Genomic DNA, 144,179 nt, shown 5'->3' on the forward strand with positions numbered 1-144,179 from the left:
ATGTCCCTCTCTCTCTCTTCCTCCCTCTCTTTCTCTATTAAGGTGTGTTTATGTGTCTAAGCACTGCTGCCTTTGGTGTCTACTTCAAGTTGTCCAGTGAAACCCATGGTAACTCCTCAGGACTCTCTCTGGTAGAGAGTCCCCTTGCCCAGAACCCTGCGGCTGATCTGTCATGGCTCGCACTGTCCAGCATGGGCTTCTTCATCACAGGTGAACCCCACTCTTAAATTGTGACTATTCGGGCCCAGCAAACTATCCTGGCTAGATAAAAACAATGAAATGAATTGTCTGCATTGCCTAGTAATGTTTATTTTAGAGTATAGTTAGTTTAGTCACCTATAAATTCTTCCATGTGTTTTGAACTTACTATCAGCCATACATTGTAAGTTCAGATCTGACATTTAGCTTAGTGTGAAACTTATTCTAATCGTCATACCTTGTGGTCAATTCAGGGTTCTCTCTTGGTTGGGGTCCCATCCCCTGGCTGGTGATGTCAGAGATCTTTCCCACGCGAGTAAAGGGGTTTGCCAGCTCTGTTTGTGTCCTCACCAACTGGGGCTCTGCCTTCGTCATCACCAAGACCTTCCAGAACCTGATGGTGAGCTGCTGTTGATTTTGGGCATCCTATATGGCAGATGTGGGGGATAAAGAGATGTTGAGCGGGCTGATAAAGAGGGCTTGTGAGGAAGCCATTTAGCAGTTGTGGTTTTACTGGTTCGCATTTTCTTAGCCAAGCAGAGACACAAATGTCTATATGTGAACTTTAACAACATTTTTATTACAGATATACAAACATTGCTGTGTATACAGATAGACACTTAATGCCCTGAACAAAGAAGTTTACTCTGCAGTTCATGTGTAGTGTCAGTACATTTTTAGAGGATCAGCTCAGAGGTCTATAAGGTAATGCTGGTAACTGTAAGGATGTATTTGGGTATTGTAATAACAATCCATGAAAATGTGTTTCAGGATCTCCTAACCAGTGCTGGAACCTTCTGGCTGTTCTCTGGGTGTTGTGCGCTCAACATAGTCTTCACCATCATCTTTGTCCCGGAGACCAAAGGCAAGACTTTGGAGCAGATCCAGGCACGTTTCAAAGGGACTCCAGAACAATTAAGCTACAATAGACCAACTTAACATCAATGCCAAATATAACCTCAGCAAGGACAGTACAGTTTGGAGGGTCTCATGATACCTTGTGATTGATAGTTCTCTGGATGGTCCTTTAAGATGGGATAATCTATCGCTTTCTCTTACTTGAAAAAGTATAATGGTTGTGGCTGAGTATTATGCTCTACTCTGACTTAGTAGCGGGTCCTGGAGTCTGGGCTTTTGGCCTGTTGGGCATCCTGAATGAACGCTGGACCTCTTAAGCGAGCTTTTAATGGTACTTTTACTATTTCTTTTCACTGGAGTAATTAAATTCACACATTCAAGAAAATATTTATGAACCCGAGATATTTGTAAATTTTACTTATTGATAATAATAAGAACAATTACACAAACATAATGAAACCCTTTTTGTATGTATTATTTTTTACAGTACACAAACGGTTATTGCATTATTCAAATGTGAGAACACAAATGTTTTAGCCCATAATGATAATTGAATAGTTCCAAAAATAATATTTTGTTGTTGGCTGATGTAATGTTCTGTTTATACCATGTGGGTATACTATGGGTTACTGATGCACTTGTAATACAGGTAAAGCTGTTAAACTAATGCACTGAGCACATCTACACAACACTGACACTTTCTATACAGGTGAACCTTTGAACATAAAGAACCAGGAGAAGCAGGAACTGTGTTATGTTTTTAAATGTCGTTTCTGTACATTTGTAAGTGTGCACTAATGTCCTCTTGGAATTATAATTTTTCATGTCTTTTCAAATAACTATGTTAATACTCTTTTTCCACCTTTCTAAAAAAAAGTATGTAATTCATGTGATTTTGTTAAGAATGGTTGTGTGAATACAATTTAAAGTATCAATGCATACTGTAATTTAATTGACCATTCCAAAACATTTGAACTCAAAGTGCTACACTCGTGAATTGTATAATATCGTGTTAATAAAAGAGATTTGTCTATCATAGAAGCACCTTCATTTTTTCCTTACATATTCTATTTGGGTTTTTTCCCCTGACTGGTTCTAGGGGTTATGGTGTTGTTCTTAACTACACGATTTTACAGAGTTACTGTTCATATAAGGAAATCATTCAACTAAAAATAGTTTATTTAACCTTTATTTTAACAGGGCAGACACATTAAGACCTAGGTCTCTTTTACAAATGTGCCCTGTATATACTACATAAATATACACATGATACCCAATATACACTGACAAAAATATAAACGCAACATGTAAACTGTTGGTTTCATGAGCTGAAATAAAAGATCCCAGACATTTTACATAAGCACAAAAAGCTTAATACTTTAAAATGATGTGCACAAATTTGTTTACATGCCTGTTAGTGAGCATTACTCCTTTGCCAAGATAATCCTTCCACTTGACAGGTGTGGTATATCAAGAAGCTGTTTAAACAGCATTATCATTACACAGATGCACCTTGTGCTGGAGACAAAAGGCTACTCAAATGTGTAGTTATGTCACAACACGATGCTGAAGATGTCTCAAGTTCTGAGGGAGCATGCAATTGGCATGCTGACTGCAGAAATGTCCACCAGAGTTGTTGCCAGAGAATTGAATGTTAATTTCTCTACCATAAGTCTCCTCCAATGTTGTTTTAGAGAATTTGGCAGTATATACAACCAGCCTCTTAACCCCAGACCACATGTATGATGTCGGCTGGGCGAGAGGTTTGCTGATATCAATGTTGTGAACAGAGTACCCCATGGTGGCAATGGGGTTATGACATGGGCAGGGATAAGCTATGGCCAACGAAAACAATTGCATTTCATCGATGTCAATTTGAATGCATGGAGATAACGTGAGATCCTGAGGCCCATTGTGCAATTCATCCGTCGCCATCACCTTATATTTCAGCATGATAATGCACAGCCCCCCCATGTTGCAAGGATCTGTACACAATTCCTGGAAGCTGAAAATGTCCCAGTTCTTCCATGGCCTGCATACTAACCAGACATGTCACCCATTGAGCATGTTTGAGATGCTCTGGTTTGACGTGCATGACATTGTGTTCCAGTTCCCGCTAATATTCAGCAACTTCACACGGCGATTGAAGAGAAGTGGGAAAACATTCCACAGGCCACAATCAACAGCCTGATAAACTCTATGCAAAGGAGATGTGTCATGCTGCATGACACTATGACCAATAGATGCATAGCTGTATTCCCAGTCATGTGAAATCCATAGATTAGTAAAAGGTTAGTAAAATTTAGTAAAAGATTAGTAAAATTAGTAAAACAACCCTCTTAGATTCTCTGGTATGATGAAACTACGACTGAACTCTTTGGCCTAAATGCCACATGTCATGTTTGGAGAAATCCTGGCACCATCCCTACTGTGTAGCATGGTGGTGGCAGCGTCATGCTGTGGGGATGTTTTTCACCGACAGGGACTGGGAGACTAGTAAGGGTTGAGGAATAGATGAACGGAGCAAAGTGCAGAGATATCCTTGATGAAAACCTGCTCCAGAGTGCTCAGGACCTCAGACTGGGCCAAAGTTTCACCTTCCAACAGGAAGCCTAAGCACACAGCCAAGACAACGCAGGAGTGGCTTCAGGACAAGTAGGATACAAACAAAGAGAATACAACCATTTTAATGGATTCAACCACAACTCCATTCTCTATTTTTTATATTTTTTTATCTAAATGTTTTAGATACCCCTACCCGAGGTATAATTAAACAATATGGCACGAGGAGGTATGGTATATGGCCATTTATATCACAGCTAAAGGCTGTTCTTAGGCACGACGCGGAATAATGCCTGGCTGGCTGGAGAGGGGTTGGCCACATAAGCTTATGTAACCCAATATTGCAAGCTCTGATATTGCTCAAATTTGGAAAACAAGTAGTTCGTTGTCTGCCCAAAATACACAAATAAACAGCATTAAGATATCTTCATTCATCTTGGAAACATAGACCTGTAAACAGACATACAATAGGCGGAAATATCAGATTTTAATATTTATGATGAACCAGTACTGCATGGTCCTGCCTGAGAAAAATGCATACAGTTAGACATGCTTTTTGATGTTTTGGCTATTGTGTTGGTCTCTAAGGAAAACAAGTGGGCTCCGACATCAAAATTACCTTTTTCGGGGTCCAAGGTTCCTTAAAGGATTTTGTAACTTTAGCCCTTAGTCTTTCAATTAAATCATCACAGATTATCATTATATTTAGCCTCAAATCGAGTCTGGAGTCCAAAATCCAATATGGCTGCAACAATACAATTTGATGAAGGTTAAATCACCTGTAAACATAAATGATTGAAATTAGTACTTTTTTCAAAAATTTATAAAACTCATGCCTATAAAGACTGTTAGTGGAAAACAATTTGATTCTGAATCCTATATAGCCAACATGATTTCACTCAAACACCTTCACCAGCATATAAGTAGCCCTTGTTTATTTTATATAATGTTATTCTGTCTTTGAAAGTGTTTCATAAGAGTCTTGGTACATTATATCTAGGGAATGGCACTGTCATGCCTCTGAATAGCCCAAGCAAACTAGATTTTCAATGTGTGTCCATGTTTTAATCTCATTCACAATAAACAATGGGCAATAGCACAAAATATAATAAAAAGCCTTTCAGGACAGAAGCACATAGCAGTGTAACCAAGTTCCAGGTAACCAACCGTAATACAACAGTCAACTACTCTAGTAGCAGATACGCACAGCCCTCTTTTCCACACTAAAATTAAGTATGCAATGTCTTTGAGGTGGCCAGGACATGTGTGTCCTAACCGGATGAGGAGACAAAGTAGCCAGTGGTGGTATTTGTAATGGGTGCGTGTCGGTGGCAGGGAAGTCAGGCGCAGGAAAACAAACTTGGTATAAACGGAGTCGTTTAATAAGTAGTCATAAAACTCCAAAAACCTAAATATACAAAAAATAACATAATTGGGTACAAAACTCGTCGCACACCGACACGACTTGCACAAGCATACAATCTCTGACAAAACATGAGGGGAAACAGAGGGTTAAATACACGACATGTAATGATGGGATTGGAACCAGGTGTGAAGACAAAACCAATGGAAAATGAAAAATGGATCAATGATGGCTAGAAGATCGATGACGTCGACCACCGAACACCGCCCGAACAAGGAGAGGGACCGACTTCGGCGGAAGTCGTGACGGTATTTGTATTTATTAGGATCCCCATTGGCTGCTGCCAAGGCACACTCTTCCTGGGGTCCAGACAAGATTAAAACAATTACATCTAAAAAATATATATAAAACAATACATCATTCAACAAATTATTCCACATCTACATTACAAAATGTGTAAGGTCAAAACCAGATCAGAGTCCAGGAGGTACAGAGTGGCAGTCAGGCTCGTGGTCAAGGCAGGCAGAATGGTCAGGAAGGCAGGTACAGAGTCCAGAAACAAGCAAGGGTCAAAACAGGGAGGACTAGAAAAAGGAGTACGGGAAAAACATGCTGGTTGACTTGACTTAAACGTACAAGACAAACTGGCACAGAGAGACAGGAAACACAGGGATAAATACACTGTGGGAAATAAGCGACACCTGGAGGGGGTGGAGACAATCATAGGAACAGGTGAAACAGATCAGGGTGTGACAATTACATTACAATGTATGTGTGTAGAGTGCGTGTGTTATGTTTGTGTGTGTGTGTTTGTGCATGTTTGTGTGTGTGTGTGTGTGTTTCTTCACAGTCCGCACTGTGCTGTGAGGTGTTACATTTTATTTATTTTTTGTCATGTACAGTGCCTTGCGAAAGTATTCGGCCCCCTTGAACTTTGCGACCTTTTGCCACATTTCAGGCTTCAAACATAAAGATATAAAACTGTATTTTTTTTGTGAAGAATCAACAACAAGTGGGACACAATCATGAAGTGGAACGACATTTATTGGATATTTCAAACTTTTTTAACAAATCAAAAACTGAAAAATTGGGCGTGCAAAATGATTCAGCCCCCTTAAGTTAATACTTTGTAGCGCCACCTTTTGCTGCGATTACAGCTGTAAGTCGCTTGGGGTATGTCTCTATCAGTTTTGCACATCGAGAGACTGAACATAAGGGGGCTGAATCATTTTGCACGCCCAATTTTTCCGTTTTTGATTTGTTAAAAAAGTTTGAAATATCCAATAAATTGCAGGTTAATTTTACAGTAATACTATTGGTCAAGTACTCAGATTTTGAATCCCAAAAACTCAGATGTTATAAAAAGGACTCAGATTCATTCTCTTTCTCTTTGTTCCTGACCTGCATTGATGAGATGCACGCTCTCTCCCCCTCTGAGCATGCCTAGAATGCCTTGTCATGCTTGATAATAAAATCACATCAAATGTTATTTGTCACATGCTCCGAACACAACAGGTGTTTTCCTTACAGTGAAATGTTTACTTGCAAGCCCTTAACCAACAATGCAGTTTGAAGAAAAATACCTAAAAAGAAAATAAATAAAAGTAACAAATATTTAAGGAGCAGCAGTAAAATAACAATAGCGAGGCTATATACAGGGGGTACCGGTACAGAGTCAATGTGTGGGGGCACCGGTTAGTTGAGGTAATTGAGGTAGTATGTAGGTCTATATTTCCTAAATGCTTTAAGATATCCTAATGTTTGTTTCTGTATGTACTGTAGGGCAGACAATTGATATCTCTTATTACAAATTTTAACAATATTAGAGCTTGCCACATTGGGTTACTTGAGCTTATGTGGCCCACCCCCTTCCAGCCAGGTATTATTCTGCAATGTTTGAGTTAAGGGGGTGTGTTACAATATCTATAAATGTAACCACTTTTGCAGTAAAATATTTTTACACAACCATTAATTTCATATAGACCTTCGAGATAAGGAAAAACATGGTTGTGCTTTGTTATACCTCAGGTAAGGGTATCTCAAAAACCAAAGACCTTTTTGAGGATTTGCCACTAGCCTATAAGTAGTGAACTAACGAGATTGCAGGGGGAGTGGCCAACTCAGATATGTATAAATAGAGGCCCTCTCCACAAATCAGTTTTCTCACGAAAACGTTGGAACGGTTCGGCCTAACTAATATGACCACTCTATGGAAAGATGAGACTCTCAAAAGCCCCACAGGACTTGTCTGAAGGTAACCCTTTACAAATGAATGGAAGTACAGAGGTAGTTTTGTGGCAACAAAAATAAGGGGTTAAATATGTGTCTTGAATATATTTCCTGAGCTCTCTTATGTCTCCTAGATATAGGACAGACACTTCAAAACCTTATTTGTTCTGACTTTTTTTACTGTCTTTTTTTTTTAACCATTTATGAATATGTTATTCAATGCGTTTCTATAGGCTATAGTAGTGAAGGCCAAACTCAATATTTTATCAAATATTTTCTTTATACTTAAAGGGGTGCTAAAATTCAAAATCAAATAGCTAAACGATCCATGGTATGAAAATCCTAGCTCTAGCTTGTGTAGTTCCAGTAGAAAGCTACACAGCTACATAACTAACTACTGAAAACACTACCTAGAAATTAATTCAACTACCACCAAACTACTGCAAAATGTAGTTAACTTACTAGTTGAACTACATGTAGTTCACTACTCCCTAACACTGGCTACTCATCATCTAGATCCCAAACGTGATAGTTGAACTATATTGTTAGATGAATTTTATGTCCCAACAAACTTGAATAAACACAGTGAATATAATGTAGGGTAACTTCGGGTAAAATACCACATGGGCGTTCTACCCTGTACTTCTCACAGAAACCACTTAATGTCACAGTTACCCGCCCTAACACTTTTCCTGGTTGCCATTATTCTTGCTCAACAAACTTGGCATTTTGCCCAAAGTTAACCTACAATTGACGTGTTACAATTAGTCCCACTCTCCCCTAAGCCGCTAAAAACTCTGTGTTTAAAATGGTGGAGTTCATATTTAGGAGTTGAGAAATAAATAAGGAGTGGAATATGAGTGGAAAGCTGGGATCTGCCTCTTTTTAACAAATGCCAAAACTGCTTTTTCCCCCGCAAATGTTGTGATCAATTGTTGTGCATTGACTGCTTGTCAGAATGCATGTTTCCTTCCCTACTATCTAACTCGTGATTTGAATGCACCTTAACAATATTTTTCTGGCATAGAACACACAACAACAAGCCGACTAGGTAAAATAAACCATTCTACTATGCGTTTGTTTTTTCTATTCATTACCGTTCTAGCATATTGAAAGTGCGCCTCAGCAGAAATATATTTTGGCGTGGCAAACATAATGTTTTGCCTGGGTGCATCGCCACAACAAAATGACTGCAGCGGAAACACTGGATAACTGTCTCTACTAGTCCTGTGGAAAAGAACCACAATATCCCCCATAAACAGATGAAACCATAAACCAGGAGGACAATAGCAAGGAGAAGTGTGGAGGCTGTGGCCTGCTGCGGTCCAGTCGTGAGTGATACTCTATTTCTTATGTCTCAGAACGGACGGTCAGCGAGAGAAATACTGTCATCTAATAAATAAAGCAATACAAAAAAGCAGAATGACTAGACATGATGATGCAAGTGCAGTAACTGCTGTTATCTCATTAACATGGTTAAGAAATCGAAGCCTTGAATGTTTTGCGGTTGTGGGAGGTGCAGTTGCCGTACTAGGCAGTGATACAGCCCGACAGGATGCTCTCAATTGTGCATCTGTAAAAGTTTGTGAAGGTTTTAGGTGACAAGCCACATTTCTTCAGCCTCCTGTTGCGCCTTCTTCACCACATTCTGTGTGGGTGGACCATTTCAGTTTGTCCATGATGTGTACGCCGAGGAACTTAACATTTTCCAACTTCTCCACTGCTGTTCCGTTAATATGGATTGGGGGTTGCTCCCTCTGCTGCTTCCTGGAATCCACAATCATCTCCTTTGTTAAGTTGATGTTGAGTGAGAGGTTGTTTTCCTGACCTCACACTCCGAGTGACCTCACATCCTCCCTATAGGCTGTCTCGTCGTTGTTGGTGATCAAGCCTACGACTGTTGTGTCGTCTGCAAACTTGATGATTGAGTTGGAGGCGTGCATGGCCACGCAGTCATAGATGAACAGGGAGTACAGGAGGGGGCTAAGCAAGCACCCTTGTGGGACCCCAATGTTGAGGATCAGCGAAGTGGAGATCTTCAACACCTGGGGGCGGCCTGTCAGGAAGTCCAGGACCCAAATGCACAGGGCCGGGTTGAGACCCAGGGCCTCAAGCTTAGTGATGAGCTTGGAGGATACTATGGTGTTGAATGCTGAACTGTAGTCAATGAACAGCATTCTTACATAGGTATTCCTCTTGTCCAGATGGGATAGGGCAGTGTGATGGTGATTGCTTCACCTGTGGACCTATTGGGGCAGTATGTAAATTGAAGTGGTTCTAGGGTGGCAGGTAAGGTGGAGGTGATATGATTCTCAAAGCACTTCATTATGACAGAAGTGAGTTACCTTTGCCTTCTTGGGACCAGGAATGATGGTGGCCATCTTGAAGCATGTGGGGAGAGTAGATTGGAAGAGATTGAATATGTCCGTAAACACACAGGCCAGCTGGTCTGCGCATGCCATGAGGACACGGCTAGGGATGCCTTCTGGGCCGGCAGCCTTGCGAGGGTTAACACATTTAAATGCCTTACTCACGCCGGCCACGGAGAAGGAGAGCCCACAGTCCTTGGTAGATTGGTGGCACTGTATTATCCTCAAAGCAGGCAAAGACGGTGTTTAGTTTGTCTGGAAGCAAGACGTCAGTGTTCATGACATGGCTGGTTTTCTTTTTGTAGTCCGTGATTGCCTGTAGAGCCTGCCACATACGTCTTGTGTCTGAGCTGTTGAATTGCAACTCCACTTTGTCCCTATCCCAACATTTTGCTTGTTTGATTGCTTTGCTGAGGGATTAACTACACTGTTTGTATTTGGCCATATTCCCAGTCATCTTTCCATGGTTAAATGTGGTGGTTCGCGCTTTCAGTTTTGTGCAAATGCTCCCATCAATCCACAGTTTCTGGTTGGGTAGGTTTTAATAGGCACAGTGGGTACAACATCACCAATGCACTTCCTTAAAAAGTCACTCACTATAAATTGATATTATTCTCTGAGGCTACCCGGAACATTTCCCAGTCTGCATGATCAAAACAATCTTGAAGCGTGGATTTGGATTGGTCTGACCACATTGAACATTTCTTGTCACGGGTACATCCTGTTTGAGTTTCTGCCTATAGGATGGGAGGAGGAAAATGAAGTCGTGATCAGATTTGCCGAATCAAGGCGGGAGAGGGCCCTCTATGCATCGCGGAAGATAGAGTAATCCAGTGTATTGCCCACACGAGTGCTACAATCAATATGCTGATGGAATTTAGGTATCCTTGTTCACAAATTTGCTTTATTAAAATCCCAAGAAACAATAAATGCAGCCCCAGGATATATGGTTTCCAGTTTGCATAGAGTCCAGGGAAGTTCTTTGACAGCTGACGTGGTATCAGCTTGAGGGGGGATATACTCGGCTGTGACAATAACCAACGAGATAACCATACTCGGAAGCTGTGGGTGGTGTGCAGAAGGCCGATCCGTCTACCTGTTCTACGGCAACGTTGTTTTGGGTCGGCCTCTGGAATCAGATTAAATGCCCTGGGTGGTGGTGCGAACAAAGGATCCACTTTGGGAAAGTCATATTCCTGGTCGTAATGTTGGTAAGTTGAAGAGCCTCTGATATCCAATAGTTCTTCCCGGCTGTATGTAATAACACTTAAGATTTTCTGGGCTAACAATGTAAAAAAAAAACGAAATACTACATTGTTTCCTGAGGACTAGAAGCGAGGGCAACCCTCTCTGTCGGTAGCCGGGGGACACGAGTGTATTACTAGCTGAGCACATTAAGCCCAGACGATAGTGGAGATCCATAGCGCCCACTAAGGCTAGCCTTCACTCAATGGCCAGTTTATTAGGTACACCAATCTAGTACTGAGTTGGACCCCCCTTTGCCTTCAGAACAGCCTGAATTCTCTGGGGTATGGAAACGTTGCTCAATCGGTATCAAGGGACCTAACATGTGCACCCCCATGTAACACCCCCTGCCACCAGCCTGTACTGTTGACATCAGGCAGGATGGGGCCATGGACTCACGCTGCTTGCATCTAATCCTGACTCTGCCATGAGCATGACGCAATAGGAATCGCGATTCGTCAGACCAGACCAATGTTTTTCCACTCTTCAATTGTCCAGTGTTGACGATCACGTGCCCACGAGCCGCTTCTTGTTTTTAGCTAATAGGAGTGGAACGTCTTCTGCAATAGCCTATCCGTGACTATGACGGACGAGTTTTGCGTTCCGAGATGCCGATCTCGGTAAACCCTAGACACTGTTGTGTATGAAAAGCCCAGGAGGTCGTCTGTTTCTGAGATAGTGGAACCCGGTGCTCCTAGCACTGATGATCATACTATGCTCGAAATCACTTAGGTCACTCATTTTGCCCATTGTAACGTTCAATCGAACAGTAAATGAATGTCTTGTTGCCTGTCTGCTTTATATAGCAATATACAGCCACGTGACTCACGGTCTGTAGGAGCAAACTATTTTTGTGGGTGCTGTATCTAATAGACTGGCCACTGACTATGTATAGATAGGGCTAAATAAATCATTTTCTTACAAAATAAATATAAAAAGCATAAGTTTGGTAACAATTGAAAGGGAACAGTTTGGAGATTATGGGACAATTTGTTTCAAAAAATTGCTTCCTACTAAGGGTTTGCATTAATTTGCACTTTGAATGAACTAAGCTTGAATTCAGTGAAGATATTGGTTTATTCATCCAGGCCACTTGTTTATGTGGTCTCATTTCTCCTCCTTCTCTCCTTGGCACAGGTTGGCTGGTTGACCTGGCCAATGACTTCGGTGCAGGCTTCTACCTGTCTGGATTGGTTCTCATCATATCTGGTGTGCTTGTGGCACTAGTAGACTGGCTTGTCGAGAGGAGGAAGGCAGCTCCCAGTGAAACAGACCCAATGGTCACCCAGGCCTGTGCTTACAAGAGTTAAGGAGAGCGTTAAGTTAGGGAGTTAAGGGGTAAGGGGTTGAAGGAGGTTCTTGTGAGAGCTACTGCAAATAATATGAATCTGTTTAAGATGATATTGCAGTAACTGTGTTTGCAGTTTATGAGCTCTTGGGATTTATCGAGTCAGAGCTTGTAGTGTGTAGTTAGGGTTTTATCCTTATTAAGCTGCTTCACAGGAGTTACAGTAAGTAACAGAGGGTGTTGATATTATACCCGGTCAGTCACTATTTTAAAGTTGCCAGTTTACACACAGTAAGCTCCAAAAGTTATTTGGACAGTGGATATTTTTTATCCAACACAACACATCACTGAGTACCACTCTTAATAATATAAATAAGCATGGTGGTGGCTGCATCATGTTATGGGTATGTTCGTCATCGGCAATGATTAGGGAGATTTTTTGAATAAAAGTGAACAGAATAAAATGAAGCACAGGCAAAATCCTAGAGGAAAACCTGGTTCAGTGTGCTTTCCAACAGACACTGGGAGACAAATTCCCCTTTAAGCAAGACAATTACCTAAAACACAAGGCCAAATATACACTGGAGTTATAATCAATAATCAATGTTCCTGAGTGGCCTACTTACAGTTTAGACTTTAATCGGCTTTAAAATCTATGGCAAACTTGAAAATGTCAGTCTAGCAAAGATCAACAACCAACGTAACAGAGCTTGAAGAATTTTAAAAAGAATAATGTGCAAATATTGTACAATCCAGTTGTGCAAAGCTGTCACGTCTGGAGGAAACCTGGCACCATCCCTACGGTGAAGCTTGGTGGTGGCAGTACCATACTATGGGGGATGTTTTTCAGCGGCAGGGACTGGGAAACTAGCCAGGCTTGAGGGAAACATTAACAGAGCAAAGTACAGAGTGATCCTGCTGCAGAGCGCTCATGATCTCAGACTGGTTCATCTTCCAACAGGACAACGACCCTAAGCAAACAGCCAAGACAATGCATGAGTGGCTTCGGGACAAGTCTCGGATTGTCCTTGAGTGGCCCTGCCAGAGCCTGGACTTGAACGTGATCTAACATATTTGAAGAGACTTGAAAATACATTTGCTAAAAACCTGTTTTTGCTTTGTCATTATGGAGTATTGTGTGTAGATTGATGAGGGGGGAAACTATTTATATCAATTTTCGAATAACATGCTGACCCGAACACACACGTGTGAGTCTGCATGCACCATTGCATGCATGTTGATTTTGTCCCCCCACACCAGACGTGATCAGGACACCCAGGTTGAAATATCAAAACAAACTCTGAACCAATTATATTCATTTGGGGACAGGTAGAAACGTATTAAAAAAGCATTAAACATTTATGGCAATTTAGCTAGCTAGCTTGCTGTTGCTAGCTAATTTGTCCTGGGATATAAACATTGGTTATTTTATTTTAACATTACAAAACGTGGAAAAAGTCAAAGGGTCTGAATACTTTCCGAATGCACTGTACTTCTTGACTCAATACATTTTAGCTTTTAATTAATTTTACAACTTTCAAAAAACAATTCCACTTTGACATTATGGGTATTGTGTGACAAATGTAATCCATTTAACATTTTAGCTGTAACACAAAATGTGGAAAATGTCAAGGAGTTTAACTTTCTTTAAATTTGTCTCTCACTTAAACAATGGGGAGGAACCAGGGGCTGGATAGTTTGTAAGTGCATTTCCTCAACGAATCTTCTTAACATGTCTGTTGCTGGGTAACCAATTTAGCTAGCTATCTAGTTAGCAATGGCAGCCATGTTAGCATATTTCATACTGAGATTGCTGTTCTAAAACATGTTCTTTCTTCTTAAGTCTATAGTTAAGGAAAAGATATCAGTTAAGAGAAATTTCTTCTTAATAAGGTTTTGGGAATCTGGCCCCAGATGATTAATCTTAGGCAACTGGAATTCTTAGCAGTTTTGTTTTCACATAAAAAAATACAACCTGCCCAATGGGGCAACCTCAGAGCAGGACTGCTCACTTGCCCCAGGCAATAGGGAAATCCTTAATGTCAATCCCCAAAACCTTAGCACCATGTGGGAGTTGAAAAGCAGATGGGGTAAAAATAGGGTGTGTGTCTTAAGAAATTGAAAAATGCCATAGCTTCTTGCATACAGTAAGTGTAGGTATTACTTTAAACTAGGCATGCACCCCCAACAGTTCCTTTGATTGTGCTTTCAGTCATAAACCACACAAACTAGATTTGATGCAAAGCAAAATGATTATCACCCAATAGGATTAACCATATTAATTAAATGAAGGAACTTCCCTTAGGTTCTCATGCTCATATTTTGAACTGTAATAATTTAAAAACCCAATTAATCAGCATCAAAGACTGAACACAGGACAGTTACGAGAACTGTAATCGGCACTTGTTATTTTTCACCCAATTATATAATGTCGTCTGGTGATTAAAAAAATGTATTAGTGTTGTGTCCCGCAGAATAAATCATGTGGCAAACCATGGGAGACAAAACAAGTGTCGATATTCCAACAGTCACATCTAGCTGGCAGTATTACCTCAAATGTGATTTTTACTGAAGTCTAGTCTACTTCCAAAACTGAACAAGAAAAGATCCAGACAATCAATGTTTATTACAACTATTTTTCATTTAAAGATGATTCACTTTCTTTATCCCCATAAAGTATTAACATCAAGACTAACGTTAGTATAAGTAATTAGGCAAACAAGTGTCAAAATACACATTTGAAAATATTCATACACGAAACACATGGCAAATAAACAACAACCCTACAGAAGTTTAGATATACGTTTTTTTGGGCCGATCCTGGACTTTAGAGAATAAAACAGCGTGAAGGGAGAGTCAAGGCAACTATTTGTACAACATAGAATATAGACAGAGTTGAGGCACCAAGGGTACATCACGGAAATACAGAAAAAAGATACACAACTCTTGGACTTTCAGAATTTGGAAGTGTGGTGAATGATGAGGGCTGGTATAACAGAGGCGTTAGTGTCATGAGGAAGCTCTCTTCTCCTCATACGGTGACTCGTACACATCCATAGGGGGGCAAGTGCAGACCAGGTGCTGGTCACCGTATATGTCGTCGATCCTGGAGATGGAAGGCCAGAACTTGGTCTCTGGCCTCACAAATGGCTGGAAGTTTTAAAATGAGAAACATTTGAGTTTACCATGCTTACAATTTGTTAACATTAATACAGAGAGAGTAAAATAATCTGTGTCTCACGATTTTGGTAAATCAAATTGTAAACAGAGCCATCATTTCCTCAGGGGAAGTAGAGTTGGTAGTGATGTTTTCCAGATGGAAGACTCACCAGGGGGAAAGCAGCGTACTCCCTGGAGTATGGCCTGTCCCAGGTGGAGGAGGTGATGCTCGCCAGGGAGTGAGGGGCCATCTGTGGACACAGACAGACCCAAGTGAACACCTATTTTAGCTGCTCTGGCAACATACCTCAACTCTTGCTACATTTAGGTCATATCAATAAAGCACACATTTTTTATAACACCAGAGTGGTATGTCTTATCACAATCAGTTGTTATAACTTAGATTGAAATATAGGATGCTATCACACACACACACACACACACACACACACACACACACACACACACACATTTAATTGAGGAAAATAGCTATGAGTTTATAGACCATTGTATGTAGCTGATTGCATGGCTTAATACACGCAGTGTAAATTGTGTCTATGAGTCAGGACAGTGCACCTTCAGTGGGTTAACGCGGGCATCCATCCTGCCTTCCTCAATGTCTGCTATTTCCTGTCTAATTCCCATCAACGCATCACAGAAGCGATCCATCTCTGCCTTGTCCTCCGACTCCGTGGGCTCGATCATCAGGGTTCCTGCCACGGGCCACGACATGGTGGGTGCATGGAAACCTGGCCAGGGTCAGACACAGAGGGGGATGAGGAGAGGGCTCAGTTAAATAAATAAAAAAGTAAAAACATTACTTTAAATATGTACTTAAGTAAGCAGAGGGCCTGTGTGTGGAATGTGGGGGAAACATTTGCATATATATATATATATATATATATATTTTTTTGCAATTATCTTTTACATAATATACAGAAAGAGACAGAAGTAGACCCTGTTGACCTTTAAGCAGTACCAAACTATCCGTAAATGCAATGTTGTGAATATCCCTGTTCCAGCTCACCATAATCCTGTAGCCTTTTTGCCACATCCACCGCTTCAATGTTGGCGGTCTTCTTGAATGGCCTCACATCCAAAATAAACTCGTGGGCACAAAAACCTGTGGACCCCCCCCAAAACAATCGGTGTTAATTAAGAAAACCAACATTTGCTAGTGTTGGCCGATTACTGATGGACACAGGACATCATACTTGGGTGAATAGGACCAACACCACTCACCTTTCCTGCCTTTGAAGAGGATCTTGTAGTGGCTCTCTAATCTCTTGGCCATGTAATTGGCATTAAGGATAGCCACCTCTGTGGCATGAACCAGACCCTTGGCTCCCATCATCTACACAGTAGGATCCAAAAAGGGTATCAACGCATGTACTAAACTGGTACGTCCCCACTTCAGTTGCATGTTTTTCTCCCATGCATTTGCCTATAAAGACCTTTAAGTATCACCAATAAAGTATCACTATTCTAACAAATCTATCATTATCTCTATTTACATTTCATGGCACTGAACCATAGGATAGTTACAGTACACTGGTACTGACCTTGATGTAAGCCCAAGAGATGGGCAGAATGGCACTGGAGCCCCAGGGGGCAGCACTGATGGTGCCCAGGGAGCTGGACATGTTGCCTGCTGACATGCTGACCACTGGGTGGCAGGGCAGGAACGGGGCGAGGTGCTCCTTCCTGTTAAACATGCACAACTCCATTAAGTCATCAAAAGTCATTAATGATCCACTTTTAAGTCATGTTTTGCACAAAAAAAATAGTGTCAGGAGTGTTTCCTTACCATGAATGCATGCATTACTGAGTCACTTCAGATAAAAAAGTGTCTACTAAATGGCATACATATATTATGTGACCTGACCAGGACAGAACTCCCCATTTATAATGGATTTGGCCAGTTATATTCCTTTGGGCAGGTTCAGTTTTTGTACTATTCCATTACTGTGCATTTGATGGAAACAATCCTGTTATGGTCACCTACACTCCGATAGGACCCATCCCTGGTCCTCCGCCCCCGTGGGGGATACAGAAGGTCTTGTGTAGGTTCAAGTGAGACACGTCAGATCCGTAGTCACCAGGACGACACAAGCCCACCTGTAGAGAGCAGAGCAGGCAGGAGAGAGAGGAGATTACAGGGTGATAGAAAGGCAATTCTCCAAAATTACATTTCCTCTTATCTGCAGAAGCGGGTGCTACTGTACTGGTGGAGGGTAAAATGCATCAGACTTGAGTTTAAAAATAATCTTTCAAACGTAATTGCTCAAATACTTGATCCTGCCTGGAGTACCAAATGTTTGTTTATTTGCACGTTTGGGACTATTGCATTGCTTCTGTTGCCCCAGGCAAGCTCTATGAAACACAGCCTAAGTATTTTAATGATTTGAAATACTATTTGAATCCATGCCTGCAATGCACGAGGTAGTGAAACATGTTATTCATATGAAAGAGGGTTTTCCCCCACCACTCCACATCCAAATATCCCTGCCCTTAGGATCCTGTGTAGACTGACTATGCAAGAGGCCACTGCTGGCAGGGGAGGAAAAGCATGAGAAAGTTGACCTCTGCTCAAGAAAGGAATTTTGGGGTGCTCAGACCGATGGCTATTGTATTTTTCACAGACTTGTGGTCAAAGGTCACTCTGTACGCTGTGGAATAGCACACCCATGCACTCCCTGGGAGCCTTGTAAAAATGCTATGTTCAAATGCTACAAATAAATAACTAAATAATATACACTACATGACCAAAAGTAGTGTCGAAAAGTATGTGGACAACTGCTCGTCGAACACCTCTTTTCAAAATCTTGGGCATTAATATGGAGTTGATCCCCCCTTTGCTGCTAGAACAGCCTCCACTCTTCTGGGAAGTCTTCCACTGGATGTTGGAACATTGCTTTGAGGACTTAATTCCATTCAGCCAAAAGAGCATTAGTGAGGTCGGGAACTGATGTTGGGCGATTAGGCCTTGCTCACAGTCGGCATTCCAATTCATCCCAAAGGTGTTCGATGGGGTTGAGGTCACACACATCTCGACAAACCATTTCTGTAAGCACCTCGCTTTGTGCTCGGGGGCATTATCATGCTGGAACAGAAAAGGAACTTCCCCAAACTGTTGCCAAAAAGTAGGAAGCACAGAATCGTCTAGAATGTCATTGTATGCTGTAGCATTAAGATTTCCCTTCAAAATGGAACTAAGCCCAAACCATGAACAAGAGCCCCAGCCCTTAGACATTTCCAGTTCACAATAACAGCACTTACAGTTGACCGGGGCAACTCTAGCAGTTTGACGAACTGACTTGTTGGAAAGGTGGCATCCTATGACGGTGCCACGTTGAAAGTGACTGAGCTCTTCAGTAAGGCCATTCTACTGCCAATGTTTATGACACAGCATGGCTGTGTGCTCGATTTTATATATGCAACGGGTGTGGCTGAAATAGCCAAATCCACTCATTTGAAGGGGTGTCCACATTCTTGTGCGTGTATGTGAATACACGCACACAGTATCTCAATTAACTCAAATAACTAAATTTATTCAAAATAGTCTTGTGATTGATGGGTCCATGATTCAGTTAACACCTGGATAAGCAACCCAATGTGTTATTTAAATTATTTTGGCAAAAAGGGTCAAAGTTTTACTATACAAAATAGTTTATATAAACACACTGTTCAACTTAAAAAGTATCTATGCAGTATGTCCACACAAAAACATACTTTATCAGCAAGGTGACAAACATATACTCTTCTCTCACCTGTGCGTTCATATTAGCACCGTCCAGGTAGACCTGTCCACCATTCTGGTGGATGAGATTGCACACATCATCAATGCTCTCCTCAAACACACCAAAGGTGGAGGGGTACGTTATCATCATGGCTGCCAGGTTAGCCTTGTGTTTGTCCACCTAAGTGAGGAATAATGGGTTAGTCCGTGTGACTCTGCAATGTGAGAGGCCACTTTTAAGGGGGCTAATTCACTGCTGGTTGCACGACCGGTAGATAGTGACCACCGACTCTCTGGCCACCATGTTTCTCACCTATTCTTTGTGCTTAGATTTAAAAGCATTTGAGGGGATACTCAAGATCATTAGTTATATTGAAAGGCTCTTCTGTAACAGCGAGCTTATTATCAGAATCACTCCAACCAGCTATTACCAGTGCCTTGAGGTTTGCCATGTCAATGTTGCCATCCTTGTCCACCTCCACCACCTGCACCTTCATGCCAGCCATCTGGGCACTGGCTGGGTTGGTACCATGGGCTGACTTGGGGATCAGACAAACCTGAGCAAAATAGAAAACATCAAAGACAGTTACAATCAGACCATCACAAAGTAAAAGAGATCCAACTAGGCCTAAGTAAGTCAACCATTACAGCATTAGAGTCCTAACATTTCTTTGTGCAAATCTCTGTGACATCAATGCAAAATAGGTAATCAGCTGATTTTATCCCTTATTTATACATTTTCAACCATGTCACAGGGACACGAATACCTGTGTGTTTGTTGGGTAACATTTACATTCCCCCTGACGGGAAAAACAGCCACGCTCAATCAGTTTTGCCCATGACTTGCTGATCCCAAAGTCTTAAAATCACCAAATATGGGATCTTGAAATCAAGTAACCTCCAGGTAGTGTTGGGTTTTCTGTCCTTTATTTGCACAACTGTGGACATTGACTGTTTGAAAAGCTCACACCACTATCTAAGATGTGCTTATAAGGGAGTTGTATTTTTGATAGTGGTGAGAGCTCGAGACAAATGTCAAATTACAAAACGGGAACTCTACTTGACACGGTTGTGATACTTAGATTTACATTTTAGTAATTTAGCAGACGATCTTATCCAGAGCGATTTACAGAAGCAATTAGGGTTAAGTACCTTGCGCAAGGGCACATCGGCAGATTTTCCACCTAGTCTGCTCAGGGATTCGAACCAGCAACCTTTCAGTTACTGGTTCAACTCTTAACCGCTAGTCTACTTGAGGACTTTCAAACAGTTCCTGTTTAAGTATCCAAAACACGATATTCTTCAGAAGGCTTTTCCAATACAATGTCTGTTGGCAAACGAGTGGATGATTATCTTTGCCATCATCATACCTATAAGCGGTCTGTACCTAAAACAAGTCTCTTGATGCCTTTACATGCGCTGATAAACAAATGATCGTAGGCAGGTCTAAGTATCCCATGTGCAATACCATGTGACACGCTTATTACAGGCTGACTACAGCAAACATTCAGGCTGAACATTTATTAGGGTTATCATTTATAGTACATATACCCCCACATTTCTGACAATATACTCCCAAAAATACTGTAATTTTATAATCTACATTTTATTGCATTAACAATTAACAAAGGGTGGACATACTAGCCTAGAGGTTAGAGCATTGGGCCAGTAACCGAAAGCTGACAAGGTCGTTCTGCCACTGAGCAAGGCAGTTAACCCACTGTTCCCCGGGCGCAGAAGATGTGGATGTCGATTGTGGCAGCCCCCTGCAACTCTCGGATTCGGGGGGGGTTGGGTTAAATGCGGAAGACACATTTCAGTTGTACAACTGACTAGGTATCCCCCTTTCCCATACTGCATGACTCTGCCTTGCCTAGTACGTGTGCTAGCAAAAATGTGTGTGTTTCATTCCATTAGAACAATACTTACCGTTCTATGGGCATCTCCTTTAGAGTTCAGGTAGGCTTTGATGGCAGCGAGGCCAGCATATTCTCCCTGAGCACCACTAAAAAGAGGTCATCCAGTTTGTTAATGTACCAGCCACATGCTCAGAAACATGCTCCCAGTGAAGTCCTGTCTCAGCATAACCATCAAACGTGCCAAGTTCTAAGGTTGGTCAATGGGCTTTACAGTAACTGTAAAGGGAAAGCATAGACTAAGTTGAACAACCATACTGCTATCTTGCCATCTAGGCCAATGTCGCACAGTGTGCTATACATCAGCCCAGATAATACTGAATAAGTGTGTGGGGGGGGGGGGACCATAGAGATATCAGCCACAAAGCTAGCTTTGATAGTTAAATGATCAAGTAGAATGACCTGAACTAAATCCAACGATCCTTTGACAGTGGGGTAAATCAGTTTGGTAAATCACGCTCAGATGTGTGGGAAACTGACATCCCAGTTGGTCATGAATCCCCCCCCCCCCCCCCCCCCACCCCCCGCAGACAGAATGTTGGTGTCAGTGAGGGGCTTACCTGTTGGGTTGGAAGGAGATCTTGTCATAGCCAGTCACCTCACAGAGGTCCTTCTCCAGCTGCCTGAAGAGCTGCTGGTAACCCTCAGCCTGGTCCAGGGGACAAAAGGGGTGAAGGTTGGCAAACTCATTCCAGGTGATGGGCTAAAACAGTTGGAAAGAGGGAACAATGTGAGAAATAGTCAGAACACCACCATAAAAAAAGGACTGCAGTAATCAGGGTAAAAAGGGGACATCCACTGAGTGTACAAAACATGAAAGCTATGATCCCTTATTCATGTCACCTGCTAAATCCAATCCAGTCAGTGTAGATGAAGGGGAGGAGAGGTTAAAGAATGATTTTTCCACTCAATACTAGGGAGGTGTATTAATGTTTTGTCCAAGGAGAGATATTAACCAGGGTTGGGTTCAATTCAAATTGAAGAAAGTCAATTCAGGCACTGATTGGATTTTAAAATGAAGGAGAAAAAAACAACTTTTTAAATAAACAGCTTTTACTTTTAAGTTTATTGAGAAATCATTGAAAATACATGCCCTTTTTTAAATTATTGAATTGGAATTTCAGTTTATGTCCTGAATTGACTGCCTTTAATTCAAATTGACCTGTTATTAACTCACCATGAGCTCTGAAGAACTGTTCAGCTTCATTGTGCAGGAACCCTGACATGGAAAACAAAATGGATATTAAAAATGGTGATAGCCCACTAATCTTTACAGTGGTTTGCAGTTTTTTTGTGTAGTATTCAGATCATGTGAACAGCACCATGTCTAAAGTAAAATGTTTCTTATTTGCTTTCCCATGAGACTCACCAGTGGGATCATGCTGTGAACCAGAGAGATGTCCTTGTTCTCCAGGCGTTTCATGTAGCGCACAATGTTGGTCTCGGAGTGGTAACTGCACGGGGAGGAAGAATCAGAGTGAATCAAGATCATAAGACACGTTTTAGGCCTAATATGTTATTTCACTTCTAAAACCTTGTATTATCACTTACAGTACATGTGTAAACAACCTTATGTTACCAGTGTAAGGAATTATTCTATCAGGCATAAAGTGCAGTTTGGGACAACAGAAAGAACTAATCAATATGGAAGGTCAGCTAATGTCTCTCACCATTCTGGTATCATACTGATAATACTATTGTCGCTGAGAACACAAGTCATAATAACAATTATGGCATATCAAGAGTCATCCTCATCACGCCCAGGCCAGTACTGGAATTTGAGTTCGTTACAAACAGACCAACCTGTTGAAGACTGCGTGGGTGAGGTACTTGCTGGTCCTCTTGAAAGGACTACCCATAATGCCTTTCACCCTTTCACCCATCTTTTCAGCAATGAGCTCCTGTCAATTGAGATTTAATGGAATTATATATGGGATAGCTAAAATCAGTGTTTGTCCCATGGCTTCAAGATGCATCTTTTGCACTCACTCTCAAGATAGCAATCGGCTCAACGCAGAGTTTATGCATACTCCTATATGGAATATTGAAATCAAAACGTACCGCTGAGGATTCACATCCAAAGACCCAGAGCAGATCGTCCAAGTCCCTCTCTTTCACCGTCTCATCCAGAGACACACCTAACTAGGGAAACACAGTAATCATTTCAGAGTGAAAGAAATGTGTGTGTGTGTGTATCTATAGCATAAATGAACATGGTACTACTCACCACTCCCTCGCCATAAACACGCAGGTTGATCTCTCTCTGGACAGCCCTCGCCAGAATGTCCTTGGCTGCCACACTGCAGCCAACCTTCAGTGTGTCAAAGAACATCTCGCTGTGCAGCCTGTGTCCGGCCCGCTTCAGACCTGATACAAAGGGAGGGAGAGAAAGGCATTTCTAAAAACCCAGTATCATTCATAATTTATCTAAAGAAAAGCAATGTTACTATTTCTTTCTCAATACACGCTTGTGATTGAATTAGGTCACGGTTGATTGACATAAGCCCTAAGTGTTGTGATGTAAGAGAAGAAGGGTTGGCAGATAATAAAGCAATGCACATGTGCAGTGAGAGTGTTGGAGGACATACCCTCAGCCAGGATCAGTGCAGCATTGTGTGTCCTCTCAGCAATGTGCTTTAAGCCCTGGGGTCCATGATACACTCCAAACATGGCTGCCATATTGGCCAGCAGAGCCTGGAAGAGACATATACAGTTTGAAGGTGAGAGAAAGTTCTTCAAAAATATACTTAGAAAAACGCAGACAACCACTACATCTAGTTTATTTTTTATTTTAAATGTATACAAAATAACTGCTCTGGGGCAAAGTGTGTCGGTATTGTAAGGAGGCTCAGTGTGTCGGTATTGGATGGAGGCTCAGTGTGTCGGTATTGGATGGAGGCTCAGTGTGTCATGTTAGGTTCTAATTTTTCAGAGTAAGTAACTCAGACTCTAGAGAAGCTTTAACCAAGTTTAATTCTTCCCAAAGTATCTGTACAGCTGTAATTCAGACAGCAAAACATTTCTCACCATCACAGTTATATACATCCCACTTAAGAAACTCCTCCTTCTCTCCAATCCTTACATTTTATGGTTCAACAGAAAGAGGGTAACAGAATACCAAACCCTTATTACTCCCTTAAGGGACTCCGTTCTCACCTACTGACCTCAACCCCTCCTTCATCTAATCCACAGATCTGCATCTGTCATCTCTATCTCAACACGTTGTTTTCCTCCCTTCCACCCAACACATTCTGAAGCTATCTGTCTTCCTACAGAGAACCATTAACTTCTGCGATAAAACCCAGCCCCATTCACTCCTTCTACTCAAGGCTTCTTCTCTATCATTTATTTCATATCTCAATGTTCAAAGTTTAGCCGATTCCAACAGTCAATATTGGATGGCTCAGTGTGTCAATATTGGATGTAGGCTCAGTGTGTCAATATTGGATGGAGGCTCAGTGTGTCAATATTGGATGGAGGCTCAGTGTGTCAATATTGGATGGAGGCTTAGTGTGTCGGGTGTACAGTACCTGCGCAGTGCAGATGTTACTTGTGGCCTTGTCTCTGCGGATGTGCTGCTCTCTGGTCTGCAGGGCCAGGCGGTACACCTCCTTACCAGCGGCATCCCTGCAGGTGAAAAAGGGACATTTAAAACAAATGTACATCAAGATATTGTCTTTATGTAGGTGTTCCACATACTTCAGTCTTTTAGACTATGAGCAAGTATGATATAAAGTAAATCTCGATATGCTGCTTATATTGCCCAAAATTGAACAACTTCAAGAGATCTGACTTCCATTCTGAACAGGACCAATGTGAATCTCAAGGGCTCTCACCTTGTCACTCCCACCATCCTGCCAGGCATCATCCTGACCAGGTTTTCTTTGACAGAGAAGAAGGCAGCGTGGGGACCACCATAGCAGAGAGGTACCCCGAACCTCTGGGAGCTGCCCAGGGCAATGTCCACCCCAAATTCTCCAGGGGGGCGTAGCACACACAGGGCCAGCAGGTCAGTGGCACAGCAAGCCAGAGCCTACAGGGATGAGAGACATTGAGGCGGCATGGTAGCCTAGTGGTTAGAGCGGTGGACTTGTAACCGGAAGGTTGCAAGTTCAAATCCCGAGCTGACAAGGTACAAATCTGTCGTTCTGCCCCTGAACCCACTGTTCCTAGGTCGTCATTGAAAATAAGAATTTGTTCTTAACTGACTTGCCTAGTTAAATAAAAAGGTAAAATAAAATTAAAATAAATAAATACACAGCACTTAGGTACCAAACTGGAGTCACCACATCCTACACTTTCTCCCGTGCCCACTGTTCAACCAAAGACCTGCATCAAAGGGAATCACTGAATATATGCTTCATTTTTTTTTTCTTTCCATTTCACCTTTATTTAACCAGGTAAGCTAGTTGAGAACAAGTTCTCATTTGCAACTGCGACCTGGCCAAGATAAAGCGTAGCAATCCGACACATACAACAACAGAGTTACACATGGAATAAACAAAACATACAGTCAATAATACAGTAGAACAAAAGACAACAAAAAGTCTATATACAGTGAGTGCAAATTAGGAAAGTTAATGAAATAAATAGGCCATGGTGGCGAAGTAATTACAATATAGCAATTAAACACTGGAATGGTAGATCGGCAGAAGATTAACGTGCAAGTAGAGATACTGGGGTGCAAAGGAGCAAATTAAATAAATAAATACCAGTATGGGGATGAGGTAGGTAGATAGATGGGCTGTTTACAGATGGGCTATGTACAGGTGCAGTGATCTGTGAGCTGCTCTGACAGCTGGTGCTTAAAGCTAGTGAGGGAGATGGGAGTCTCCAGTTTCAGAGATTTTTGCAATTCGTTCCAGTCATGAGCAGCAGAGAACTGGAAGGAAAGACGACCAAAGGAAGAATTGGCTTTGGGGGTGACCAGTGAGATATACCTGCTGGAGCGCGTGCTTCGAGTGGGTGCTGCTATGGTGACCAGTGAGCTGAGATAAGGCGGGGCTTTACCGAGCAGAGACTTGTAGATAACCTGTAGCCAGTGGGTTTGGCGACGAGTATGAAGCGAGGGACAACCAACGAGAGCGTACAGGTCACAATGATGGGTAGTGTATGGGGCTTTGGTGACAAAACAGATGGCACTGTGATAGACTGCATCCAGTTTGTTGAGTAGAGTGTTGGAGGCTATTTTATAGATGACATCACCGAAGTCGAGGATCAGTAGGATGGTCAGATTTACGAGGGTATGTTTGGCAGCATGAGTGAAGGATGCTTTGTTGCGATATAGGAAGTCGATTCTAGATTTAATTTTGGATTGGAGATGCTTAATGTGAGTCTGGAAGGAGAGTTTACAGTCTAACCAGACAACCAGGTATTTGTAGTTGTCCACGTATTCTAAGTCAGAGCCGTCCAGAGTAGTGATGCTGGACGGGCGAGCAGGTGCAGAGAATCACCAGCAGCATGAGCAGCATCATTGATGTATACAGAAAAGAGAGTCGGCCCGAGAATTGAACCCTGTGGCACACCCAGAGACTGTCAGAGGTCCGGACAACAGGCCCTCCGATTTGACACACTGAACTCTATCAGAGAAGTAGTTGGTAAACCAGGCGAGGCAATCATTTGAGAAACCAAGGCTGTCGAGTCTGCCAATAAGAATGTTGTGATTGACAGAGTCAAAAGCCTTGGCCAGGTCGATGAATACGGCTGCACAGTAATGTCTCTTGACGATGGCGGTTATGATGTCGTTTAGAACCTTGAGCGTGGCTGAGGTGCACCCATGACCAGCTCTGAAACCAGATTGCATAGCGGAGAAGGTATGGTGGGATTCAAAAATTGTCAGTAATCTATAGATATAGGCCTGTAGCAGTTTGGGTCTAGAGTGTCTCCCCCTTTGAAGAGGGGGATGACCGCGGCAGATTTCCAATCTTTGGGAATCTCAGAAGATACAAAAGAGAGGTTGAACAGGCTAGTAATAGGAGTTGCAACAATTTCGGCAGATAATTTTAGAAAGAGAGGGCCCAGATTGTCTAGCCCGGCTGATTTGTAGGGGTCCAGATTTTGCAGCTCTTTCAGAACATCAGCTATCTGGATAAAGGAGAAATGGTGGGGGCTTTGGCGGATTGCTGTGGAGGGTGCCGGGCAGTTGACCGGGGTAGGGGTAGCCATGTGGAAAGCATGGCCAGCCGTAGAGAAATGCTTATTGAAATTCTCAATTATATTGGATTTATCGGTGGTGACAGTGTTTCCTAGCCTCAGTGCAGTGGGCAGCTGGGAGGAGCTGCTCTTATTCTCCATGGACTTTACAGTGTCCCAGAACTTTTTTGAGTTAGTACTACAGGATGCAAATATCTGTTTGAAAAAGCTTGCCTTAGCATTTCTAACTGCCTGTGTATATTTGTTCCTAACTTCCCTGAAAAGTTGCATATCACGGGGGCTATTCGATGCTAATGCAGAACGCCACAGGATATTTTTGTGCTGGTCAAGGGCAGACAGGTCTGGAGTGAACCAAGGACTATATCTATTCCTAGTTCTACATTTTTGAGAGGGGCATGCTTATTTAAGATGGTGAGGAAGGCACTTTTAAAGAATAGCCAGGCATCATCTACTGACGGGATGAGGTCAATGTCATTCCAGGATACCCCGGCCAGGTCGATTAGAAAGGCCTGCTCGCAGAAGTGTTTCAGGGAGCATTTGACAGTGATGAGGGGTGGTCCCAGTTTAGGTCACCTAGTTGCACAAGCTCAGAAGATAGATTGGGTGCAATCAATTCACATATGGTATCGAGGGCACAGCTGGGGGCAGAGGGAGATCTATAGCAAGCGGCAACAGTGAGAGACTTGTTTCTGGAAAGGTGAATTTTTAGAAATAGAAGCTCAAATTGTTTGGGTACAGACTTAGATAGCCTGCAGAGTTCTGTATTAATATCTTTGCAGTAGATTGCAACACCGCCCCCTTTGACAGTTCTATCTTGGCGGAAAACGTTATAGTTAGCGATGGAGATTTCAGGGTTTTTGGTGGTTTTCCTAAGCCAGGATTCAGACACGGCTAAGACATCTGGGTTGTCAGAGTGTGCTAAAGCAGTGAGTAAAACAAACTTAGGGAGTAGGCTTCTAATGTTAACATGCATGAAACCAAGGCTTTTACGGTTACAGAAGTCAACAAATGAGAGCACCTGGGGAGTGGGAGTGGAGCTAGGCACTGCAGGACATGGATTAACCTCCACATCACCAGAGGAACAGAGGAGAAGTAGGATAAGGGTACGGCTAAAGGCTATACGAACTGGCCGTCTAGCACGTTCGGAACAGAGAGTAAAAGGAGCATGTTTCTGGGCACGATAGCATAGATTCAAGGCATAGTGTACAGACAAAGGTAGGATGTGAGTACATTGGAGGTAAACCTAGGTATTGAGTAATGATGAGAGAGATATAGTCTCTAGAGATGTTTAAACCAGGCGATGTCATCGCATATGTAGGAGGTGGAACAACATGGTTGGTTAAGGCATATTGAGCTGGGCTAGAGGCTCTACAGTGAAATAAGACCGTAATCACTAACCAGGACAGTAATGGACGAGGCATATTGATATTAGAGAGAGACATGCGTAGCCAAGTGAACATATGGGTCCAGTGAGTGGTTGGGCTGACTGGAGACACGGCGATTCAGACAGTTAGCAGGCCGATGCTAACAAGCTAAAAGTTAGTAGGCCGGAGCTAAACAAGCTAGCAGTTAGTAGACCGGGGCAAGCTAGCAGTGAGCAGGCTGGCTTAGCAAGCAAGCAGTTAGCAGGGGCTAGCAGTTACAGACCGGGCAGGCAAGCTAGCAGTTAGCAGGCCGGGGCCAGCAGAGCTAGCAGTTAGTAGACCGGGGCAAGCTATGTGGCGTAGCAAGAAGGGATCCTTTCCTACCAAACCAGGAGCGACAAATCCAAATAAGTCTACCAAACCCTCACCCCAATTTACTTGAAGATGTATTTTATTTTACCTTTATTTAACTAGGCAAGTCAGTTAAGAACAAATTCTTATTTTCAATGACGGCTTAGGAACAGTGGGTTAACTGCCTTGTTCAGGGGCAGAACGACAGATTTTAACCTTGTCTGCTCAGGGATTCGATCTTGCAACTGTTCAGTTATTAGTCCAACTCTCTAACCACTAGGCTACCTGCCACCCATATCATCCTAGGTTAATAAACCATTACTAGCAATAACGTCAGACGTGGCGGCTCTCTTACCCCTCCCTTGTGAGCCCGGTCCACCAGCGCGGTTAAGTCCTCCACTCTGCCGTCGGTGTCTGGGTACTGGAACAGCACCCCGCTCACATCCTTCCCACTGAAGTCCATCTCATGAGGCAGCTTCAGCATTGTCTTCACCCCGATGTAGCTGTTAGTCAACAATCACAGAGCAGAGCACCCAATAGTGAGGATGCTGCTTTTGGTACACAGTTCTAACCTTGTTCCTGAAGTATTGAAAGGATGCCCATACTTGGCTCTTGTCTGCACTACAGCGATCGTCTGAGGATGGCAACGTGGGTCAATGTAGAACGTCCTTCTCTTGTTCTGTCTGTGGAGAGCATGTAACAATAAAATTATGAACACACCTGTAGGACCAGGAGTTTTTCTAAGTGACCTGACCAGGCCTGATCCCAATTTATAGACTACAACTAGACCCTATACATTAACTTTATTAAATTAACTATCCTTTAATGGTCAACCACCATCTCTCACTTGTGTTTATTCTCACCTTACCTATGGCAGAGTTGCATGGCCTCGGCGGCAGCTGTTGCCTCATCCAGCAGGGAGGCGTTGGCTACAGCCATGCCCGTGATGTCACAGATCATGGTCTGGTAGTTGAGCAGACTCTCCAGGCGACCTTGAGCCACCTCGGGCTGATAGGGGGTGTACTGAGTCACCCTGAGGAGAAGAGGATACAGAGAAATCATTAAAAGATACACAGAAAAACAAGCTGGTTTTCAAGGAATCAAGACACTAGGCTGACGTGAGTGGAAGTTTACGAAGATGGAGAGAAATGCATTTGTAAAATCAAAAAGTGTTATGATTGAGAGTGTTGTCTCGTTTTAAGTTGAACAAATATGGATCACAAGATTCCACATGTGAGCATGTAATTTAATCCAGTGCAAATCTAAACTGGAAACTTGAGCATCAAGTCACAAGATTTCTGATTAGGGGCAAGTTCTTCTGCAACGTAGCAATTAGTGCTTTAATGACTAACAGAAGCCCATACATATACACACCTTGAGTACACAATCAAATATAGAATGCCCTACTAAAATGGGGACAACTTGGCTACAAGACGAACATATCACTCTGTGTGGTTGTCAAAGTGGCCCTTACCATCCCGAATTCTCTAGAAGGTTTCTTTGTATAACTGGAGGCACGGAGCAGTTGTAGTAGCCCATGCCGATGTAAGACCTCCACACCTTGTTCTTTGATGCAATCTTTTGGAGACGCTCCAAGACTTCATTCTCGCCTGGAGAAATAGCCATCACAATTGGTATCACATGCATTTGAGACAAAAAAAAGTGCATTTCAATAAAAAGGAATTTCTGATGTCTATGTTTCCTTATTGGTTTGATTTAAATGAATAAAAATGTATCTTAATTTCAACTGCAAAACAGCACAAGATTGATGGCATCTTCTCTCCAATCTAGGCAGGTGGCTGCATTATGATTCCGGATCATCCTGACTCAGTCAGGATGGGGAGGAGGCTTGCATGAAACCAACTTGAAAATGATTTTACACATCCATTTTCTGAACAACCCACCAAAACAAAATGGGCAGTGACATCATATAGCATCAGATTTGCTTTCAAAATGGAGTGGATAGGAATTTAAACTAAACAGCTTTATGTGATTGGATGTGTAATCCACATCTCTCCGTGTCATGTTAGTGTGTGAACTGCATACAACATTTTGGTACATGTCGAATGCATTTCCATTTGGTCATCATATTACTATGCATTGGCGGGGACAATTATGTGCAACATATGGTCCCTTTCCCGATGGCTAGTTATCTAGCCTAATTCCTCAGTGCTGTGGCAGAGATCAGCCAATACACACAGAGACACTGGAATTCCTCAGGCATTCCATTGCTGCTTAGCAACTCCCTCAGCAAAGAATGGACAACACGACCCCTCTGAACCGAGTGCCCAAACTATGCTCATATTCAGGATGAGCATTTCTCCTGTTATACACCACACAAAGATGTGAACATTTGCGGTTTGAATTTAGGTGGCACAAGACGTTTTACTGTAAATCCATCCTGCATTTAAAAATGTGATGCTTTAGGACACAGCAGCACAAGATGGTGCTTGGAAATATCTAACATTAATAAACAAAACAAGTGGAAGCATCATTAGTAGTAGAGGCCAGTGGTTTAGTGTGGGGGGCCGTACTGTGGATTTGCACATTTCATCAAAGGGGAGTTTCACTATGGTCGCAAAGATCCTCAAAGCAACAGAAAAGCCTGATTCAGAACCATTGTTGAGGAGAGAATCCGTTGCTGGCTTTGCAAACCAAGCTCCTCCAACCTGAACAAGCAAAAACCAGTATGGCCATCAGTTTGTTCCTTCATGCATGGCTTGCTACATAACGGAACGCAACAGAAAGGAGTGACAGAAAGTGGTATTAAACCCCCCGATCCACAGACCTTATTACCCAACCTAGAATAAGGTCCAAGCGATATTCAGTCAACCATTATGCAAATAGCAAGTGGCAGATACTGTGTTCTGTTCTAACATGTGACTAGTAGTACAGTGTTATTTCAGAATACACTAGGCAAAGTCTTCATTACCAATTGAAGGACTTATTCCTCTCCCCCAAGTTGAGCACTTCTGAAATATACTACATGACCAAAAGTATGTGGACACCTGCTCGTCAAACATCTCACTGCAAAATCATGGGCATTAATATAGAGTTGGTCCCCTCTTTGCTGCTGTAACAGCCTCTCCTCTCCTGAGAAGGCTTTCCACTCAGTGTTGGAACATTGCTGTGGGCTCTTGCTTCCATTCACCCACAAGTGCATTAGTGAGGTTGGGCACTGATGTTGGGCGATTAGGCCTGGCTCGTAGTCGACGTTCCAATTCATGCCAAAGGTGTATGACGGGGTTGAGGTCAGGGCTCTGTGCAGGCCAGTCAAGTTCTTCCACACCTATCTCAACAAACCATTTCTTTGTGGACCTCGCTTTGTGCATGGTGGCATTGTCATGCTGAAAAAGGAAAGGGCCTTCCTAAAACCGTTGCCACAAAATCGGAAGCACAGAATCGTCTAGAATGTCATTGAATACTGTAGCATTAAGATTTCCCTTCACTGGAACTAAAGGGCCTATCCCGAATCATGAAGAAGAAAAAAACAGCCCCTGACCATTATTCCTCCTCCACCAAACTTTACAATTGGCACGATGCATTAGGGCAGGTAGCGTTCTCTTGGCATCCGCCAAACCCAGCTTCGTCCGTCTGACTGCCAGAACGCATTTCCACTACTCCAGCGTCCAATGGCGTCGAGCTTTACACCCCTCCAGCCAACATTTGGCATTGCGCATGGTGATTTTAAGCTTTTGTGGGGCTGCTCGGCCATGGAAACCCATGTCTTGATGCTCCCCACGAACAGTCATTACGCTGACATTGCTTCCAGAGTCAGTTTGGAACTCAGTAGTAAGTTTTGCAATGCGCTTCAGCACTCTGCGGTCCCGTTCTGTGAGCTTGTGTGGCCTACCACTTCGCGGCTGAGCCGTTGTTGCTTCTAGATGTTCCACTTCACAACAACATCACTTACAGTTGACCGGGGCAGCTCTAGCAGGGCAGAAATTTGACTTGTTGGAAAGGTGGCATCCTATGACGGTGCAACGTTGAAAGTCACTGAGCTCTTCAGTAAGGCCATTCTACTGACAATGTTTATCTATGGAGATTGCATGGCTGTGTGCTCTATCTTATAAACCTGTCAGCAACTGGTATGGCTGAAATAGCCAAATCCCCTCATTTGAAGGGGTGTTCACACACTATATATTATATACAAAAGTGTATCAGGATAGTGAAAACAATGACTAATGTATCTAATGTAAAATAGAAAATTACGTAACAATAATACTAGGAATTTTGACAGCTGAGCCAGTTTCACTATTGACCTCTGAAAACAATGCAGTAGTTTGTATGACATAGGTTATGGATCACTATCAAATGGAAAGAGCGCAGTAGAACATCAATGTACAGTAGTGAAAATATTGTCAAAAAATATGCATCTATGTTATTACAAATAATTGTCTTAGGCAATACTATTGTGTTTATTTACTTTGCATGTAATGCTTGTCTGTTTAATTGACTTATGTTTAATTCATTGTATTATGGCCATATTGTCAGTTGCTTCAGAACTATTGTTTAAATAAATGTAATTTATTATACAAAACAAGGTAAAGTAGTAATACAATGTACTGCACCTGTCCAGAATAGTATGTGTATGTAGCCTTGTAAATCTCTAGCAAGTGATCTGATATGTCGGTCTCTAATGGAATTATGCAGCATGGGTTTGCTAATGAAATACACCTCGTAGATGTAGGTCTGCTGTAGACAAACCATTATTGATAGAAACACGTTTCAAAAGGTCTCACTATTCGCTCAATGAACTGAAATCAGTCTATTATTAAATGTGAAAAATATGTATTCAAGTAAGAAAAATAAATGCCTCTAACCCATCAAGGAACCTCATGAAGTTCCTTTGTACATTTCATTCAACTGTGATGTAATGTTATAACCAGATTGAACTGGAGTTGGGACAGGAGCTCAAGGCTGAACTTTACACTCCAATTGCCATCCTATTAGCATCGGCTCCCCAACTGGAGATTGGTGCTGGTCATTGAGTTTCGCAAAAACAACTCCAAATATGTTCAAAGGAAGACTTAAGGGTGAAGAGCGCTTCACCCAATGGCACACAATAGGAGTGCAATCTACATTTCGGCCACTCGTTTGGCTTGATTTACACCCATTGTAGAATACAATTCAGAGATCAGTAAAATATATTGACAAAACATAAAAAGTGACATATGCAAGATGATTTATTAATCAATAAATTCACGATGAATTTGTCAGGGATATCAACAGAAATACATTATAACGCACTTGTAAAGAAAAATCACCGGCTAGCAAATTCAGTATTTTATAACATTGACGAGGCAATATATCTATCGAGAACACAAACATCAACAATAACACGTGCTGTCAAAGATGTTGGAAAGAAGAAACACTTACAGAGAGGATCATCCATTTTCATACTTCTTTGAATACGGATGGATTCTGGAACTGTATCTTCTATCAACTGGGCGATCGACTGAAAAGCAATAAATGCGATACAAGTCAAAAACCAACTGAACTTGTATAAATAGTTGCAAGTTTACGGTATATGATAAGAAACATGCAAGAGTGCCTGCCATGAATTGGACCGACACATTAGCTTACTTTCTGTCCAATAATTTCTCTCTTTATCCAAAATGTATTTAAAACTTACCTCAAGTCCAAGCACATCCAGCATCTCCCTTTTGTCCCTTTCACCTGGGCCAATGTGCCTCTCTGCAAAATCATCGTGTCTAGGCAGTATTCTGTCTATTTGTCTAGAAGCAGCATAGACTGCAGAAGTCCGTAGACCCCGTACAGTTACACAAGCATTATTAAGTGTTTGGATTATATTCTGTTGTTTCCCAAAAATACGGCTTTTACCATGAATGTGTCTGCAAGGTGCATGGGGATTCACAGACTTGGCGAATAGGATCCCCCATGACTTTGCACAGCTTTGCATTTTTAACTCACTAAAACGATAATGTAAAATGTGTATATATATAGATTAAAGAAATCTTCCAAGCGGCCGACCTCAACTGAATCCCTTAGACACTGCTCTGCTTTCTCCCAAAGTATCTGAAACTACTTGAAACTGTTTAATTTATACGCCTCCCCATTCCACAAGAACTAACCAATCGATAAGAGAACGGTCGCTGAATATGCCAGGCTGCACTGAGCCCAGATACGGAAGCGAGACATCAAACTCCATTTTTTTGGTTTATGTACAGTCAATGAAAGCCGACCAGACCCAGTTGCCAATGCATTGGTGCCTATGGGAGAGCCACCCCGTTTAGTAGACACATTTTTCCCCAATCGTAAACGGGACATATATCCACCATCTGTGTTTATACCAACTTTGTGGCTCTCAGATTGCAACCTGCGTTTACACGGGAAATTAATGACGTACATCACGCAGTTGAGAGATTCGCGCGACTCTTGGTGGCAGTAAAAAGCCATCGCCATCTGCACCCATTCAACGTAGCCTAGATGTACCTTTTTATTACTTCTAAATAAAATAACTTTTTGGGGTGCTCATACACTTACAATGATGTTTTGATTCTTGCTTCAACGGTGGTGCTAAGATTATATTTGGTTGTGATCTTTGCAAAATGGCTAATTTTGGATGCAGCCGTTGTTAGCTAGAATGCTAATGCTCATTGATATCGGCTTTAGCAAAAGCTAGCCGAATAGCCAAAATAAATGGTTGAATTGTTTAAGTATACTGAACAAAAATATAAATGCAACATGTAACACGCAACAATTGTAACGATTTTACTGAGTTACAGTTCAAATTATGAAATCAGTCAATTGAAGTAAATTAATTCCATGGATTTCACATGACTGGGCAGTGACATAGTCATAGGTGGGCCTGAGTGGGCATAGGCTCACCCACTGTGGAGCCAGGCCCAGCCAATCAGAATTAGCTGTTCCCATCAAAAGGACTTTATTACAGATAGAAATACTCCTCAGTTTCATCAGCTGTCCGGGTGATTGGTCTCAGACGATCCCGCAGGTGAAGAAGCCAGATGTGGATGTCCTGAGCTGGCGTGGTTACACGTTGTCTGTGGTTGTTAGGCTGGTTGGACGTACTGCCAAATTCTCTAAAACAACGTTGGAGGCGGCTTCTGGTAGAGAAATTAACATTAAATTATCTGTCAACAGCTATGATGGACATACCTGCAGTCAGCATGCCAATTCCATGCTCCCTCAAAACATCTGTGGCCTTGTGTTATGTGACAAAATGGCACATTTTAGAGTGGCCTTTTATTGTCCCCAGCACAAGATGCACCTGTGTAACGATCATGCTGTTTAATCAGCTTCTTGATATGCCACACCTGTCAGGTGGATGGATTATCTTGCTAAAGGAGAATTGCTCACTAACAGGGATGTAAACAAATGTGTGCACACAATTTGAGACAAATGAGCTTTTTTGTGCATATGGAACATTTCTGTGATCTTATTTAAACTCATGAAAAATAGGACCAACACTTCAAATGTTGCATTATTTTTTTTGTTCAGTATAAATTGAGTAAAATTTTACTTAACAAGTCACATAAGTATGTGTGCATTAAGTGTTTGACATGCTTTTTTAATGACTACATCATCTCTGTCCCCACACAACTATCTGTAAGGTCACTCAATCGAACAGTGAATTTCAAACACAGAGTCAACCACAAAGACCAGAGAGGTTTTTCAATGCACTGCAAAAAGGGCCCCTATTGGTAGATGGGTAAATAAAAGCAGACATTGAATATCCCTTTGAGCATGGTGAAGTTATTAATTACACGTTGGATGGTGTATCAATACACCCAGTCACTACAAAGATGCAGGCGTCCTTCCGAACTCAGTTTCCAGAGAGGAAGGAAACCGCTCAGGGATTTCACCATGAGGCCAATGGTGACTTTAAAACAGTTACAGATTTTAATGGCTGGGGTAAGAGAAAACTGAGGATGGATCAACAACATTGTAGTTACTCCACAATACTAATCTAAATTACAGAGTGAAAAGAAGAAAGTCTTTACAGAATAAAAATATTCCAAAACATGCATCTGGTTTGCAATAAGGCACTAACATAAAACTGCAAAAAATGTAGCAAATAAATTAACTTTATGTCCTGAATACAAAGTGTTATGTTTGGGGCAAATCCAACACAACACTGAGAACCACTTCATATTTTAAAGTATGATGGTGGCTGCATCATGTTATGGGTATGCTTGTCATTGACAAGGACTAGTTTTTTTTAGGGATAAAATAAACTGAATAGAGCTAAGAATAGGCGAAATCTTAGAAAAAAAACCTGGTTCAGTCTGCTTTCCACTACACACTGGGAGACAAATTCATCTTTAAGCAGGACAATAACCTAAAAAACGAGGCCAATAAATCCTTCTTTGACTGGTTTCCTCCCCTTCCTCTACACCTGGATTCACCTGGTCAGTCTGTCACGGAAAGATCAGGCGTTCTTAATGTTTTGGTAGACTAAAGTAGCTGTCACACCATGTAAAGGGACCAACCTCATAATTCCTGTAGTCAGCATGCCAATTGCACGCTACCTAAAAACTTGACATATCTGCGTCATTGTGTTGTGTGACAAAACTGTACATTTTAGAGTGCCATTTTATTTACACACCTGTTAGGTGGATGGATTATCTTGGCAAAGGAGAAATGCTCACTAACAGGTATGTAAACAAATTTGTACACACAATTTGAGAGAAATAAGCTTTTTGTGCGTCTGGAAAATTTCTGGGACCTTTAATTTCAGCTCATGAAACAAGGGACCAACATTTTACATGTTGAGTTTATATTTTTGTTTAGTATATAAAGCATTAATAGGGCCTCCCATGCACCACGGAAATTGTAAAGGTTAAAAACAATGACAGAACTGTTTCTTTTTTGTGAATGGAGGTCAAACTGAAGCCAAGCCTACTGTCTTTTTGGCAATCTGTATTGTTGCAATCTTTGCAATACTGTTTGTCTACTAAACAATTACTTTTAAAATGCTTTGAGCACAGATGAGAATGGAGGCAGTTTCCATAGTGCTTCTCCTCATTACCCTGACCAAAACATGTTGTACAATAGATGTCACTGAATTTGCCCCTGCAGCCGGTTGTAAAAGCTTTTCAAAACACATTATGGCCTTGTTTTTTAAGAGAAATATTGGCTCATATGTGCTCAACTGTTTTGCATTAAAATAATAGATTACTGCTGCTCATTGTGGATGGCTCTTTAAAAAAAGTAGAATACAATTTATTTATCCATCCAATATATCAGGGTGGAGACAACTACAGTATATTCAGGCCATTTTACATTATCAACAGTGGACTGTAAAGTATAGAGATTTCATGGTTGCTATAGACAAAGAGAAAACAAAGTGGTTTGCAGATGGCTCAAATGTACTGCATGCTTATCATTAAACAATGATAATTATGTTCATGCCAGACACAGGTGGAATTGCCTATCAAGACAGTCAACACTATATATAGGCCTAAAGTCCCACCATTCTCTACTCATAATAGTGTTGATATTTCACAGGAAGGATTTCAAATGGAGCCAATCCAGTGGCTGTGTGAGCAGCATCCATTTCTGACGTACCAATGTTTTTCCATTCCCTTTGCTTTTCTATTCTACGTCTTGGCTAAACAGGGATGTCTCTCTTTGACATACAGGTCTGTATTATATATTTTATACATCTATTGTAGTATTAAGTTGAAGATCAGGGCATTTTAAAAAGAAAATTGCAACTAAGGTCAGACCAATTATAATCTACTTTTAGTATACACACACCCACACTTGTTTATACAAATTGTTTATCCACTGGTTAATTCACACTTGTTGGAACCTCCATTTGGAATTAACAAAGGATTTCAATCAAACTGCTTATTTTGTTTGAGTGGTAGGAGGTATAACACTGGTCTTAACAGGTACCTCTTCTTGGCATCCGGAGGCTGTATCCTAGCGATTGTCACCATGGGTGTATACAGCTTGCTTCTGCTCATCTCCACTGTGATCTTTGTGCTGCTGGTGTGTTCACTGAGCCCAGAGCGTGTCCATCCATGGGTCTTTGGACTGCAGATGGGTTGGCAAACATTCTGGCACCTGCTCATACAGTACAGAGAATACTACCTCAATGAGCCCACTGATTCCAGGTACAGCACTGTTCTTAATTCAGTCAAGACTTTCAAAATTATGTTAGTTTCCTACATGTACTTGTGACTTAAATGTTTGTGTTGGTTGTCTGTGCAGTAGACCTCATGAGCAAACTATAATCTGGGGCTTGGGTGGATCAATGATTTCACAATGGAAAACATAACATCAGCTCCACAATAAGTGCATTTGAAATAAAGTAGTCGTCTCCCAGTCCCAACCCACCAATAAAATGTGTAAAGTACAGAACATCATCTCAGACTGACTGTGTTACTTTTATTTTCTCTCAGGCTTCTCCTATCAATGTCCTCCTTGATGCTACTCACCCAGAGAGTCACCTCCGTGTCAATGGATCTACAGGACGGGGGCAGGGTGACATTAATGACTCAATGCCGGGCCTTTCTCCCACTCATCAGCTATGCACTAAACTTCACTGCCTTGCTCGGCGGACCCCTGTCCTCGTTTGACCAATTTGTATATTTTGTAGAGCAGATTACAATCAGCCCTCCTCCCCAGCCTCTGTCCGTTATATCCTACAAGGGCTTTCAGGTGTTATCTCTGGAGTGGGCTAGGAACCATCTCACTCGTCTCCTCAGAGACAATGCCTCCAGTTTGTCCGTCTCCAACAACATCCTCACCGATGTCTTGTGGATATGGGGCCTTGCTGTGGTGTTGAGGATCAGATACTACTCCCACTGGAAGATCAGTGAATGTCTGAATAATGCTGCTGGGCTTGGGTTCAGGGGGATGGTCAGGGAGGACAGCCCAAACTGGAGTGGCCTGTCTGACGGAGATCTTTGGACCACAGAGATGTCCTGCCAGGTGTCCGAATTTGCCCGTCGGTGGAATGGTACGACAGCTACATGGCTACGTAGGCTGGTTTTCCAAAGATGCAAAACCGCTCCACTGGTAATGACATTTGGATTTTCCATCTGGTGGCATGGCATACACCTGGGTCAGTTTGTAGGGTTTCTTCTCTGGGCTGCAGCTGTGAGAGCAGACTACCAGATACACAAGTACTTGAAGCCAAAGCTCACGTCTACTAGGAGGAGATTGGTGCGCACCTGTCTGTGTTGGTTAAACACTCAAATGGTAATGGCGTGTGTTGTTATTGCAATCGAGCTTCGAAGCACTTCCTCTTTGAAAATATTGGGTCTGACATACACTGGCGTTTTTCCTCTTCTTAATGTTCTCTTTATCTTCATTGTATGATAAGATCAAGAATAATCATATCATCTGGGTTTTTAAATATTGCTGTGTAAAATCAATTAGTTGACGTTATTCATAGTCATTGACACAAAAAGCACACTTCTATTCTTGCTTGTTTTGGAGGACTGAAGGGGGAGGTATCGTGTTCTGAGAGAGTGCAACCATCTGATTATTCTGGAGCAATTGTTATCTTATTTACAGAACACTATATACCTTGAGGGTCAGTGTAGATTTGTAGAAACTTAATGATTTTATCCTAATTGTATGGCTGAATTATAGTTGATTAGCTGTTCTTGACATAGATTTTCATAGAAGCCAGAGCTTAACATGAGCTTTATTAGGAGACAACACCCAATACGGTCAAGACTTACAAAATAATGGGTTGTGTACTACTATATAACTAGAATGTCCTCTGCACACTAGAATGTAAATCTTGTGTTCTGAGAAGTTCATTGTACCGCTAGTTAATCATTTTGCAATGAACTGTCTCTTTGTTCTTTCCACAAGTTTCCACAGACTATTCCTAAGAACAGGAGTAGTCCAAGGTTTCTGTTTGAAACAAATTTTTTCCAGCAGTCCTCTGGTTTGTTGATGTCCAATGTGTAGATCTACCCGATAAAGAGAAAGGCATCACAATCAGTTACATCCATTGAAAATAGTTGTTGGGATGCATTTGTCTCGATTATTAAGGAATGATTCACAGTTGAGGGTTCTGTGTAAAACATTAACATAACCACATAGAATGATATTTCTCTGCATAACCAAGGCTAAATCATTATTGAATCATCTCAAACTAAAATGTTAGCACACAGTATATCAAATATACCCTCACCTGATGTGTGAGGTGAATAGCCACAGCTGACAGTGTTGCATAGTAAGGCAGAGTCTGTTCTGCGTTGACCCCAGCCACAATCAGCCCTGACATCATGGCCACCATGAACCCACTGAGCCAAGGCTTGGTCTGTTCCTGGAACCTCAATGCTGTAGACTTGACTCCTACCCTGATGTCGTCATCTTTGTCCTGGTGACAATAGGAAGGAATATAGTGCACACATAATAAACAGAGTCGTCATTCATAGAACAATATAGAATGTTCTCCAACAAACAGCATGAACTGAGGAAGCACCAACATTTGCAACAGCAACTTTAAATTGTCACAAAATGACAGTCATAGCACATGTGTACACTTCATACCTGATGGGCATAGATGGTGTCATATATTAATGTCCACATCACTCCTGAGAAATACAGAGGTAGGCACACCGACCACTCACAGGAGCCTATGACCGCTGACCAACCAAGCAGTGCTCCCCAATTGAAGGTCAGTCCTGAGGAGAAACAAGTGTTTTATTTTGTTTACAGAGCATTCAGAAAGTATTCAGACCCCTTGACCTTTTTCACATTCTGTTATGTTACAGCCTTATTCTAAAATTGATTCAATTGCTTTTTTTACTAATTTGTTACACACAATACCTCATAATGACAAAGCAAATAAATACTTATTTTTTTTATTGCAAATTCATTACAAATATAAAACAGAAATACCTTATTTACATAAGTATTCAGACCCTTTGCTCAGTGCTTTGTTGAAGCAAATTCTTGTGTATTATGCTACAAACTTGGCACATCTGTATTTGGGAAGTTTCTCCCATTCTTCTCTGCAGATTCTTTCAAGCTCTGTCAGGTTGGATGGGGAGCGTTGCTACACAGCTATTTTCAGGTCTCTCCAGAGATGTTTGACCGGGTTCAAGTCCGGGATCTGGCTGGGCAACTCAAGGATATTCAGAGACTTGACCCGAAGCCCCTCCTGACTGTGTGCTTAGGGTCGTTGTCCTTTTGGAAGGTGAACCTTCGCCCCAGTCTGAGGTTCTGAGCTCTGTTCCATCTTTCCCTCAATCCTGACAAGTCTCCCTGTCGCTGAAAAACATCCCCACAGCATGATGCTGCCACCACCATGCTTCACCGTAGGGAATGTTGCCAAGTTTCTTCCAGATGTGACGCTGGGCATTCAGGCCAAAGAGTTCAATCTTGGTTTCATTCGGCCAGAGAATATTGTTTCTCATGGTCAGAGTCCTTTAGGTGCCTTTTTGGCAAACTCCAAGCGGGCTGTCATGTGTCTTTTACTGAGGAGTGTCTTCCGCCTGGCTACTCTACCATAAAGCCCTGATTGGTAGAGTGCTGCAGAGATGGTTGTCCTTCTGGATGTTTCTCCCAACTCTACAGAGGAACTCTGGAGCTCTGTCAGAGTGATCATCGGGTTCTTGGTCACCTCCCTGACCAAGGCACTTCTCCTCCGATTGCTCAGTTTGGCCAGACGGCCAGCTCTAGGAAGAGTCTTGCTAATTCCAAACTGCCTCCATTTAAGAATGACGGAGGCCACTGTGTTCTTGGGGACTTTCAATGCTACAGAAATGTTCTTGTCTTGGAAATCTACGGACAATTCCTTCGATCTCATGGCTTGATTTTTGCTCTAACATGCACTGTCATGTGGGACCTTATACAGACAGGTGTGTGCCTTTTCAAATCATGTCCAATAAATTGTATTTACCACAGGTGGACTCCAAGGACTCCAAGGATGATGGAAACAGGATGCACCTGAGCTAAATGTCAAGTTTGATAGCAAAGAGTCTGAATACTTTTTATTTTAAATACATTTGCAAAAATGTCTTAAAACCAGTTTTTGCTTTGTCATTATGGGGTATTGTGTGTAGATCGATGAGCACATTTGTTTCCTTAATACATTTTAGAATAAGGCTGTAACATAACAAAATGTGGAAAAAGTCAAGGGGTCCGAATACTTTCCAAATGCACTGCATATGGCAGCTCTATTGCAAAGACCAACTCAGTGGCCTTGTGGTTAGTGTCCTCCCTAAGATTGGAAGGTTGGGAGTTCGAACCCTGGCCAATTAATATCAGACTGTAAAAATGGGACCAGATGAGTCTCTGCTTGGCACTCAGCATTAAGGAGACATATTGGGGGTAAGGCCCTGCAACAAACTAACGTCCTGTCCAGGGGGTGTACTTATACACCTGCCTCACGCTACAGAAAAAGGAGATGGGTTCCTGCTTAGAGCTGGGACGATATACCAAAAATGACTGACACCGAGATTTCAGTTCCTCTTAAGTCAGTCATTTTGCCACACAACGTTCCTGTAGATTGTTCTAAAACCATTATTTGGTCAACAGTAATGCATTATGTCGATTCCTGTTATGAAAGTATCTGAATGTCCCTGTTTCACTGTTGACTACTGAAGCACAAGCATACGACTGTTGCGCAAAATGCTATTGCGGGAAAAAGACAGTTTTCAAAGCAACTACTGTTGTTCTAGTTACAGATAGTAGAGTCACAGCTTTTCTGTGAGTATATAATATATTTCTCACCTCTTAATATTAAAATTCATGGCACCACTTTACAACTGAAGTAGGATGTAGTTAGGATGGTTTTGGTGCGCCCGCGGGGCACGCCATTTGCAATGAATAGGTCTAGTCCTAGCACTGGAAAGTTTTTGTAGGACATTACATTTACTTAAAGATGAATCAATTAGCCTACATGGCTACCTAGCAACAATACCCCATTTAGAAATCTAGCTAAGTGTTTTGAGTCCCCACTTCCTCAGGTGTTGAATAATATAAACACGGAAAATATGCCCAAAGATGTTGGATAATTCTCTGAAAAGCTCAAAAGAAATCTTATAATTCTGGATCCTATTTTGCCAGGTGGCATTTTTTTTTTTAAATCAATCATGCATTTCCTGGATATGTTAGATGCAATAGCTTACTTTTTTAATCATAGGCTACACCATCGCCATTGTCTTACTTGGCACTGAAAATGTTTAGGTCTGGAGCCCTGACGCTAATGTAAAGTAACTGTCCATCAAAAATGTCTTTATCATTGTGTTGGTTGTTATCGAGAAAAATAGTTACATTTATTGCAATATGACTTTTTACCATAACGCTCTACCACCTTCCCCCAAAAATATTTTATTGTAATTTAAGCGCTGATTCATAGTTATCGTAAAAAATGGATACATTTATCGCGATATGGATTTTTGTCCAGATCGCCCTGAGAAGTTCTGGATCATGCAAGGTTAATTACTTCTCGAACTATCTATTGCAAAGGGGAAGCTACTATCTGTGACAATTGAAACAATGCGGATTAAAAAGTACTTACAAAAACATACCCAATACAAGCTGTGGCCAGTAGGTGATCCTCTTCATTAGTGGATATGTGACTACCAAAGATAGGGAAGCAGCTCCAAGAGCTATACTGTGAACGGGAAAGTGAAATGTCATCACATCTGTCCAAGTGGACTGCTCGTGGACAAGACAGTATTCCGGTCACAATCTTGTGCACTTTCACAATCTAGCCTTAATTTAATTTTAGAAAAGTATTTTACAGCTGGCTAATGTGTTCTTTGGTTTGAATGGGGCATGTACCTGTAATAATTGAGACAAAGCAGGACCCCCAATGCCAGAGAAAGCTGACCCCCCAAGAAGACTAGAGCCTGCATCTGAGTGATCTCCCCTGCAGCAATTGGCCGAGTAGCTGTCCTGGCAACCTGCAAAGTACAAAGATGAGGCAAAATAAACAGTCAAAAGCCTTTCAATTAAGTCCTCTGATTGTATCATTTTCATGGCAGTTTGTTTCATTTTGTGCTGCTTTGAGTAAAGATGAATTACTTTTGGCCATAAACTATGTGACAAGTGTGATTTAAAAAGACGCCCTCCGGCGATATAGATTTTTTTTACTTTTCCTGTTGAAAAACAATATCCCATGTCAAAATACAGTAAAGGACAAAACAAAAGTATGTTTTGATCAAAATTCAAGTAGTAGTTAGTCTGATGGTGCCCCGCTGATTTCCTCAGTCTCCTCCCTCGCTTGAGGGACAACAGAGAACAAAAGAGGAAAGTCCCCCCTCCCCATGTGCTATGTCATGAGGCACCTGGACCACCTATTGATACGTGCCTTTTTTTTTAAAGTAAATCAGATGAGGTGAAAAGGAGACTGGGGTAGGACTTCAACAAAAACGATGAGTAGGCCTATACTATATTAAAAAAAAGGTGACAACTAGTAGATTACCTTCTTGTCAAAGTCCTTGTCCCACATGTCATTGATGGTGCAGCCAGCCCCTCTCATCAGCAGGGCCCCCGTGCCGAATAATGTGAGCATGCCCAGATGTGGGAGGCAGCCTGGGTCTGCAGCCAGGCCGATGCTCCAAGTGCAAGGCAGGTACAACAACCATGTTCCTATGTCACAAAGAACAGGCAATCAGATCAATGTTTCAAAACATTAAATGAAGAACAACTGATGGCGTTTCAGACACCTCATACATACGTACACCTCTTAACCCTTTACATTCATGGGAATTGGCCTATATGGATAGGGCTGAATTTAAATAGTTCTTAAAAAATAACTATGAAAAGCATATGCATGACCATGGTAGCAATTGAAAGTGAACAGTTTGGAGATCATGGGAAAATAATTAGACCAAAGGTGAGTGCACAAGAGTTCACCTGACACAAGACTGAATCCCAGCATTACACAGTTGATTTTATGTGCATTTTACATTCTGTACTTTCGGCATATTTGTTGATAAGTACATCTGAAAATACTCTGGATACATTCAGTAACATGATAAGAGTATTCCTGGAAAATGTGGGGTAGGTACAACATAAGACAACAACAAAAAATGACACGGGTTTATGTGAGAGGACTAACTGATGTCTCCAAGTCGGCACACACCTCTACAAAGTGTGCAGTTCCTAAGCAATTTCAATGCACTTTTATGGCTCAAAGAAGAGTCCAACTATAAGGTACTTTTTGGCGCTCTCCTAGCTGTGCCATTGAATAACTAAACCACCCTGCATCCCTGAATTACTGTTGTTGTTAACCTATTCTAAAATCAGTCCATTATAAATCACTATCTGGGTCAGGTGGGAATGATTTGAAAGCTTGTTCTATTGCCAACCTGACTAGGGAAGTAAAAAAAAATATATATATATCTTACAGTGTTAGGCTGTCACAGGACAATTCAGAAATACGGTTGGTAATTTTGGAATGCATAAAAAGGAGTCACGAGTGCATTTAGGTGCGTATTCTGCGACAAATAGTTTTCACAATAAAACAAACATAGGGTTAGAACTCAGGTTATGATGCCATGTCATCTTGTAACTGTACATCAAACATAGTGATAATCAACATTGACACTGTATATGACAAGTTTTATAATTTGGAAATGTGAAGTGCACATTTGGACTCACAGGGGTTTGACTTGCTTGTATGACATCAAAGCGGTATTTATTATAATCCCCAACATCTCGTCTTTCAAAATACATTGAGTAATCTTAATTTACATAATTTCCCTCACTCAGACAACAATAAATATGAGAAAGTTGCCCAATTACCAGGAGGGCTGATGGCAACTTCTTGTTGTGCGTGGTGCTCAAGTTCAGAATGGCTGTCAGTAAAAATCTATACAGGGCTGTGAAGCGTAGTCAGAACTCTGACATGTATATCATGTTACTGTACAGACACTAGGTTCCAATGTAGGTGTTTATTACTGTCCAGATCTAGCCATTTTCAACCCAAAATTATGATTCCAGACTGTTAAATCTATAGTCCATCAGTTATCCACCTACCACATAATATAACATTCAAACCCTAGGTCAACATTAAAGCTACTAACCGATTGGTTTGTCAAGTCTCATTAATCTGAGGTAGGGTTTCATGGGCGCTGGGGCAGAGTTGACAATCCCAGCCGCTGACAGGCTAAACAGTCTTTTCCTGGTGGCATCAAGTCTGGTTGGTGGATTTAACAACCATGATTGCGGGCTATTTTCTGGGTGGTGGGTAGAGGCTGTGGTTTTTCTCTGATTGTTCAGGTAATTGCTGGAGAGGCTAGGGAGGTTGGAGTAGCAGGTCCCATGGTGACGCAGCCTCCAGGTGTTCAGAATGATTTGAGAAGTTAATCTGGCAGGGAGCATCATCTCCTCTCTCTGCAGTCAAATGCACATTATCCTCCCTGACACTTGTCACATCTGGAGAGAGAGGAAACATGATGGGAACATGACACGTTGTCATTTATATGCAAATTATGTCCTTTGTCACGAAGGGCCAACCACACACAATAGGGTTGCACTCTTTGCCTTTACAGTCTAGTGTTTTATTGTGTGCCATAGCTGAATGGCTTTACATGACTGACACACCATCAGACTGGAAAAACTAAAATATAATGTAATATACAGCTGATTGTAACGGGCTAATGTGGTGCTCCATTCGCCGTTCCAGGTTAGATACTGTAACGGCTAAAAGCAGCATTTTCTCAATTCAAAACAAGCTAACCAAGTGTTTTGTGACATTTGCAATCCACAATATAAATCCTGCCGTGAATCAATTACTCTTAATAGCCTAGGCAGCCTATAGTTTAGGCACCAAATGTACGATTTCAGACCATTTAGGTTGTTGCATACCCTTGGCAGAACGTGATGTGCAAAATCCTAAATTGTCCGAAAATATTAAAATTATGTTTAATAAAATATGTATATTTCCCCGTTTTCTTCGCCTTCTCGCCATTAAAGCTAGTTAGAGAAACATGTTGCCTTCGCAGGCTAAATGGTGGATACTTTATGTATGAGCAGGTCCACGGGGGACACGACCGCCGGGAATGCACATCAAGCTTAGTGCATGGGCGCTAGATCTGCACTATCGGTCTAAGTAATCTATGGATTCATAACGCTGAACGCATTGAGGTTAGAGTTCACTTGCTATATTATTTCAGATTGTAGGACGAAATGTGTTACATTTAATATTTTTCACTGAACGGTCATATTTTTACAAAACATGCAAACGTACCTTACTAAAATGGCTTCCCGTTTTTTTTCGCGGAATGTTTGGTACGACACGTTAAATGTTCCGCAAGAAACACTCGCCTGGTCGGTTGTTGTTCTGCTTGTGGGACGATATTCCACGTGGGATATCAAAACACCGCCAATTTTGGCGCAGCTAAATGTTTTATGGTCATATTCGGGGTTGACACTTTTAAAAGCCAGGTGGAAACGAATACATTTGTCGCTAGTAGATTTTAGGGTGTCTACATAAATTCAACTTTATTTTAGAAAATACGAAAGATGACATCACATGCAAGTCTTAGTTAAAGTGGCTACAATTTATAGGTACAGTGTATGTTCAGTAGACTTTTTTTCAAAATAAATCAGTGTGTACGAGGGCCCATCAGAGACAGTATGGGATGAGCTTTAGCGGCAATTGCCAGATTTTTTTTTTTTTGCATTGCACCGCCACCCGGTTTCTTGCTTGACTGCAGAGTTCTTTGTAGTCTCTAGCTACTGGTCACCAGTGTAGCTTGGTCCGCAGACGTAAGAAGATACATGTTGTTGTAGGAGCGGGAAAAACATGGCGACGAACATCTACGAAGCTAGCTAGCACATTGAGGACTCAAAACATTGTCTGAGGCGCCCCTTTTCTCTGTATGAACGTGTAAGTAGGCTATTCAATATATTTCGTTAACGTTTTGGTAAATTATGCCACGTTTTGTAACGTTAACTATTTGCATGCTAAACAATTTCAGATTTCTATGGTGAATCAAATAGAGGGGTTCAGATTCCACGCCCCTTGTTAATTCTTCTGCGACAAGACCTAACGTTAGGGCTGGGACGAAAATGTTGTCAATTTAATTGAGTGGCCAAACCGTTAGTCGGATCATCTTAATTTTGTTCACAAGTTTGATTCTAATAACAAATGCAGCAAGTGATTTTTGGTCAATCTCTGCAGTGAGTTATCGGAGTTTGCAGTATGTTGTTTTCCAGCCAGCCACTAATGGTCGCTATTTACTTAACGGATACACTATCGTCTGGAGGACTGTTAAGGCCCGTGTACATATTTTCCAGGACGTTGAAAAATACGTATTTTCCTAATGTTGATATCAGGCTCATTTTTGGGTTAACTGTAAATTGAAAGTGCGTAATTTATAGACGTCTATGTTTGGGTCAAATCAAGGCTGGTCCAGGCCGCTAAAAAATCTGAACCAAACATAGATGTCTATGATTGGTTCAGATTTGGACCGGACCAAAAACGAATGTCGGTGGATGTGGAAATCAAGGTGACCGGACTGTACCAAAAAAAGACGTCGGCCCGTGCTTACTGGGGTGTAGCCTACCATATCAGCCCACAATAGAATTGTATGAATGCCCATCCATGTGGTAGGCCCACCATTTGTAAAACAGGCTGTTGCATTGGCTTTATTAGTCCAGATTCCTGTGACTAATCAGTTTGGCTATTTAAGCTCTGAATATCAACTACCCATCTTTATCGGGAATTATCTTGACTCTAGTTACAACATGTTTACACAGCAGGAAGTGCAGAATTATTTTATTTTTTGCTATGACAACTTGTCAAAAATTGACAAACTTTAAACCACTGATTATGACAATGGGGCGAAATTCCCGGAAAGCAGTTGTGATTGTCCATTCCATATTGTCCATTTTACTTTGACCTGGCCTGCTTTTAGGATACATTTTTTAGGATAGTTTGTTACATGACAACACTTTTGTTTTTGTTGGATTGGGCACCATTTTAGGTTAGGCTGTTTGGTCAGAGAAACCTGCATGGTTTAAAAAGTGTCCATTAGGGATGCACAATATATCGGTGAACATATCGGAATCAGACGATATTAGCTAAAAATGCCAACATCGGTATCGGCCCGATGTCTAGTTTAACGCTGATGTGATAAACCAATGTCAAAGCTGACGTGCATACCTATACAACGTAGGTAAGTGACACCATGTACAATTTTGCGGTTCACCTGCAACACAGCATTCCTTACCTAGCCCACAATGTCTGCTGTGTGGATCAAGCAGTCAACAAGTCGAGCAGTCATTTGAAATAGTAACAACATTTCAGCGGGACAACTCAAAGGCGAAATCCATTAACGCCAAGATAATGGAATTCATTGCCCTTGACAATCAACCGTTCTCTGCTGTGGGTGATGTTGGCTTTCGCGACTGGTTGAGCACCGATACACACTAACATTACCAAGTGCGCTATTGTTCAGATGTTGCCCAACCGGACTTACACAGTAATAGCGCCACTGCTATTAGCTTCATGGCATTCTATGGAACGCCGTTTGGATCTTTGCGTGTCAAATAACACTATTTGACACGTCAAATAACACAGCTCTATTATAGAATGTTGTGTGTTCTGTATTTGCACTTGCAAGGCAGGCGCCACCACTACTATCAGTAGCACTGTGAAGCTACTGTGAAGCTCTATCTGACTATTAGGCACAATAGTGGAATTTGCGGTTGACTTCAAAATAAAAGTACCTATTTGAAAGGGATGGAGAAGGTTACAATTGGTGGAATCATGCCATATTTAGACTAGATAATGTTAAACAAGGTTGGAATGTGAAGCAATGAAATGGGGTACCAGTCTACTCAGTGACACCCACAGAACACAACTGAAGAGTTTACACAAATATTAGCATTGTAGCTCTTATTGCTGGACTGTGACTGTGTGAAATCACCTCCCCAGTCAGCCTATTGTGTGTATTGACATTCATATTGCACTGTAAAGCTTTACCTAAGGATTGGGCATTAATGAAATGCGGTAACAGTCTACTCAATACCCAATATATTTTTTCAGAACATCCTGCTCAGAGTTAACATCCACGCAGTATTGTTTATCTCTGGAATACTGTTCAATACACATAGGTTGACAATAAATGTGTCTCAATTCAGTTGTTTGAGTCCCGCAATAAGAGCTACAATGCTAATGTTTTCTGGGTGTCACTGAGTAGACTGAAACACCATGTAATTGATCCACAATCCATATGTAAGGCTGTACAGTGAAATAAGTATGCCCCCAATGCAATTCTAAAGTATAATACATCCAGTGTGATTAACAGATTTGTCAAATTAAAAAATAGTCTTTTGTTGATTCTATATAACATTCCAACCTCATTTAGCGTGATCTATTAAATTAAGGCATAGTTCTACTATTTGTATGCATTTGCATCACTGTCAATGACATGCTTTTATTTTGAAGGCGAACCGCAAAGTCCACTATTGTAACTCATCCTTATTGTGGCTAGCTTCACATAGATGGTTCCGACCACCATTAATATAATTAAAACTGTCTTATAAATTAGGGTTATTTTAGATGATGACACCTAGCTATATAGTTAGCTAGCTAACTATAGCTACTGAAACAGATTGTTTTGCTATGTTTTTGGGGAGAACATTGTTTGCATCCATGAGAGAGCTAGATTTTTTTATGACCAGCACTGTAGGTGCGCGAGACAACTTTACCAGCATCATAGCATACGTATCGATGAATCGCTGTGACATATGAAATGCGAGTGCTAGTATAATAACTACTTTTAAAATTAATGAACGCATTTAAGTATTATGTTATGTGCAGTCATATTCAGGTCCTGTTTTGTCAACAAGCTTATTTGACACGTCAAATAGTGTTATTTTGGTATATTTTTTGACATGCAAAGACCCAAACAGCGTTCCATAGAAATCCTGGTTGAGAATGGAACGTCTGAACAAATGAACAACAGAACAACATAGCAAGTAAGTGAAAGAAACAGGTTTGGATTGTTTTACTGGTAATGGGGACATACGTAAATGCCAACAAAATAACTTTTTGGTCAGTGTGGTGTTTGTGTGTGTAACCTTTATTTAACTAGGCAAGTTACTTAAGAACAAATTCTTATTTACAATGAGGGCCTACCCTGGCCAAATCCGAACGACACTGGGCCAATTGTGCGCCGCCCTATGGGACTCCCAATCACGGCTGGATGTGATACAGCTTGGATTCGAACCAGGGACTATAGTGACACCTCTTAGACCGCTGCGTGTGTGTTAACTGTTTAACTGTACTAGAATGTTTTAAAGGCCGCTAACATTTTAAACATCGGCTATCGTTTTTTCGGGCAAGGAAAATTTCAGATATTGTTATCGGCCAAAAATGTCATATCGGTGCATCACTAGTGTCCATCTCATTACATTGTCATCCATTTTATCTCCAGCCTGTAGGCTACAGAAAAAGGCCACATACTCTTTTTACAATATCCTATATCTGATACATAATTTATTTGATTGAACATTGGTGGAGCGCCTCAGCGATGCATCTCTCCAACAGCACCCTGTAGAGGCGCGCTGGGAATTCACAAGCAAAATATGTTTTTTCACATCCCTAATGTCTCCGATTTATGAAATGGATGCTTGGGTAAAATAGTTTACTACAAACATGGTTACATTTAAAGATATTGTGGCACACCCATTAAAAACCTCTTAGGGATAGGCGGGACGCAAATGTCTCAACTGGCCAATTACCAGGGAAAATGCCAGATACTCAATTAAAGCTACACTCTTTGTGAATCCAGCCAACATGTCAGATTTTAAAAATGCTTTTCGGCGAAAGCATAAGAAGCTAATATCTGATAGCCTGCACCATCTGCACCAGCAGTGAACAAAGGAGCTAGCATATTTCAACCCTGCAGGCGCTACACAAAACGCTGAAATAAAATATAAAACATACATTACCTTTGACGAGCTTCTTTTGTTGGCACTCCAATATGTCCCATAAACATCACAATTGGTCCTTTTGTTCGATTAATTCTGTCCATATATATCCAAAAGGTCCATTTGTAAAGCGCGTTTGATCCAGAAGAAAACAGCTTACAAAAAATGCAACGTCACTACAAAAAATTTAAAAAGTTGCCTATAAACTTTGCCAAAATATTTCAAACTACTTTTGTAATACAACTAGGTATTTTTTAAACGTTAATAATCGATCAAATTGTAGCCTGGGCAATCTGTATTCAATACAGGAAAGAACAAACCAGTGCTGCTTTTCACGTCTTGCGCAACTCACAAAAGTGTTCTCAGTTCCTAGTTGGCCTACTTCTTCATTGCACAAAGAAATAACCTCAACCAAATTCCAAAGACTGATGACATCCCGTGGAAGCGGTAGGAACTGAAAACAAGTTCCTAATGAAATATTCCTTGGCAAAGACAATTCAGGGAACAGAGAGGGGGGGGGGGGGGGGGGGATCTGAACAGTTAGTCCTCAGGGTTTTGCCTGCTACATAAGTTCTGTTATACTCACAGACATGATTCAAACAGTTTTAGAAACTTCAAAGTTTTCTATAAAAATCTATGAATAATATGCATATCTTATATTCTTGGCATGAGTAGCAGGAAGTTGAAATTGGGCGTGCTATTTATCCAAAAGTGAAAATTCTGTCCCCTAGCCACAAGGGGTTATTAACTCAACATGCAGAATAATGCCTGGCTGGAAAGGGGATGGGCTGCATAAGCTCATGTAACCCAATAGTGGAAGCTCTGATATACTGTAGCAAAAATGTGGAATAAAAGTAGTCGGTTGTCTGCCCTACATACATAAACAAACAGCATTTGGATGCTTTAATGCATACCTGTAAACACAGATACAATAGGAAGACATATTAAACTATGAATATTTATGAATGTAAGCTTTACTTTTTGGTAGCTGATTAATAGACAACTTTCCAAGTCAAATTTGCTCTTATTCCGTGCTGTATGAGCCTCCCTGACAAAAAATACATACTGTTGCATGCACAACACACCGTCCGCGTTGCGTGCACGAGCATAGCGAAATAAATGTACCCCTACATGTTATTCAATCATAACATCCAAACGTTTTGCGCGTGTCAACGGACATCTGACAGGCATGCAAACTAGTCACCTTTTGGCGAAATTAGCTGTTTTGAATCCAAAATAGGTGAACTACGTGATTTGTGTAGATCCGATGAGAGGAGGAGGAGGAGGGGGAGGGGGGCGTTGGAGCAATACTGGCTGTATCAAGGCTCCAATCCTTCACATAACAACAGAATGCAGCACGCGACTGAAGAGAGACGAGACAACCAACTTGCTTACAGCATCAGCATGCGCTCTGCCAGTTAACTTACAGCAGCGCGTCCCCTGAACGAACTTCATGAGCTGTAACTGAAAAACAACAACATTTGGAAAGTTTGAGGTGAGGGAGAAAGTGTGGAGGAACAAGTATGGTTAGCATTGTTAAGAATCTTGCTAGCTGGATCGAATTCTCCTTTAGCTAGCCAGAGAAATGTTGAGCAACATTAGCCAACTTGTCTGGTCAAATTATTGAGTTTTTGAAAATTAGCTGGCTATTAAAGGCCGACAGCTAACACTACAACATCAGATGAGCTAACATTAGTAACCTAACCAATTCGCGATAGTGTTAACTGGTATACGACTCCTTGCCGTTCCTCAAGTTATAACGCTTTGGTTGCTTACTGGACCCTGGCAATCTGTGAAATGTTAACTAGCAAACCACTATCTGTTAACTAATGTTTTCCCTTTACAGTATGTGGTTAATTTTCAGAATGAGAGAATTAAGTGAAAATGAGGTGTTGCTTGTTTAACAAGTGTAGCTGGAGCTGGGCCTGGCTTAAGCTGGATGCCACTATAGAGGTGAAAGGAACACAACACACGTTCCCTCTTTCTCACTGGATAAAAAGGGGTATGCCAGGTGTACTCTGCCTGAAAGAGATCAATTATGCCAACAAACAGTATCGTGCTCTGCTGGCACATTGTAGAACAGATGTCCACGGGCAGAACATGTATAATGTAATAATGTGCAGTGTAGCCCAAAGATATTGATTTTGTTGTTGAATTTGACAGAAACACTTGTGAGGGAGGATTATAAAATGTTTTACTCAGTGAATGTTATTTTTGCACACATGTAGCCTTGTGCACTTGATCAATATCTACTATAGTGGCCACTATAATAGAGCAAAAATAGAATGCCTGTTTGTTTCATTGTATTTCTATTTTAAGATGTTTACTTTAAGTGCAATATTTAGATGTGTGTGGTCACAAGCATTCTATTGTAAAGGCTGCCATGGCTAACTGCAATATTAGTGTAATGTTTTTTGTCAAGAGTGTCATTTGCAGTAAAGTCTAGGCAACAAGTAACATTGGATTGCTTTCTTTAAATTTTTTAGCTGTTATGTTCACATTAACCACTTTATTTTACACACGCAGACTGATCATGTAGATCATATTCTTTGTTGTTTAATTAGTTAAAACCTGCATTTCCCCCTAGCAGGGATTTTCGGCAACAACAACAAAGTGTCACATTTTTCAGTTGGCATCCCTGGCTAAAATAAAACTTGGCTCTATTTTAGGTGCTTGAACCACTGCAAGTCCCGCCTCTCCCATCTCCTCATTGGTTTTTAGAAGCATATACCCACGGGGGTGATTGCGAGATGAACGAGGTCCACACTCCAGTCCAGTTGGTTGCAGTAATGCACCTTAAATTTGATTGCCAACCACCATATAAAATCCACAGAGGAAAAAGACTGAAGGAAGAGAGATTACTAGAAAGCAACAAGGTTTCTCCCTTTTAATTTGTGGATTAATTGTAGAGAACACTCAAAATGGGTCGGTATTCTACAAAGATCCAGAATTCTTTTTGATTTTTCAACCTGCGTATCCTGATCGCGTCTGGTCGGAATAGACAAACTCAACATGCTCACGATTGCGGACGCACGCGCGGTGCCGTTTTTGCCAGCATGTTTAACAAAAAATGTTGAGTCGATTTTAACCAGCTCGATGGAAAACAAGTGGGCTCAGGCTTTGGAATTCAATTTTTTGGGGGGGTCCAAGGTTCCTTGAAGGATTTTGTATCTTTAGGCCCTACTCTTGTAATTATGTCCGGGGCCACCACAGATTCTCTTTGGGTTCACCACGGATTTTGCCTCAAATCCAATATGGCTGCCATTTGAAGGTTACAGCGCTTATGCCCATTCTGAATCCAAAATGTCCAACATGACGATTACACCTGCCTATAAGTTTCCCTTGTTTATTTTGTTATTAGTCACTGCCATGCCTCTGTTGTGCTTGAATAGCTGAAGCTAAATAGGTTTTCAATGTGTGTTCATGTTTAAATCTCATTCACCCACTCTCAGAGGGTGTCTCAGGGTGCGTAAAGCCTCGCCGAGTCCCCAGCATCCGGGTGTTCCGGTTTTCAGGGGACATGGAAAGAGAGCCTGTGACACAACTTCCGCTTTTGGATGTTAACAAGGTGACACTCCATCTTAACAAAAATCAAATCAAATTTATTTATATAGCCCTTCGTACATCAGCTGATATCTCAAAGTGCTGTACAGAAACCCAGCCTAAAACCCCAAACAGCAAGCAATGCAGGTGTAGAAGCACGGTGGCTAGGAAAAACTCCCTAGAAAGGCCAAAACCTAGGAAGAAACCTAGAGAGGAACCAGGCTATGTGGGGTGGCCAGTCCTCTTCTGGCTGTGCCGGGTGGAGATTATAACAGAACATGGCCAAGATGTTCAAATGTTCATAAATGACCAGCATGGTCATATAATAATAAGGCAGAACAGTTGAAACTGGAGCAGCAGCACGGTCAGATGGACTGGGGACCGCAAGGAGTCATCATGTCAGGTAGTCCTGGGGCATGGTCCTAGGGCTCAGGTCCTCCGAGAGAGAGAAAAAAAGAGAGAATTAGAGAGAGCATATGTGGGGTGGCCAGTCCTCTTCTGGCTGTGCCGGGTGGAGATTATAACAGAACATGGCCAAGATGTTCAAATGTTCATAAATGACCAGCATGGTCGAATAATAATAATAAGGCAGAACAGTTGAAACTGGAGCAGCAGCACGGCCAGGTGGACTGGGGACAGCAAGGAGTCATCATGTCAGGTAGTCCTGGGGCATGGTCCTAGGGCTCAGGTCCTCAGAGAGAAAGAAAGAGGGAAGGAGAGAATTAGAGAACGCACACTTAGATTCACACAGGACACCGAATAGGACAGGAGAAGTACTCCAGATATAACAAACTGACCCTAGCCCCCTGACACATAAACTACTGCAGCATAAATACTGGAGGCTGAGACAGTTTACTGGATTGGTTGAACAGTGCAGAAGAGAACCCCCCCCCCCTTCTCGTCAAGACCAGTGTGTAAGGGATCTAGTTTCAGGTGTTTCTTTTACGCCTGCTATGTTAGGTTGAGGTGTGTATAATATGTGTGAAGTACTGTAGGACAAATATACTAAACCAAAATATAAACGCAACAGTTTAAGATTTTACTGAGTACAGTTCATATAAGGAAATCAGTCAATTGAAATTAATTCACTAATCTATGGATTTCACATGACTGAGTATACAGATATGCATCTGTTGGTCACAGATACCTTAGGATCTTGTCACGGTATCTCTTTGCATTCAAATTGCCATCGATAAAATGCAATTGTGTTCGTTGTCCGTAGCTTATGCCTGCCCATACCATAACCCCACTGCCACCATGGGGCACTCTGTTCGCAATGTTGACATCAGCAAACCGCTCGTCCACACGACTCCATACACGTGGTCTGTGGTTGTCAGGCCGACTGGACGTACTGCCAAATTCTCTAAACCTGCCTCAAAACATTGTTTATGGTAGAGAAATTAAAATGTCATTTTCTGGCATCAGCTCTGGCGAACATTCCTGAATGCCAATTGCACTCTCCCTCAACTTGAGACATCTAAGCCTTCCGAGTGGCACAGTGGTCTACGGCACTGCATCACAGTGCTGAGGCGCCACTATGTCTCTTGTTCGGTCCCAGGCTGTGGCACCGTGGCACCGCCGGCCGTGACCAGGAGCCCTATGGGGCGGCGCACAATTGGCCCAGCGTCATCCGTGTTAGGGGAGGCTTAGATGTCTCTTGCTTAAAATCATACCCACCCACTGGGGAGCCAGGCCCAGCCAATCAGAATTTGTTTTTCTCCACAAAAGGGCTTTATTACATAAACACTCCTTTAACTTGTGACATCTGTGGCAATGTCAAATCAAATTTTATTTGTCAAATTCTCCAAATACAACACGTGTAGACTTTACCGTGAAATGCCTACTTACAAGCCCTTAACCAACAATGCAGTTAAGAAAATATTTACTAAATAAAGTAAAAAATCAAATAAAACGAACACAAAATAACAATGGGGGGGTACCGAGTCAATGTGCAGGGGTACAGGTTAGCTGAGGTAATTTTAACACGTAGGTAGGGGTAAAGTGACTGCATAGATAATAAACAGTGAGTAGCTGTGGGGGGGGGGGGGGGGGGGGGGGGGGGGGGATTAATTGTTCAGCAGTCTTATGGCATGGGGGTAGATGCTGTTAAGGAGCCTTTTTGACCTAGACTTGGTGCTCTGGTACTGCTTGCCGTGCGGTAGCAGAGAGAACAGTCTATGATTTGGGTGACTGGAGTCTTTGACTGTCAGGTTGGGATGGCAGGAAGCTTGGCCCTACTGGGCCATACGCACTACCCTCAGTAGTTGTTAGAGCTGCCTTTTATTGCCCCCAGCACAAGGTGCATCTGTGTAATGATCATGCTGCTTAATCAGCTTCTTGATATGCCACACCGGTCAGGTGGATAGATTATCTTGGCAAAGGAGAAATGCTCCCTAACAGGGATGTAAGCCAATTTGTGCACAAAATTTGAGAGAAATACGCTTTCTGCGTATGGAAAATTCCTGGGATATTTTAATTCCGCTTATGAAACATGGGACCAACACTTTACATGTTTACATGCTTTATATTTTGGTTCAGTATAATATTTGTACTTGTACTTTATATTTTAGTTAAACTGTTTATACACACTTATTTAAAATACTGGATTCTTGACATGGCTCACTTGTATCTACTGCTGTTCATATCATTCTTTGTATATCTTGTGGAAATTCTTCCCGTTTACATACGTATAGTTTGCATTTGGATTACTGTTACTGTGCTATTTGGGTTGTTGATTGGATTCTTCCTGGCCTTGTTTTTTTTTGTGCTTTGACGTTTTACTGCATTGTTAGGTGCTACTAGCTAGTAACATAAGCATATCGCTGCACAGGAAGGGACATGATCCAGGAAGTAGGCAGGACTTTTATAGCGTATTTAGACTGGTTTACCAACTTTAAAGCTAGAACCCTTAATGCTGAAACTGCTACGTCTGTTTGCGATATTACAAAGACATGACTGCAAATAATGAACAGTTTTTTTTGTCCTTTGGTCATCTTTGTATGCGTGATAGAACAGCATAATGTGTACTGCAAAAACAAAATGACCACCTTGCGCAACACTCCTTACCTCTGCTTCATCAACGAAACAATAGGTGGGGATACAGACAGTGGTGCTGTTTCCCTTACTGCAGATTCCATACTCACAAACTTTTGTACAGACCCATTGTTTAGACCTTTGGTCTAAAATGGCTAGCTGATAGCTTTTCTCAGGTAAACCTGGCAAAATGATCTATTATGTTAAGCAACCATCCAATCACATTTCTTAAACAGGTCAACTTGTCCACCAGAGGGAGATTCTAAAACCTTCAAGGTTTACTTCCTTGTTCTAACAAGTGGAGTGCCGACATTGCGTAATGCAGGTGATCTTACACAAAATCCAAAAGGCACGTTTTCACATGACCAAATTCCATGTTTTTGCTTACCGTTTCACTTGCATCCATGTGCTTTTAAGAAAATAAAAAAAACATGGATTATACATTTATATTTGTAGTTACACTGGGGGGGGGGGGGGTTGACAATGATGGTCTTGTCAAATGGCTATTTTTATCCCTGCTACTATCACTGACTGGTGGTGCAGTCCACAAAGTAAGCTTTAAAGGGATAAAACTGCTAGATTCGGGTGTTTGTTTTATTTACCCAGAGTCAGATGAACTCATGGATACCATTTTAAGACTCAACTACCCCTGCACACAGACTCGGTACCGGTGCCCCCAGTATATAACCTCGTTATTCTTATTGTGTTACTCTTTATTTTAGCCTACTTGGTAAGTATTTTCTTCTTCTTAATCTGCACTGTTGGTTAAGGGCTTGTAAGTAAGCATTTCACAATAAAGCCTACATTTGTTGTATTTGGCGCATGTGGCAAATAAAGTTTGATTTTGAGTAAAGGGCCTGAATACTTATGTAAATGTGAAGAACATTTTTTAAAGTAAATTTGAAAACATTTTAAATAACCTGTTTTTGCTTTGTCATGATTGGGTCTTCTGTGTAGCTTGAGTGGAATTTTTTACATTTTATCCTGTACATGAGATTATTACAGATGAGAGTGAGATTATTTTTATTTGTCAAACAGCAGCCAAGCATCTTATCATCATGTCACCAGAATAAGACCCTCACTATTAATTGGAAAGGAGCATCAAGCTCATCATAGTGCACTTTCATCTAAATGTATTTCTGTATCTGTAATCTGTATCCTAATAAACTGCATGCTTTCCCGAGTCGTATAACATTTGCGCATAAAGGCGTTGTCACCACTATTTCTCGCGTAATTAATTTAAACATTTTGGGATGGGAACCTGTTTACTGTCATTAAATTATTATGCTACCCAACAGGTTTCTCTCCTGTTTGTCAGTGAATTTCTGGGATCAAGAATCTCACAGAGCCAGGGGAGATGGAGAAAGGTATGACTTGTTCTTATACCATAATACAAGTTGTAAACAGGAGAATGGTGAACTTTATCACCTGATGTTTTTAACTGCTTAGTCGGTCTGGAAATGCTTAGGTGCATGGCACATTTAGTCATTAATATCTGATGATACACATTTTTATTCTGTAGTTGTATATTATTTTCATTCATTATTAAGATATTTTATACTCCCACAGATTCCGGGCACCTCAACAAGTCTGACCAAATGACCCAAGGTCAACCAGGCTCTCAACAATCCGTGTCTCCAAGTCAGTCATTCCAGTGTAACCATTGTGTCCTCCTCTTCAAATCAAAGTATTTCCTCCTTGAACACATGAAGAAGGTGCATGGCGTTGATGTGGATCCTTCACAAAATGAAGGGAGTTCTACTCCCTCAGAGAGTTCCACGCCACCTCACAGTAGCACTCGCTACAACAGTTCAAAAAAGTTTTTCTCTTGCCGGCATTGTGTGTTTACGTCTTCCAGTTGGACAGTTATTATCAAACATGAAAAAACATATCACAAGGTGCCGGTAAGGGGTCCTGGTAAGGGCGGGACCTTGAAAACACAGAAACGGTATTTGAGGGGCAAGATTCTCAATGCCAAAGTGTCACTGCCAGGTAAGAAGAATCACAAAAATGTGTCGGCACTCAAACGCAAAAAAGGGGACGTGGGGAGAGTGAATTCCAAGTCTACCTTAAAAACCATAAACATTCCTAGCTCTAGCTTATTGTTGAAGAACCTGCGAACTCAAGTGGGATCCTCAAGAAATTGTTCTAAATTCAGAGTCGTACCTGGAAGTTCAGCGCATGAGTCATCTTTAAATTCCTTGCAAATGAAGATGTCCACCATCCCAAGGCCATCAGGTGCGCGTGATGTGACTGTCATGTCAGATGCGCCTTTCCATAGCTATGACCAAGACAATGGTAAAGGTGTTTCTAAAGTAACTGACGAGAGATTTCATTCAGAAAGTGAACAGATGGGCTCTCACTGCTGCTCGCTCTGCAACTTCTCTGCGACTTGGTTGGAAGATCTTCACACTCACCAGCGAAGTAAGCACAGTTACCTTTTTTACAGCATGGGGTCAAGTCTGCTGGACAAAACGGTGACAGAGCAGCGGAATCTCAAACCTGAAACGTATAATGGAATGTCACTGACAGATCCATTAGCTAAAAACACCAAGAAGAGAACGCATGATGACACTCCTTTAAGTCCTGCTAAGAAAAATATCAAAACAAGCCCCGAAAGTACAGTCATCCAAAGTAAGCTATCAGGGGGCACTGCTTTCACCTTTGAGGTTAGCGAGGATGAAGAGGAGGGAAATGCCTGGAGAACTGAACTAGATGCCTCAGGAAATGAAATAGAAGATCAGTTGGCAAATGGGGAAAGCAGGGACAACTCAAAAAATCTTTATCATTGCAAACACTGTGACTACAGTCACAAGTCATCTCGCAGTGTGAGCACCCATTACCAGACAATGCACCCTTACATCAGGTATGACTTTCAGTACATCATGAATCCAGATGATTGGACTGCCACCTTCCGTTGCTTGGAGTGTCCGGTTGATTTTGCCGCCCCTGATGACCTTAAGCAGCACTATAGGGATCATCACCCAGAAGCCCCAAATGTGTTCATGATGCGATCAGATCAGCTTGATTTGGTGTATAAGTGCTTTGCCTGCCCATTCACCATTTCTAATGGCAAGTACTTGAAACCCCATTACAAAAACAAGCATCCAAAACTGAAAATGAGCAATCCCTTAATGTACTGCAGTTTTACTACCAAGCCCACTGAACATGAACCCTCTACATCACAACATTTAGGGCAAACCTCCAGCCTAAAGAATGCAGAGGTTGTCTCTCCTGAGAGGTCTCCGACCCCACATAAAGAAACTGTTAATATCACCCATACACCCTCATTAGCATGTTCTGCTTCCATGGGAGTGGATGTGGAACTGTACCACTGCAAACATTGTGTATTCAGCAATAAGTCAGTGGTTGTCATGCTTGTCCACTACCAAAAAAGCCACCCGAAGGCAGGATTGACAATTGACAGCATAAAACAAGCTTCTCTTGCCATTTCCAGGAAACCTAAGGACGAAACACAGGTGTCTCCTGAAAATATGGTTTTGGAGCCATTTAAACTCCTAGAAGTTAAGTCCCCCAACATTTCCCTCTCCAGACCAGATGTTGCACAGGAAGATGCAGAGAACACGTTTTTCTGCCAGCATTGCAACTATGACAACCTCACAGTGAGGGGGGTGTTGAATCACCAAAGGTCAAGACACCGTGATCTCAAGGCTTCTGTTGAGCAGATACACCTCTATACTGCTGAGGTTCGTAGTCAATGTAAAAAATCACAGGGCATTGTAATAGTCTCACCTAGCACTCCCCTCCAAAATGATGTTGCACAGGAAGACGTTTTAAAGCCATTCAAACTTCCAGAAGTTAAGTCTCCAAACACATCCCCTCCCATATCCAGTGTTTCACAGGCAGATGTTGAGAGTCCATATTTCTGCCAGTTTTGTGACTATTGCAACCCCACAGTGAGAGGAATTATGAATCATCAGAAGTTAAGACACAGTACTCGTAAGTCAACTGCTGAAAGTATAATCAAACATACTGCTATGATTTGTAGCAGCCCCAATGTGAGAGGGGTTTTGAATCATCAGATGTCGTCTCATAGTCATCTCAAGGTGACTGCTGATAATGTCGTCAAACATACTGCTGAGGTTCATGGTCAATGTGAAAAGCCTCAGTTTACTGGATTTGACTCATCTAATTCCTCTTTAAAATCCACAGTTGAGAATGAGGTAGCTGACTTGTTTTTTTGCCAGTACTGCAACTATGGCAACCCAAGTGTTGCAGGGGTTTTGAATCATCAGAAATTAAGACATCGCCGTCTTCAGATATCCACTAATCAGATCCTTCAATATACATCTGAGCTTCTTAGTCAAAAATCTACATCTCAGTCTGCTGGATTTGAGGCCCCTAACTCCTCTCTCCTCAGATCTGATGTTGGGAATGAGGCAGGTAACTTGTTTTTCTGTCAGTTTTGCAACTATGGCGATCCCTCAATGAGCGGGATTTTTAATCATCAGAAGAGAAGACACGGTCAACTCAAAACAACTCCTGATGACATCTTCAGGCATACTACTGAGGTTCGAGGGCAAATGAAAACATCAGAAGAGTCTAAAAGAGTCAACTCAATGAACTCTTCTCACATCTTACCTCTTCCTCTTGTGACGGAAGAGGCTGTGTTATTCTGTCAGCTTTGCAACTATAGCAATCCAACCATGAGTGGGGTTATGGATCATCAAAGGAAAAGACACCCTGATCTTAAGGCAACTCATAAACAAATCCTTGAATATACTGCTGCTATGATTTTGGCCCAATCTGGCAAATCACCTCACTCATCATTCTTAACATCTGAGATTTTCCAAGAAGAATTAGAGAAGTTCTTCTGCCAGTATTGTGACTATAGCAATTCTACAGTAAGGGGGATTTTGAATCATCAAAATAAAATGCATGGTGATCTCGAAACAAACGCTGCGCAGATCTTAAGGCATACTGTTGTGGTTCAAGGGCAAACCAAACAATCTCAGTCAAAAGCAGTCCACTCACCCAACTCTCCTCACATCTTGTCTCGTCCTCTTTTGAAGGACGAGGTTGCAGACATGTTTTTCTGTCAGCTTTGCAACTATAGCAATCTAACAGTGATAGGGGTTTTGAATCATCAAAGGAAAAGACACCTTGATATGAAACTAACTGCTAAGCAAATCCTTGAATATACTGCTACGGTTATGGGCAAATCGCAGCCAGTACAAGAAGACACACTTAACTCATCCCAAGAAGAAGAGGGGAAGTTGTTTTACTGCCAGCATTGTGACTATGACAATGCCACAGTTAGGGGTGTTTTGAATCATCAGAAATTAAGACATAGTGATCTGCCGGCTACTGCGGATCAAGTTGTCCGGTATACTACCATTGTTCGCACCCCCCCCAAGAAATTAATAACCCAACAACCTAAAAAGTCCCCCATGAAAGCTTCACAATCTCGCACGCAGAAAGCTGCACCACTCAGGTCCTTAAAATGCCGCAAATGCTCTTATATAACTCCCCATATATATCTTTTGAAAAGGCATCTGAGGAATAACCACCAAGAGAAAGCCCCAATCACAACGATTATGCGTTGGGCTTACCAAGATGGCCATTTACAAGCAGGTTATCATTGCGAGTGGTGTGTTTGTTCACACACTGAAGCGAAGGGACTCCTCCGGCACTACCGGCAACGTCATCCAGATAAAAATACTGGACTTGAGTCCATCATCCTGAGGTTACATGTTGGCCCTAAGACTTCTCTATCTAAAACAATTAAGCCTAACACAGAGCAGAATGTTAAACATGAAAATATTACCCTCAGGTTTGGGGAAGTTCCGAAGACCTCCCCATCTTTTCAGTCCGGAGAAGGTGACACAAAAGTCTATCCATGCCGAGCATGTTCCTTTAAGGCTACTTCAATGGGGGGTATCGGCAGCCACTACCGTGTAGTTCATCCATGGTCTGTCAAGGAAGATGGATCTGTGTTAGATGTCATTAGTAGTAGGCAGACCCAAGAGCCAGGGGTCCATGAAGAGCAAGCTGTTCATGAAACCTCGGGGTCAAGCGAGACACATATGTGCCCTGTCTGTTCCGGAGAGTTCAACACCCTCCATGGTATGTTTACTCATTGTGGAAAGAAACATCCAGAATATGATATGAAGATCCATGAACAGTCTGATGTTCTTGAAACCTCAAATCCAAGCCAGCGATGGAGGTGCCCTGTCTGTTCTGGAGAGTTCAACACCCTCCATGGTATGTTAACTCATTGTGGAAAGAAACATCCGGAATATGATCCATCAACTTGTGAAAAGGAACCTAAATCTAGTACAGGTGATGGGACTCTGGTATTCAAGTGTTCAATCTGTCCGTATGTGAACTCTCGCCCTCATGGTGTTCTAACTCACTGCCAGATGAGGCATCCAGCCACCAAAGCCAGAACTGAGAGACTTGAACAAGAAATTGTACACTTCAGTGACCCAGACGAATGTGTGAAAGTCCGATCGGGTAAGAGGATAGGATTGGCAGGCTTCCAGTGCAATATGTGTCCAGTCATCCATGCAAAATTCAAGAAGTTGAAAGCTCACTATGAGATGGATCACAAACGATCTGCCCCCAATATGTTCAAACCGGCCTTGAAAAAATCCGCTGCCATTAAAAAACATCTTCTCTCCAAATATAGAGGATCCCAGACCTCAATTGCCCAAGCTGCCATTTTAAAAAATAGGAAATCCATCATAGTCAAATGCCACCTTTGCAAGTACTTTTGCACCACTAAAAAGGGTCTTGCCCGCCATCTTCGCATTAACCACAGTACAGTGGCTCCAATTGAGGACAAAGAGTTTTCCTACAAGTGTGCACTGTGCTCGTATACGACTTTGATTTGTAAGTACCTTGCAGCCCACTATAGGAGGCAACATGACAATGCCGCTTTCAACAACCACTTTGTTCCAGCATTCAGACCTCACCGCATTCCTCCAACCTCACAACACCATAAGGCTTCTTTGAGTCCGGAAACCAAATCACCTGGTGAGAAGAGAAACTGTTCTCTCTGTTTTTTCCAATGTCTTAGTGAAAAAGGCATGGTCTCCCATTATGTGATTTGCCATCCAGGAGTCTCTAACAGCATGCACAAATCTAGCGAACACCGACCGATTAACACACTGCACTCTCCCCCAAAGCCCAGAAATCGCCACAGGCAGCAGAAACCTGTCTCCAAGTTATTTGATCCAGAATGTGAGAAAGGCAGCGCATTGCGTCCAGTTGAATGCAAGAAATGTGTGAAATTATTCTTCAATTCAAATCTCCTGCTAAGTATCCACTACACCAATTTCCACAACGAAGATTTCAAACGGGACTTCACCATACTTTCAAAGACTTCAGAGATTGGCACAGAGTTCTACAGATGTGGATACTGTAACCTCCAAATCCAGGGCAGTGTGGACCTCGGCTCCCATCTCGACCATCATAATGAGGAGTTTCAGACGCTGGAAAATGGACAGAAGAGGAAACAACACCTTAGTGAGCCACCAATAAAGACCAAGTCTGTTAAGGTAAGTGGCACATAATGCAGTAAACTGCAAACCTACAGGCTTGTGATTGTTTGACAGATGGTAGTACTGTACAACATTGGAAAAATACATCTGTGTTTTCCCATATGTGATTCTCAACCGTAATCATTTATTTGTCTTTCAGCATGAAAGACAAGAACTGCCCGATGTTCTGCCGGCAGCGGAATCGGACAGTCATTGGATTGTGACAAAGGTGGAATCTGTTGCAACAGGGATGGGTCCAATGGGGTCCCCTTCCCCTGTCCCGTCGACAACAGAACCAGAGGGGGGGTCAGCAGGAGAGGAGTGCAAGCACTGCGGGCGAACTTTCATGTCTTTGAAAGGTTTACGCTCACATGAGCGGAGCCATGCAGCTACGGCAGCGCTCAAACGGCTGGACAACATACCACATCAACAGAAGCAGATGTAAGAGGAAATATATTGTATATTTACATCAGAGGAGAGTACTGATAGTATGTGATTGATTCTATCTTGTAATGTTACCTTCTTTAGGTACCACAATACAACATTATTTCTTGCTTCTATATAACCATAAAGATTTGCTTAAACATCTGAATAAATCAATTTGTGAAATGACTGCTTGTCTGCAAATGTCTCCTCAGGTTTGACCGCCATATTAGACATCGCCCCGGGACCATCAAACCCTTCCATTGTGGGCTCTGTCGGTACAGAACTACCATCTTGAGCCTTTTGAAGAACCACCTGCTCAAAGTACATGGTGGTGAGGCAGCCTTACTAATATAGCACACTGTCACTAGCCGGCTACCACCCGGCTACTCATCCCTGCACCTTAGAGACTGCTGCCCTATATACATAGACATAGAATCACTGGCCACTTTAATAATGGAACACTAGTCACATTAATACTGTTTACATACTGCTTTACTCATCTCATATGTATATACTGTATTCTATTCTACTGTATTTAGTCAATGCCGCTCCGACATTGCTTGTCCTAATATTTATGTATTTCTTAATTCCATTATTTTACTTTAGATTTGTGTATTGTTAGATACTACTGCACTGTTGGAGCTAGGAACACAAGCATTTCACTACACCCGCAATAACATCTGCTAAATATGTGTATGTGACCAAAATTTGATTTGATTTGTCATGTCACCACATTGTAAAGATAAAAAAAAGTATTTATCTGTTAATTTTGCAGATTTTGATACTGTATAAAATGTCAATTTAAATGGCAAAAGCTGTGGAAAACATTTTAAACCCTGTTTCCTTTTTTAATCTGTCTTGCTGGAGTAGCTGAGTACCCATCCAAGAACCTTCCTTCCCCCGTGACCGGTAGCCAGGACAGGAAACACACCCTGGAGGCCAATGAAGAGGTCCCTAACCTGCCAGAACCTCAGGAAGGCAATCACATGTCTGACGATTCTGAGGAAACAGACCTCACTGAAAGCAAGTGCCCCCCTTTACATTCATTATTTGAATGATTAAACTTCATGATTAAGAACCTTTCCTATAAATTATCAAATGTGTTGTGCAGCATACAGACAATCAATATTTTTGAAAAATGCATAACGTTTTGCGTATTGACCCCTCAAGTATTTTGTCAATAGCACACCTCCCCTACATTTTCTTTAAATCAGAGAAGGCATCTGCTGAGTGACTGAATGTAATGTGGTTCTAATATCCAGTGTACTTTCCATTACAGAACCAGTGTACTTGGAGCCCCCAGATGTCCAGCGTCAGCTCAACCACTACAGGCAGGTGGCTCAGGCCTCCAGACATCCAGGCCAACAGGCCATCGCGACCACTCAAGATGCGTTATTCATCTGTGAGTTTTGTATCTACACCTCAACACACATCAAGAGTATGCGCCGGCACTACATAAATCGGCACAATGGGAAAAGGCTGGTGAGGTGCAAGGACTGCTCCTTTTTCACGGGCTTCAGGTAATATATTATTTTCAGTGGTAGAATCTGCTCAAATGCCAATGCTTGACTTTGCTGGGTCATAGTTGGGGCTTTAGTATACACATTCCTGCTATGGATATCTAAGAATATAGAAACTAATTGAAGTGATTGAACAATTAGCACCTTTGACGACAAGGGTTGCTAAATTAACTCCCTCTTTAAATGATCACTTCGTGGTCATAATTGTTTCTAACTATTAAGCCTCAATATGCTGTATTGCCAAATGAGTCTAACACGTTTTTCTCTGAATGCTTACATTAGGAAGAATTTGGATATACACATAGAGACGGCACATGCCAGTAGCGCAACAGAAGCTCCTAAGGACCTACGCTGCCCTCTCTGTCTTTACCACACCAAAAACAAAAACTGCATGATCGACCACATCGTCCTCCATCGTGGTAGGTATTTTTGTGGTATTAATACAATAAATTACATTATGACCATACACAATTATGCTTTATACATCCATGACACTCACTAGACACTTAATCTGGCTGTCTACCGTTTATTCTGTCGGATACTTATCAGTGTCTTACCCGACTCTATGCTGCTGATCCTGGTTTTAATCACATGTTACAACAGAGGAGCCGGTGGCCCCGATAGAGGTGCGTCGTTCAAGGCTATCGCGATATCTCCAGGGCCTCGTGTTCCGCTGCCACAAGTGCACCTTCACTAGTTCCAGTGATGAGAAGCTGCATCTGCACATGCTCATTAAGCACGATGATATCAAGCCGTACAAATGCAGACTGTGCTACTTTGACTTCACACAGCTGAGCGAGTTGGAGGCACACCTATGCGATAAGCACCAGGTTAGTGTTCTACCCTTAGGATCTGAAAGGACTGCATAGGTGTAAGCAATATGATTGTGTATCCACTTGTTTTTTTTGTTTAACTAGGCAGGTCAGTGAGGAAAAATTCTTATTTACAATGATGGCCAAACCCGTACGATGCTGGGCTAATTGTGCGCCGCCCTATGGGACTCCCAATCACGGCCGGATGTGATACAGCCTGGACTCGAACCAGGGACTGTAGTGACACCTCTTGCACTGAGATGCAGTGCCTTAGACCGCTGCGCAACTTTTCCTCTGAAAGACTAGAGGGGATTTCTGTTGTACTGCTTACACCTGTACTCCCATCAGAGCTGCACAGTACCTTTGTGATCAGGGATGTTTCTGGATGAGCCTGTGTCTCTACACATGGACAGTGGTTATGTTGACAAATAGCCAATCAAAGGTCACAACTAGTAGTATTCTTACACATTGTTTTATTCATGCTAATTCTAAAAGTTTGTTCTATAGTCAACTCTTCTCTGTTGAGTCGTTTGACCTTCTATATCTGATGTAAATGTCTTCTGACTTGTGTTGTTCTTTCTTGTAGGTCGTGAGGAACCATGAGCTGGTGGGGCAGGTCCATCTGGAGGAACTGGAGACCAGACTGGACAGAGTCAACCGAGAAAAGGAAAAGAAATGTGACCAGGAATTAGAAAATGAAGAAGACAAAGAAGAAAGAAATAAACATGGTGAGAAACAAGGGCTGGAGGAAGAGGGGGAGAACGCTGACAAGCTAAGAAACAAAGAGAAGGAAGAAACCAACCACAGACATAGTGAGAAGCAGCAGGTGCTGGAGGAGGGAGAGAACATAGAGAAGCTAGGAAAAGAAGAAGAGAAAGACCAGGAAGAAACTAACAGAAGACTTAAAGAAACTCTAGGGCTCAAAGAAGGGGATACCGTTGAGGAAAAAGGGTTGGAGAAAAATGGGGAGAACATTGCCCCCAAAAAATATGAGACCAAAGGGTACGTAGAAGAAAAATCCATGGACTGTGAAGAGAACCATGGGCAACAAGATCAGGTGAACAAAGGTGGAGATAATGAGGTGTCAGCGAACAGTGCCCAAAGCAGTGAATTCCACGAGAGCCATGATTTTAGTTATGAGGAGAACAAGGAGGAAGAATGCCATGGGGAGCTCGAGCATGAGGATAAGGAGATGGTAGAGGAACAATTTATGGACTTTGAGGAAGAGAACCGAGAACCTGGAGAGATGGACATAGGAGAACAAAACGACCAATATCATGAGATGCCAGTGCTTAAAAATGAAGCCTGCCACTATCATGAAATGCCAGTGCTTGAAAATGAAGAGGGCAAAGAGGAAACACACAGGAATCCTAGTGAGAAACCGGAACATGAGGAGGTGGTGGTGAAGAATGACAGTCTGAAACCTGAGTGCAATACGAAACAGGAGCAAGGGTCTGTAGAGGACGAAAAGTCTGAGGAAAACCCCATGAGTGACGATAAGCAAGATCATGAAAATGGCAACACATCTGCACCAAAAGGTATGTACATTTTGACATGATGAAACTATTGACATCCAATTGATCAAACTGTTTCTGGTTCCCTGTCAGGTGTTTAACTCTGCTACTCATTCTATTATCATTCCTATTCTATGCCTCCACTACCCTGAGTATAGATGCGTCCACTGCCCTGAGTATAGATGCCTCCGCTACCCTGAGGATAATTCCATCGACCAGAAATGAAAATGCGCTTTCTTGCAAGCTCTGTGGCCGAACTCTCATGAACAGCACTGACCTGGAACGACATGTGATGCGCCATGGCTTGTAACTCAGTGTGTCGGTGCAATTGATAAGGATGTACTGACTTTGAGGGTGTTGCTGCTTAGAAATGCAGATTTTTTTTAACAGCAAGGAGATTATGTGAATTTCAATTGAAACGGTTGCATATTGTTTCCACGTGTAACTAGTCTTGACTGAGGAGACACTGCATATTGTTGTAAAGGACAAAAAGTCTTATCCCAGAATGACAGCGGTTCACATTTCCAACGAATTAGTTTTGGTGCTTTCTTAATATTTTCATCCTGTTGTCTTTTAACATTTTTGTAATAAATGACTATCCTAGAACTATTGTTTTATAGATATTTCATTTGTGAAAACACTTCCTTGTTTTAAGGATATTAGCTGTTCCTGAACTGTTCCTGAGGACGAAGCAATGAAAAAAATCCTAGTCTCATCTAGAGAAAGAGGTGGTGTTTTTTTTTGTAAATACAACGGGGTCTGAAATGATTGACACCCTTGTTAAGGATTATCAAAAATGAGTATAAAATAATTTAAATACTGAGCAATATTGTATGCTATGAAAAAGGGAAATGTATATTTTAATACAGTGCAATTGCTCAGAAACAAGTCTATTTTTTTTCTCTCAAAGGTAGGGGTCAAAATTGACCAGTGGAAGCAAAATAGCCCGCCCCATAACAGCAATGATATACCACCATATTTTACAGTAGGTATGGGGATATTTTCTGCTCATGTATTCTCATCGGACCAAACCACCGGTTCCAATCTAAATGACAATGCTGTTTAGCAAACTCCGTTTACATTTGTTGGATGACATGAAAATAGAGTTCTTTGGCCACAAACCCCAGTGGTGGGTTTTGTGTCCAATTAGAATGCATGACCCGAAAACAACCCTATACCTACTGTAAAATATGGAGGTGGATCTTTGTTATTGGGCTGATCCTGAGGCCCATGTTAAGGTCAATAGCATCATGAACTTTAACCAGTACCAGGATTGCCTCTGCCAATAACCTGGTTGCCTCTGCTAGGAGGCTGAAACTTGGCCACGTGGATCGTCCAGCAAGACGACAACTGCAAGCACACATCAAAATCCACATTTTGCAATGGCCATCTGTGTCCGGACTTGACCATTGAAACCTATGGTTTGAATTGAATAGGGCAGTCCATAAGCACAGACAAAGGATATCAAGGTTCTGGAAGGATTCTGAAAGGAAGAATGGTATCACTCCCAACTCAAAAAAAACGTTTTAGAAAAAGGTTCAGTGGTGTTATCCTTGCATGGTGAGGTTTTGAAAATGAGTCAATTATTTTTACTCCTACCCTTTTCAGAGAAATAACATTACGTGTTAGCCTAACTGTATGTACAATGGATGGGGGAATATTGAGGAGAGGGGCAACAGCTGTAAATCTGCATTGACATCACACTCAACCTTTATTTAATACATTTCTTCACACATTCATTCACTCAGTGTTTTTCTCATACAAGTAGCCAGTTTGTATTCAATCAGCCTGGTCTCATAGACTAGACATAACATAGTAAAATACAATCCAGGACACATAAATTAATATGATATGTTACGTTTGGTATGGTTACATAAGACAGACGATTACTTAATAGCCTTTTGATGCATACAATTACATATTAAATCAAATTTTATTTGTCACATACACATGGTTAGCAGATGTTAATGCGAGTGTAGCGAAATGCTTGTGCTTCTAGTTCCGACAATGCAGTAATAACCAACAAGTAATCTAACTAACAATTCTAAAACTACTGTCTTATACACAGTGTAAGGGGATAAAGAATATGTACATAAGGATATATGAATGAGTGATGGTACAGAGCAGCATAGGCAAGATACAGTAGATGATATCGAGTACAGTATATACATATGAGATGAGTATGTAAACAAAGTGGCATAGTTAAAGTGGCTAGTGATACATGTATTACATAAGGATGATATGTAAGGATGATATAGAGTACAGTATATACGTATACATATGAGATGAATAATGTAGGGTAAGTAACATATAAGGTAGCATTGTTTAAAGTGGCTAGTGATATATTTACATCATTTCCCATCAATTCCCATTATTAAAGTGGCTGGAGTTGAGTCAGTGTCATTGTCAGTGTGTTGGCAGCAGCCACTCAATGTTAGTGGTGGCTGTTTAACAGTCTGATGGCCTTGAGATAGAAGCTGTTTTTCAGTCTCTCGGTCCCAGCTTTGATGCACCTGTACTGACCTCGCCTTCTGGATGATAGCGGGGTGAACAGGCAGTGGCTCGGGTGGTTGATGTCATTGATGATCTTTATGGCCTTCCTGTAACATTGGGTGGTGTAGGTGTCCTGGAGGGCAGGTAGTTTGCCCCCGGTGATGCGTTGTGCAGACCTCACTACCCTCTGGAGAGCCTTACGGTTGTGGGCGGAGCAGTTGCCGTACCAGGCGGTGATACAGCCCGCCAGGATGCTCTCGATTGTGCATCTGTAGAAGTTTGTGAGTGCTTTTGGTGACAAGCCGAATTTCTTCAGCCTCCTGAGGTTGAAGAGGCGCTGCTGCGCCTTCTTCACGATACTGTCTGTGTGAGTGGACCAATTCAGTTTGTCTGTGATGTGCATGCCGAGGAACTTAAAACTTGCTACCCTCTCCACTACTGTTCCATCGATGTGGATAGGGGGGTGTTCCCTCTGCTGTTTCCTGAAGTCCACAATCATCTCCTTAGTTTTGTTGACGTTGAGTGTGAGGTTATTTTCCTGACACCACACTCCGAGGGCCCTCACCTCCTCCCTGTAGGCCGTCTCGTCGTTGTTGGTAATCAAGCCTACCACTGTTGTGTCGTCCGCAAACTTGAAGTGATCTTTGTTGAGTGGTCACTGCAGCATACCATCACAAATATGTGATTAGAACAGTATCAACAGAACTACATATGACGCAACAAACAAGTCTAAATAGCATTGTTTTTAAAGCATCGAAACAATGTTTTGTACAGTCGGAAAATAAAAGGCATTCACAACTTTATTCCTTATTCCTTTCATTGTAAAAGATAAATGCAAACTTCCTCATCCAAGCATCACACGGAACACATCCACAGCCAAACTCATTCTATAAACCAGTCTAAATAACAGGTTGTGCTGACAACAAAACAAAACAATTTAGCGACCTAACAGCTAGACTTGTTTACAATGTACCACATCTCTGGTGAGCACAAGGGAGAAATATAATATTATTGTTTAAGTTCTTTGTGATGGCAGCCATTTCTGTTTATGTTGGTTCCAAAAATGCCATTCACTATAAAAACGCTAATAAGCAAATGTATGTTTGACAAGCGAAAACTCCCTAATCATAGAATTCCTTTCACTATAAATCGCAAATAAACAGTCAAGAATTGCTGCGCCCATTGCCACTTTTCAGCATATTTCAAATCCTGTCACTTCACACCATTGGAGACAGACTTCAATGATGCCCTGTCTGGTGTACAAGCACCCTGCCTACCCCCTCAGAGGGGTTTTAAAATGTTCCATGATGAGGAGTTGGTGGAGAGTGTGGTGCAGGAAACCAACAGGTATGCTCATTATCATATTAGAGAAAAACCCAAGGCTCTCTTCAAATGTATCCACATCCAGAATGCCTTTAGCCTACTAAATATGCATATTTGTTTGCAAGTATGCTCATGAACTGAAAAAGAAGACTGCCCTTGGCGTAAAAGGGAGGCTCTCAAAACTGGTGAACACTACCGTCAGTAAAATGTATACCTTCCTGGTCACAGTGCTGCTGATGGGGCTAGTGAAGAATGGCTCTATGAGGGACAACTGGACCACTGACTTTTCCCAGGACATGTATTTGTAAAATGTATTGAAAACTCTGTATTGTATTTTTTGTATTTATTATGGATCCCCATTAGCTGCTGCCAAGGTAGCAGCTACTCTTCCTGGGTTCTGTAAAAATTAAGGCAGTTATAATATTTTAAAAACATTACAATACATTTGTTACAGAATTCACAACTAAGTGTGTGCCCTCAGTTCCATACTCCACTACCACATATCTACACAAAATGTGTATGTGTGCGTATTTGATGTGTGTATGCATGTGTCTGCCTATATTTGTGTTGCTTCACAGTCCCTGCTGTTCCATAATGTGTCTTTTTTAAATCTGATTATACTGCTTGCATCAGTTACCTGATGTGGAATAGAGTTCCATGTAGTCATGGCTCTATGTATGTAGTTTCCCCAATCTATGTATGTAGTTTCCCCAAGTCTCCCCAATGTATATAGTTCCCCCAATGTAGCCTCCCATAGTCTGTTGACTTGTGGGGTATGCATGGGTGTCTTACCTTGAGGTGTTTGATGCATGGTAGGTGAGGGGGGATTGGGGAAATGTAACATATGTTTGTTTCCTGAAATAAAACAGAACAAGAAAAGTATGTTATCAACTTTTGTTATTCCTTGATTTGTAATGCATTCTCGCAATTATGTTTTATACATTGTAATCACATTTTTCAAAATCAATCTTTAGCCTAACCAGTTTCATCAGCTGGCTACTACTGTAGACTAAAGACCACGATTTGAGTGGTTACATTACATGGACTTGGGAGGATTTGCCATCTGGCAATTCTGGCAAATACCAGAGGATCTGGAGCATTTTTTAGTTGCGTAAGGGCTGGTAAAAATTGACAGACACAAAAATATTAGAAAAACATGACATGGCCTACGGCCCATGGGCCTATAAAGATTTGTTTAAAAGATTTTTGTGAAATTTCTCTGTTATAATAATCTACACTGAGTTTAGAAAAGCATTATCCATGACATGGACTGACCAGGTGAAACCTACGATCCCTTATTGATGTCCACTTCAATCAGTGTCGAGAAAGGAGAGGAGACTGGTTAAAGAAGGATTTTTCAGCCTTGAGACAATTGAGACATGGATTGTGTGTGTGCCATCCAGCGGGTAAATGGGCAAGACAAAAGATTTGAGTGCCTTTGAACGGGGTATGGTAGTAGTTGCCAGGCACACCGGTTCAAGAACGGCAACCGTGTTGGGTTTTTCACGCTCAATTGTTTCCCGGGTGCATCAAGAATGGTCCACGGCCCAAAGGAGATCCAGCCATTATTGTATTGTAGTCAACATGGGCCAGCATCCCTGTGGAACGACGCTTTCGACACCTTGTAGAGTCCATGCTTCGACGAATTGAGGCTGTTCTGAAAATGGTTCCAACTCAATATTAGGAAGGTGTTCCTAATGTTTTGTACACTGTGTATAATGGGCCTTTGTCTGATCAGTGTGCAATGACCGCCCCCCTTACCAAGATGGGCTGGCCCTGTTTTCCGATACGCCTCAAAAACGTACATTCAAAGTCAAACACGGCATCAGGCAGGAGACCTGCTCATCAGTTAGACAAAAAGTATAAAGAGCACATTCTACATTGTCACCTCACTCAAAATATCCTATTTTCTGGGTGGCTAAAGCCATAATTTGGTCAAACAGTAAAGTGCATAAATCCTCATGATTCCTGTAGTGAGAGTGTCTGCCCATGTGCCCTCGCTGGAGCCTGATGCTGTGATGAGCGAGCCACTCTCCTCTCCCCCTGTGTGCTCGAGATCAGTGGGTATTACATTTAGCAATCTAGATAATGTGTTTCGAGTTTCCACTTCCTCAGGTGTTGAACCCCAAATGAATTAGCCTATGATATTAGTTAGTGCACGTACATATGTATGTAATTCATCTCTATTTGAACCAAAAACAAATCTGGAAATTGTGGAGTCCTATTTTGACAGTAAAATAGCAACTATAGTCTAATTGCCAACCTGAAATTCATGACAGTCACTGGATTAGGTTACACATCAAAATATCTTGAATCATGCATTCCTGCTTGAACATGTTAGATGGAACAACTTATTTCTATCCTCAGTAATATATGTATCATGCTTCATAATAAAGCACTATGAATGCACTATATACAACGTTAAAGATGGAGACTTCATACCTGTCATACCTGTAGTGTAAATACTTTTCAAGTTACAGTATTTCCTCCATAACCTTTTTAATAACATCAGTTTAATAACATTAGTTTTCTATAGCTCATCTCTGACCATTCCCCACATTCTTATGTTAGAAATATTGTTCCAGTATTCACTCTTGAGCGTGTTAAAGTTTCAGAGGGAAAACTGTCTGTGAAACAAAGAGGGAGGGTTCTTCTACCTTAATTTACAAAAGCGTGTAGAGGTGTCATAACCCCCACACCAGTTCCCTCCTCTCCTCTTCTGTGGGTGAGAGGAGGTCTGGTTACTGTTCCTCATAGCCAAACTGATCCGACCCATTCTGATCCTCACATGACAGTCATGACAGTGGCCAGACGGAAGCCACTCCTCAATAAATGGCACATGACAGCCCGCTTGGAGTTTACCAAAAGGCGCATAAAGGACTGGTCTGATGAAACCAAAATGTAACTCTTTGGCCTGAATGCCAAGCATCACGTCTGGCGGAAACCTGGCACCATCTCTACTGCGTGAAGCATGGTGGTGGCAGAATCATGCTGTGGGGATGTTTTTCAGTGGCAGGGACTGGGAGACTAGTCAGGATTGAGGGAAAGATGATCATAGCAAACTACAGCGAGATCCGTGAGGAAAACCTGCTCCAGAGTGCTCAGTACCTCAGTCTGGGGGGAAGGTTCACCTCCCAACAGCGACAACTACCCTAATCACACAGCCACGACAACGCAGAAGTGGCTTCGGGACAAGTTTCTGAATGTCCTTGAGTGGGCCAGCCAGAGCCCGGACTTGAACCCAATCGAACATCTTTGGAAAGACCTGAAAATAGCTGTGCAGCGACATCTCCCCATCCAACCTGACAGAGTTTGAGAGGATATGCAAAGATGAATGGGAGAAACTCCTCAAATACTGTAGTGCCAGGCTTGTAGCGTCATACCTAAAAAGACTCGAGGCTGTAATCATTGCCAAAGGTGCTTCAACAAAGTACTGAGGAAAGGGTCTGAATACTTATGTAAATGTGATATTTAAGTTTTACAGATTTTGCAAACATTGTTTTTGATTTGTCATTATAGGGTATTTTTTGTAGGTTGATTAGGGAAAAAAACGATTTAATGCATTTTTTTTATTAAAAGTCAATGGGACTGAATACATTCCGAATGCACTGTATATACACACTGAACAAAAAAATAAACAAAACGTGCAAAAATTTCAAAGATTTTACTAAGTTACAGTTCATATAAGGAAATCAGTAAATTGAAATAAATTCAATCGGCCCTAATCTATGGATTTCACATGACTGGGAATACAGACAGGCATCCGTTGGTCTCAGATACCTTAAATAAAAGTGTAGGGGTTTGGATCAGAACCAGTCAGTATCTGGTGTGACCACTATTTGCCTCATGCAGCACAACCCATCTCCTTCACATACAGGCAAATCTCAATTTTGTTGCTCCAAGCCTATAGACAAAAACTAAAACAGGAAACGCCCGTGCTCAGGTCTGTTCAATGCTGGTGTGTTTACGTACATATTCAATCAATCCCTATCCCAGTCTGCTGTTCCCACATGCTTCAAGAGGGCCACCATTGTTCCTGTTCCCAAGAATGACTATCGCCCCGTAGCACTCACTTCCGTCATCATGAAGTGCTTTGAGAGACTAGTCAAGGATCATATCACCTCCACCCTACCTGACACACTAAATCCACTCCAATTTGCTTACCGCCCCAAAAGGTCCGCAGACGACACAATCGCAATCACACTACACTAACCTATCTGGACAAGAGGAATACCTATGTAAGAATGCTGGTCATCGATTACAGCTCATAATTTAACACCATAGTACTCTCCAAACTCGTCACTAAGCTCGAGAACCTGGGTCTCGACCCCGCCCTGTGCAACTGGGTCCTGGATTTTCTGACGGGCCGCCCCCAGGTGGGGAGTGTAGGAAACAACATCTACACCTCGCTGAGCCTCAACACTGGGGCCCCACAAGGGTGCGGTCTCAGCACTCTCCTGTACTCCCTGTTCACCCATGACTGTGTGGCCATGCACGCCTCCAACTCAATCATCAAGATTGCAGACGACACTACAGTGGTAGGCTTAATTACCAACAACAACGAGACGGCCTACAGGGAGGAGGTGAGGGCCCTCGGAGTATGGTGTCAGGAGAATAACCTCACACTCAAAGTCAACAAAACAAAGGAGATGATTGTGGACTTCAGGAAACAGCAGAGGGAGCACCTCCCTATCCACATAGATGGGATAGTGGTGGAGAAGGTGGAACGTTTTAAGTTCCTTGGCGTACACATCACGGACAAACTGAAATGGTCCACCCACACAGACAGCGTGGTGAAGAAGGTACACAAACGCCTCTTCAACCTCAGGAGGCTGAAGAAATTAGGCTTGTCACCGAAAACACTCACAAACTTTTACAGATGCACAATCGAGAGCATCCTGTCGGGCTGCATCATTGCCTGATACGGCAACTGCTCCACCCACAACCGTAAGGCTCTCAAGAGCATCACGGGGGGCAAACTACCTGCCCTCCAGGACACCTACACCACCCAATGTCACAGGAAGGCCAAAAAGATCATCAATGACAACAACCACCCGAACCACTGTCTGTTCACCCCGCTGTCATCCAGAAGGCGAGGTCAGTACAGGTGCATCAAAGCTGGGGCCGAGAGACTGAAAAACAGCTTCTATCTCAAGGCCATCAGACCATTAAACAGCCATCACTAACATTGAGTGGCTGCTGCCAACATACTGACTCAAATCTCTAGCCACTTTAATAATTAAACATTTGATGTAATAAATCACTAGTCACTATATAATCACTAGTCACTTTAAACAGTGCCACTTTATATAATGTTTACATGCCCTACATTACTCATCTCATATGTATATACTGTACTCTATACTATCTACTGCATCTTGCCTATGCCACACGGCCATCACTCATCCATATATTTCTGTGTACATATTTTTAATCATTCCTTTACACTTGTGTGTATAAGGTAGTTGTTGTGAAATTGTTAGGTTACTTGTTAGATATTACTGCACGGTCAGAACTAGAAGCACAAGCATTTCGCTACGCTCGCATTAACATCTGCTAACCATGTGTACGTGACCAATAACATTTGATTTCATTTGATTTCATCAGGCTGTTGATTGTAGCCTACACAATGTTGTATCACTCCTCTTCAATGGCTGTGCGAAGTTGATGGATATTGGAGGGAACTGGAACACACTGTCGTACATGTCGATCCAGAGCATCCCAAACATGCTCAACTGGTGTCTGGTGAGTATGCAGGCCATGGAGGAACTGGGACATTTTCAGCTTCCAGGAATTGTGACATGGGGCCGTGCATAATCATGCTGAAACATGAGCTGATGGAAGATGAATGGCACGACAATAGGCCTCATGATCTCGTCACAGTATCTCTGCATTCAAATTGCCATCAATAAAGTACAATTGTGTTCGTTGGCCGTAGCTTATGCCTGTCCATACCATAACCCCACCGTCAGCATGGCACACTCTGTTCACAACATTAACATCAGCATCCTGCTCACCCACACAATGCCATACATGTGGTCTGCGGTTGTGAGGCCGGGTGGATGGACTGCCAGATTCTCTAAAATGACGTTAGGAGGCGGCTTATGATAGAGAAACTAACATTCCATTTTCTGGCAACAGCTCTGGTGTACATTCCTGCAGTCAGCATGCCAATTGCACACTCCCTCAACCTGCGACATCTGTGGCATTGTGTTGTGTTTGTGGCGTTTTTCCTATTTTGTTGCATTACAACCTGTAATTTAAATAGATTTTTATTTGGATTTCATGTAATGGACAAATAGTCCAAATTGGTGAAGTGAAATTTAAAAAATTACTTAAAAAATTAAAAATGGAAAAGTGGTGAGTGCATATTTGTTCAAACCCTTTGCTTATGAAGTCCCTAAATAAGATCTGGTGCAACCAATTACCTTCAGAAGTCACATAATTAGTTAAATAAAGTCCACCTGTGTCACATGATCTGCCACATGATCTCAGTATATAAACACCTGTTCTAAAAGGCCCCAGAGTCTGAAACACCGCTAAGCAAATCAAATGGCACCACCAAGCAAGCGGCACCATGAAAACCAAGGAGCTCTCCAAACAGGTCATGGACAAAGTTATGGAGAAGTACAGATCAGGGTTTAAAAATAAAAAAAATATCTGAAACATTGAACATCCCACGGAGCACCATTAAATCCATTATTAAAAAACTGAAAGAATATGGCACCAAAACAAGCCTGCCAAGAGAGGGCCGCCCACCAAAACTCATGGACCAGGCAAGGAGGGCATTAATCAGAGAGGCAACAATAAGACCAAAGATAACCCTGAAGGAGCTGCAAAGCTCCACAGCGGAGATTGGAGTATATGTCCATAGGACCACTTTAAGCCGTACACTCCACAGAGCAGGGCTTTATGGAAGAGTGGCCAGAAAAAAAGACATTGCTTGAAGAAAAAAGTAAGCAAACCTGTTTGGTGTTTGCCAAAAGATCCCCAAACACATGGAAGAAGGTACTCTGGTCAGATGAGACTAAAATTGAGCTTTTTGGCAATCAAGGAAAATGCTGTCTGGCATAAACCCAACACCTCTCATCACCCCGAGAATACCATCCCCACAGTGAAGCATGGTGGTGGCAGCATCATGCTGTAGGGATGTTTTTCATCGGCAGGGACTGGGAAACTGGTCAGAATTGAAGGAATGTTGGTTGGCGCTAAATACAGGGACATTCTTGAGGGAAACCTGTTTCAGTCTTTCAGAGATTTGAGACTGGGATGGAGGCTCACCTTCCAGCAGGACAATAACACTCAAGTGGTTTAAGAGGAAACATTTAAATGTCTTGATATGGCCTAGTCAAAGCCCAGACCTCAATCCAATTGAGAATCTGTGGGATGATTTAAAGATTGCTGTATACCAGTGGAACCCATCCAACTTGAAGGAGCTGGAGCAGTTTTGCCTTGAGGAATGGGCAAATATTCCAGTGGCAAGATGTGCCAAGCTTATAGATACATACCCCAAGAGACTTGCAGCTGTAATTGCTGCAAAAGGTGGCTCTGCAAAGTATTGACTTTGGGGGGGTGAATAGTTATGCACGCTCAAGTTTTCTGTTTTTCTTTTATTATTTCTTGTTTGTTTCACAATAAAACAATAAAACGCTATGATAACCCTCAACATGGGGCCCATCAGGGGTGCATGCTTAGTCCCCTACTGTACTCCCTGTTCACCAACAACCATCATTAAGTTTGCTTTTGATACGACAGTGGTAGGCTTGATCATCGACAACGATGAGACAGCCTATAGGGAGGAGGTCAGTGACCTGGCAGTGTAGTGCTAGGACAACAACCTCTCCCTCAACATCAGGAAGACAAAGGAGTGGATCATGGACTTCAGGAAACAGAGGGCCGAGCACGCCCCCATCCACATCGACTGTGCTGTAGTAGAGCGGGTTAAGAGCATCAAGTTCCTCGTTGTCCACATCACTAAGGATTTAACATGGCCCACATACACCAACACAGTCGTGGAGCAGGCACAACAATGCCTCTTCCCCCTCAGGAGGCTGAAAAGATTTGTCGTGGGCCCTCAGATCCTCAAAAAGTTATATAACTGCACCATTGAGAGCATCTTGACTGGCTGCATCACCTCTTGGCAACTGCTTGGCAGCCGACAGAATGCGATACAGAGGGTAGTGCGTACGGCCTAGAATATCACTGAGGCCGAGCTCCCTGTCATCCACAACCTCTATACCAGGCGGTGTCAGAGAAAGGCCCTAAAAATGGTCAAGAACTCCAGCCTCCCAAGTCATAAGACTGTTGTCTCTGATACTGCACAGCAAACCCACAAGCCATAAGACTGTTGTCTCTGATACTGCACAGCAAACCCACAAGCCATAAGACTGCTGAATAGTTCACCGATTAGCTACCTGGACTATCTGTATTGACCCTTTTTGCACAAACTCTTTTGATTCATCACATATGCTGCTGCTGCTGTGTATTATCTATCCTGTTGCCTAGGCACTTTACCCCTACCTTTATGTACATATTTACATTAATTATCTCATACCCCTGCACATTGACTCGGTACTGGTAACCTGTGTATAAGTTATTGTTACTCATTGTGTATTTATTCCGTGTGTTATATTTTTTTACTGTTATTTTTCTTTCTTTTTTTTGCTGTTAGTCTACACCTGTTGTTTACAAAGTGTGTGACAGATAACATTTTAATTTATTTTATTTGAGAGTCAGTGGACTGATCTTGCACATGTTAAGTATGGAGACTGAGCTAATACTTTTCCAGTCAGTAGAGTTCAATGGTGTTCAGTGCTGACACAGGAGAGCTTCAAGTACACATATCAATATTGTTGTAGCTGGGTAACAAGGCCTACCACCATATAATCACTCTCCGAGTGTGTCTCATGTGGAGTTGGGATATGCAAAAAACATATTTCCAAATTCACACTTGTATTAATACACAATTGGACATGAAATAGGACACATATAAGCAGCCACTAAATTTAATAAAATGGAGAGTGATCTTGACAATAGACTTACAAATCAACAGTGGACACAACTGCGTGCTACCACTGCGTGCTACTATCTCTTCTTTCTGTTAGTAGAGGTGGTGATGGAAGAAATGGCAGCAGTTTTACGGGCGCCCAACCAATTGTGCTATTATGTGTTTTTGTTTCGCGATATTTTTTAATTATTTTGTACATAATGTTTCTGCAACCGTATCTTATTTTTTTATTTTTTTTACTTTACACCCTTTTCTTCCCAATTTTGTGGTATCCAATTGTTAGTAGTTACTATCTTGTCTCATCACTACAACTCCCGTACGGGCTCGGGAGAGACGAAGGTCGAAAGCCATGCGTCCTCTGAAACACAACCCAACCAAGCTGCACTGCTTCTTAACACAGCGCGCATCCAACCCAGAAGCCAGCCGCACCAATGTGTCGGAGGAAACACTGTGCACTGCGCCCGGCCCGCCACAGGAGTCGCTAGTGCATGATGAGACAAGGATATCCCTACCGGGGGGGGGGGGGGGGGGGGGTCTCTAGATTTTGCTCGCTTGAAGTAGAATATATTGTGATAAATTGCAGGCCACAACACTTGCCTAGAGAGTTCTCAGCTATACTTTTCGTGGCTGTTTATTTACCAACACAAACAGATGCTGGCACTAAGACCGCACTCAGTCAGCTGTATAAGGAAATAAGCAAACAGGAAACCACTCACCCAGAGGCGGCGCTCCTAGTGGCTGGAGACTTTAATACAGGGAAACTTAAATCAGTTCTACCAAATCTCTATCAACATGTTAAATGTGCAACCAGAGGGAAAACAATTCTAGATCAAGTGGTCAGATGAAGCAGATGCTAATCTACAGGACTGTTTTGCTATCACAGACTGGAACATGTTCCGGGATTCTTCCGATGACATTGAGGAATACACCACGTCAGTCACTGGCTTTATCAATACGTGCATTGAGGACGTCGTCCCCACAGTGACTGTATGTACATACCCCAACCCGAAGCCATGGATTACAGGCAACATGCACACTGAGCTAAAGGGTAGAGCTGCCGCTTTCAAGGTGCGGGACTCTAACCCAGAAGCTTACAAGAAATCCCGCTACGCCCTGCGACGAACCATCAAACAGGCAAAGCGTCAATACGCTTTGAATCATACAACATCGTCTCCAATGCTCGTCGGATGTGGCAGGGCTCGCAAACTATTACAGACTACAAAGGGAAGCACAGCTGCGAGCTGCCCAGTGACACGAGCCTACCAGACGAGCTAAATAACTTCTATGCGCGCTTCGAGGCAAGCAACACTGAGGCATGCATGAGAGCATCAGCTGTCATCAGAGCATCACGCTCTCCATAGCTGACGTGAGTAAGACCTTTAAACGGGTCAAGATACACAAGGCTGCGGGGCCAGACGCATTACCAGGACGTGTGCTCCGGACGTGTGCTCCGGGCATGTGCTGACCAACTGGCAGGTGTCTTCACTGACATTTTCAACATGTCCCTGATTAAGTCTGTAATACCAACATGTTTCAAGCAGACCACCATAGTCCCTATGCCCAAGAACACAAAGACAACCTGCCTAAATGACTAGAGACCCGTAGCACTCACATCCATAGCCATGCAGTGCTTTGAAAGGCTGGTAATGGCTCACATCAACACCATTATCCCAGAAACCCTAGACCCACTCCAATTTGCATACCGCCCAAACAGATCCACCGATGATGCAATCTCCATTGCACTCCACACTGCCCTTTCCCACCTGGACAAAAGGAACACCTATGTGTGAATGCTATTAATTGAGTACAGCTCAGCGTTCAACACCATAGTACCCTCAAAGCTCATCACTAAGCTAAGGAACCTGGGACAAAACACCTCCCTCTGCAACTGGATCTTGGACTTCCTGACGGGCCGCCTCCAGGTTGTGAGCGTAGGTAGCAACACATCTGCCACGCTGATCCTCAACACTGGAGCTCCCCAGGGGTGCGTTCTCAGTCCCCTCCTGTACTCTCTGTTCACCCATGACTGCATGGCCAGGCATCACTCCAACACCATCATTAAGTTTGCAGACGGCGAACTTACAGAACTTACAGTGGTAGGCCTGATCACCGACAATGACAAGACAGCCTATAGGGAGGAGGTCAGAGACCTGGCCGGGCGGTGTCAGAATAACAACCTATCCCTTAACGTAACCAAGACTAAGGAGATGATTGTGGACTACAGGAAAAGGAGCCTTGCTACTGTTATTTTCAAATGTCTTTTTACTGTTGTTTTATTTCTTTACTTACCTACACACACGCACACACACACACAAATACTTTTTTTTCGCACTATTGGTTACAGCCTGTAAGTAAGCATTTCACTGTAAGCATTTCACCTGTTGTATTCGGCGCACGTGACAAATAAACTTTGTTTGATTTGGTGGGTGGTGGATAATCAAAACCAGGCTCCCACCAGCATGTAAAGGTTTCCTTCTCACGGGGGAGAGATCCCTGGGCGCACACACAGGTCACAGACGAACATTAGCCTAAAGACTGAAGAGAAAGCGAGGCATCCCACTCCCTCATTTTTTTTATGTTTCAATGGAAGTCAATGAACTAAGAAGACCAGACCTAGCTGCTATCACCATGGGAGAGACAGGAAGTAGACATGAATTAAGTATACAGGAATTTAAATGTTTTTACAATAGTAAACAGCCTGAGTGAACTATCTTCATTTATCCACCATCTTTGATTAGCCCATGAAAATCTACCTGTACCTGGACATAAGATGTAGTGGAACATTACAAATGTATGAAAACATATAAACACACCATAATTATACAACAATGGCAACTTAGATTAATACAATGCAATCCCATTGAAGATGTGGAATTCATGAGACAAAACAAGTTATATTTAATAATAATATACATTTACATACACCATTGGCCCCCAAATTACACAAATGATGGTCTTGACCATAGTGGAGTTTGGAGTGTGACTGTTTGAGGTTGTGGACAGGTGTCTTTTATACTGATAACAAGTTCAAACAGGTGCCATTAATACAGGAAACGAGTGGAGGACAGAGGAGCCTCTTAAAGAAGAAGAAGGTCTGTGAGAGCCAGAAATCTTGCTTGTTTGTAGGTGACCAAATACTTATTTTCCACCATAATTTGCAAATAAATTCTATAAAAATCCTACAATGTGATTTTCTGGATTTGTTTTCTCATTTTGTCTGTCATAGTTGAAGTGTACCTATGATGAAAATTACAGGCCTCTCTCATCTTTTTAAGTGGGAGAACTTGCACAATTGGTGGCTGACTAAATACTTTTTTTGCCCCACTGTATATCAAATGAATTAGAGATTAACATCAACGAAATACCATTAACCATAAATCTAAGAAATCCCCCAGGCTTGACATACATACTATGCTTCTCTGTATGAAATCTTATGTGTGTGAGTAAATGTGGCAGTATATTGGACACAAACTTTGCAACCATATTCTGCAGGGCTATATTTCCCCTTTATGTGATCTAAGGAGTTTCACTACTATAGTACAAGAGAGTGCAAAGTCAAATTAAATAAGAGTTTTAGGGACCATTGAGTATAGTCATGGGGGGCTAAGATCAGTATTGAAAAGGAGGAGGGAGCCTACTCTGTACAATTGGAATGATTTGACAGATTATTAATAACAGCTTAATTCATTTACTGAAACATATTTAGTGTTTAGCACTTTTACCCAGAATCTCTCCCGGACAGAAACAACTGAAAGACCAAAAACCAATGACCCAAAACAGTTGATAGAAGAGAAATGTGGCTAACAATGTGATCGCTGCACTCGTAACCACTGTCACCACAAACAATCGCTATGAACTGTGGGTCATCGGAAATACGAAAAATGTCAATACAGGGCAGACAAACACAGTTCATTTACAAGGTTATGTGGCGTTGGTTGCTCAGGGCAACACTGAGGTGGGTTGTGGTGAGCTGGGAGTGTGACCTCATGGAAAGGTATGGAATTTGCTCTTGGAGTTCAATAGAAAATATAGTTTGGAGAAAACAGGGAGAAGGGAAGAGCTGCCGGAAAACGTGTGGTGAGACAACATTTGCCCCAGTACCTTTCAATCTGGTGTGCATTCAAAGAAGCAGCACCGACCAGGCCAGTAACTTCTCAGCGCCCCTACCGGAAGTAGTTTTTATTTTGAGGGGGATGAACAAAACAATTTAAGTAACAGGGATCGGGGGGTTGTGGAGGCCAGGTCATCTGATACAGCACTCCATCACTCTCCTTCTTGGTAAAAGAGCCCTTACACAGCCTTGAGGTGTGTTGGGTCATTACTTACTGACTTTATTGTCCCCCATGGGGAAATTTTGTTGCAGTGTCGTTTAATGTGGCGTTTAAATACAAAACAAAATTGACAATACAACTTTCATAACAGTTACATACCAATACATTAAAAACATTTTCTTTTTGAAGACTAGCCTGCTGGCCTTACTGAGTCGATAGGAACATTCGCCCAAGCTATTTAGTAGGGACGCACCTGCCACAAATGATTGTCTAGTTCTGTTTTTCCTGCTGAGGGGTGCCCTATACCTGCGCCCAGAGGGGAGTAGTTCAAAGTCTGGGTACAGGGGGAGACTTGGGTCTAAAATGATTGTCCCACTAAGCCCAAACCAGATGGGATGGCGTATCGCTGCAGAATGCTGTGGTAGACATGCTTGTTAAGTGTGCATTGAATGCTAAATAAATCACAGACAGTATCACCAGCAAAGCACCCCCACACTATAACACTTCCTCCTCCATGCTTTATGGTGGGAAATACGCATGCGGAGATCATCCATTCACCCACACTGCGTCTCACAAAGACACAGCAGTTGACACCAAAAACCTCCAATTTGGACCCCAGACCAAAGGACAAATTTCCACCGGTCTAATGTCAGTTGCTCGTATTTCTTGGCCCAAGCAAGTCTATTTTTCTTATTTGTGTCCTTTAGTAGTGATTTCTTTGCAGCAATTCGACCATGAAGGCCTGATTCACTCAGACTCCTCTGAACAGTTGATGTTGAGAAGTGTCTGTTACTTGAACTCTGTGAAGCATTTATTTGGGCTGCTATTTCTGAGGCTGGTGCAACTCTCAAAACATTATCCCTGATAATTACTGTGTATGTGCATGTAGGCATACTTCACAGCCTAAATTGCTGTCAGAAATGCTCTAGAGAGGAGCAAAAAGTTTTCTGTAGGCAAACGTGCCTACCCAGTGAACAAAATTGATAGGCCTTTTTTAAATGTTTTTACGTAAATGTATGAATACATTTTTTATTCCAAGTGCAAATGACAAATATCAAGCACAATTATACAAATGATCAGCAATCAACATCTTACATTACTGCATCTAACGCGAAACAAAACAGACAGTTAAAAACAAGAAGAGAGTTGAAATACACACAAAAAAGAAAAAGAAAGTGCAATTTTAAATGTCTTAATAATGATTAAAGAGGATGTCATTATTTTTGTTATTAATCGGGGATAATGTCTTAAATTAAATCAGAAATAGCCATTTCCTGTTTCAGAATGACAATACACAAAGACAATACACAAAGAAAGGGTCCATAAAGGGTCCATACAGAAATGGTTTGTCGAAATCGCTGCGTAAGAACTTCACTGGCCTGCACAGAACCCTAACCTCAACCCCATCGAACCCCTTTGGGATGAATTGGAACGCCGACTGCGAGCCCAACATCAGTGAATGACCTCACTAATGCTCTTGTGGCAGAATGGAAGCAAGTTCCCGCAGCAATGTTCCAATATCTAGTGGGAAAGCTTCCCAGAAGAGTGGAGGCTGTTATCGCAGCAAAGGGGGGATCAACTTCATATTAATGCACATGATTTCAGAATGAGATGTTCAACAAGCAGGTGTCCACATATTTTTGGTCGGGTAGTGTAGCTTCTGAAAACTCTGATTCCAGCAGAGGGAGTCCTTTACTCACCTCAAGCCAGGTTGCAGAGAATTTTTATTTAACCTTTATTTAACCAGGCAAGTCAGCTAAGAACAAATTCTTATTTTCAATGATGGCCTAGGAACAGTGGGTTAACTGCCTTGTTCAGGGGCAGAATAACAGATTTTTACCTTGTCAGCTCAGGGATTCAATATTGCAACGTTTCAGTTACTCGTCCAACGTTCTAACCACTAAGCTGCCACCCCAGAATGATACATAAGGGAATGTAGTCTTTTTTTCACCCCAAATGTCATCTAAATCCAATAACATGGTGGATTTGGGGGGGGGGGGGGGGGATTCACGTTGAATTGACGTTATTTGACATCTCAAATAAATGCAAATCAAAGTTGAACGTATGTCTGTGCCAAGGAGCTATGCTAGCCGTGATGCTTATGCTACAGTATGTTCATTTGATTTTCACTAATATTCAGTGTCCACTCCCTGTTACTAACATGGGATATAAAGCCCCTCGCCATACTGTTGTTGTTATATTGTTAGACTATTTCATTTGTCTTTTTTATAAATATTCATACTATTGAGGGTCACAGCTAACATGGTTTTTGGATATGCAACGTAAGTAATCTGATTACTCAAAAATATATCTAAACTTCTATTTGTAGCATGTTACTTTGTAGGAACAGATGAAATGATATATTCCCCTATTATGTGGTTCCGTTCTTCTATTGTGCAGCTACCAAGATGCAGAAGCTTATGGGCTGAGTTCTAGCAGGTTCACCAACGGTGTCTTCATCAAGTTTCTGAAGGAACGTCTTCTGGAGGATGAGAAGATCACTGTGTTGCTGGACAAAGTGGCTGAGGCTATGGAGTAATGGACCAATTATGTATTGGTAAAATAATCATCATTTTGCAAATGTCACTATTTGTGTTCATGGAGTATGCACGTCAATTAATAATAAAATACACAGATTTGCTCTAGTGCAGTACCATGCAAAGTAAGTAAAAGCGAAACAAAAAATATATATATCCTTTCCTACCCTGTATACAGTACCTCCATGAATTGATTATCATGGCAATAATACCTTGCCTGACAAATCTCTTCTGTGAGAGCCTGAGATAATGTTATTGTGGTGTTGTTTGTTTTATCCAGACATGGGCCAGTTCGACGCCACTAAGGGGAAGCAGGCTCTGGAGATCCGCAGCAGCCTATCAGAGCTCAGGGCTCTTGACTGACCCTATTGTGCCTGATGACAGCTCTGACATGGACCTGGCTCACAACCGTCAGTGGGCCAAGGCTCACAGTCAGTGGTGATTTCAGCATTTAAATCTTGGAGGGGCAAACCATTTTTGGGGGGTGGGGGATGCATGCCAGCAAAGCCACTACACAAAATAGCACAACACAACACAACACTAAACAATACATTAATGGTGCACACAAACTGTTAGGGCCTACATCCCAACAGCAGTCCCAACACCTTACCACTGCTACACCTGGCTATCAGCGGAGCCTTGTCTGGCAGCAAAACAGTTAATTCAGCTTAATTTAATGCATTTTCAAAAAACATGGCTGATATGGCTGATTTGCTTAAACAAATGTGGTTTCTACTGACAATTGAGATGTACAAACTGTGGCATAAGGGGACGACAAGCGGATAAAGGGCAATCCGTATTTTCGATTAAGACATTAATGACCGAGCTAGGACGAACGTAGTTAATATAACTATTTGTTGAGCACTTTTGAAATGGACAGCGACAGAATTCATAACATGGGCCATTCTTACAGTGTTCTCCCTGTACACCAAGTCAGAACCGTAGGATAAATAAAGGTGGCATATAAGCAGACAATGAAATCTCTTACAATATTCAATGATTACATTTCTCTAAAACAGGTTATAGGCTGCATGTGCACCACCAAGTCAGAACAGTAGGCAAAATTATGAGGGGAAAATAGACCAAATTATTATGGTGAAGCACATGGGCTACTAACATCTTACTACACAACATACACTTAGTATTACTTTCTTAGCTACAATATACATATTTCCCTGGCATATTACATAATTTATGCAGCAGCATACAATACATTCTTGGACTCACCTTGTTGTGCTGTGCTCACTTGAACAGGAAGGTTGTGCGGCGGTCCTCCGTGGGCAAATTTTGTCATCAAACATTCTCTGGATTTATGGTGCTTTTTTATGGTGCTTTTTCCTGAGTTCCCAGTTGTCCTGAACTCACTGAAGTCAGATTTCCCAGTTCCGAGTTTGCCAGTAGATTGTCGACTTGATTCATGAGGATGACTACTAGCTAAGATTTTGAAAGTATAATGTTGACATGATCAGTACAATCAAAGCCACTGTAGATATAATGTAATTTGACATAATTTTAGCCTTGCGCCTTCTTGGATGTGCACTTCTAATGTAACTCTATGGCGGCACCCAAGGAGCTTGAATTTTTGAGCTCTACCCTTATATTTGGTGGAGACGTAGTGTCCCCATGAGTGACAGAAACCTGAGCCAATCTCGGCGCAACTAGAGAACATTACCAACCCCTACGCTTTGTTTTTTCCACTGGCAGCCCCACCACTACAGAAAGCACTGAGCTAGGCTGAAGCACCTGCATTTTGGAGCTGTCTTACTCAAGAAAGCAAAAAAGAGACCATAACTGTGTTCGAATACCCATACTAACATACTGTATACTACATACTATTAGTTCATTTTAGTATACTGTAAACTAACAGTATTGTTACAGTTTTATTGTACTAGCACTTCGCCTGTCTACCGGAAGTTGATGCTGTTGCTATGCAACCTCTTGATAGCTTGTTAGCGGTACATACTGCTGTAATGCTATGTGGTACATAAGGATAGCATAGTTAACAAATTGTCAGCCAACATAATGTGCAACTTAACTTATTTGAGAAGTTATAACTTTATTAATTAAATTGCTCTACATTTTCTTAACATTTGTCATAATTAGATAAAGCAATGAGTTTGTATCCACTCTCGTTGGACTTCGGCTGTATATTTTCCCCCATTTTCTTCAAATATGAAAACGTTCTGAACCCATTTTCTGAACAACTGCCCTAAAAGTACGGAAATGGTGCCCACTGCTTGTATACTTCCTATTTTGGCAAATTTTATATGATATCCGGGGACTTTTGGCATACTAACCATATCCGTACTATGACCAATAAGCATACTACATACCCAATTTAAATCACAAATAGTATAGTTAGTGTGGTTAGTATGAGTATTCGAACACAGCTCATGTTTGAATGCAGCTTTATGAACTCCAATTTTTTTTTTTTACATTGTTTCCAAACTGATATGTGACACATATTAATGGCTAATTAACATGTAAAACAGCCCCCCCCCCCCCCCCCCCCCCCCACCCCTTCAAAACAGGTGGGGCTCAATGTACTTATGGTGAATGTAATGTTGTGTTTTTACTGCCTGAGATAATGTTTCTGGACTTTGAGTGTGGGGCTCAGCTCAAGCTGGGCTTCATTGCAGAGTTCTCCGACGTTTTGGTCATCTACACCCACATCATGAAGAAACCAGAGGACATGTCCTTCTGCCAGGCCCACGTCACCAACTTCTCCCTGGTGAGATGCTACAGTCTTTCACCCAGTTCAATTATGCAAACTTGTTCCTTCCCCAAGCGCCTGTCACCAATTTCTCACTGTTTCTTTCCTATCCCCTACCCATTCAAGTGTTCACAGATCTGAAAAGGTGTAACTAATCCAATAGCCTAATCCAATCCATCCATCGAAGCGTTTCAGATCCGTGAACACCAAAGGGATAGGAGGATAGGGAAAGGAATTTAAACGCAATATGCCACTGATGGCATAATGTTTCTTCCCAGCTCTGTTCAATACCAATGAGAGCATTTTCCTTTCTTGGGGTTTACTGAAACAACATTATGAGCATAGGTGGCATTGTGCAGACTGCAGATTCTGTCTTTACAGACTCTGCAGTGCCTTCAGAAAGTATTCATACCTTTCCACTTATTCCATATTGTTGTGTTAAAGCCTGAATTCAATATGGATTCAATATGTTGTATTTCCTCACCCATCTACACACAATAACCCATAATGACAGAGTGAAAACACATTTTTAGAAATGTTTGCCAATTTATTGAAAATGAAATACAGAAATATCTAATTTACATAAGTATTCACACCCTTGAGTCAATACATGCTAGAATCACCTTTGGCAGTGATTTACAACTGTGAGGCTATCTGGGTAAGTCTCTAAGAGCTTTGCACACCTAGATTGTACAATATTTGACCATTATAAGTTTTTTTTTTATTCTTCAGGCACTGTCAAATTTTCAGGTCTTGCCATAGATTTTCAAGTAGATTTAAGTCAAAACTGTAACTTGGATACACCCTTCACGGTCTTCTTGGTAAGCAACTCCAGTGTAGATTTGGCCTTGTGTTTTAGGTTATTGTCCTGCTGAAAGGTGAATTCATCTCTCAGTGTCTGGTGGAAAACAAACTGTACCAGGTTTTCCTCTAGGATTTTGCCTGTGCTCCATTCAGTTTCTTTTTTATTCTGAAAAACTCCCCAGTCCTTAACTATTACAAGCAAACACATAACATGATGCAGCCACCACTATGCTTGCTGATATGAAGAGTGGTACTCAGTAATATGTTGTATTGGATTTGCCCCAAACATAACACGTTGTATTCAGGACAAAAAAAGTGAATTGTTTTGCCACATTACTTTAGTGTCTATGCACGCTATGGAATATTTATATTCTGTACAGCCTTCCTTCTTTTCACTCAGTCAACTAGGTTAGTATTGTGGACTACCTACAATGTTGTTGATCCATCCTCAGTTTTCTTCATGGTGAAATCCCTGAGCGGTTTCCTTCATCTTTGGCAACTGAGTTAGGAAGAACACCTGTATCTTTGTAGTGACTGGGTGTATTGATACACCATCCAAAGTGTAATTAATAACTTCTCCATGCTCAAGGGATATTCAATGTCTGCTTTTTTAACCATGTGCCAATGGGTGCACTTCTTTGCGAGGCATTTGAAAACCTCTCTGGTCTTTGGTTGAATCTGTGTTTGAAATCCACTGCTCGATTGTAGGACCTTACAGATGATTGGTATGTGTGGGGTATAGTAATGAGGTAGTCATTCAAAAACTATTAAAACACTAATATTGCACAGTCATTCCATGCCACTTATTATGGAACTTATTTAGGCTTGCCATAACAAAGGGGTTGAATACGTATTGTCTCAAGACACATTTTTAATCCATTTGTAAAATAATTTAAATTTTTAAGCGTATTTCCACTTTCACATTATGGGGTATTGTGTGTAGGCCAGTGACAAAATCTAAATTTAATACATTTTAAATTCAAGCTCTGACACAACAAAATGTTGAAAAAGTTAAGGGGTGTGAATACTTTCTATAATCTTTTCCTATATGTTGACCCCAAACCGATGAAAAGGAAGGCCCCAGAGGAGACTCACATCTTCCTGCTCTCCAGCAGTCTGCCCCAGCACTGCCTGTATACACGTCTCAGATCTCCACAGAAGCGTACAATATAATCACCACTCTCTACATTCTCACATTACTACTACTTTATTATACTGTATTTGCACCTTTTGTTTGATCTCTTGAAAAAAAAACATTTTAAAACTACATTCCTGTAGGAGTAGCTGGTGTCATCTTAGGGCAGTATTCACCTTGAACAAGAGTTTTGATCTCCATTGTAGCTCTAGTATAAATACATAAGGTCAAAAAAAGTATTATTCTACTCCTTCATCTCTGTAGAATCTGCTGGGGTTCACAGTGTGTCTACAGTACTATTTCAAAGCTGTGAATGAGCTGGTGGACTGGACCACGGACGTCAACATCGGCAAGCCCCTGATCGCCATAGACCTACAGTGCACCATGAGGAACAGCGGTCTGCAGACCTGCCCCACAGCCCCTAACACAGCCCCAGAGCCAAGCACCTCCACATCCACCACCCTCACCCCCAAGACCATGGCCTTCTCTCCCCACACTGCTCCAACCTTTACATGGATGTGTACGAGCGTCTACTGGGAGCTGTGGGAGGCTCATGCTGTGTGAGCTCCAAGCTGTATGACAACTGTAGCTCCTCTTGCTTTACTACTAGTGACTCAGTGTTACTGAACTCCACTAACACAGCCAGCATTCCCATAGAGGCCACGGATGACATCAACGAGCTGCAGACGGTCTTCATGAATAGCCTGCAGCTTCACCACAAGTGACGAGGCCCTCTCTGGGGCATTGGTTGCCTGGTGCAGGATCTATTTGTGCTGTCTAGCCAACTCCATTGGTCAACAGATCTGGTACCAGGCTATGGCATTGGGGGATTTTGGGGAGGAAACTGACATTACCTAGTGTAGGCCTGCTCTGTAAATCCTGTTGTATTCTATGTGCCTGGCTTAAATGGATATTATATGTATTTTAAACTTTTGACTACAGATATAGGATCTTAATCTGAGCACTCTTTTATTGCTGAGAATTTTTCTGCACTACAGGAAATGCAAACTTGTAGTGTATTCAAGGTTTTAAAAGGCTTCTAAAGTTAGTAAATTCGATTTTAAAATGTCAGACTTGATTTGCCCTAATGAAAAATGTATCAACCCCTACAACGAACTTCTATTCATTATGATCCACATTTCCTGTTGCTGCAGAAATACGTCTTAATAATGTCAAACTGTTACATATCTCTTGAAAGGTTTGTGGTTTTTGTAAATATCTTTCATTTTATTAGATCATTCTCATATAATGTGTACTTTTGAGCTTTGAATAGCTAAACCGGTCTTACACGGAACCCAAACTGGCTGCGCACGTGCGCCATCGTGCATAAATGTATTTTGTCCCCCCACACCAAACACAATCATGACATGCAGGTTAAAATATCAAAACAAACTCTGAACCAATTCCATTAATTTGGGGACAGGTCGAAAACCATTAAACATTTATGGCAATTTAGCTAGCTAGCTTGCACTTGCTAGCTAATTTGTCCTATTTAGCTAGCTTGCTGTTGCTAGCTAATTTGTCCTGGGATATAAACATTGAGTAGTTATTTTACCTGAAATGCACAAGGTCCTCTACTCCGACAATCAATCCACACATAAAACGGTCAACCGAATCGTTTCCAGTCATCTCTCTTCCTTCTAGGCTTTATCTTCTCTTGACTTTATATTGCGATTGGCAACTTTCATAAATTAGGTGCATTACCGCCACTGACCTCATTCGTCTTTCAGTCACCCATGTGGGTATAACCAAGGAGGAGATGGCACGTGGGTACCTGCTTCTATAAACCAATGAGGAGATGGGAGAGGCAGGACTTGCAGCGCGGTCTGTGTCACAAATATAACTGACTTCTACTTTAGACCTTAGCAATGCAGACATACGTTGGAGCGCGAGCAGTGTGGGTGCAATAATTGAATAATATAGATTTCTAAATTTATTTTGCAACGCTCGTGCACGCGACACATGCTATGTAGTCAGCCTGTGAACCAGCCTCTTTCATATTCTATAAAGAGATATATGTCCGGAAACTTTAAGAGCAGTTTCATGTCAAATGTAATGATTTTATCCACATGGAGGCATTGTCTCTCATTATATAAACCACAGCTCTGAACATGGATTGTTTTTCATGGGGTTCTTATGAAACATTTCTATATTTATTACAAACGTGCTCAAGTACAAAATCCAATTGTATACGGTCCGTTTTACAAAGGCTTTACCAAAGATTCAGAGGAACATATTTTTTTTAACATGAAACAATTCAGAGCATTTATAACCGTGATGACATGACATCCTCTTAATTGTACCTTCTTGCAAAGAAGACATGAGGTTTACTGTATATAAAAATAAATAAAACCGTATTAACCACAACAACAAAAATACTTTTACTGCCATCCCTGTGATGTTTTTCCTGACCTCCTCCCCACAGCTTTCTGAGAAAGACAGATTAAGAGTCATCTCTCCAGGAGAGAGGGCCCTCTATTGACAGATTAACCAATTTAAGACTGGTTAAATTTAGATTGTGTAGTAGGACTACTGTATGTGTTTCGAATAAATCCAAGCCCACAGTCTAGATTAGAATACTTGAAAGCTAGAATATTTCAGGGAAGTCCAACCTTGGAAGTCCTATCCTTGGTCAAACTGGGTGCTTAGGAACTAATCTCAGATCAACTGAACCAGTGTTTCCTCTCATCACATCACATTACAGAGCACTTCTCCTCTGCTTTAGATTTCATCTCAACCATGGTGGCTGAGGCTTTCTCCTTGATCTGGTCCATGTCCATGTTCTGGAGGTTCTGTATCTGGCCCAGGATAGAGTCCTTCTCCTCTTCCTCTGTGGCGTCCTCGTCCACCATTTTGAGTAGTTCTTCAGGCACGTCAATGTCGTCCCCTGCCAACTCCATCAGGTTTGCGTCCTGTTCACTCTAAACACAGCAAGCAATGCACTGGTCAGACTGGCTGAAGAGGAATCACTGCTCAGACTGGCTGAGGAGGACATTATTATGCCCAGGCACAGTATAAATATTATCATGTTTAAATTCTATATTTTTTCTTCCTGGCCCATTTCAAAAAAACATATTATAGGTATTTCCTGACCAGGTAAGATTTTGGGTTGGAAGGCACCTGATCCAGGCACGTGGTCCTAAAACATTGCTGTCTCTAGGTCCAACAGCTAAATAAAACAGCTTAGCATCACATGTGACCCTCTATGACCCTGACAGGGCCTCTGAGATAGATGGCATACACACACACAGGGCATTTCAGGCCTGGGGCTCAAACGCAGGATAGCTGCGGTCACTGGGCTTTTTTTATGCCTTAATCTCTTGGCTCTACTCAGGCCTATCTGACTAGCAGGCCATGTGCTCCTGTAAATGTACTCAGTCACGCACTCTGACACTGACCGACACAGCCTCTGTCTCATCATGTTACTCATTTGTGATAATGTGTTCTCGTTTACTGAGAAATTGCATAAGATTATCCCCATACGTCATTCACAGGAAATTACAAATGTGGGTCATTTTGCTATTGAGGGCATTTTTATCTAAGTATTTATGAACATTTCTCCTCTTGTTTCATATGACATGAGAATGGAGGAGAATGACAGGAGACTGTCTTACCTTTGGTAGTCTGTATTTGTCTCTTAAGCACGTTCTCAGTGTGGCCCTCTCAGCTTTCTTTACCAAGAACTCGGAATCTCTCTCCATCCTGTTTTCAGACAAGAAAAGAAACCATGTTACCAAACCTATAAAAGCGTATTAATATATTGTCCGGCAGTCGATCATATAACTCTTACAAAATTCATAAAAGGTAAACAGCTTGTATTTTCACTGCGTGATGCTGGTTGTGTAAAAATGTGCATTATTTGTTTTCAGAGATATAAATCTGTTTCTATGCTTCTGTGCAATGATAATTATTCATGGCCACTGCAGTTTCCATATCAATCAATTACATGTTATAGGCGTCAGCTCTAAATAAGATAATGTAGGAAAACAAAACAATATAAATGACTCAGTTTCTGGGGCAGCAGAGTAATATATATATATATATATATATATATATTATTAATCTCCAGATTATGGCAGCATTGTCAATCCCACCACTCTCAGCAATTGGAGACAGACAGTAATTCTAATTCTGAAATAATCTGGGTGTGAAGTAATATAGGACTGCATGGAGGTTAGTCTGCCTACCAGTTTGACTCCCCTACTATTTGGTAAATCATTCTTCATAAAAATGGTAAAATATGTTTCATTGTATTTTCATCCGTGTAATTCTCTTGACTAGAGGTACATTTACAGGTGTAAATTGCCGTTGTATCTCCCTTACAACTGTTTGTCTTTTTTACTTCACATATCTAGGATAATAAAAAATTGCTAACATTTTTCAAAAAAGGGAACGTTTCAAACTAAATCCTCTGCTCTTGCTTGCTATTGAATACATCTAATCCAAAATGTCGATTTTAATCATTCCAATGAGGTTGGCCTCAGATTCAGGAGCATAATTTATTTTACATTTCATTTCAATTGAATAAGAATTGAATCTCTACTTCTTGTATTTGGCTGAATTGAAATGGAATTGACCCCAACCTTGAAGCATTCCTTTGCAGTTGTTTGATTATCACGTTGTATGACTTTTACAGTACTGTAAAATAAGGGCTAGTAGTAGTGACTTACTTTTCCTCCACCACCTGTTTCTGGTACTCCTCTGCCTCCTCTCTAGACATCCCCTCGGTGGACATGGTGACGTCTCCTTTTCCCCTGGTAGAACACTGCAGTAGAGAGCTGGACTGGACAGTGCTCTACTACTGTAGCTCTTCACCAAACTGCTCGACTACTCACTATCAGCCTCAGCAGGGTGAATATCCTACCAGGGGATTTGCAGACAGCACTTTTGTTTTTTCTGTCAAGTTTTGTTCACTGAGTCCCTGGATTCGATTGGTCTCCAAGCGGGCTAAGCCAAGAGAGGCCTCCGACTGGGGGATGGCACTGTGAAGGGCATGGCTGATCACTGATGGCCCGGGTGACTAAAATCTGAGGAATTTCTGCCAACGCCATGATCTGGATTAATCCTTTTGGGGAAAGATAGTATAAATTTAAACATTTAATATAAGTAATGAAAGTGAAAGTTCACAGGGACTGCTTTGAGATGGGTACTATTGTGGTTTAGACTGGGACAGTGTTATATTCTACAGACAGGGTGTGGTGCTATACTCACTACTCGTCTCATGCTACGTGTGTGAATTTGACTTTAATCCCCTTACATCACCAACCATAGCCTGAGTGCCCTGTTGCCAACAGAGTGGAATCTGTATACCCCTGAGTAAATCACCAGATCTACACTCAATACATTAAACTATACTGTTTTGTCCGAGGTAAACAACTTTAAAGATATACATTTCATTAGAATATAACAACTGTGAATACAGAAATAGTAATGAATACAGAAGTAAACTCAACCGTTGCTAATATTAGCATAGGTGATGTTTATGGTATAAACGTGATATTGCACATATAATTTGATGGGAATAATGGACAAGGACTTTGGACAGTGATCTCCAAGATGACAGGCATTCGGTACCATGTGACTTACAGCCGTCCTACATCACATCTTACATGACCTGTATATCTGATACTCACTGTAATGTCGTTTTTTTGCACCTTCCATGACAAGGTGACTGTTGCACCATGGGACAGGACTGTCTGTACCCTCGGTCTGTGTCTGTATGAATAATAGAGGAACACCAGCAGGCTGATATCTTTGCTGCGTCACCGATGCTGAGAGGAAGAACAAGGAGGGGAGGGAAGGGGAGGGAAGGGGATGAGAGAGAGGAGCAGCAGGCAGCTGATGAGAGGGAGATCTTATAGAAAAACTCTATGCAGCAGGTAACGCAGGACTAGCTGACTGACTGAAACAACCATGTTTTCGCCCTGGATCCTTTCCCTTCAGCTCATCCTGTTTCCTCTCTTCTGGAGAGGCATCTATACAAGTAAATACAGATTCTGGATTTTATATGTATCAGCTTTGTAGACAGGTCTTTCTGCTTGGCTGGTTGTGATGTGACCTTGTAGCCAGTGGAACAAGTGTGGCTGAGAGTCTTAGCTGCAGCAGTACATCTGCAAATGTGCATTAGATTTCAGTAACTGCATTGGTGTGGTGTATTCAATATGCTTCTAATCCTTCAGTATTATGTATCAGGAGGACATTGGACCAATAATTGGGTCTGTTGTATGGATCACCAGAGATGCCATTTTTTTTCGTTACTGAGATCATTTTTTGTTACTGGTGGTGTGCTGCTGGCAATGACTTTGAAGTGTGTATTGTATGACTACCCTTTGTGGCAGTTAACTGCTTAAATGTCAGTTGTATGTCATATACAGTGGGCTCCAAAATTACTAGCACCCCTGACTGGCAATGCACAAACAATACTTAAAAAAATATAAACAATATAATTATAGAGATAAACTCAAAATACCAACATGTGAGAAATACTGTATTTTATTAATGTTTCAATGGAACCAACCAAACTCATCAAAATCATTCAATTATTTAATATAAAATACATTTCACCAAAATCAAGGTTTCATAATTATTGGCACTCCTCATTTAGTACTTATTGCAAACACCTCTGGCAAGGATAACAGCATGGAGTCTTTTCCTGTAATGTTTGACAAGGTTAAGGAACACATTTGGAGGGATTTTGGACCATTCCTCTATGCAGATCCTTTCTAGAGCATTCACATTCTTCGGTTTGCGCTTATCAACTGCCCTCTTCCACTCAGCCCACAGGTTTTCGATTGGATTGAGGTCCGGCTGAGATGGCCATGGCAGAACATTGATTTTGTTGTCACAGAACCATTTCTGTGTGGATCTTGAGGTATGTTTCGAGTCATTGTCTTGTTAGAAAGTCCACCTACGGCCAAGTCCCAGCCTTCTGACAGAGGCAACCAGATTGTCAGCCATACTGATACTTGGTAGAATTCATTATGCCATCAATCTTAACCAGTGCCCCTGGACCTCTGGAATTAAAACAGCCCCAAAACATCACTGACCCCCCTCCATATTTCACAGTGGGTATGAGATGCCTCTCCTTGTATGCATCTCTGTTTCAACGCCAAACATGCCGATGCTGTATCTGACCAAAACATTACATTTTGGTCTCATCTGACCTGAGCACCTTCTTCCAGTCATAATTTAAATGACATTTGGCTCCAAGCACTTGTGTCTACGTCTTGGGGTCAGAAATGGCTTTCTTCTGGCAACCCTTCCAAAGAGCCTGTGGAGGTGGCGTCTGATGGTGCGTTTTGAAACCTGGTGACCCCAAGACGCCACCAAAGCCTGCAATTCTTTCACAGTGATTCTTGGGGATTGTGTTGCTTCTCTCACCATCCTCCTCCCGATCCTGGGGGGCAAAATGCATTTGCGTCCTCTACCCGTGAGGTTTTCAACTGTTCCATATCTTTAGAATTTTCTAATAATAGCCCTGACAGTGCTCAGTGGTATATTCAATCGTGGATCTTCTTGTAGCCATTACCAGATTTATGAAGGTCTACGACCATCTGTCTCTTTTTGAACTGCTAGTTCTTTTGTTTTCTTCGTGGTGTTGGATGACAGCGGGATACTGCATGTGTGTTACCTCATTTTTATACCCTAGTGAAACTGGAAGTGATGTAATGGCTCAATAAGACTTAGATAAACTTAAATAAGTGGAATTGAATTTGTGGTTTCATTTTGGTAGATGTTATTTACAATAGTCTTTAAGGGTAATTGTGAAACCTGGGTTTGGAGGACATTGATTTTTAATTAAATCAATAAATTATTTTGGTTGGTTCCATTGAAACATTAATAAAGTACTGTATTTCTCACATGTTGGTATTTTGAGTTTCTCTCTATAATTATATTGTTTATATTTGTTTGTGCCAGAAGTTCTGGAGCCACTGTACATTACTGGGTCATTCCACCAAATCGAGTACCTTTTGGGTAGTGTAACTTAGTAAAAAGAAATACCACATGTTCAACTTAATAAAAAACATAATTAATCATCTCAACAGGTTAAATTGAAAATGACTATAGTATGTGCCTATAAAATGCCAAATAAAGGGTGACTGTAACAGGGTTGACGATTGAATCTTAAATCAGCCATGAATCACCTTGTGATAAGGGTAATGGAAGCTTGTTGTGTGCAACAGTGAGTGACAATGGAATATAAGCTTCACAAAAACATTTTAAATTGCTAAGACATATCTAGCCTGTTTTTCTATATGTAATAGGGTTGCCATGTTATGCTCAACCCGCTCAGTTTTCCACCACAAAATGGCCAAAAAGTGATTTCTTTAAACACTATTTCACTATTTGAATGTTTCTTTAGAATTGTCTATAACTAATGGAATAGTTTCAAAATATTATGGGGGACAGGCGTACACTCACCGGTCAGTTTATTAGGTACACCCATCTGGTTCCGGGTCGGAACACGCTTTGCCACCAGAACAGCCTGAATTCTTATGGGGGATGGATTCTACAAGTCGGAGACGCTCGACAGGCATGTTGGTCAAAGCCGATGCCTTATGGCATCACAAAGTTGCTCCAGATTGGACATCAGTACACCAACGCTACCAGGATGTACCGTTGACACCAGGTAGGATGGGGTCATGGACACATGCTGCTCATGCCAAATCCTGACTCTGCCATCAGCATGACACAACCGGAACCGGGATTCATCGGACCAGGCAATGTTTTTCCACTCCTTAGTTGTCCTGTGTTGGTGATCGTGTGCCCACTGAAGCCGCTTCTTCTTGTTTTTAGCTGATAGGAGTGGAACCCTGTGTGGTCGTCTTCTGCAATAGCCCATTTATGACAAGGATTGATGTGCATTCCGAGATGCCGTTCTGCACACCATTGTTGTAGTGCGCCGCTATTTGTTTGTTTGTGGTCCACCTATTAGCTTGCAAGATTCTTGCCATTCTCCTTCGACCTCTTTCATCAACAAGCTGTTTTTGCCCACAGGACTGCCGCTGACTGCATGTTATTATTTTTTTGTCACATCATTTTCGGGAAACACTAAGACACAGTCGTGTTTGAAAAGCCCAGGAGGGCGGTCGTTTCTGAGATACTGAATCAAGCATGCCTGGCACTGAGGATCATAACACGCTCAAAGTCGCATAGGTCACTAGTTTTGGCCATTGATGCCTGTCTGCCTGCTTTATATAGCAATCCACGGCTACGTGACTCACTGCCTGTAGGAGCGATCTATTTTCGGGAATAGGGTGGTGTAACTAATAAATTGGCTGGTGAGTGTAAATGAATCACTAATAAATAAGTAATAATCTTCAGAAATGACTCTGTAAAAGCAACAAAATAACTAATGGCATAACTAGCGCTTTAAAATGATGGTGAAAACTTTGAGAAATGTTGAGGTTAAGTGGGTTAAAATCTTCCAAGAAGTCACAGAGGGTGCACAGAGGGACATATCAAAATGCAGAATTCTTGGCAATTTAGCGAGCATTTGTTCATATTAAAAATGTGATTTATTGAATTTTATATGTGGTCTATATTAAATGGCAGAATTATAACAGGCCTTTATAATGCAATATTGGTGCAGAATTTCTACTTAAAATATCAAAGGGATGCAAAATGTACTCTTTTCGTGGATCAACCCTTCAGTGTTTAGACTATCGAGCTTTGAAAGAATATGTACATACAGTGCCTTCAGAAAGTATTCACACACCTTAACTATTTCCACATTTTATTGTGTTACAGCCTGCCTTTAAAATGTGTGTCTCTGGCCTACACACAATACCCAATAATGTCAAAGTGGAATTGTGTTTTATAAATTAATTAAACATGAAAAGCAGACATTGAATATCACTCTGAGCATGGTAAAGTTATTGCACCTTGGATGGTGTATCTGTACACCCAGTCACTACAAAGATACAGGCGTCCTTCATAATTTAGTTGCTGGAGAGGAAAGATACCACAGAGTGAAAAGAAGGAAGCCTGTACAGAATAAAACATATTCCAAAACATGCATCCTGTTTGCAACAAGGCACTAAAGTAAAATCAAATTTTATGTCCTGAATAGAAAGCTTTATGTTTGGAACAAATCAAACACAACACATCACTCAGTAACACTCGTCATATCAAACAACATAATGTTTGTGTTCATTTCCCTTATAGCAGAAACAAATCCTTCGTTGGCTTTGACAGTTCCAGTCACAACAGTCTTTAAGAGTGCAGTCCTGAAAGGTAACTACTAGAGTGTTCTTGTTTAGACACAATTTCTTTGTGTACAGTCGTGTAGTGTTACATGCTTAATTCATTCTTCACTCAGTCATCTTGTGATACTTTAGAAAATGTTCTGTCTGAAATTCTGGTATATGTTCATCTGTATGTTTTGTGTAAAGTTTACATATCTATTTTAGCTGTATTATAGGGTTGAACAGATGTCTCATTTTAGCTTCTTTCTTTCTATCTGTTTGAAATCCCACCAAAATTCGAAACACAGGTGACAGTCTGGTTGAAAAAGTTGAAATCTTGAAACCCATCGATTTAGAGCTAGCATGTACCTGGACCGGTAATCCAAACAAATTACCAAACATTACCGGGTACTGGCGAAAAGATGGGAGTGAAATTACTAACTCTCGGCTTACTGTACAATTGGAGAATGAACAATATAATCTCAAAAGAGTGTAAGTATGTATTCATTATTCCATCAGGGACAGAGAATGTAAATCTGAAATGTAACAGCCTGTCATCTACATGTAAATATACAATGGTCTATGGACCCAAATGTTAACTATAGAGGTTGGGAGAATATCTTCAGTATCTACTCTCCAAATTAGGCAGCTATGTATTAGAGGTCTTCTCGGGTCCAAAAACTTGGACTTTGACCTTAACTTACCCGAAGACAATCAGATCTGGACCCGAGAACAGTCAGACCCGAACTCGAATGGACGTGACGACAACCAGACCTAGACCCGTACCCTAACGGGTCCAGGTCTAGACCAAGCCCAATTGGACCAGAGTGACAAAAAAAAAACATGTTTATCAGCTAAGCTGCTCTTCAGGTTAACGAATAGGTCTTTATATGTTGGCTAGGCCTTCTATAAGTCAATAAATTCAGCTTATTAGCGTAAAATAAATATGCTATAGGCTATGCAGAGCGGGTCCATTCAGGTCCACTCGAGTTTATCAGCTGTAGTTACATAGACCCAAGATTAGGTCTGGGACCCGATGACAATCAAACAGGGCATGACCCGGACCAGAGGGAAAAGTTTGGGTCCCGGGTCAGGTCTCGCCTATTCAGGTTCGGGTGGACCCGTGAAGACCTCTACTATGTATTACTTTGTGCAAATACACTTTTGGTACGTCAGGACTTAGGTTATATTTCACTACTGAAGCAGTTAATATTATACACTTAGCCTCTGTTATATTGTATCCCAGAGTAATTGGTTCCTTGACTGTAACCAATTCTGGCCCATGGCCAGAGGCCATGCTTTGCCAACATCTTCTAATGATGTGCCTAATTGACATTTGACAGTGAATGTTTCTTAGACTGACAAAACAATTATATTTTAGATATATTTTCCCAAGACATGTGTAAGTGAAAATTAAGCTATGACTATATATTTTACAGATTCAGAATTACTGGGGATACCCTTGGGAACTACTCATGCATCTTTAGTGATACCGACGAGGCAAAAATTGATTTCAATGTGGCAGGTACAGTATGTTATATGACATGAGGCAATGCATACACCATATTTCACATTCTCTAGTCTCATGCATAGCCATGTATTGCTACAGGCATGTCAAGTTAGGCTACATGTTCTCTGTCATCCAATATTACACGTATGTTTTTATTAAATAAAAAGTATAGTGACGTGATCATTCACAACATTACAAGGATGCACATGTAACGGATGTGAAACGGCTAGCTTAGTTAGCGGTGGTGTGCGCTAAATAGCGTTTCAATCGGTGACGTCACTTGCTCTGCAAGGGCCGCGGTCTTTTGTGGAGCGATGGGTAACAATGCTTCGTGGGTGACTGTTGTTGATGTGTGCAGAGGGTCCCTGGTTCGCGCCCGGGTATGGGCGAGGTGACGGTCTAAAGTTATACTGTTACACACAGAAATGGAGAAAACCCCCATCTGTGCAAGGCCCTGGCAATTTCTATTGAATAATGTGCCTATAGATAGCATTTTGATCTTGATACTGGTCCCTTTCTTTTCCTCCAGCCCCAGAGATGGATGATAAGAAGGACAAGCCGATTGTTGCGTATGTGGGTGACTCTGTTGCGATGGCCTGTAAAACCAAGCTTCCCCCTAACACTTGGCTTTGGTACAGAGCAAACGGAACCGAGCAGGTGAGAAGGTTGCCACAATGTAATCAATGTGTAAAGGGAGACGCCATCAACATTAGTTATTAACTACATATTGTAACCTAAGATGTTTTTATTTAATTCAAATTACAGTTGACCATTAATAAATCATATGTTATTTCATTTGACAGTTATGACAATTATCAATAGTACCACTTCGTGTTAGAGGCTTCGTGCCATTGTTTTCTTTTGGTTTCAGGAACTCATCAATGCAACTACTGACCCCCTTCGTTACAAGATCAGTGTGGATGGAAACACAACCAAGCTCACTGTGATGAACCTGACAGAGGAGGACTCTGGTGTCTATGTCTGCAGTGCCATCTATAACATCAAGGCCAGTGTGAGCCGGGTGGAAGTTCGGGTCATCACCTTCATGGAGCCTCTGAAACCCTTCATAGCCATCGTGGCTGAGGTGATCATCCTGGTCCTCCTCATTCTGCTCTATGAGAGGTGGAGCTCACAGAGGAGCAGTCACTCGCCCACAGGTAATAACATACACACTGCTTTGCATACAGCTCTGTGTAGCACATCGGGATGTGGGGAACTTACTACTCGGCCTGAAGTGTGCCAACGAACAGCTAGCTTTTCGTGTTTTGCGCGACTGGTAAAACACTTTGGGAGGCGGTCACGTGTCACATGCAAGTCGAATCAGGAGGAAGTGATACTCGCTAAGCAAGCAGCTGTGTATACACCTTTGCAGTAGCTTTCAGGGCCATTGTTTTATCCTCCATGTACAATGTGTTCTTTATAACACGAAGGTCATCCTTTGTATAAAACTAAACTCACATTTTCTTATTCTCAGAAAATGGGGTGCATGCTGAACCAACACATAAATTGTGAGTATTTTTTAAGCTAATCATACCTTACTCAAGGGAATAGTATTGTTTGACTGATTCTTACAGTGACATTACTTTGCACATGCGGTATCTTTTCAAGACTATGATGTTCTTTTTAACTTCTGCTATTTTAGGACAAGGGAAGGTAATAATGGAATGGATGAGAATACCACAACGAGACAACGAAAGATTTAAACCGATACAGCATCAACAGGGTAAATAAACTATAAGAAATGTTCCTAGTGCTAAGTTTTGTTTTCTGAGTGTCGCTGAAACCATTTCTTATTCATAAATCAATAGCACAATTCTAAGTAGTTTCATAACCTTACTCAACAAAAAAACGTCTTATGGTAAACTGTTGCAGGAACACCTTTTCCACAAAAACAAGGACATCCTCTACCAAAGACAAAATGTCCCCCTTTCTGAATGTGTCAACTGAGACATATTAGTAAAATATTTGTTTTATTTTTGGGTCAATAATTATAATGCAACAATATATTTTTCTGCATTTTGACATAATTTATCTTTATATTTGTCCATGTTTCAGTCAACATCATACTACCAAATAGCAGTGATATCTGAGCACAGTGTGTTGCTTGGTTCGGTTGGTGAGATCGCTTGAGAGGCCTTCACTTTTGCCTAACATGATGTGCGTGCCTATGGTTTGACATAAATGCCAATGTCTTCTTGTTTGAAAAGTCTTCTTATTCTTGCACTCTTCTAGCCTAACTACACTTATCAATTACATATGGTAGTTGGTGTGCAGTGCCTTGTACTTTGACAAACAAGTCAATTCTCTGCTTTGCTGATATAATTAATCCCTTAAAGTCCCCATATGATGTTTATGTTACATTATCTGTCAGTGTTAAAGCAGTGTGCCTTTAATATACATTTTAAAATGCTATATTATTGTTGTCCTAACTCAGATGAAACTTTCCTGTTGTATGTGAATGGTAAATAAAAATCCTAATGATGAATCATCTTTGTCAGTATCCCTGATAAATGGTTGTGCCAAATACATTTATAACTAACAAGATCATTCATCTGTGCAGTTTTTCATAGGAGAAAATTAAGCAGAGTAGGCAGAACAAGCAAGGAGGTGGGCAGAGCCAAGGACAAGCTACCGAGATCCTATTTGCGCGTTCTAGCATTTATTTGCATATTTCCGTTAGGGAACTTTGGCAAAGGGTCACATCTACAAAACTTATTGCACTCTGTAACAGATTCTAGTTTTAAGAAAAGATAACTAATTGAGATCGGGCTTTTCTTCCTCAATGAGAAAAATCAGCAGAACGCCAGCCCAGTTCCATCTCGCTCCATACTCTCCCACTGGGCATCCTCTCCTCACCAAATAGGGTGGAAATTCCAACCAGATCCTTCAGATTTATACATCCGGTGAAACATCAGTCTCCTTGTTCCATCTGTGGTTGTGCCGTTTGTCCACATTGACTAAGCGACACCTAGTGGCAAACAGCAGAACACCGGAAGCAGGGTTTTCAACAATAATCACTGAAGCGGGGTACGAGCCACTCTTTCCCCATTGAAACAGCCTGGTATAGAGGTCCTGGATGGCAAGGAGCTCAACCCGTGATGTACTGGGCCGTAGGCACGCACTACCATCCACAGCACCTTGCGGTCAGATGCCAAGCAGTTGCCATACCAAGAGGTGATGCAGCCAGTCAAGATCAAAATCTAAAATCAAATCAAATTTATTTATATAGCCCTTCGTACATCAGCTGATATCTCAAAGTGCTGTACAGAAACCCAGTCTAAAACCTCAAACAGCAAGCAATGCAGGTGTAGAAGCACGTATAACTTTTTGAATAACTGAGGGGACCATGACAAATCTTTTCAGCCTCCTGAGGGGGAAGAGGCATTGTTGTGGCCACTTCACAACTATATTGGTGTGTTTGAACCATGATAGGTCCTTAGTGATATGGACACCAATCAACCCTGTATGCAACTGTTTTTACTTTCCACATGAATACATTCTGCCAGATCATACCAGAGATACACACACACACACACACACACACACACACACGTTCAGTGTACATTAATTGACATTTGCCACTGTTGAATCCAGATGGAAACAATTCAACAAAAACACTTTCACCCTGCATACACCATCTCTCCATGTCCACCTGACCTGCCCAGTAGGAACCAGACCAGGAGCTTGAGGACCCTGTCATCCAGCCCAACCACCATGCTTAATTTCATACAGATGAATACTGTCTGTCCCCCAGCACAAGTTCTTCCTGGGGTTCACAGCATCCGTCTCATGGACAGGGCCAGGGAGTTGAGCTGGTAACAGAAGAAAGAGAAGTACTGGCCAATAGTGGGACACAAAGGACCTGGCCACATCCTCATGGCTCCAGAAACCTGATGATGTTTTGTTCAAGTTTACAAAATGTCCTTTAACAACAATTGATGGTATTCACAACTAAAATGTATCATGAATAAATGTATTCCAGAGCAGGCAGAAAACAGCTGAATGGTAAAACGAATTAAAAGTTACTGACGCTTAGGGTGGTAAGGAGAATAACACCTGATATTCAAGTAATGACTACACACCATGATACATGGCTTGTGCTCCTGTCCATGTGAATAGACTCAATGCCATGAGCTCTCAGGTAGACCTCAATCTGGTCAGTCAGATTCAGATAAGACATTTTGTCCCTGCGATACCTATCAGGGATCAGGTGGAACTGGGTGTGGCCATAACAGCCTGGGTCAGGAAACTTGGCTCCTGGGAAAGCAAAGAGAGAAAAATAACCATGTTGAAATAGACACCGACACAAAATTCTTTGATACTACTACCACCAACACTAGTGGAAACAATGTGTGTTTGGTTGAAGCACCCCCTATGAGAATAACAAAGTAAATGACTAAAGCGGAAACAGACCGGTTGCAGGCTGGCGCAAACATATTGATCAATATTTCTAGATTAACAACCAAAACTTTGTGACACTCACTTAACATCCAGCTCCAACTCCATTTACCTGTTAAGATGTTGTTATCATACTGTCTCCTGAATATGGGAAGCAGGTCTGAGGTAAACTTTAATTTGGAAACTATTCGCACTCAAATGTATTTCTAATTCCATGCCCAAAAAACAGTTAGCCAAAACCCAGCTTGACGTCAATGTTTGACATAAGATAATAGCTAGTTCTCGAAAACCCTGGGCAGCATTCTGCCTTCTCCCTAGAGTCCCAGCCATTACCTTCGCCCACAAGCTATCGCTTGCGACGCGGCTTTCGAAACCTTATGGACCTTACCTTTCGTCAGCGAGAAAGAATCCTTCAAATAACATTATACACTTATTTAAGTAGTTTTGTACAGATCCATGCAGGTTATTGAAATTCGGTCTTAGTATTAACGATATGGTCGCTTCTAAACACAAGTCATTTTTAAAAATCTATTAATTACTGTAAAGTCAACATTGCGGGCGCCGCCACGGTTGTTGCTAATGACAGTAGGTTCTTCTTATGTGCGTCTCGTCCAACATCCTCAAACGCAGAATATCGCCTCTATGTGGAGGTTGAAATACTATTCGAGTTAAAATAATGTCTGGGCCACTGGAAACTGTATGCTATAAATGGAATGGTTATTCTAATCTAAAGGGTTATGTTTACAACATTTTACACCAATCATGTAACGCACGATTCTGAACTAATGTATAGCTATGCATTTTCGCAGGCACAATGTTTCAGGACAAGTGTTTGCCATTCACGCCCTGCATACCGAATTGATGTAGCTATTCTGAGAATAAACCTAATTGTTTTAATCTTAGTCGTCAGCATTTGTTTAATGACGGAGATGATCACGGGCAAATGTGTCCTCCAGGTGGAAACAGTGGTGCCTACTCACCAAGTGGTTGGCATTGTTAGAATGGTTCATTGACGTTTTCCAGTTGACAGTGCTGTTCGGCAGACATTTTTATCAAGGCCAGTTCGGGAGCCGAAGTCTACACCCCTTCGTCCGTGATTGGTCAAGTGTAGGGAGTCTTTGTAGTCATTCAACGAAAGACGATTCGTTTTCATGCACATGTTTCCCATAGAGAAATAATGCACCAAACACCTTAGTTATAATTACAGGGGAGAGGAGGGGGATTAATGAGCCAATTGTAAACTGGGGATTATTTGGTGACCTTGATGGTTTGAGGGCCAGATTGGGAATTTAGCCAGGACACTGGGGTTAAAAACACATACTCTTACGATAAGTGCCATGGGATCTTTAATGACCTCAGAAAGTCAGGACACCCGTTTAACGTCCCATCCGAAAGACGGCACCCTGGGGTATTGGGATATTTTTTTTAGACCAGAGGAAAGAGTGCCTCCTACTGGCCCTCCAACACCACTTCCTGTAGCATCTGGTCTCCCATCCAGGAACTAACCAGGATCAACCCTGCTTAGCTTCAGAAGCAAGCCAGCAGTGGTATGCAGGGTGGTATACTGATTACTGGCTACAGCATCTCAACATGGACAAACAGTAGGGTAGTAGGGGTAACTATCCCCGATAGGAACAATGTCTAATTGCTGAGACAAAACAAGCAACGTTTGGCAAAAAAATTGATAGGTATACATAGGTAAATAAATTATAAAGGGAAATAAATGTCACCATTAATATCTGCACTATGAGGAGATTCCATGTAAAGTCCCTCTTTTTAACTCACCTGCACATGAATTTTCTTTGTTGTTCTTTTTCCAAACAATACATTATGTACAATTACACAAAATATTATTTGTATAATGCAAGATTTTACATCCCAGCAGTCTATAAGGTGACATTCAGGAGCAAAAGGTTTTCAATAGTTGTTTTTTATTCCCATAAAAAAAATTTTGGACTATAATATTGGAATAGAATATAACTAATAACATTAAATAACATCAGAAATAACATCTATTAAGAATAACTTAACTAATTAACTCAGTGTGACATTGATTTGGCAACTCTTATGCTCTGCTATTGTGGCCGATGTGAAATGGCTAGCTAGTTAGCGGTGGTGCGCGCTAATAGTGTTTCAGTCGGTGACGTCACTCGCTCTGAGACCTAGAGGTAGTTGTTCCCCTTGCTCTGCAAGAGCAGTGGCTTTTGTGGAGCGATGGGTAATGATGCTTCGTGAGTGACTGTGGTTGATGTGTGCAGGGGGTCCCAGGTTCGGCGAGGGGATGGATGAAAGTTATACTGTTACATTGATGCTGTTGACCCGGATCACTGGTTGCTGCGGAAAAGGAGGAGGTCAAAAGGGGGTGAGTGTGGCCGATGTGAAATGGCTAGCTAGTTAGCGGTGGTGCGCGCTAACAGTGTTTCAGTTGGTGATGTCACTCGCTCTAAGACCTAGAAGTAGAGGGACGAGGAGAGGGGTGGAAGCTACACTATTACACAATTCTAATTTGTACATAGGACACAAATAAAGCTATCCCCAGGAAAATTGGAGCACAACTAATGAGCCCACCTCCTGCACTGCTCACACCCAATCCAGTCCCCAACTGTGACTGAAAATGGGGAGAGATGCCAATTGAAAAGCTGTCTTTTAAAAATGTAGCTAGCTATCTATCATTCGGAAAGTATTCAGACCCATTTACTTTTTCCACATTTTGTTACATTACAGCCTTAATTCTAAAATGGATTACATTCTTTTTTTTCATCAATTTAAACACAATACCACATAGTTACAAAGCAAAAACAGGTTTTTAGAAATGTTTGCAAATGTATTTACATAAGTATTCAGACCCTTTGCTATGAGACTCTAAATTGAGCTCAGGTGTATCCTGTTTCCGTTGATCATCCTTGAGATGTTTCTACAACTTTATTAGAGTCCACCTGTGGTAAATTCAATTGATTGAACATGATTTGGAAAGGCACACACCTATCTGTATAATGTCCTACAGCTGACAGTGCATTTCAGAGCAAAAACCAAGCTATGAGGTTGAAGGAATTGTCCGTAGAGCTCTAAGACAAATTTGTGTCGAGCTACAGATCTGGGAAAGGGTACCAAAAAATGTCTGCAGCACACAGTGGCCTCCATCATTCTTAAATGGAAGAAATGTGGAACCACCAAGACTCTTTTCATAGCTGGCCAGCAGAACAAACTGAGAAATCACAGGAGAAGAACCAGATGGTCACTCTGACAGAGCTCCAGAGTTCCTCTGTGGAGATGGGAGAACCTTCCAGAAGGACTCTCTTCAGATCCCACCAATCAGGCCTTATGGTAGAGCGGCCAGACGGAAGCCACTCCTCAGTAAAAGGTACGACTGCCCTCTTGAAGTTTGCCAAAAGGCATCTAAAGACTCTCAGACCATGAGAAACAAGATTCTCTGGGCTGATGAAACCTGAATGCCAAATGTTACGTCTGGAGGAAACTTGGAACCATCCCTACGGTGAAGCATGGTGGTGGCAGCATCATGCTGTGGGGGATGTTTTTCAGCGGCGGGGACTGGGAGACTAGTTAGGATTGAGGGAAAGATGAAAGTAGCAAAGTACAGAGTGATCCTTGATGAAACCTGCTCCAGAGCGCTCAGGACTTCAGACACCTTCCAACAGGATAACAACCCTAAACACACAGCCAAGACAACACTGGAGTGGCTTCAGGACAAGTCTCTGAATGTCCTTGAGAGGCCCAGCCAGATCCCGGACTTGAACCCGATCTAACATCTCTGGAGAGACCTGAAAATAGCTGGGCATCGACTTTCCCCATCCCACCTGACAGAGATTGAGAGGATCTGCAGAGAAGAATGTGAGAAACTCCCCAAATACAAATGTGCCGAGTTTGTAGTACCATACCCAAGAAGACTGTAATTGCTGCCAAAGGTGCTTCAACAAAGTACTGAGTAAAGGGTCTGAATACTGATGTACAGTGGGAAGAAAAGTATGTGAACCCTTTAGAATTACCTGGATTTCTGCATAAATTGCTCATAAAAATGTTATCTGGTCTTCATCTAAGTCACAACAATAGGCAAACACAATCTGCTTAAACTAATAACACACAAACAATTATAATTTTTCATGTCTTTATTGAACACACCGTGGAAACATTCACAGTGCCGGTTGGAAAAAGTATGTGAACCCTTGGATTGGGCATCCAGCCAGGGCGGATTGTGGCAGCTCAGCGCGCTTGGTCTCCGGTGCGCCGTTTCGGCCCAGGGTATCTTGCGCCAGCTCTGCTCACTGTGTCTCTGGTCGCTGGGACTGGTTAGTTCGTCCTATGCCTGCGCTCCGCCCGTGCCGGTCTAAAGTGGGCATTGAGCCAAATGGAGAGGTGCGAGTGTGAGCACCAGATCTCCAGTGCTCCCCCACAGCCCGGTTCGACCTGTGCCTGCACTCTGGAGGGGCTGGGCTAAAGTGGGAATTCAGCCTGGAGGAGTGGTGCCCAGGCTGCGCACCAGAGCTCCAGTGCTCCCCCACAGCCTGGTTCATCCGGTGCCTCCTCTACGCACAAGGCCTCCTGTAGGTCTCCCCAGCCTGGTGGGGGCGCTGTGGCTGCCCCACGCACCAGGCTGTCTCTGTGTCTCCTCCCTCCAGCGACGCCCTCCAGTCCGGAGCCTCCAGTGTCGCCCTCCTGTCTGGATCCCTCAGTGTTGCCCTCCAGTCAAGAGCCTCCAGAGGCGCCCTACAGTCCGGAGCCTCCAGAGGCGCCCTTCAGTCCGGAGCTTCCAGCGACGCTCTTCAGTCCGGAGCCTCCAGAGGCGCCCTTCAGTCCGGAGCTTCCAGTGACGCTCTCCAGTCCGGAGCCTCCAGAGGCGCCCTTCAGTCTGGAGCTTCCAGCGACGCTCTTCAGTCCGGGGCCTCCAGAGGCGCCCTTCAGTCCGGAGCTTCCAGCGACGCTCTCCAGTCCGGAGCCTCCAGTGTCGCCCTCCAGTCCAGAGCCTCCAGAGGCGCCCTCCAGTCCGGAGCCTCCAGCGACACTCTCCAGTCCAGAGCTCCCAACAAGGGTTCCCAGGCCGGGGCCCACAACGAGGGTGCCCAGTCCAGGGCCCACAGAGAGCTTTTTATGTCTCTATTATGGTTTGGTCAGGGTGTGATTTAGGTGGGCATTCTATGTTCTTTTTTCTATGTTTTTGTATTTCTTTGTTTTGGCCGGGTATGGTTCTCAATCAGAACAGGTGTCTATCGTTGTCTCTGATTGGGAACAATACTTAGGTAGCTTTTTCCCACATGGTTTTTGTGGGTAGTTATTTTCTGTTTAGTGTTTTCTGCACCTGACAGGACTGTTTTGGTTTAGTTTATTTCTCTTTGTTATTTTGTTATAGTGTTCAGTTACAATAAAAAGGCATGAAAACTTCTTCAGACGATGACTCCCGCTACACTTCAACAGTGTTTACCAATCCTGGCCCTGGGACATCAATGGTTACTCATTGTAACTATTCAATAGACTAGAAACATGATTTAACTAGTTAAAGGCTGATTTGGAACTCATATATACAGAAACAGAATTTAAATACAGTACACCACACTTCCTATGCAAATACTGTAAATACTGTAAAACCGGTTTATCTCAATATCTAATTTCCTTCATTTGCATTGATCTGATAAACACAGGATAGGTGTAGTATTTCATCAAATGAGAGACTTAATTTCAATCAGTAGAGAATGTGAAACACTTTCTTGAAAGAATGTAATTATTCAAGTGTTATAAATACATAATGCATGCATTATAAATATTATAATTGTAATATTATAAATACAAGTTCAATCTGTACTTCAATGCACATCTGGTCTGCATTATAAAAACAGAGGAAGAAAGAGGATGTGGCGATAGAGCTGTAAAAGACAGAAAGAGAAAGAGGTATGAACAGAGGAGCAGGGAAGGCAGCATATGATTAATGAATCACAGTGATACCCTAATATTCTCTCAGTTCATCACAATTACATAATAGTGTCTCTAGTGGTGTCTCCTAACCAGCCTTTTGCTCCCAGTCAGTCCAAAGGTTATCTTAAGAGCGGGTAAGGTGGCGATGACAGGACTGGGGGTTGGCATCCTCTCTCACATCAAAACATACCTGCTGACGAGAGACAGATAGAGAGAAATAGCACGTTAAAGCCTTGTTTTTGAAATTTATTCTGACACTGTCAGTCATCATAATTATCAGGAGGTGAAATGCAAAACTGAACTTGGATCATTAACTCCAGGACTACTACATCTCTATCTGTATTTCAATGTAAAGCATCTATTTAATAATACTTCCTGTTGACCCGACCAAGTGACCTCTCACCTCTGATCATGCTGTGCCCTCTATGTAGCCAGTTCAGATGCGGGAGGGGTTCACCTAGAGGATTTAGGAAGAAGAGGAGAGAGGGATGAAGTGAAGGAGAGAGACTTATTGAGAAAAAAAAGGTAGTTAAAGAGACATTGTTCAACAGGAATCTATGTGTGTGTGGCCTCACCTGGTGTCTACACTAAGTGGCTGCAGAGTACTTTATGCGGAACAACATGCAGACAGATAAAGACAAACAATATAGCATAGTTATAGAAATAATTAAGGGTCTTATATTCTCTATAGTTGGCCCTCTTGCCTATTCTTTGAAGGTGGAAGGAGCCACATTTATACACCTGAGCCTGCTTACTGCACAACACAATCCATCAATCAGATTGATACATGACTGTGTAGGTGTGGGTTATAAGTTGTCTAAGTGTTCTACATTTTTTCAATATGGGTGATGAAAGGGGTTCACCTAGGGCTCATGATAGGGGCTGTACCAAATGTTTGATGTATTATAATAATTAATTATGCTTATGTGGAAATTAATAGAAGGGGATGGGTTATAAGAAAAGCTGATACAAATCGTGCTGAAGGTATCTCTTAATCCCATTGTTTATTCAATTTGTGTGATTCTTTTCAGGACTCAAGAGGAATGGGAGTATATGCAGACTCACCCACCCTCAGTAGCATTCCAGGAACCTCAGGAGTTGTTTCTCCCTTTAGAAGGCCATCCCTGGGATCAAATGGATCCAGGGGATTTGCCTAATCCATTTGATTTCAGAGGAGAATATTATGATTAAAGCTGTGAGACTAATTAGTCTCAAAGGGGGAAATTAAATTGGTTCACCTAGGGGTCATAATAGGGGCTGTACCAAATGTTCAATGTATTATAATAATTGGTTATGCTTAAGTTGTATTAATAGAACGGGAGGGGTCATAAGACCTCCTTACATTTATAGGGTCCTAGACTACAGATTAACAATATATATATATATTCATTATAGAAGTTTAGTATTGTTCCAGAGTTGTTTTCTAGACTCTGCCTCGTATAAAGAGACCCCTCTGAGAAATGTGTGACTGAGACAGAACTCTGCAGGGGAGTGTAGGAGATAAGAGACTAGTCAGACATTCCACAATAAATCAACTTTGGGGAGCGGACATTTATTGCCTAGGCCTTAGAAACACTGGAACTATTGTATCTCTCTTGCAAGTTTATGTAGCTGTGTATGCATGGGCTTGGTCTGAAGCGTAGAAGGTAATGAAGTATACAGTGACATCACAAGGGCTGGACTTCGGGTTTAATAAAATAACTTGGGACCTTTTAAATGTTGCAGAACTTACTCAGAAACATGCGTTATGTTCCTGTTGTCAACTTCTGTCTGCAATTGCATTAATAAAGGTTTTTGAACGATTTAATTAAAGATGTTGTCAAAATGCTAATTTCACCAATGAGCCAATGATTGACAAGGAATAAGGAAACAAACCCCAACAGTGACTTCAAATAGCCTGTTTTGTTTTTGTACAGACATCACACCATTACCTAAACAGTACCCTCACCCGAGAAGCAGAAATCAAAGGGAAAGAAACTGGGAATTGAATAACTGCAGTTGACATAGCTAAGTAAATGGAAGAGCCTTTGGTTGTGCATAGTGTAGTCTATGGTGTTGCCAGGGAACAGCAGGAGTAGGAGTAGGAGGTGAAAATCTCCCGCACACAGATTGCCTCTCTTCCTGCGTTGTTGGACACCATCCTTGAAACATCCTGCAGAGCAGCAGACTTCTCCTCTGGCACACGGCGGCGAGCTGCAGATCCCCTCCTGGTCCTCGTGTCCATTCGTATGAAGTTATGCAGGACACAGGTAGCCTTCACACGCCTGAATTCCCCAGGAGGCAGTCCGAGATGGCCCTGGTCACCCAATCTGGCAGTACTCTACACTGTAACTGTTGGCAATCTTTTTGAAGGGATCTCCAGTTACAAGGTATCTGTAGGAATATGGAAGATAATGTCATTATTTGACTTTTACATCACTAGGTCATTGTGGATTACGAAAGTATAATATCCCTTATAACAAATCATGATAACATTGGATAGATAGATGCATGTGCACACACGTGTGTGTAGAGCCCCACCTGTTTTGAGCGCCACACTTTTAGGTAAAAAAAAATACAATATATATATTTCTTAATTGAGTTAATAAAGCCGCATACAAACCATGGTCTCTTTTTTGCTTTCTTGAGTAAGGCAGCTCCAAAATGCAGGTATTTCAGCCTAGCTTTCTGTGGTGGTGGGGCTAGCCAGCAGAAAATACAGAGCGTTGTGCCTGATTGGCTCAGTTTTCTGTCATGATTGACTCAGTTTTCTGTCACTCATGGAACAGTACGTCATCCCCAATTCTAAGGTTAGAGCTCGAAAAAAAAATCCCCTTGGGTTCTGCCATGGAGTTATATTAGAAGTGCCCATCCAGGAAGGCTCAAGGTCATTGGCCACAGAATGACATCAAATCACGTTTTATCTACAGTAGCTTTGATAGGACTGATCATGTCAACATCTTACTTTCAAAATCTTAGCTAGCAGTCATTATCAGTTGTCATCTAGTCGACAATCTACTTGCAAATCCACACTCGCCCCCTTTTGCCCTCCTCCTTTTCTGCAGCAACCAGTGATCCGGGTCAACAGCATCAATACAACAGTATAGCTTCCGTCCCTCTCCTCACCCCTACCTGGGCTGGAACCAGGGACCCTCTGCACACATCAACAACAGCCACCCTCGAAGCATCGCTACCCATTGCATCACAAAAGCCATGGCCCTTGAAGAGCAAGGGGAACAACTACTTCCAAGGTCTCAGATGGAGTGACGTCACCGATTGAAACGCTATTAGCGCGCACCACCACTAACGAGCTAGCCATTTCACATCGGTTACATATGCTGCTACATAAATCATGTACTATGCAAGGGAGAAATGTATACTGTAGCTAAGAAAGTAATACCAAGTGCATGTTGTGTAGTAAGCTGTTGGTAGCCCATGTGCCTCACCCTAATAATCTATTTTCACATTGTTCGTGGCCCGTGGTGTGCTTGTTTGGCAACTTTTTTTGTACAACTTTGACAGTGCTACTGATAGAAGTTGTGGTGCTTGGCTTGCACGTGCAAATTCAGCACACACAAAAATCTATAATATAATAGCGTTATTAAAACAGCTTATTTAATGCATCAAATAGTGTTATATGATGTTATCTTTTTTGACACGCAAATACTCAAACGGCGTTCAATGTGCCTCACCCTAATAATTTGGTCTATTTTCCCCTCTTAATTTCATCTACTGTTCTAACATGGTGGTGCTCAAATAGCCTATAACCTGTTTTACAGAAACGTAATCATCGAATATTGTAAGAGCTTTCATTGTCTGTTTATATGCCCCATTTATTTTGACTTGTTGTACAGGGAGCACACTGTAATAATGGCCAATGTTCTGAATTCTGTCGCTGTGTAACGTCTGCTTCCAACTCCCACTCTCAAACAGTAGATTCCCTGATCGCAGCTCACTTTCCAGCCCACTTTCCAGCTCACACTCTCAAAGACATAGGATCCCCTGAACACAGCTCACTCTCCAGATCCCAATTACCTGAATTCCGAACACCTGTTCATGATGAATAGTTATGATCACACACTATTTAGTTCAGTTCTTTGCACCTCATCATTGTGAGCTATTGTTTGTTTCTATTCGGAGCGCTGGTTTTCCTGTAATGTAATCCTCCCGTGCATGATCATTTTTGCCTGTCTCACTAACGACGCCTTTTGCCTATTCCCTGCCTGTACCTTAGCCTTTCGTATTTCCTGTTATCAAGCTATTGCCTGATCTCCCGGACGACATTACTAGCCTTTTCCCTGCCTGTACTGTTGCCTTTTTGGACCCCCTGTGTATGACCTTCTGCCTGCCCCTGGACCCAGCTACCTGCCTCCTCCTGTGGTCCTTTACAAATAAACACCTGCTGCGCCCTGTGCTTGAAACCACCTCTCTGTCTCCCATCGTATTCATCACACGCTGTACGTTTCAAAAGTGCTGAACAAAGAGTTATTGACTACGTCCATCGGCGCTTTCTCATGAATGTCTTAATCGAAATTATGGATTGCCCCTTACCCGCTTGTCGTCCCCTTATGCCATAGTTTGTACATCTTAATTGTCATTAGAAACCACATTTGTCTAAGCAAGTCTGCCATATCAGCTATGTTTTTATGTGTAGTGGCTTTTCTGGCGTGCATCACAATTTTGGGGGGTTTGCCCCACCAAGGATAGCATCACAAATGAATACATAACAATGTGCACCTCTTTGAGTCCCCAGGATTAAGAACCACTGCTCTTCATTGGGACCTCTTCATCTGCAGACAGGCTTTCACAGCTCTGTATCTGAGGACCAAAGACCTCACAAGAAACATCATCATATGACTTATGACTTCATCATACTCAAATCAGACCGCACTGAATATTATGTTACTATTCTCTCCGTCATCACTTCTATGGACTGAAACTACACAAAGTAACTGCCCTATCCAGAATAGCCTACTCTCTCACTTTGACAGCTAGCTAGCTACCTACAAATGCATTTGGATTTTTTTTTAATTTTTTACAGTGATAAATACATCAAGATACCTAGCTAATATGAAGTTAGGCAGCTGGTGATATTTAATGCATCATTTTTTTTTTACATTTTCAAAATGTATTTACTTGCTTGAATAGGTTCTCCCAGCCATGTGGACGATTGGAAACAGGGGCAACAAAGTGTGTTTGTCACCAGAGCGTTTTAAAGTATATTATTATTTACCTGTGAATAAATTCCTGAAATTGAGAAAGGATTCAACAATTTACCCATTTAATACCCAGACCTTCATACAAACTTGCTATGCTGAATTCTTGACGCACAATCAAACTGCTGCCATATGCTGCCAGCACACCCACAACCGAGTCACTCTGGGAAATATATCGCGTGCTAGTGAACACGAGCCGTTATGCTTTTCTCAGAAAGATGTTCTCCTTTTTAAGTTCATTAACGTCCATTTCAATCTTCTTGACTGTCCCTTTTAGCTTGTTTGTTTATTTTGTTTGTTTTGTAGGCTCGCCTACAATTCGTTTATATCTTTACTTACTGGTTCAAGTATTCCCAATTTGTAACTTATTGATTTTAACAGATTCCCGGTGATGAAAAGCTTAAGTCGTCTGTATCCATCGAGGACTCACGTTTTCTTTTGGAGATTGGTTCTCCATGTTTACTCTCCGTTATGTTTGGGGTTTTGCTTGTTTTCGTAACATTTCTCTAGCCATATGATTTGTTTTGTGTCGTTATCCAGATTGAATGTTATTACCCACCAGTACTTGAAGTGCTAATATTTAAAGATATTGAATACTGCGTTTTTATCTTGAGGTGATCTGCACTGCTGTGTTCAGTCTGCTGTTGATTAATGTAATTGTACAGTTTTCCTGTATGTACTTTTTTTTTTTTAATAAACAAAAATATTTTGAATGTTTTTTGTTTTTTTAATTAAAGCAATTTTTTTGAGATGTCACAAGCAGGACCCAATTTCATAGACAAGTCTGGCCTATATATAGTTGTTGCTATGTACAATTTTGATATTGTAGCCTTGTTAATATTTCTGGCATATCTCCAGACTTGCTGCGGCAATGATAAGTGAGGGCAGGTGTGGTGTGACTGGTGGTATGACTAAATGACCTTGGTGCCCAGAATAACTGGAGCACGTGGTTGAACTCTCACCTGCATTTACTAAAACACCATGTCCAGCTTCAGATTATTGCAGTTCTCACCTCATTACAATCCAACACCCCTCAAGACACAACATAAGACTGATACTTTGATCTAAAATACAGAATTTAACCACTGGAAATTAAATATGGGTCAATAACAATATATATTAATCTTAGAAAACAACTTAGTTGACATTAATTTGTTACACTTATTTCAATGCAGAGGTGTTTCACATTACAACAAGTTGTTGTTGCACAATGTTTGTTCCACAGATTAAAGATCTGTGTATGTGGGTCAAAGTCTCTTCTTTTCTCATAAACTTTCAGAAGTTATCTTACTATATCGATTAATGTTACATCCCCATGATTTAGAACTGATAAGGGCTGACACAATAGCTTGCTTTAGTCCAGTCAAAATGACCAGTGTCTTGAGCTAAAGTGATGGTTTTACTTCATATTCTTAGAATCAGAAATATGTTTCTCATGAAATGTGTCTTAAAACTGTTTAACATTCATGTAAACATGCACAGCAATGTCAACACAGGCTTAACTTAGATCCATAGGCTGTAATGTAGTCTGCTACCCCACACAACCTCCTTGTCAGTTTCCAGCACCTACTGCTGCAGAAGGTAACCTTTGTTCAAGTCTACTGGTGGATCGTTAACTAGCTATTTGACCCTCAGGTGTGGGGGAAATTACGTAAGAGTGCATACAGACCTGAGTTGGATAGTACTGTTCCCCATACATACCTCTACAGGCTTATCAGCTGCTGTCCTGGGTGACAGTCCCATGTTGTGCACATCACATCGAGGTCCATCCAAGTTTTCCCTGCACTCTCTCCTGTCAAGGTGATGTCATATAGCACCTGCCTCTGTCTATCCCTGTCTGAACAAAGTCTCTGAACAAGGTAGGATATCTGCTCTGTCTTTATTCAATAGAAAGGTATTATAATATTCTGCTGAATATTACTACTCTGGAATGAATTAATACATTTGTTTATGTGTGCTTACAATTCTTTCACGATAGGCTATTTTTTCATATGCCAGACCACCACGTCAATCTACAAATCACAGACAGCTCTTGCAACATGTTCCTACAGTCCTTGCTCACATGTCAGAGTGGGGAACTAGGGTCAATTGTCTGTCTGTCTGTCTGTCTGTCTGTCCGTCTGTCCGTCTGTCTGTCCGTCTGTCCGTCTGTCCGTCTATCTGTCTTGGTATACATTGGTCCGTCTGTCTTGGTTTGTGAAATCAATTTGAAGCAGTTGGACAGTTATTGCATTATAAACCTTGGTGAATATTTAGGATTATTTATTCAGCATCTACAGCAAAGCATTGACTGATACTGGGAGGTGTGAAGTTGCCTATATGCATGTAATTGTCTAACCATTATAACCAAGAGTAACTGTGATTTTGACTTTTAGATTGCTTTCTGGTACTGATACAGTAGCCTTCACGGTATAAATCCAATGTAATGTTTGAATTTCAGGGGCAGAGGCATGTTCAGAGTGAAAAGAATTTGACCGGTAACCTATAATAGCTGCATGTATTGGTTGCCTAATCTATATATAGATATATACATGTGTTCAAAGCAAACAAACAAACATGACCTGGCCTACATCTTAGGACATACTGTACATGCAAAAAACATGTTTGAACTAAACTTAAACAAGCAGGTTCCTCTGGTTTTATTGTTTTGCCAACAGGCTCAGGCTTATTCTTTATTGTCTTGTTAAAGCCAACACAAACAGTGCTAGCCTGGGTCACTCTAGAGCTGATGCTGCTGGAGAGATACACACATACTAAAATATATTTCAATATTTGAAATGGACAGCTCATTACTGGATGGGTTGAGGCCTTGCTCATGTAGGAACATAGATACAGAATTGTATATTTTTGTGTCAATTTGCTACCTGTTTAGAGGTAATCTGTTAAAGGACCAGTGCAGTCAAAAACTTGATTTATCTGTGTTTTATATATATTTACACGCTATGCGTTTGGAATAATAGAGTGAAATTGTGAAATTGATGATATGCCTTTTTAGTGTTTGAAAAGACTGCCTGGAATTTCAGCCTGTTTTGGTGGGATAGAGTGTTGACCTGCCTGCCCTGGTGACACCACCAGGCAATAAATAGACCAATAAGAAAGAGTTCCAATCCTCTCTGCTAATAACAGCTAGTTTTTAGTTTTCCACTCCCACTTAGACCACTCACAGACAGTCCTATCAAATTTCTTGCTTGAGAAATTGCTCTTGCTATTTTTGTTCATTTTGTAATACCATTTCTAATTTAAAACAATCACGATAAGGTGCTTAATTCTTACCCAGAAATTGTTTGATATTGAGATAAAAACGCGTGCATTGATCCTTTAAGAGCGCATAGAGATTCTATCCAATTTATCTTATTTCAGTTCATTGTTTTTTTTGTTGCAGAAACATCAGTAAGCACTCATGTTTGCAGCATTCTGTGCAAAAGTTCAATGTTTACTATGCCACATAACTTAGGCAATTGTTTTGCAATTATGATTAACCTTTGCCGAGAGACATTTTCACCATAGTTATCTGATCTATCTGGACGGATCTTCTGTTATTTTCTTGTTGAAGTGGTGAAACAAAACAATGTCCTCATGAACCAGAGAAAAATGCTATGTCACTGTTATGAGCTCTGTCTCAATATTGTAACTACTTGTTTGGAATTTGAAGTGACCGCATCCATTTTTCTCTCTCCATACATGTTCAGCAGCTTCTTGGCAATATGGTATACTCAAGGCATGTCATCATTATAACTGTCATAGCTAAAACTAGAGCAGATATGTGTGAAAATTGTCTTCAATTTCAAGATAAAACACAAGATGGCATGATTTCACTGACATTTTTCATCTTAGGCTGATTGACATCATGTCGGAGATAATGATGAGGTATCATGGACAAGTAACCCAACATGTTACTCTATGTGCACTACATGCTTTGGGCCTATGTTGTATTTGAGACATGTTAAAAACCAACACATATACTATGTGTGCCTGTGGAGATAACTACTGTACAGGACCTTGACTGAGTTCTGCCTTTGAAGATAAGACAAAAAATGGGGTTGTCGGCGGAAATACCAGCTCTTTCTCAGTCACTTTCTAATTTAAAAATCAACCGTCTTGGTGTAACCTGCTATATTTAAGTGAAAGGTCGGAAAAAGCTCTGAAAATGGTTACAGGTTTTTTGGTACAAACCCTTTAATTTCGCCATTCGTTATCAATTGAACTAAGCAGCTATTGACACACTACCCCTGACGCTGTCATGTTGCAATACCCACTCATATAAAGATCCAGGAGGTTACACTTTTTCTCTTGAATCAGTAGAATATCAGGAGCCTTTGCACAAACTATTTAGAGATTTTATTAATTTGATATGTAAAGCTTGTTCATCATGATCTAGTGGTTTCTGCACGTCCAATGTAGATCATTTACGTCTTTTATTTAAGCAATTACAAGATGTCTGAACAAGAGGATTCCATTGTCCTCAATGGGGTTCCTGTCATAGAGAAGAGTTCTGAGAGGTATGTGGACTTATAGTAATCTTCTATGCTGGAGAACAAATTCTGTCAGGACAGTTGAAGTACCAATTTATAGTTGCTAAATATTCACCAAATAATGGTACAGTATTTTATGACTGAGTGTTTCTTTAAAGCATATTTTATTTTCATGTGCTTCATTCTAGTTGTGTGAGTGACATTCCTCTTGGCGAAACCGAACAGTTACCACCAGTCTCCAAACTCCAACAGAACAGTCCCCTTGTCAATGGAGGAGTAGTAGACCATCCACAGCCAAACTCTGAGTCCGAGTCAGATGGAGAGGGCAAAGACAGCCAGGAGACAAGCATACCTGAAGCACCAGCCAAACCACCCAGATCACCCGGACTAGAGGGACCTCAATGGGATCCTCTCTCAGGTAATAGCAGTTTATGGTGATCATAGGTAGAGCTAAGATGTTTTTTTTAATAGGATATGGACTCAACTTAATTAACTGATGCAGATCAGATTTTTATCACCTATAAGAGATACATGATTATGTTTTGTAGTTCATAATACAGCAGTTATAAAGAAACATGTGGAACAGGTTGACAGAAATGTGCCTAAAAGCATGATCAGTTCAAGGTTACAGTTATTCTGACCTTCGAGGAAATGTGTTATTTCATCTCTTGAGGAAGAAAATGATTTACCTGTCCCCCATTGCATGATTTTGATCAATCAACCTTTTCTATTTAATCAGAGCCAGTTTCACCAATCAAACCTGATTGGTGGGTAGGCAGGGACATTCCATAGCTTCCCCTATTCTCTGAATCAATATGATACAGGCAGCCCAGCTCTAGTTAAGAGGGTTCAAATGGTTATGCTTCCCACTGAGACAGCGAAGGAGGGTGGGATAGAGATAGTCCAGTCTGATTCTCAGAAATAGGCACACACCCTGACTTCTGTTTTATTTAACCCTTATTTTACAAAGTAAGTTCACTGAGAACATATTCTCATTCTGTACCTGCCTGCGGTCCACTGGGGACAGGGCAGGGGAATACTAGTCTTTGAGATTACTTCATAAACTACCACTGATGGCAGGAAACTGCTGTCCCTGCTGTCCCTATACTACAAGTGGTCAGATGACGGGGATGCTACGCAAAAGGACTGTTATACTAGCACAGACTGGAATATGTTCCGGGATATATCCAATGGCATTGAGGAGTATACCACCTTAGTCATTGGCTTCATCAATAAGCGCATCGATGACGTCGACCCCACAGTGACCGTACGTACATATCCCAACCAGAAGACATGGATTACAGGCGACATCCACGAGCTAAAGGCTAGAGCTGCCACTTTCAAGGAGTGGGACACTAATCCAGACGCCTATAAGAAATCCCGCTATGCCCTCAGACGATCCATCAAACAAGTGAAGCGTCAATATAGGAGTGAGATTGAATCCTACTACACCGGCTCTGACGCTCATGAGATATGTCAGGGCTTGAAAACTATTACGGACTACAAAGGGAAACCCAGACGAGAGCTGCCCAGTGACGTGAGCCTACCAGACGAGCTAAATGCCTTTTATGCTTTCTTTGAGGCAAGCAACACTGAAGCATGCACGAGAGCACCAGCTGTTCTGGATGACTGTGTGATAACGCTCTCGGTAGCCAATGTGAGCAAGACCGTTAAACAGGTCAACATTCACAAAGCCGCTGGGCCAGATGGATTACCAGGACTAGCACTCAAAACATGCACGGACCAACTAACTGGTGTCTTCACTGACATTTTCAACCTCTCCCTGACCGAGTCTGTAATACCTCCATGTTTCAAACAAACCACCATTGTCCCTGTGCCCAAGGAAGCAAAGGTAACCTGCCTAAATATTACCGCCCCGTAGCACTCACGTCGGTATCCATGAAGTGCTTTGAAAGGCTGGTCATGGCTCACATCAACAGCATCCTCCTGGATACCCTAGACCCACTCCAATTCACATATCACCCCAACAGATCCACAAATGACGCAATCTCAATCACACTCCACACTGCCCTTTCCCACTTGGACTTAAGGAACACCTATGTGAGAATGCTATTCATTGACTATAGCTCAGCGTTCAACACCATAGTGACCACGAAGCTCATCACTAAGCTAAGGACCCTAGGACTAAACACCTCCCTCTGCAACTGGATCCTGGACTTCCTGATGGGCCACCCCCAGGTGGTAAGGGTAGGAAACAACACGTCTGCCACGCTGATCCTCAACACGGTAGCCCCTCAGGGGTGTATACTTAGTCCCCTCCTGTATTCCCTGTTCACCCACGACTGTGTGGCCAAACAATACTCCAACACCATCATTAAGTTTGCTGATGACACAACAGTGGTAGACCTGATGAGACAGCCTATAGGGAGGAGGTCAGAGAACTGGCAGTGTGGTGCCAGGACAACAACTTCTCCCTCAATGTGAGCAAGACAAAGGAGCTGATCGTGGACTACAGGAAAAGGCGGGCCAAACAGGCCCTTATTAACATCAACAGGGCTGTAGTGGAGTGAGCCGAGAGTTTCAAGTTCCTTGGTGACAACATTACCAAAGCTCATTTATGGTCCGAACACACTAAGACAGTCGTGAAGAGGGCACGACAAAACCTTTTCCCCCTCAGGAGAGTGAAAAGATTTGGCATGGGTCCCCAGATCCTCAAAAAGATCTACAGCTGCACCATCGAGAGCATCTTGACCGATTGCATCACCGGTTGATATGGCACTCCTCGGCATCTGACCCTAAGGCACTACAGAGGGGACTAAGCTTCCTGCAGTCCAGGACCTACAGTGGGGAGAACAAGTATTTGATACAGAGGTCTCTAATTTCTTATCATAGGTACACTTCAACTGTGAGAGACGGAATCTAAAACAAAAATCCAGAAAATCACATTGTATGATTTTTAAGTAATTAATTAGCATTTTATTGCATGACATAAGTATTTTTGATCACCTACCAACCAGTTAGAATTCCGGCTCTCACAGACCTGTTAGTTTTTCTTTAAGAATCCCCCTGTTCTCTACTCATTACCTGTATTAACTGCACCTGTTTGAACTCGTTACCTGTGTAAAAGACACCTGCCCACAGACTCAATCAAACAGACTCCAACCTCTCCACAATGGCCAAGACCAGAGAGCTGTGTAAGGACATCAGGGTTAAAATTGTAGACCTGCACAAGGCTGGGATGGGCAACAGGACAATAGGCAAGCAGCTTGGTGAGAAGGCAACAACTGTTGACGCAATTATTAGAAAATGGAAGAAGTTCAAGATGACGGTCAATCACCCTCAGTCTGGGGCTCCATGCAAGATCTCACCTCGTGGGGCATCAATGATCATGAGGAAGGTGAGGGATCAGCCCAGAACTACACGGCAGGACCTGGTCAATGACCTGAAGAGAGCTGGGACCACAGTCTCAAAGAAACCATTAGTAACACACTACGCTGTCATGGATTAAAATCATGCAGCGCACGAAAGGTCCCCCTGCTCAAGCCAGCGCATGTCCAGGCCCGTCTGAAGTTTGCCAATGACCATCTGGATGATCCAAAGGAGGAATGGGAGAAGGTCATGTGGTCTGATGAGACAAAAATAGAGCTTTTTGGTCTAAACTCCACTTGCCGTGTTTGGAGGAAGAAGAAGGATGAAGACAACCACAAGAACACCATCCCAACCGTGAAGCATGGAGGTGGAAGCATCATTCTTTGGGGATGCTCTTCTGCAAAGGGGACAGGACGACTGCACCGTATTGAGGGGAGGATGGATGGGGCCATGTATCGCGAGATCTTGGCCAACAACCTCCTTCCCTCAGTAAGAGCATTGAAGATGGGTCGTGGCTGGGTCTTCCAGCATGACAACGACCCAAAACACACAGCCAGTGCAACTAAGGAGTGGCTCCATAAGAAGCATCTCAAGGTCCTGTAGTGGCCTAGCCAGTCTCCAGACCTGAACCCAATAGAAAATCTTTGGAGGGAGCTGAAAGTCCGTATTGCCCAGCGGTAGCCAAAATCCCTGCTGCAGTGTGTGCAAACCTGGTCAAGAACTACAGGAAACGTATGATCTCTGTATTTGCAAACAAAGGTTTCTGTACCAAATATTAAGTTCTGCTTTTCTGATGTATCAAATACTTATGTCATGCAATAAAATGCAAATGAATTACTTAAAAACCATACAATGTGATTTTCTGGATTTTTGTTTTAGATTCCGTCTCTCACAGTTGAAGTGTACCTATGATAAAATTACAGACCTCTACATGCTTTGTAAGTAGGAAAACATGCAAAATCGGCAGTGTATCACATACTTGTTCTCCCCACTGTATATAATAGGCGGTGTCAGAGGAAAGACCATAAAATTGTCAGAGACTCCAGTCACCCAAGTCATAGACTGTTTTCTCTGCTACCGCACGGCAAGCGGAGCGCCAAGTCTACTGGAGCGCCAAGTCTACTGGAGCGCCAAGTCTACTGGAGCGCCAAGTCTACTGGAGCGCCAAGTCTACTGGAGCGCCAAGTCTACTGGAGCGCCAAGTCTACTGGAGCACCAAGTCTACTGGAGCGCCAAGTCTACTGGAGCGCCAAGTCTAGGACCAAAAGGCTCCTTTACAGCTTCTACCCCCAAGCCATAAAACTGCTGAACAATTAATCAAATGGCCACCGGACTATTTACATTGACCCCCCGCCCCTTCTCCATTTGTTTTGTACACTGCTGCTACTCTGTTTATTATCTATGCATAGTCACTTCACCCCTACCTACATGTACAAATGACCTCTAACCTGTACCCCTGCACATTGACTCGGTACCGGTACCCCTTGTATATAGCCTCGTTATTGTTATGTTATTGTATTACTTTTTATTATTTTTACTTTAGTTTATTTAGTAAATATTTTCTTAACTCTTCTTGAACTGTACTGTTGGTTAAGGGCTTGTAAGTAAGCATTTCACACTAAGGTCTACACTTGTTGTATTCGACGCATGTGACAGATTACGTTTGATTTGATTTGATTTCACTACAGGTGCCTCGGTGCCCCTGAAGCTGTCGGATGTGTCTCTGGCCCCAGCGGAGCAGCTCTGGTGCTCCTTTAGGGATCAGGCGGTCAAGCTGAGGATGACTGAGACAGGGCTGGGCTGCAAGGCCCCCATGACCGTCCACCAGATGTTCCTGGAGACGGTGGAGCACTACGGAGACCTGCCTGCACTGGCATCTAAGAAAGAGGGGCAGTGGGTCACCCTGACCTGGAGGGAGTATTTCCAGCAGTGCCGACTGGCGGCCAAGAGCTTCCTCAAGGTCTGTTTATTGGTGTAGTTGTTGTGTCTGTGTCTGTGCTCTTTAGTTACTCTCTGTTCTATGCTTGCGTGGAATTTAATGGAAAATAATCTCTCAAAGTTCTATGTTATGATGTACTTTTACCAGGATGTATTCTGCATTTTTTAGTGTCTGTATCTATACAGAGGCGCATGAGTATTTTTGAACTTTGCCAGTGAATTCTAATGAAGATCTGTTAACATCACTGAAAACTGGCAAATATGAGCCAGATTTGGCCAGCGGGTGGTTTTATTAGACCCCCAAATTTTCTAAGCTAAAAAAAATATATGTAGATTAGTATTAAATGTATTTTTTCATTGTTGGAAATAAGCGCTAAGTGAAATTAACTTAAGAAATCTCCCACAGATAATAGAGAGATGCGTGATCGTGCACAAATGTAAGCAAGGTTTGAAATTATTATGTTTTAGTCAAACATATATTTTTGGGCTTCTTGCGGTCAATCTGCGGTCTACAAATTATTTGTCATTTTAAAGATTTTAAATTTGACATTTTAGTCATTTAGCAGATGCTCTTATCCAGAGCATCTTACATTAGTGAGTGCATACATTTTCATACTTTTCATCATAAACTGGGTGGTTTGAGCTCTGAATGCTGATTGGCTGACAGCCGTGGTATAATATGTATTTTTACTGCTCTAATTAGGTTGGTAACCAGTTTATGATAGCCATAAGGCACTTCAGGGGGTTGTTTTATATGTCCAATATACCACAGCTAAGGGCCTTATTGCTTAATGAAAAAATTGTCTCAAGGCTGAATCTAGTTGATGATCCCTAGGCTATGGACTATTTAGAATTTTACCTCCAGAGAAAGGGGATTATGAATGTTTACACAGCAGAAATCATTTCCTTTTTTTTCTCATTGCCATGTCTGTCTCCTTGTAAGAATGGTGCTGGTGAAAACCAACACTTGGGTGTGTTAGATTCAATTCAAAGATTCAAGTTACGTCTCCAGTGTCAAGGAGAGGCTATAAACTGGAGTACTTTTCAAAGCATCACGTAGGTCAACAGTAAATGAGGCAGTGTGCCACATTCTTATTAATTCTAAATGTTTCCTCTCTCTACTGTAGTTGGGGCTGGAGCGTTACCATGGTGTCGGTATTCTGGGCTTTAACTCTCCAGAGTGGTTCATCTCAGACATTGGCTGTATCCTGGCTGGGTAATAATAACAACAGTTGACTTCTGCTTTTAACCCTCTCTGAAAGACACACATACTGTACATACACGGGTTTTTGGAGAGATGCGGGGGGGCTGCCACACTGGGTGCCCGGGAAGATGTTGTTGTGGGGGGTTAAGTGCCTTGCTCAAGGGAACAACGGCAGACCAAATATTTTCCCGTCAGACCCGGAATTCGAACTGGCAAACCTCCGGTTACTGGCTCACCTCTCTAACCAGTAGACTACCTGCCGCCCCTATTATTATACATCTAGCATGCACTATCTTACCATGCACTATCTTACCATACACTATCTTACCATACACTATCTTACCATACACTATCTTACCATGCGCTATCTTACCATGCACTACCCTGCACTATTGTTCATACTGTAAATGCTGTGTGACTTGGACAACCAGCTGCTTCAGCAGTCTAAACCGCCTTCACAGTCTAAACCGCCTCAATAAGAAAGTTGTTTGATGTGTGTTGTGTGCCAGGGGTTTTGCTGCAGGCATCTACACCACCAACTCCCCCGAGGCATGTCAGTATGTAGCAGACAACTGTGAGGCCAATGTCCTTGTGGTGGAGAACCACAAACAGCTCCTCAAAATCCTCCAGGTGAGACCCCATAACACATATACTGAACTATACGGTTCCCCTGGTCGTGTCTGCCAATAAAATAAAAAAAAGAAATGTACACAACTCTGGTATACTCCCATTGTGATTTTATTAAACGCAGAAAAAAATATGTTTCGATCTGAGTTGGATCTTCGTCAGGTGATACACCACTGTGAAACACACCTACTTAAATAACCTCTAGAGGCATGTACATCCGGTCAGTTGAATACATTTGACACATTAACATCACAATCAATTACACAGTAGACATAAGGAAAACATGAATACACTTTGGTTTTATTTATCCATGTCAAGTAATATACAGTAGGTGTGCAAAAACGGGTGAGACAAATGCGTCAATTATTTTGTATACAATAATATATGGAGAAAACTGAAAAATACCAATAGCCATAAAACCTATGCACAGAATTATGCAAATAATGTACACATTAAAAAAAGAATTAATCCATTACTGTGCTGTTTTATTTGTAAGTAGATCAAGTGAAAATGTTGTTTTATTTGTGCCAAAATGATTCATTCTAAAATTCCTACTTTGTCCATACCTTTCAGATTAAGGACAAGCTTCCACACTTGAAAGCTATCGTTCAGTACAAAGATGAACTGCAACAGAAGCTGCCAAACTTGTACACTGTAAGTTTGCATCAAAATAATATCTATAAACAAGATCAAGTTTAGCCAGCTGGAAAAAAAACATGATTTACTTGCCTAATAGATAGAAATGTTAGTAGCACACATTATTTCCTAGAATATTTCCTTTCCTACACTGTAACTGTGAGACTGTTAATCCATTCACATTACTGAGAAAACAGAGCCAAGTCGAGCTGCACTGGGCTGGCTTTGTTAACACAGCCACCATAGTTGTTGGAACCCTTCTGAAAAGGATCATGTGAATAGAAAATATCTAAGCCAGCACAGTACGATTCAGATTGGCTCTATAATGTGAATCAGGTGTTACCGACTCAACCTCTGTCCTCCTACAGTGGGCTGAGTTTATGAAGCTGGGTGAGGAGGTGTCTGATGAACAGCTGAATGCTGTGGTGGACAGTCAGAGGGCTAACCAGTGTTGTACACTCATCTACACCTCTGGAACCACAGGCAACCCCAAAGGGGTCATGCTGAGTCATGACAATGTGAGTATTCCTATTGAGGAAAAAGCTCTATATTTACATGTACATTTACTGTACTGCAGTAACCAGCTGGCCTTCCCCTCCTCCTCAAAGAATGTGGTGGCTCCCTCAGACACATTACAGTAGTACTATATGGTTGAGATACCTCTGTGGCCACTGTGCTCTGGATACAGTATGTGAAAAAGTCACAATTTTGTCCATGTATTGTTCACGGTAAGGACAAACAAAAAAATAGCGTATAGTGGTAACCGACTCTCTCCTCAGATCACCTGGACTTCAAATGCGGCGGGCACCATGCCAGATCTGAAACATGGTGAGGAGGTGGTGGTGAGCTACCTGCCCCTGAGCCATGTAGCTGCCCAGGTCAACGACATGTGGATCGCCATGAGATTCGCAGCGGTGACGTATTTCGCAGAACCAGACGCCCTGAAGGTCAGAATCTATAACTATTATACTACAGAAATTGATGATGTGCATTACTTTCCATTCAAAATGCTATTTCCATTGGGAACAATTGATTGAATTGCGGTGGTTTGGTTTTGACTTGGTTGGGAAGGGTGGGACTGGAGTAACTTGGACTGGAGTAACTTGATATGACTTGATAACCAGCAACTTTATGATTTCATAGGGCTCTTTGGGGACTACTCTGAAAGAGGTGCGCCCCACCAGTTTCCTGGGAGTTCCCCGTGTGTGGGAGAAGATGCAGGAGAAGATGAAAGCCATTGGTGCCAAGTCCTCTGGTATGAGGAAAAGAGTGGCAGACTGGGCTAAATCCATCGGATTGCAAGCCAGCTACAGTGCCATGAATGGGTAAGGATTTAGCTCAGGTTCTTGTTGTTCAATCAAACCCGTACTTCAGAAATAATGCAGATTTTCAGTGCATCAAATTTCACCCATAGACATGATCTTATCAATAACAATAAAATAAAAAATACGTCCTCACTCATGCCCAAATAGCATTTTTTGTATTCTAAACTAGATTCAATTCCAGCCAAGTTTGGCGTCTAGTAAATATTTTTTAATCCTCCCGCTTTGGGCTGGATATGTCAATTTGTTTTGTTCATACATGCATAATCTATGGGCAGAATCACTGTCTTACCTCAATTAGCCAGCAAACCCCTAGTTTGTTCACTGGAAGCGTTGCAAGCGCCATTTTCCCTACATTTTCCACCATGTGGGCCAGGCCCCTAGCAATTTGAGTTTCAGCCAATCAGCCTCTCACCATTTGAGAGACAGCTAGCAAGATGCACACACAGCAAAACGAGAGACAGCGAGCAATGACGTGGTGCACAATTTCCGGGGACCGCTTTTGGCTCGTGAGTGCCACTATCAGAACTGCTTAAAAAATATACAAAGGTAACAGAGAATCTCTTTAATCTTTTACACCATGTGTGCCATTCCTCCTTGTTTGTTGTGGATTCCAGTGAGAACCTGTTGCCCTGGGGCTTCATGCTGGCAAACAACCTGGTTTTTAAGAAGGTTCACTGGGCCATGGGCCTGGACCGCTGCAGGAACTGCTTAACAGGGGCCGCACCCATCACCAGGGAGACCCTCGAGTATTTCATGAGCCTTCGCCTCCCCTTGTATGAGCTGTATGGGATGAGTGAAAGCACCGGCCCTCACACCATCTCCTGGGAGAATAACTTCAAGATCATGAGGTCAGCAACCGGAAAACTAGGATGTCCACTGACAATTTTTAATGACTGTTTACATTCATTAATTTGTAGTTGACAAAGCTAGCATTGTGATAGCAAAACATGAATTGATACCGATAAGCCATCAGATATAAAAGTGACATTTAATACATTCTTGCTTTGCGGTCTCACCGTAGAAAGAGTTGACAGCAAACTGTCAACAACAAAGAATATCTTGATGTTGTCCTCAGCTGTGGAAAGGTGGTGAATGGCTGCCAGACAAAGTTGGACAAGCCAGACGAGGATGGGAATGGTGAGATCTGTTTCTGGGGGCGTCATGTGTTCATGGGCTACCTGAACGAGCCAGAAAAGACTGAGGAGGCCTTGGACCAGGAGGGCTGGCTGCACTCTGGAGACCTGGGCAAGCACGACAAGGACAACTTCCTGTTCATCACAGGGAGGATAAAGGGTATAGTACTTAGAGTAGTGATGCTAGGCGGGCAGGTGCTGCCCACACCTGCCTGCCTAGAATCACTACTCTGACCGAATATGTGGACAACAATAAATACCTGGCTAGACTGTAAACTCTCCTTACAGATTCATATTAAACATCTCCAATCCAAAATTAAATCTAGAATCGGCTTCCTATTTCGCAACAAAGCCTCCTTTACTCATGCTGCCAAACATACCCTTGTAAAACTGACTATTCTGCCGATCCTTGACTTCGGCGATGTAATTTACAAAATAGCCTCCAACACTCTACTCAGCAAATTGGATGCAGTCTATCACAGTGCCATCCGTTTTGTCACCAAAGCCTCATATACTATCCACCATTGCGAACTGCATGCTCTCGTTGGCTGGTCCTCGCTACATACTCGTTGCCTAACCCACTGGCTCCTGGTCATCTATAAGTCTTTGCTAGGTAAAGCTCCGCCTTATCTCAGCTCCCTGGTCACCATAGCAACACCCACCCGTAGCACGCGCTCCAGCAGGTATATTTCACTGGTCATCCCCAAAGTCAACACCTCCTTTGGCCACCTTTCCTTCCAGTTCTCTGCTGCCAATGACTGGAACAAATTGCAAAAATCACTGAAGTTGGAGACTTATATCCCCCTCACTAACTTTAAGCATCAGCTGTCATAGCAGCTTACCAATCGCTGCAGCTGTACACAGCCCATCTGTAAATAACCCATCCAACCAATTATCTACCTCATCCTCATATTTATTTATTTTTCTGCTCTTTTGCACACCAGTATTTCTACTTGCACATCCTCATCTGCACATCTATCACACCAGTGTTAATTGATACATTGTAATTGCTTCGCTACTATAGCCTATTTATTGCCTTACGTCATTACTTCCTTTGCACACACTGTTTGCAGATTTTCTATTGTGTTATTGAATGTAAGTTTGTTTATCCCATGTGTAACTCTGTGTTGTTGTTTTTGTCACACTGCTTTGCTTTATCTTGGCCAGGTCGCAGTTGTAAATGAGAACTTGTTCTCAACTGGCCTACCTGGTTAAATAAAGGTGAAATAAAAAAGAAATAAAAAAATAGTTTATTTTCTAGATGTACTGTATATAGCCATTACACAACATGCCTCCCAGTGTTCTGATGTGAGTAAGATGCTGTTTCCTCAAGACACTGATCTAAGGTCGATTTTGTGTACCTTCCCCTGATCCTAAGTCTGTGCCTAAGGGTAACTCCTACCTTGAGCCTGGATATACAAGATAATCATCATTGAACATCATGTAGATCTATGATCTAAATATCTAGCTAAGTATGACATATCTTGTCCTGCAGAGCTGATCATAACAGCAGGAGGAGAGAATATTCCACCTGTGCCCATTGAGGATGCAGTGAAAGCAGAGACCGCCATCATCAGCAACGCCATGTTGCTCGGAGACAAGCTCAAATTCCTCTCTATGATGCTCACACTCAAAGTAAGGCATCAAACATTAGATGTGGACTGTATTGCCAACTCCTATGTTCATTGGTATACTTTAGAATTATTGCTTTAGAATTATTAAGCAATTCAAATAGAATTATACAGCACAAACAGCTCTGGAACCAGGCTCTGTTCAGAAAGACTCCTGGATCACTCCTAACCTTTGACCCCACTCTCCTTCCGTAGTGTGTAGTCGACGACAACGGCGATCCAACGGACGACTTGACCCCAGAGGCCTTGGCGTTCTGCCAGCAGCGTGGCGTCATGGCAACCAAGGCCTCTGAGATTATAGCCAGTGAGGAGCCAGCTATTTACAAGGCCATACAGGAGGGCATAGAGCGAGTAAATGCTAAGGCCAACTCCAACGCCCAGAGGGTCCAGAAGTGGGTCATTTTGGACAGAGACTTCTCCATATCCGGGGGAGAACTGGGTGAGTCAGTCAGTGTGAGAAATATATACAGTACCAGTCAAAAGTTTGGAAACACCCACTCATTCAAGGATTTGTATTTTTGGGGGCTATTTTCTACATTATAGAATAATAGTGAAGACATCAAAACTATGAAATCACACATATGGAATCATGTAGTAACCAAAAAAAGTGTTAAACAAATCACTTTATATTTTAGAATCATCAAGGTAGCCACCCTTTGCCTTGATGACAGCTTTGCACACTCTTGGCATTCTCTCAACTAGCTTCATGAAGAATGCTTTTCCAACAGTCTTGAAGGAGTTCCCACATATGCTGAGCACTTGTTGGCTGTTTTTTCTTCACTCTGCGGTCCAACTCATCTCAATTGGATTGAGGTTGGGTGATTGTGGAGGCCAGGTCATCTGATGCAGCACTCCATCACTCTCCTTATTGGTCAAATAGCCCTTACACAGCCTGGAGGAGCAGAGATCATCCCTTCACCTATTCTGCGTCTCACAAAGACACTGCGGTTGGAAGTACTTTTGTACTCATCAGACCAAAGGACTGATTACCACCGGTATGATGTCCATTGCTCATGTTTCTTGGCCCAAGCAAGTCTCCTCTTCTTATTGGTGTCCTTTAGTTGTGGTTTCTTTGCAGCAATTCAACCATTGGGCTCCCAAGTGACGCTGTAAGGAAGTCTGGGTGTAGCTGGTGTAAACGTATTTTACTCAACATATAATAAATGCAATACAAAAACAGAACCCACAATAACGGACCTTCCTACATAGAAACAATCACAAACATGGGGGAACAGAGGGTTAAATAATGAACAGGTAATTGGGGGATTGAAATCAGGTGTGTAAGTCAAAGACAAAACAAATGGAAAATGAAAAGTGGATCGGCGATGGCTAGAAGGCCGGTGACGTCAACCGCCGAACGCCGCCCGAACAAGGAGAGGGACCGACTTCGGCGGAAGTCGTGACAGGCGCAGTGGTCTAAGGCACTGCATCTCAGTGCTGGAGGCATCACTACAGACCCTGGTTTTATTCCAGGCTGTATTACATCAGGCCGTCATTGAGAGTCCCATAGGCTTAGCATCGTCCTGGCTAGGTTTTGGCCTGGGTAGGCCGTCATTGTAAATACGAATTTGCTCTTAACTGACTTGCCTAGTTAAATGAAGGTTAATTAAATAAAGGTCTGATTCAAAGAGTCTCCTCTGAACAGTTGATGTTGAGATGTGTCTCTTACTTGAACTCTGAAGCATTTATTTAGGCCACAATCTGAGGTGCAGTTAACTCTAATGAACTTATCCTCAGCAGCAGAGGTAGCTCTGGGTCTTCCTTTCATGTGGCAGTCCTTATGAGAGCCAGTTTCATCATAGCGCTTGATTGTTTTTGCGATTGCACTTGAAGAAACTTTCAAAGTTCTTGAAATTTTCCAGATTGACTGACCTTCATGTCTTCAAGTAATGATGGACTGTCATTTCCCCTTGCTTATTTGAGCTGTTCTTACCATAATATGGACTTGGTCTTTTACCAAATAGGGCTACTCTGTATATCACCCCTACCTTGTCACAACACAACTGATTGGCTCAAATGCATTAAGATGAACTTTTAACAAGGCTACTTGTTAAATTGAAATGCATTCCAGGTGGCTACCTCATGAAGCTGGTTGAGAGAATGCCAAGAGTGTGCAAAGCTGTAATCAAGGCAAAGGGTGGCTATTTTGAAGTATTTCAAATATAAAATATATTTAGATTTGTCTAAGACGTTTTTGGTTACTACATGATTCCATATGTTTTATTTCATAGTGTTGATGTCTTCACTATTACTCTACAATGTAGAACATAGTAAAAATAAAGAGAAACCCTTGAATGAGTAGGTGTGTCCAAACTTTTGATAGTACTGTATATTAAACTAACTTAGATTGTTAAACTAAAGCTAGTCTTGTGGTGATACTGTATGTAATTGTCAATAGATAATGAGCTTTTTCAGAATTTGACACACTTTTACAAAGAACGTCGAGATTGAAGTAAATGTTTTGCCAGTAATGTTTATCACGCACAATATCTGAAGTTAATCACATACGGTATCTGAAATGAATGTTTTACCAGTAATGTTCATCACGTACCGTATCTGACGAGGCAGTCGTGTGACTGTTTCAAACTAAACAATATTCCTCTGGATACCATTACATGATATAATATTTCTTCCAAGCTGTTGAGTACATCAAATGTGATTGGAGCACAGGAAAGAGGGGACACTTATTTTGAGAGCACAGTAAGTCTGGTTCAATATCCTTTCTTTCTTCAATATTCTCTCCAGGACCTACCATGAAGCTAAAGAGGGGGGTTGTTGTCAAAATGTTCCAGGAGAAAATCAATGCTATTTATGGAATGGCACAAGAGTAACAGAGGCACTCAAACAGGACTGGAGAACATTGGACTGTTGTAGTTATTGACCTATCAAATATATCTGCTCTATGTCAATATTTAAGCTGTTTTTATGCACATAAGATTACACAGCAATGATATTAGCACTTTTTTGTAAATAAACCATATAATCATCATTGCCAAATCTAGTGTCCACAACTGTGCAAGCAGTTTGTGCTTCTGGTAAAAAAATAAATAATAATAACTGTAATTGCAACCGTAGCAATACTTTCAAAGTCGTATCACTGTCATAGACTTTTATTTTATTATTTGTCAAATATATGTTTGCAAAAAAAAAAACTTATTTTCTCTCAACATGTTCAAGGAGAATCTAAGGACATACCAAGGACAATCATTTAGCACTGCAATATAGTGCACATCACTTTAAGTGAAGGACAATGATACGGAAACATATTATTTTATCATTAATGTTATGTTTTTGATCCCATAAAAATACTATGAATCACAACAATTGTTTGGAATTTTACCCAATGCTTTTCTGTGTACATGAAGAAATATTGAAATGTAAATGTTTATGTGTTAAATGAACTTGATCAATAAAATCTGAAACGATTTCAAGCCAACAAGCTCTTCTGGACAAAAAAAACACACACCTTACATGCTGCTGTCCAAGTTAGTGTCTGTTTTTTCACTGGAACAGCAATTAAAAATCTCCTCATCAGAGAACGGTGCCAGTGATGTGATAGCTATGACTTGATAGAAACCATTTGTGAAGAGGCTTTATACTAGCTACATACAGTAAATTTGGAAAGTATTCAGACCCCTTGAGTTTTTCCACATTTTGTTACGTTGCAGCCTTATTCGAAAATTGATTGAATTGTCTCTCTCATCAATCTACACACAATACCCTATAATGACAAAGCAAAATTCAGGTTTTTATACATTTTTGCAAATTTAGATAAAAAAAAAAACTGAAATATCTAATTTACATAAGTATTCAGACCCTTTACTCAGTACTTTGTTGAAGCACCTTTGGTAGAGTATTCAGACCCTTTCCCTTTTTCCTCATTTTGTTACATTACAGCCTTATTCTAAAATGGATTAAATACAAATAATTCCTTATTCATCTACACACAATACCCCATAATGACAAAGTGAAAACAGGTTTTTAGACATTGTTGCAAGTTAAAAAAAATAAAAACATATCTTATCTACATAAATATTTATAACCTTTGCAATAAGACCCAAAATTGTTCTCAGGCGCATCCTGTTTCCATTGATCATCCTTTAGATGTTTCTAAAATTGTATTGGAGTCCACTTTTGGTAAATTCAATTGATTGGACATGACTTGGAAAGGCACACACTTGTCTATACAGTTGACAGTGCATGTCAGAGCAAACAACAAGCCGTGAGGTTGAAGAAATTGTCGAGGCACAGATCTGTGTCGAGGCACAGATCTGAGGAAGGGTAGCAAAAATATTCTAAGGCATTGGAGGTCACTCTGACAGAGCTCCAGAGCTCCTCTGTGGAGATGTGAGAACCAACCAGAAGGACAACCATCCCTGCAGCACTCCACCAATCAGACCTTTATGGTAGAGTGGCCAGACGGAAGCCACTCCTCACTAAAAGGCATATGACAGCCCACTTGGAGTTTGCCAAAAGGCAACTAAAGACTCTTAGACCATGAGAATCAAGATTCTCTGGTCTGATGAAACCAAGATTGAACTCTTTGGCCTGAATGCCAAACGTCAGGTCTGGAGGAAACCTGGCACCATCCCTATGGTGAAGGGCGGTGGTGGCAGCATCATGCTGTGGGGATGTTTTTCAGCGGCAGGGACTGTGAGACTAGTCAGAATAGAGGGAAAGATGAAAGGAGCAAAGTACAGAGAGATCCTGGGGTGGCAGGTAGCATAGTGGTTAGAGCGTTGGGCCAGTAACCGAAAGGTTTCTAGACTGAATCCCTGAGCTGACAAGGTGAAATTCTGTTGTTCTGCCAAGGCAGTTAACCCACTGTTAACAAGGCAGTAAACCCACTGTTCCTAGGCCGTCATTTAAAAAAAAAAAAATATTAAACTGACTTACCTAGTTAAATAAAGGTTAAATAAAATTACAAAAAATACAAGCTTGGCACACCTGTATTTGGGGAGTTTCTCCCATTCTTCTCTGCAGATCCTCTCAAGCTCTGTCAGGTTGGATGGGGTGTGTCGTTGCACAACTATTTTCAGGTCTCTCCAGAGATGTTCGATCGGGTTCAAGTCTGGTCTCTGGCTGGGCCACTCAAGGACATTCAGAGACTTGTCCCGAAGCCAGTCCTGCGTTGTCTTGACTGTGTGATTAAGGTCGTTGTCCTGTTGGGAGGTGAACCTTCACCCCCAGTCTGAGGTCCTGAGCGCTGTCATGACGTTGCCCTCTTTGGGTACAGCAAGCCCCATCCCCCTCTCCCTGTCTCCTACACCCAGGCTGATGTGGTCAGAGAGAGGTCGTAAATTCCTGGAGGAGATAATCTCCTCATGGCCACAGTATAGAGACAGAGTGAATTTTCATAGAGAACAAAGGAATTTCTTCCAC

At 41.9% G+C, this 144,179-nt stretch overlaps 8 protein-coding genes and 2 long non-coding RNA genes across 20 annotated transcripts in view; 5 read left to right on the plus strand and 5 right to left on the minus strand.

Moving 5' to 3' along the window:
- The window catches only part of LOC109895730 (solute carrier family 2, facilitated glucose transporter member 8), a 23,429-nt gene extending 21,335 nt beyond the window's left edge, over positions 1–2,094 (plus strand). Inside the window, exons 8-10 of the mRNA XM_020489666.2 lie at positions 43–210; positions 453–598; positions 970–2,094. Coding sequence (XP_020345255.1) covers positions 43–210; positions 453–598; positions 970–1,137 — 482 coding nt within the window. The 3' untranslated portion in view covers positions 1,138–2,094. The remainder of the gene's footprint in view (positions 1–42; positions 211–452; positions 599–969) is intronic.
- A 12,640-nt stretch (positions 2,095–14,734) lies between these two features.
- On the minus strand, positions 14,735–34,926 carry LOC109895729 (glycine dehydrogenase (decarboxylating), mitochondrial). Its single transcript, XM_020489665.2, has 25 exons — positions 34,430–34,926; positions 34,174–34,252; positions 30,269–30,404; positions 29,663–29,827; positions 29,400–29,477; positions 29,150–29,297; positions 24,763–24,959; positions 24,457–24,553; positions 23,515–23,620; positions 23,154–23,293; positions 22,988–23,068; positions 22,730–22,827; positions 22,296–22,380; positions 22,104–22,145; positions 21,487–21,629; positions 20,940–21,015; positions 19,442–19,567; positions 19,042–19,191; positions 17,277–17,389; positions 16,834–16,975; positions 16,514–16,625; positions 16,299–16,394; positions 15,848–16,020; positions 15,442–15,522; positions 14,735–15,262 (listed from the first exon to the last, which is right to left on the minus strand). Exons 1-25 carry the CDS (start codon positions 34,715–34,717, stop codon positions 15,122–15,124), a joined length of 3,093 nt encoding a protein of 1,030 aa, XP_020345254.1. The 5' UTR covers positions 34,718–34,926; the 3' UTR covers positions 14,735–15,121.
- Positions 34,927–38,287: 3,361 nt separating this feature from the next.
- mboat4 (membrane bound O-acyltransferase domain containing 4) lies at positions 38,288–40,379 on the plus strand. The gene is made up of 3 exons (XM_020488724.2): positions 38,288–38,420; positions 38,676–38,900; positions 39,189–40,379. The coding sequence occupies exons 1-3, from the start codon at positions 38,299–38,301 to the stop codon at positions 40,108–40,110; spliced, it is 1,269 nt and encodes a 422-aa protein (XP_020344313.1). The 5' UTR covers positions 38,288–38,298; the 3' UTR covers positions 40,111–40,379.
- Positions 40,380–40,423: 44 nt separating this feature from the next.
- coq2 (coenzyme Q2 4-hydroxybenzoate polyprenyltransferase) lies at positions 40,424–48,757 on the minus strand. Its single transcript, XM_020489663.2, has 8 exons — positions 47,960–48,757; positions 46,794–47,145; positions 45,188–45,354; positions 44,545–44,666; positions 44,289–44,374; positions 41,302–41,435; positions 40,940–41,128; positions 40,424–40,715 (listed from the first exon to the last, which is right to left on the minus strand). Exons 2-8 carry the CDS (start codon positions 47,092–47,094, stop codon positions 40,572–40,574), a joined length of 1,143 nt encoding a protein of 380 aa, XP_020345252.1. The 5' UTR covers positions 47,095–47,145; positions 47,960–48,757; the 3' UTR covers positions 40,424–40,571.
- LOC109895727 (zinc finger protein 462-like) lies at positions 48,311–71,612 on the plus strand. The gene is made up of 11 exons (XM_020489661.2): positions 48,311–48,601; positions 60,528–60,596; positions 60,799–66,752; positions 66,895–67,175; positions 67,373–67,491; positions 68,031–68,183; positions 68,440–68,680; positions 68,963–69,099; positions 69,284–69,510; positions 70,079–71,030; positions 71,165–71,612. The coding sequence occupies exons 2-11, from the start codon at positions 60,587–60,589 to the stop codon at positions 71,314–71,316; spliced, it is 8,226 nt and encodes a 2,741-aa protein (XP_020345250.1). The 5' UTR covers positions 48,311–48,601; positions 60,528–60,586; the 3' UTR covers positions 71,317–71,612.
- A 25,793-nt stretch (positions 71,613–97,405) lies between these two features.
- On the minus strand, positions 97,406–100,159 carry LOC109895075 (complexin-4). The gene is made up of 3 exons (XM_020488723.2): positions 99,960–100,159; positions 98,904–98,991; positions 97,406–98,210 (listed from the first exon to the last, which is right to left on the minus strand). The coding sequence occupies exons 1-3, from the start codon at positions 100,022–100,024 to the stop codon at positions 97,983–97,985; spliced, it is 381 nt and encodes a 126-aa protein (XP_020344312.1). The 5' UTR covers positions 100,025–100,159; the 3' UTR covers positions 97,406–97,982.
- Positions 100,160–101,027: 868 nt separating this feature from the next.
- emb (embigin) lies at positions 101,028–109,471 on the plus strand. Of its 8 annotated transcripts, none has more exons than XM_020489658.2 (9): positions 101,056–101,272; positions 105,457–105,525; positions 105,785–105,968; positions 106,916–107,001; positions 107,516–107,643; positions 107,858–108,143; positions 108,461–108,494; positions 108,629–108,709; positions 108,859–109,471. In XM_020489658.2, exons 1-8 carry the CDS (start codon positions 101,203–101,205, stop codon positions 108,687–108,689), a joined length of 918 nt encoding a protein of 305 aa, XP_020345247.1. In that variant the 5' UTR covers positions 101,056–101,202; the 3' UTR covers positions 108,690–108,709; positions 108,859–109,471. The 8 variants fall into 8 exon arrangements, 4 of the variants coding, with proteins under 4 accessions (XP_031686137.1, XP_020345247.1, XP_020345248.1 ...); XM_020489659.2 differs by having other exon boundaries at positions 109,042–109,471; XM_031830277.1 differs by having other exon boundaries at positions 101,054–101,272; positions 105,460–105,525; positions 108,629–109,471.
- Positions 109,472–109,623: 152 nt separating this feature from the next.
- Positions 109,624–112,517, minus strand: LOC109895074 (uncharacterized). 2 transcript variants are annotated; one of them, XR_004210806.1, is made up of 3 exons: positions 112,365–112,517; positions 111,069–111,243; positions 109,624–110,876 (listed from the first exon to the last, which is right to left on the minus strand). It is a non-coding gene; the product is annotated as an uncharacterized LOC109895074 (long non-coding RNA). The 2 variants fall into 2 exon arrangements; XR_002255938.2 differs by having other exon boundaries at positions 109,624–110,798; positions 112,365–112,511.
- Positions 112,518–117,224: 4,707 nt separating this feature from the next.
- On the minus strand, positions 117,225–124,312 carry LOC109895724 (uncharacterized). 3 transcript variants are annotated; one of them, XR_004210807.1, is made up of 5 exons: positions 124,203–124,300; positions 122,023–122,118; positions 117,710–119,679; positions 117,367–117,496; positions 117,225–117,257 (listed from the first exon to the last, which is right to left on the minus strand). It is a non-coding gene; the product is annotated as an uncharacterized LOC109895724 (long non-coding RNA). The 3 variants fall into 3 exon arrangements; XR_002256022.2 differs by having other exon boundaries at positions 117,367–117,499; XR_004210808.1 differs by lacking the exon at positions 122,023–122,118 and having other exon boundaries at positions 117,367–117,499; positions 124,203–124,312.
- On the plus strand, positions 124,067–142,233 carry LOC109895723 (long-chain-fatty-acid--CoA ligase ACSBG2). Its single transcript, XM_020489656.2, has 15 exons — positions 124,067–124,360; positions 126,926–127,000; positions 127,162–127,391; positions 131,992–132,263; positions 133,369–133,457; positions 133,955–134,075; positions 134,646–134,726; positions 135,077–135,226; positions 135,488–135,655; positions 135,852–136,033; positions 136,648–136,881; positions 137,109–137,326; positions 138,662–138,801; positions 138,993–139,236; positions 141,543–142,233. The coding sequence occupies exons 2-15, from the start codon at positions 126,936–126,938 to the stop codon at positions 141,626–141,628; spliced, it is 2,280 nt and encodes a 759-aa protein (XP_020345245.2). The 5' UTR covers positions 124,067–124,360; positions 126,926–126,935; the 3' UTR covers positions 141,629–142,233.
- The last annotated feature ends 1,946 nt before the right edge of the window (positions 142,234–144,179 follow it).

Source organism: Oncorhynchus kisutch, linkage group LG8, assembly GCF_002021735.2.
Source record: "Oncorhynchus kisutch isolate 150728-3 linkage group LG8, Okis_V2, whole genome shotgun sequence".
In the NCBI taxonomy this organism is placed as follows: Eukaryota; Metazoa; Chordata; class Actinopteri; order Salmoniformes; family Salmonidae; genus Oncorhynchus; species Oncorhynchus kisutch.

Coding starts and splice junctions, on each gene's coding strand:
- LOC109895729 (XM_020489665.2), bottom strand. CDS start 34,717: ATGCAAAGCTGTGCAAAGTCATGGGGGATCCTATTCGCCAAGTCTGTG. Junction 24,554..24,762: donor AGGATGGTGGGAGTGACAAG/GTGAGAGCCCTT, acceptor TTTCACCTGCAG/GGATGCCGCTGGTAAGGAGG. Junction 16,976..17,276: donor GGGATGGGTCCTATCGGAGT/GTAGGTGACCAT, acceptor CATGTTTAACAG/GAAGGAGCACCTCGCCCCGT.
- mboat4 (XM_020488724.2), top strand. CDS start 38,299: ATGGAGCCAATCCAGTGGCTGTGTGAGCAGCATCCATTTCTGACGTAC. Junction 38,421..38,675: donor TGTCTCTCTTTGACATACAG/GTCTGTATTATA, acceptor TGGTCTTAACAG/GTACCTCTTCTTGGCATCCG. Junction 38,901..39,188: donor AATGAGCCCACTGATTCCAG/GTACAGCACTGT, acceptor ATTTTCTCTCAG/GCTTCTCCTATCAATGTCCT.
- coq2 (XM_020489663.2), bottom strand. CDS start 47,094: ATGATGCTCCCTGCCAGATTAACTTCTCAAATCATTCTGAACACCTGG. Junction 41,436..44,288: donor CTGGCCACAGCTTGTATTGG/GTATGTTTTTGT, acceptor GTTTCTCCTCAG/GACTGACCTTCAATTGGGGA. Junction 41,129..41,301: donor ACACCATCTATGCCCATCAG/GTATGAAGTGTA, acceptor TATTGTCACCAG/GACAAAGATGACGACATCAG.
- LOC109895727 (XM_020489661.2), top strand. Junction 67,492..68,030: donor CCTGCTCAAAGTACATGGTG/GTGAGGCAGCCT, acceptor TTGCTGGAGTAG/CTGAGTACCCATCCAAGAAC. Junction 68,184..68,439: donor GGAAACAGACCTCACTGAAA/GCAAGTGCCCCC, acceptor TTTCCATTACAG/AACCAGTGTACTTGGAGCCC.
- LOC109895075 (XM_020488723.2), bottom strand. CDS start 100,024: ATGTCCACCGAGGGGATGTCTAGAGAGGAGGCAGAGGAGTACCAGAAA. Junction 98,992..99,959: donor AAACAGGTGGTGGAGGAAAA/GTAAGTCACTAC, acceptor GTCTGAAAACAG/GATGGAGAGAGATTCCGAGT. Junction 98,211..98,903: donor ACAAATACAGACTACCAAAG/GTAAGACAGTCT, acceptor TGCTGTGTTTAG/AGTGAACAGGACGCAAACCT.
- emb (XM_020489658.2), top strand. CDS start 101,203: ATGTTTTCGCCCTGGATCCTTTCCCTTCAGCTCATCCTGTTTCCTCTC. Junction 105,969..106,915: donor CAATATAATCTCAAAAGAGT/GTAAGTATGTAT, acceptor TATATTTTACAG/ATTCAGAATTACTGGGGATA. Junction 107,002..107,515: donor AATTGATTTCAATGTGGCAG/GTACAGTATGTT, acceptor CTTTTCCTCCAG/CCCCAGAGATGGATGATAAG.
- LOC109895723 (XM_020489656.2), top strand. CDS start 126,936: ATGTCTGAACAAGAGGATTCCATTGTCCTCAATGGGGTTCCTGTCATA. Junction 134,076..134,645: donor AGCTCCTCAAAATCCTCCAG/GTGAGACCCCAT, acceptor CATACCTTTCAG/ATTAAGGACAAGCTTCCACA. Junction 137,327..138,661: donor CATCACAGGGAGGATAAAGG/GTATAGTACTTA, acceptor CTTGTCCTGCAG/AGCTGATCATAACAGCAGGA.